Source organism: Dicentrarchus labrax, unplaced genomic scaffold (assembly GCF_905237075.1).
Source record: "Dicentrarchus labrax unplaced genomic scaffold, dlabrax2021, whole genome shotgun sequence".
Taxonomy (NCBI): domain Eukaryota; kingdom Metazoa; phylum Chordata; class Actinopteri; family Moronidae; genus Dicentrarchus; species Dicentrarchus labrax.
In genome coordinates this window covers 11765807-11909374 of record NW_026136715.1, presented here as the reverse complement: position 1 = coordinate 11909374, position 143568 = coordinate 11765807, and the positions used below count along the sequence as shown (strand labels likewise).

General features: G+C 41.0%; 6 protein-coding genes across 14 annotated transcripts in view; 4 read left to right on the top strand and 2 right to left on the bottom strand.

The window, feature by feature from the left end:
- The window catches only part of LOC127377018 (glucose-induced degradation protein 8-B homolog), a 2826-nt gene extending 1708 nt beyond the window's left edge, over positions 1-1118 (bottom strand). The window contains exons 1-4 of the mRNA XM_051424553.1: positions 985-1118; positions 497-626; positions 183-379; positions 1-105 (exon numbers count right to left, since the gene is read on the bottom strand). The exon at positions 1-105 is cut by the window's left edge and continues 93 nt beyond it. Of these exons, the coding sequence (XP_051280513.1) occupies positions 1-105; positions 183-379; positions 497-614 (420 nt within the window). The 5' untranslated portion in view covers positions 615-626; positions 985-1118. The remainder of the gene's footprint in view (positions 106-182; positions 380-496; positions 627-984) is intronic.
- Positions 1119-3160: 2042 nt separating this feature from the next.
- On the top strand, positions 3161-27037 carry dnah12 (dynein, axonemal, heavy chain 12). Of its 2 annotated transcripts, XM_051424545.1 has the most exons (74): positions 3161-3289; positions 3475-3699; positions 3848-3935; positions 4033-4059; positions 4159-4351; positions 4439-4502; positions 4625-4783; positions 4875-5070; positions 5459-5647; positions 5762-5915; positions 6000-6091; positions 6193-6371; positions 6459-6594; positions 6701-6826; positions 6914-7048; positions 7466-7659; positions 7743-7986; positions 8084-8269; positions 8376-8576; positions 8719-8913; positions 9008-9129; positions 9218-9353; positions 9462-9608; positions 9748-9867; positions 10341-10497; positions 10610-10782; positions 10883-11035; positions 11121-11360; positions 11698-11943; positions 12079-12198; positions 12316-12425; positions 12567-12750; positions 12888-13028; positions 13109-13192; positions 13446-13634; positions 13746-13865; positions 14052-14240; positions 14318-14469; positions 14672-14810; positions 14962-15128; positions 15268-15523; positions 15667-15963; positions 17052-17230; positions 17448-17640; positions 17784-17945; positions 18047-18241; positions 18506-18639; positions 18726-18888; positions 18988-19068; positions 19174-19350; positions 19460-19591; positions 19725-19814; positions 19906-20046; positions 20141-20382; positions 20481-20628; positions 20728-20873; positions 20973-21187; positions 21274-21466; positions 21557-21749; positions 21876-22048; positions 22594-22734; positions 22866-23024; positions 23150-23445; positions 23536-23789; positions 23914-24054; positions 24153-24290; positions 24369-24602; positions 24706-24894; positions 25453-25556; positions 25650-25854; positions 25973-26110; positions 26208-26299; positions 26385-26452; positions 26637-27037. In XM_051424545.1, the coding sequence occupies exons 2-74, from the start codon at positions 3494-3496 to the stop codon at positions 26828-26830; spliced, it is 11916 nt and encodes a 3971-aa protein (XP_051280505.1). In that variant the 5' UTR covers positions 3161-3289; positions 3475-3493; the 3' UTR covers positions 26831-27037. The 2 variants fall into 2 exon arrangements, with proteins under 2 accessions (XP_051280505.1, XP_051280506.1); XM_051424546.1 differs by lacking the exon at positions 3161-3289 and having other exon boundaries at positions 3463-3699.
- A 415-nt stretch (positions 27038-27452) lies between these two features.
- Positions 27453-32959, top strand: asb14b (ankyrin repeat and SOCS box containing 14b). 5 transcript variants are annotated; one of them, XM_051424548.1, is made up of 10 exons: positions 27453-27542; positions 28498-28673; positions 28759-28811; positions 28901-29032; positions 29124-29282; positions 29381-29626; positions 29804-29972; positions 30060-30594; positions 32134-32287; positions 32388-32959. In XM_051424548.1, the coding sequence occupies exons 2-10, from the start codon at positions 28549-28551 to the stop codon at positions 32564-32566; spliced, it is 1752 nt and encodes a 583-aa protein (XP_051280508.1). In that variant the 5' UTR covers positions 27453-27542; positions 28498-28548; the 3' UTR covers positions 32567-32959. The 5 variants fall into 5 exon arrangements, with proteins under 5 accessions (XP_051280508.1, XP_051280510.1, XP_051280509.1 ...); XM_051424550.1 differs by having other exon boundaries at positions 27482-27542; positions 28549-28673; XM_051424549.1 differs by lacking the exon at positions 27453-27542 and adding an exon at positions 27648-27981 and having other exon boundaries at positions 28549-28673.
- A 649-nt stretch (positions 32960-33608) lies between these two features.
- On the top strand, positions 33609-47197 carry tasorb (transcription activation suppressor b). 2 transcript variants are annotated; one of them, XM_051424784.1, is made up of 23 exons: positions 33609-34028; positions 35638-35783; positions 36062-36154; positions 36240-36312; positions 36590-36681; positions 36773-36907; positions 37027-37151; positions 37261-37292; positions 37595-37700; positions 37956-38059; positions 38327-38436; positions 38854-38926; positions 39043-39117; positions 39400-40239; positions 40617-40927; positions 41043-41145; positions 41256-42121; positions 43525-43647; positions 43979-44138; positions 44231-44339; positions 44455-44633; positions 45059-45193; positions 45422-47197. In XM_051424784.1, exons 1-23 carry the CDS (start codon positions 33725-33727, stop codon positions 46672-46674), a joined length of 5547 nt encoding a protein of 1848 aa, XP_051280744.1. In that variant the 5' UTR covers positions 33609-33724; the 3' UTR covers positions 46675-47197. The 2 variants fall into 2 exon arrangements, with proteins under 2 accessions (XP_051280744.1, XP_051280743.1); XM_051424783.1 differs by having other exon boundaries at positions 45419-47197.
- A 6036-nt stretch (positions 47198-53233) lies between these two features.
- LOC127377136 (amphoterin-induced protein 3) lies at positions 53234-56648 on the bottom strand. Its single transcript, XM_051424788.1, has 2 exons — positions 56221-56648; positions 53234-55379 (listed from the first exon to the last, which is right to left on the bottom strand). The coding sequence occupies exon 2, from the start codon at positions 55327-55329 to the stop codon at positions 53950-53952; it is 1380 nt and encodes a 459-aa protein (XP_051280748.1). The 5' UTR covers positions 55330-55379; positions 56221-56648; the 3' UTR covers positions 53234-53949.
- Positions 56649-81742: 25094 nt separating this feature from the next.
- LOC127377135 (metabotropic glutamate receptor 7-like) lies at positions 81743-143318 on the top strand. 3 transcript variants are annotated; one of them, XM_051424786.1, is made up of 11 exons: positions 81743-83281; positions 108599-108815; positions 115146-115281; positions 115872-116026; positions 118592-118729; positions 120602-120802; positions 126796-126935; positions 131048-131983; positions 138887-139139; positions 139727-139772; positions 142222-143318. In XM_051424786.1, the coding sequence occupies exons 1-10, from the start codon at positions 82778-82780 to the stop codon at positions 139747-139749; spliced, it is 2703 nt and encodes a 900-aa protein (XP_051280746.1). In that variant the 5' UTR covers positions 81743-82777; the 3' UTR covers positions 139750-139772; positions 142222-143318. The 3 variants fall into 3 exon arrangements, with proteins under 3 accessions (XP_051280746.1, XP_051280745.1, XP_051280747.1); XM_051424785.1 differs by lacking the exon at positions 139727-139772; XM_051424787.1 differs by lacking the exon at positions 139727-139772 and having other exon boundaries at positions 81744-82279.
- The last annotated feature ends 250 nt before the right edge of the window (positions 143319-143568 follow it).

Here is a 143568-nt window from a genome sequence, read left to right as displayed (position 1 = left end):
CAGACATTCCCGGCTCTCCTCCCCCTGCTCGGCCAACTGAGACTGGGCAAATTCAAGGGCAGCTTCGGTCTCCCTCAAACGAATCAGCTCAATCAGATGCTGCTGCTGCAAACACAAAAACCAAGAGGGTGCATTAGTGTGTGAAAATAACAGAAGTAGTAGTAGTTCAGTAGTACAGTTACCTGTAGGTGAAAGTAGAGGTAACGGTTGGTATCCAGCAGTTCTGGGTGCAGACTGTTGATCAGTGCGATGGCATCCTGGATCTGTCCCTTCAAGATCATCTCTCTGATTTTAATTCTTTCATCGAGGGAGTCCAAGTCCACACTAGGCTCTATTCCAGACTCCATCCTGAATTTCTCCGCTGCCTCCTTAAAGCCCTCTGTTGAACAGAAGACGGTGTGAAATCCTGAACATTACACATTCAAGCACAGCATACGTCTACAGAATTGATCTTAACAGGCAACTGATTGAGTAAAAATAAAGACCGGTACTTCACCTGTCACCAGGTAGTTCATAATGAGCCTGTTCATATCAGCTCTCTGAATGTGGACATTGTTGAGTTTATCCATCCACTCTTCTCTCGTTATGTCCTCCGGCTTCTCTGCATAACTCATTATGATAATATCCTAAACAGGTGCAGAGGGAGAGCTTGAGAGTTCGTGTGACATAATGACTTTTCGGGCCACTTAGAACATTGAATTCGCGGTAAAGACAATTATATAACGTTATGGAGGTTTTGGTAATTAGCTCTTTAGTTTGACAACACCGGAAATCTTAAGTCACAACAGTTTGGGCCTTCGATGAAAAACACAACATTGAAGCCTGACTTTGTCAACACGGATCAAAACAAAGACAACGTCAGCCTTTCTGTAGCATTTATATCGACTACACACATCCGGAACGAGTGCTGTTCTTGTTTAATGTCTCCTATCGACGTGCATCTACAGTCCTATACACATATTATGGTTACTTAATTCACAATACCTGAAAATGTTGTCGCTACTTCCCAGCAGTAGCTAGCTAGCGACCGGAGGAGAGCCTCTTCTTCTTCCTTCTTCTTCTTCTTCTGCTGCTGCTGCCTCTGGCCTATTTCCGGTAAACTCCACGCCACCTGCGTACTGCTGCCCCCTACAGGAAATGAAGCGCATTGTATGACTTTATTTGAGAACTGTGATTTTACCTCAAGGCAATAACATGTGTTTACATATCATCCATATAGATTTATGCTAATCTTATAAGCCGTTTCAAATAGAAAGGAAGAAATAGAATAGCCAGATTTTCATTGTATCATCATTCATTGTATTGTTTATTAAGATCCCCATTAGCTTCTGTATAACAGTCGTTTTCCTGTGTTTTAGACATTTACTATTACATATATCTAAATGCTGGTAAAATATGGAAGGTTTGCTTCATTCATCAGCCAAAAAAAAAAAAACAATAGTAATCTATTGAGTGGCTGTTAAAGGTATTGCAACAAATAAAAGTACTTCTGCAGAAAAATGGCCCCAGCCATTGTTATATTTTTATTACATTATTAGATTGTTAATACTGGTGCATCAGTGTATCAGCAGCATTTTACTGCTGTAACTGTCAAAGGGGTTAAACTATCTTATATACCATTATGTAGTTAGTCTAGTGGTCCAGCCCATTGCTCCACCATCTCTTCACATTTGCGTGTCTATAAGCCCTTTGTGTGTGGGGGGGATTATATTTCGGGCCTATACGTGTAAAACATTAAATAAATAAAAAAATTCCCCATGGGGATTAATTTTTTTTAAGCTTCTTCTTTTTCTTCTTCTTCTTCCTTCTTTTAGTGTATTTTCTATCGTGCATCATACAGTGGTCTCAATCCTACTATTCATAGGAGGATTAATAGGAGTGTGTCTATAGGGCACTGCATCACGTCACAAATAGCAGCACAACTTAGCAACTGCAGTCAGTACATGAGACTGAGAAGGCACTTGAAATAACATGGACTAAAGGGCCCTCTACTGACCAAACTTTAGACTGCCTGAGGTATAGCAGAGGGATAGTAGAACCCCTGTTTCTTAAAGGAAGACAATAAATATCAGTAGTGTGTTTCACATCATTATAACCATTTTCTTTGTAATCAAATTTATGTTCAGTATCTTTATTTGTCCCAGAGGGGCAATTGATTTTGTCGCAGTAGCAATAAAAAATAACTCCACCACCACAACAACAACAGCAACACAGGGTGAGACAAACAGGTAAAAAGAAAAGGACACCCATGCATGACTATACATATTAAAACACATAAAAACATGAGTACAAAGTCGAGCACGCATTAGAGTCAGAACAGGCATGGTGGAGGTGTGCTGATGTTAACTATACTTAACAGAGTTGTGATGAGAAATAGCAGAGTGTATGAAAGAGAATTTATATGCACGTCTTTAGTCTTTAGCCACAATCAGTTCTAAAAAATAGTGTAAAACGGGACAATGAGACATTTCAGTATTGTCCAATGGGCTCATTATGACTGTGCCACCTGCAAAACGTTACAGTGTGATTGTTGTTAAACTCACTACGAGAGGAAAGAGGACACAATTAGAGTTAGAATTGCAGGAAGATAAATCTCCACTATACAAACACCATTATGCTCTCACCCACAAAAAACAATAAAACATTTATACAATTAAATGTAATAGTTCTATTTTTAATTTCATAAAACCATAAAGATGAAATTTGGGTTTTATGTTGTAAGGCATATCACACATAATAAATATTTGTATTAATAAATATGTTTATCCAGCCATATTTTACATTACTATAATATATTATTGCTGTATTTGTATGTATAATATGTATTTCTTGTCTATTTAATGTCGTTTTGTGTTTCAGACAATAGACCTTTTTCACAGCAGCCATTCTGACATTAAATTATAGGGTAAACAGCGGTGTACAGGTCAGACAGAGTCAGGGTGTCGCTATTACGCATGTTTTCTCACTGGAAAGGCACAGTTACACTAACTCGAACAGAACCTTAATTAGTCTCGTTGGTAGCACCTGTGATTACCCTACTATTTCATGTCAAAGGGCTGCTGTGAAAAAGTTCTGTGACCCTCAGCTCGTAGATATTAGCAACGGGAATCAACATGACAAGCCCCGCCTCCATCCTATGGCTACCCTGTTTATTGTTTCCATGGTAACGACGCTGTTAACTTGAGTCTCAGAAGTGCCTTCAGATGTAAAAACAAAAAAATTGCGGCAATGTAGTCAAGTAGTTACTGACCAAATAACCAAAGCGAGAAGATATTGAATGAAAGAGCAGGTAAAGGGATAGCTAATAACTATTGCAACTAACTATTAGCCTTTAAGATAACGACTGCCACATAACGTCAGTTTGTTAAATGTAACAAGATAACTAAGCGAACAGCTGCAACGTTAACTAAACTAGCTTAGCCTTAACAAGCAACAGCTGTAAACGTAGTTGTTTTACCTTCTGGTTCTTTTCAGTGGGTTGCTGTTTACAGGAATGGCTACCGCTCCCGAAGTTTTCGAAGCCTCGGCGGCGAAGGGCATGTCGAAGTTTCCAGTCCTGCCCCCGATTGAAGACATGCGGGATGAGGTTGGACAGGCAGCTGCGGTAAAGGAGGATATGGCGAAGAAGATAACGGTTGACAAGAAACTGCTGAGGCACAAGAGGAGTAAAGTGCAACAAGAGCAATTCCATATGATATTGTATGTTTTCACTTCAGCTGCTCACTTCTGTCAGTGCCTCAATGCCACAACTAAAGGAGGATGATCTAATGTAACGTTGGCAGTAAATCATTACATAGGCTATTATATTGGTCTGCAATGTGACAGTTTGTTGACTGAATTGTTACAGGGTGTCTAGAGCGATGAAGGCTCACAGACAGAGCAATGAGAGGGAAGCAGAGCCCAGCCAGCCACTAGAGCCACAGTTTCCATCTACTGTATGACAGTTACCTACCTCTGCAGACATTTTAAATATACATTTCTATTAAAATAGTCCACAATATAATGGGGTGTATTTTAATCATTGCTTTACAGATGCTGAGTGATAAGCGGAAGCGATTGGTAAGTTGTCTTTTCACTATTTAATCTGACCTGTAAAGAGACCTACCCTATGTATATTTTTGTCATGACTCTGCTATTTTATTTGGGTACCGTTTGAAGATGGACTACATGTTCCTGAAGAAGCGGTGTATGGAGAGCTGCCCATTTGTTCCAGTCCAGCAACATTTGTTGGACTCCATTGTTGCCCGAGTCCCGCCTAAACTTAAAGAGAGCCCTGAGACAAAAAAACTACTACAGGAGCTCTGCAAAGAAGTCAGCGATGACTACCACAGTGTCATTGTCAAGCACACAGGTATTGCCAGTTATTTGTTTATGTATGTATGTATTATGTTTGCAGACTACATGTAGTATGTCATTATGTCATATTCCCTCCCTCTAGTGGACACAGACTTAAAGAATCCAGACAAAGAAGGGGTTATCGCAGGAAAAGCCACCCAGCCAAAGTGAGTGTCTAATGTACACAAATGATGCACAATAACCTAATAGTAGTTGTCTATTTTTAATTCTTTAAAAATCTTTAATTCTCCTTCTGTAAAACACATTTCCAATTTTTTTTTTTTTGCAGAATTCTTGATTTCTCTCAACCTTGGCATGATAGCTTTATCAGAAGCCGCAAGATGATAAAAACAAACTTGCACATTCTTCATCCGGTAATGCAAACTGTCTTGGATATTGGCTACCAAATGTTTTCTCCACTGGTCCTGGTTGATCTTTCAGGGTGCAGGTATGGAAAGACTAAATGCAAAATGGCACAGCTAAAATAAGCCCATAACTAATTTTTTATTTTATTTTATTTTTGTCTTCTGCTGGTTCAGGGCTTCAGGACCCGTGGACTGTAAAAGCCTACAGAACAAAATGGCTGTGGAGTGTAAGAGGACCGAAGATCGGATCATGAATACCTGGTTCCCCAAAGTCATCCACTTATTAACAAGTAACGATACGCTGAATGGTGTTAAAGAGGAAAAACTGGACTCCTTCTACGACTGTGCGTCCACCCTCATCTCCAATCAGGTGAGATAATGCTGATTTAATTTTGGGCTTGGATTTGACTAGAGAAAAGTCAACATGAAGAAATAAAAGTTAAGGTTATTTCACTAAATATTGAAATACGGCACTTGAATATAATATTCATTATGTTATACTGTCCTACATTGTATTTTTAGCAACCCAGTTGTTGGAGACATGAATTAAAAGTCCACTTATAGACACCTTGACAACTGAAACTTGTCAAGGTTTGAGTTTTTTAATGCTGCATGTATAGTAAATAAATGAACTGGTCAAGGAATATTGTAAGCAGTAATGAAAATACATGTTACTAATCAGCTAATGTGTTTCTGTGACATGCAAGTCCCTCGATTACAAATGTACTCACTAACATTTTTCTTTTGTAAAATCCCAGTTGAAATCCCTGCTTCAGACAAGTGTAGAGGAGTTTGTCAATCTGTTTGATCCGAGCAATCGCCATCTCCTGCCAGTCTTTCGTATGGCCTTGACATTTGATGATGAAAAGATGGAAATTTATCCCACCTTACAAGATCTGGAAGCTGCTGTTTTTGAGATTCTTAATGCCATCACAAATACACTGCAGGTGAGGTTATGTACGTGTGATAGCCATTTTAAGGAAAATTACCACTTTCTGGGGTATTTTTCATGTAAAATTGTATTTTGAGCAAGTTTTGATATCTCTGACATTGATCCACAGAGAGTACAGACGGTCCAGTCATGGCTGACACAAGACACATCTTCGTTTGTGGATGCCAAGGTGGCTGATCACGTACTTTTTTGGGCTCATGCCACTTTGCAGACCGCTGTGTGCGAAAGTTTAGAGGAACCTGACGAGCATTTTCAGAACTATGGTGAGCCTCCATATTCCAATAATTCTTACCATCACCCCACTGATTTTTATTATTTTATAATTACTTTTTTTTTGTATTTTGCAGTTGACAACTATGACTGGCTAGTCAATGGAACTGCACAGGCTCAAGTGGAGAAGTTCATGGCAGAGAATCACTCTTTTGATGAGTACACTAAGGTAATAAAATAAAGAGTTTGATTCATGCTGTATATGTTATAGACCCACTGCCTTGTTACCAGTTTTTCTGATAACTGTCAATGTGTAATCTTGCTGCAAAGCAAGTGGAGGAGTTTCATGTTCTGTCAAAGGAGATTGTCAACCTCCCAGCAAAAGCCCACTTCACAATGGTCCATCTGGACTGTGAAGAGCTAAAACAGGGGCTAGCCAACAAAGCCAACAACTATGCTGAAATACTTTTGAGGAAACTGGTCACCAGCCATCGTGAGCAAACTCTACAGTGAGTCACTTCTTCTTTAACAAAACTGTCTCTCTGTGTCTAACATGCTTAGATTTCTTTAAAAATACTTTTTGTGTCTGTTCAAAGGATCTGCTCTGAATTTGAAGCCATCAGACAGAACGCTCTGAAAATACCAGAGAACACAGATGACATGTCTCAGATTATTGATTACATTAATCTGACTAAGACAAAGGGTATTCCAGAGCTTAATGAAAAAATAAAGGTGAATATAATTGGTTCTCCCTGTTGTATCTTACACTAAAACATATTGATTTCAGTAATCTCAAAATCAATTCTAACATAATTAACTACCACATTGTGTTCTACAGGAAGTCTACTGTAGACTGATTTACCTCCTGGAGGTCCACATCATTGAGCCAGGGGATATGGAGCTTAATTCGACCGTCTTCCTCTGGCCACATAAAATCCTCAGTGTCTTTGAGCTCAGTGATGAGGTAATGCTTTTGTGTCTGCTGACAGCAGTATATTATGGTTGTTTTTCTAAGGATGACCTGACTCCGGATAGCTATGTCATTTTCCAGGTGATGCAGAAGGCCAAGCAGAAAGGGGAGCAGGAGCTGATTGCTAAAAGAGAAAGATTAATGATACAGCTGGAAAAGTTGGGACGCAGGATAGAAGAGTTCCCGCATTGCTCTGAGCTGGATATGATGCAGCAGGTACAGTGTCATTAGCACTTTCAGATAACCTTGAATAAATAGTTCCGAAATGTATATTTGCTTTCTTACTGAGAGTAATATGAGAAGATCAATACCACTCTCGTATTTGTCTGTACAATATGAAGCTACATCCAGCAGACAGTTAACTTAGCTTAGCATAAAGAGTGGAACAGCTAGCCTTGCAAAATCCGCCTTCCAGCATCTCTAAAACTCCTGGATGTCACTGCCCCTGGCCAATAAATAGTACATTTTATAGTCATGTTAAAATATGTCTACAATTTCCTTGTCAGTGTTGGTACAATTTAAGTAGTGATCAGAATTTTACAAAATCCTCCCAAAGCCTAATTTTAGTGTGGATTTCTGGCAATACTATTACATCAAATGGAAAATGATTGTCTTGTCATCACTTTTCGGCAGTATGTAACAGATGTCAGAACAGTTCAGAAACTTCTCCAGGAGGCTGAGGAGATGATCGTCTCCATTAACAAAGAAGAGGCTTTTTACAAATGGGATACAACATGTTACCCAGAAGTTGAGGTTATCAAAGACCGCATTGAACCGTATCAGAAGCTGTTTGGAAATGTGCTGAAGTGGCAGCTCACAGAGAACAGGTGGGATTTCAGTTTGGTGAGTGTTTTAAAATGTTTGCATTAAAACACTTCCCCTGATAACAATTTATCTTCTTCATGAATAGATGGATGGACGGTTCCTTCCAGGAGCTAGATGGCGAGAGCATGGAAGTAAAAGTGGATGAATTCTTTAGGGAGATGTTCAAGACGCTGAAGTTTTTCCAACAGAAACGGAATAAGGCTGATCAAGAGATGGAGAAGGTTGCTGGGAATACTCGGCAACGGCCTGGTGAGGATGACCCAAAGAAGCAGGAAAGCCCCACAGTACTTTTGTGCTCTACTGTAATGGAGCAGATCAAAGAGTTCAAGGTACAGTATGTAAACGTAATTTCAAAGGGGTCGTTTAGTACATAAAGTCTTGTTTGCTGATGCTTAACCATTATGTGCAATGTGTTTGTGTCAACAGAACCATATCCCTATAGTGTCCATCTTGTGTAATCCAGGCATCAGAGCTCGCCACTGGGGCCAAATGTCAGAGATAGTGGGGTATGACCTCACTCCTGATTCTGGTACTACACTACGCAAAGTCCTCAAACAAGACCTTGCTCCTTATCTGGAAGAGTTTGAGTCTATCAGCGCTGCTGCTAGTAAAGTGAGAACTGCTGAAATTTTGTGCTTGTTCGTAAAGCTATCAATAAAAACCTTAATATTAAATTGATGCTGAATGCTGTATACGCCCTTACTATGTGACTCCACAGGAGTTTTCCCTGGAGAAGGCTATGCAGACCATGGTGCATATTTGGGATGCTATTTCTTTCCACCATCAACCTTACAGAGAGACCGGAGTGTCTATCCTGACCGCCTTGGATGAGATTCAGACAATGCTAGATGACCAGATTGTGAAGACTCAGACTATGAGGGGCTCGCCATTCATCAAACCCTTTGAAAATGAGATCAAGGTTAGCTTTAAATGTTCCAAGTTTATTCAGCTTTTATAGTGATAATAGTGAGAATATATTTTTTTTTGCAAGGCAGTTGTACCAGGTGAGAGTTATTTTAACTCTGCCTTCAGAGATTTAACTGTTTTCTCTGTGACCTCAGGTGTGGGAGGAGCGACTGCTTCGTATCCAGGAAACAATTGATGAATGGCTGAAGGTGCAGGCCCAGTGGCTTTATCTGGAGCCCATCTTCTCTTCTCAAGACATCATGCAGCAGATTCCGGAAGAGGGACGGCTTTTCCAAACTGTTGACAAGAACTGGAAAGAAATCATGAGGCACTGCGTTAAGGACCCTAAGGTAGTCATCAAAAAAGCTTCTGCTGAATTCATTATTCTGACAAAAAGAAAATCTGAAAGCTGAACTGTGTGTGTGTGATGATTTGTAATCGTAGATCCTTCCAGCAACGTCGCTGCCTGGTTTGCTAGAGAAACTGCAAGATTCTAACAACCTCCTGGATAGCATCATGAAAGGACTGAATGCCTATCTGGAGAAGAAGCGTCTCTTTTTTCCACGGTAAACAAAACAATTTTGCAGTATTTCTTCTGTGCAGTTCTTTGTTATTATTGCAGATTTTGATACTTGCCACCAATGCCGCTGCCAGGTTCTTCTTCCTGTCCAATGACGAAATGCTGGAGATTCTGTCAGAGACAAAGGACCCACTGCGAGTGCAGCCCCATCTAAAGAAGTGCTTTGAGGGTATTTCCAAACTGGACTTCCTACCCAATCTGGATATCCAGGTAAGGAAGTCGACACAAATTGTTGTTGTTTGCATGACATCCTGGTTGATGAACTTTTTAAATTAATTAATTAATTAATTTTATAAATTGCATACTGCTCTTGACTAGGCCATGTATAGTAGTGAAGGGGAGCGTGTCCAGCTAATCCAGCACATCTCTACATCTGAAGCCAAAGGAGCTGTGGAGAAGTGGCTGGTGCAGGTGGAGGATTTGATGCTTCGCAGTGTCAGAGATGTAGTAGCTCGGTCCAGGGTGGTGAGATTACTGTTTCACATACCTTATATAATAGACACTACTGTGATTTGTTAACACTAATACCATTATTTTTGTGTATGGATCACATTCTGTGGTTCCTCTCATGTGTGTGAACATAAATATGAGGTTGTACTGACAGGCCTACGCTGAGACAGCACGGAGCCAGTGGGTCAAGGAGTGGCCTGGGCAAGTGGTGCTCTGCACCTCACAGATTTTCTGGACCTTGGAAGTTCATGAAGCCATCAAAGCAGGGGCTGATGTAAGTTTTTATATAATTTTTTTGTAGAAGATTTCATTTTTTTCTTCTTTTTTACTTTTAAAATACTATAAATTACAGTTTAATGAATGGAACTGATGTTTAGTGTTTTTCTGAATACAAGAAGATTAAGTTATGAAGATTTAAATTTGTAAGATTTAGTTAAAATTAATTAAGATAATGCTGTACATGTACAAACCAATAGTGATAGACTTAGATTAGATTAGTGATTAATTGGTCTGCCGATTAATTTGGCTTTAGACACATCTACAGGGGGACTTGCCATTGTGGCTGCTGTGGAACAATGTTAGTGCCCCCCCTAGTGAGTTTTGGGAAGGTGATAAAAAAAAGTTGATTTTGAGCTTTATACTATAACTCATTCATCTTGCTGTATTTGTCTTCTGATCAGCATGACATAATAACAGTATAACCTTGTGAAAAGGCTAGAATAGTAATTGGGCTTTTGTTCTCTGTAGGGTTTAACTAACTACTATCAGCAGCTCCAGAATCAGCTGAAAGACATTGTGGAGCTGGTTAGAGGGAAACTGCCCAAACAAACACGAACCACTCTGGGAGCCCTGGTCACAATTGATGTCCATGCCAGAGATGTGGTCATGGATCTTATTGACAAAGGTACCTAATGGCACAGAATGCAGAGTGGACTGTAACAGCACTACATATACTGTTTGACAACAGTACCAAGAAAAAATGCTTTAAGAATAAAATGTGTGTCCATTTTTACCAGGTGTTTCAAATGAAACTGACTTCCAATGGCTAGCCCAGCTTCGTTACTACTGGAACAATGACAATGTTCGTGTTCGCATAATCAACTGTGATGTGAAGTATGCCTATGAGTACCTGGGGAACTCACCACGCCTGGTTATCACTCCACTGACTGACAGATGCTACAGAACCCTGGTAAAATATCTGACTAATAGCCATCTTCCTAAATACATTTTTTATTGGAATAATGCAGATTGATCAGATATTTTAAACCTGACCTGTCCTTCTGTTTTAGATTGGGGCTTTTTACCTGAATTTGGGTGGTGCACCTGAGGGTCCAGCTGGAACAGGAAAGACAGAAACCACCAAAGATCTAGCCAAAGCTCTAGCTGTGCAGTGCGTGGTCTTTAACTGTTCGGATGGACTCGATTACCTCGCTATGGGCAAAGTAACATCCACAGGATATTTCTATTCTAATGACATAGTATTATGCAAAAACATTTTTTAACGTGTTGGGGTGCAATCTCTCATAGTTTTTTAAAGGTCTGGCTTCATCTGGTGCGTGGGCATGCTTTGATGAGTTCAACCGTATTGAGCTGGAGGTGCTGTCTGTAGTGGCCCAGCAGGTTCTCTGCATCCAGAGGGCTGTCGAGCTGAAGTTGGAGTACTTTGACTTTGAAGGGACCATGCTCAAACTCAACCCCAACTGCTTTGTGTCAATCACAATGAACCCTGGCTACGCAGGACGCTCGGAACTCCCAGACAACCTAAAGGTCTTTAATTAGCAAACAATTATTTTATCAGGGATTGTGGGTTGGGATTGTCAGATATGACTAAATTGGCTGTTACTACTTCTACGCTTCAGAGCCATCAAATCATTCTATTTCGCTTGCTGACAATGCACTGATAGAGCTTTTACACCCCTTCAGTATAATGTAACATCTTTGGATGAATTCAATAGATTCCATTTATTATTTTATATAACAATCTCAGGACACTTTTCATATAGAGCAAGTCTAGACCATACTTTCTATAAGTGTGTGTGTGTAACTGTCCAACATGGCAGGAACACGTTAACAACCTAACTTTTTTTTTCATTTTTCTGTGCAGGTGTTGTTCAGAACAGTGGCCATGATGGTTCCCAACTATGCCCTGATAGCAGAGATCTCTCTATATTCATACGGCTTCCTCAATGCCAAACCACTGTCAGTAAAGATTGTGATGACATACAGGCTCTGCTCAGAGCAGCTCTCCTCCCAATTCCATTATGATTATGGCATGAGGGCTGTCAAAGCTGTACTTGTGGCTGCAGGGAACCTCAAGCTCAAGTTTCCTGATGAGAATGAGGACATACTGGTATTTGTGCTGAAACGAATGCATTTCCTAAATATTAGTCCATATTGTTTGTTTTCATTGAGAAATTCTTTTGTTTGTCAATTAGTTTGCAGTTTTTGACCCGTTCACATTTTTTCCATGTGTTGTAACATCCAGCTCTTGAGGTCAATAAAGGATGTCAATGAGCCCAAGTTTCTCTCCCACGATATTCCGCTGTTCAATGGAATCACCAGCGATTTGTTCCCAGGCATCTCCCTCCCTGAAGCTGACTATCAGGTCAGATATTTTGCTGCCATTACGTATTCTTTTGTCCTAGATCCCATGATACCTGTGTATTTATTAATAAACAGTTACAATTAATAATTGTAACTGTTTTTTTCATATCTATGGCAGCTGTTTCTGGAGGTTGCTGAAGAGTGCTGTAAAAAGCACAATGTACAGCCAACACAGGTCTTCATTCAGAAGATGATACAGACATATGAGATGATGATAGTCAGGCATGGGTATGTTGTATTTCAATTTCACATTTGCCATATTATGATGTCGTGTTTAGCATGTTTACAGTTATACAGTATTTCATGCAACTTGTAATATTTTGAAAGATGATATTGCATGAAGATTTTCTTCTTCTTTCTTTTTTTCAGGTTCATGCTGGTGGGAGAACCTTTTGCTGGGAAGACCAAGGTGCTACACGTTCTAGCTGACACACTGACTCTCATGAATGAGAAAGGGTATGGTGAGGAGGAAAAGATCATCTTCAGGACATTGAACCCAAAGTCCATCACCATGGGACAGCTCTTTGGACAGTTTGATTTAGTTTCTCATGAGGTAGACCTGTGCTTTGGATCCTCTCGTATTTATTCTGTTTCACATCTACATATTTACAGTATTAATGTAAAGCAGGGACAACAGGTGGCCCTTTCTTCCTGTTAGTCTTTTAACTTTTTGTTTTTCCCCATTGTTAGTGGACTGATGGGATTGTGGCCAACACATTTCGTGAGTTTGCATCAGCTGAAACACCAGACCGTAAATGGGTGGTGTTTGATGGTCCCATAGATACACTATGGATTGAGAGCATGAACACTGTGCTGGATGACAACAAAAAGGTACACAATACACAGTAAAAATGTTTAATATTTATATTATCCTTGAGTAAGACCGTCTTTGCATTACTCTTCCTCCACAGTTGTGCCTGATGAGTGGTGAAATCATCCAGATGTCCAATCAGATGAGTCTGATTTTTGAAGCAATGGATCTATCACAGGCCTCTGTGAGTTAGATGTTTGGAGTTAAATAGATGACTTTTTTGACTATCCTATCTTATAATGTAACCATTGCTAGTTTTTTTTAATGGTTGCCTTTTTGCTTTAATGAAACTTTAATAAATGTGCTTGATAGGATGTGGAACAATTTTTCATTAGCCAATGAGAGTTAACAATGTACCTAACTAGATTTGCAGGATGTAATTGGATGTTATAAAAAGGTCTTCTTTTGGTTTTGTTTGGTTATTTTTCCCACTGCAGCCTGCCACAGTCAGTCGATGTGGTATGATATACATGGAACCATCTCAGTTGGGCTGGGATCCCTTAGTGATCTCCTGGATGAACACTCTTCCTGAGGCTCTGCAGAGCCCAGATAACCAGTCCCTGCTGCTGGAGCTCTTTCACTGGCTCCTGCCGCCTACCTTCAGGATGCTGCGTAAACAGTGCAGAGTAAATAACCCCCAGCCCCAGACACAAATAGCTGTAGAACATTTATGAGTTTACGCTGTATATACTATATAAAAGATTCCTTGTCATAATGGATTGTGGTCGTGTTTACAGGAAGTGGTTTCTACGAACAACAGTAACATCGTGGTGTCTTTGTGTCGACTGTTTGAGATGCTACTCACTGAACCTGTGAAGACGTCTTCTGGGGATAAAAATATTCGTACCTGGATCATGGTAAAAAGACTGAAACATTTTGAATAATATTATACCCTCATTTATTCAAAACTCTTGCTTTGGAACTGCACTTGACAAACATTTGCACCTCCATGCAACATTTCAGTGTTTTTTATTTGCACTTTCCACTTCAGTTAAATTATAATTGTGTACACTACCTCCCCTTGTCTTTCTTTTTGATTGCAGGCAGCATTTGCCTTTTCCCTGGTGTGGTCTATGGGTGGCAGCTGTGATGCAGACAGCAGAGAGAGGTTTAGTAAGTTCTTCAGGGTGACTGTGTCGGGAGAGACAGAAGAACATCCTATCCCTGCCGCTGTGGGGAAATGGGAGTGTCCAATGGATGAGAAAGGCCTGGTGTATGACTATTTCTATGAGGTAATATGTTGTTACATCCCTCAGAGGTGTTTCACTTGTGTTTAAATGAATAAATCTTACTGTAATCTCTTGCGCAGTTTAAAGGAAAAGGCCGCTGGATTCACTGGAATGATGGCATCAAGAACGTCAACCTAGGGGACAAAAACACCAAAGTTCAAGAGATCATTGTTCCCACCATAGACACAGTTCGCTACACCTACCTCATGGACCTCTGCATCAGCTACGGAATGTCAGTATTCAAGAGGATCACAGTGGCACCGATGCATACAAATATTTAGAGCATTATTGACATAAATTATTGTTTGACTGCCATATATATTGGTTTCCATTGAGTATTTTTTCATTTTAATTTAACCTGGATTTATTTACATTTCAGCTGACAAAATGTTATTTGGTTTTTTTTGCAAAACCTTTCCTATTTCTCTGCTTAGGCCTCTCCTGTTTGTTGGTCCTACTGGCACTGGGAAGTCAGTGTATGTGAAGGAGAAGTTGATGAATAATCTGGACAAAGACCGTTATCTACCCTTCTTTATCAATTTTTCAGCTCGCACTAGTGCAAACCAAACTCAGGTCAGCATGTAACAAGTATAAATGAAAAGATGTCCTTGAAAACCTTTTGGATCGATAGGAAAATGTTATTAGATGTAATAATCAAAACAAACAAGAAATGATTGTTCTTTTATTTGTAACTCATTTGTTTTGTAATCATTGCATCGTCCAGAATATCATCATGTCCAGGTTGGATAAGAGGAGGAAGGGAGTGTTTGGGCCTCCCATGGGAAAGAAGTGTGTCATCTTTGTAGATGACATGAACATGCCTGCACTGGAACAGTTCGGAGCACAGCCTCCTGTGGAGCTTCTTCGACAGTATATGGACCATGGAAACTGGTATGAACTATCCACTATTACATGCCAATAAAACGTCAACACAAGAAAACGATAAGGAAGATGACTAAATGTACTGTATTAGAGAACCTTAAGCACTGTTCAGTAAACAGACAGACCTTATCTTTTTATGCTCTGGCAGGTATGACCTGAAAGATACCTCTAGGATCACTCTTGTTGACCTCCAGCTCATCTCAGCTATGGGGCCCCCTGGTGGTGGGAGGAATGCTGTGACGTCCCGTTTTCTGCGGCACTTCAACATTTTTAGCATTAATGCCTTCAGTGATGACACCATGGTTCGCATCTTCTCCAGCGTGGTGTCCTTCTATCTCAAAAACAATGAATTCCCACCTGAATATTTCACAGTTGGTAACCAAATAGTGTCAGCTACAATGGAAGTGAGTCACCCAAAAACAGTGATACCAAATTAACTGTTAATGAGATAGATGAATAGTTTTTCATGTGTAAAAGGCTCTTATCAATCATATCTTGTCTCCTCCAATACATTTATTCTTTGCTTGTATGCTTTTAATTCCCATAGGTGTATAAGGAAGCCATGGACAACTTGCTTCCCACTCCTGCCAAGTCTCACTACACCTTCAACCTGCGGGACTTCTCGCGAGTTATCCAAGGCTGCCTGCTTCTGAAGAAGCAGTCTCTGGAGAACAAACGCACAATGATACGCTTGTTTGTCCACGAAGTCTTCCGTGTCTACTATGACCGCCTGGTGGATGACAAAGATCGAGCATGGCTCTACCAGCTGATGAACAGCATCCTCAAAGATCACTTCAAAGAGTCCTTTGACCAGGTGTTTGATCACCTCAAAGAAGGCAATAAAGTAAGTTGAGATTTTTTTATTTTTTTATTTTGCAGATTAGAATTACATGAAAGCAACAAAGATAACAAATAGTGTAAAGTGCAGGGAGAGGCAGAAAACCCAGATGGGCTTATTTAAAGCCTCCACCTAAAATTTCATAGTTATAAGGAACAGGAAATTGACATACAGAGAATATTATAACTACATAAAGTAATAACAAACTGATAATAGAGAAAAATAATATATAACATCAACAACAAGTTATAATGACAACAAAATAACAATATGAAAACAAAAGTATGAACATGATATAAAAGTGTTTTTGTGTGTGAATTAGAATTTTAAGACAGCAGTTAAATGGACTTTTAGACATCTTTTGAAACATTTTATAGTTTTTTTGCCAGATGGGAAAAGTTATTCCATAATTTGGTACCCCTAAATTTAAAAGTAAATTGACCTCTGCACGTAAAAAATCTTGGGGGATGAAGATCTAAAGATTGTCGCGTTGGCTAAGAGTGAACCTGAGAATTAAATTTAAAATAAGTCTTAAAGTGCTCTGGAAAGTTTTCATGATCTGAATATACCTTATAAATAAAAACACATATTTGAGAGATATTGATGTCATGAACAGTAAGTATCTGGAGTTTCTGAAAAATAGGTACAGATACATGTGACTCAGATCGGGTTGCCATCCTAACAAAACATTTCTGAAGAACCAAAATTCTATGGAGTGAAGTAGGAAAGGTGCTTGCCCAAACTATATTACAATATGAAAGATGTGGATAAATTAAACTGTAATAAAGTGTAAGAAGACAGTTTGTGGTAACAAGATTACTAATCCTCCTAATTATACCGATAGATTTATTTATTTTAAGAGATGCAGTTATACTTGCTTAAGTGTCATGTCGTTTTCTATTATTATGTTTCACAGTATCTTAGTAAATGCAGGAAAGCTGCTTTGGCCTTTTTGTCACTGTGATATATGTTTTCTGGATATATTTTTTATTCATTGCTGTATTTTAGCTCTACCAATATGAAATAGGTAAATACAAATTAAATAGGAAAATCTATATGTTTTAATATGCGTCATATATTTTCCTCTTTTTTAGCTGGTTGAGGAAGACATGCGAAATCTTCTCTTTGGTGACTACATGGACCCTGACCTGGAGGACGATGAACGCTTGTACGCTGAGGTGCCCTCAATGGAAAGCTTTGCTCAGGTTGTGGAGTCGTGTCTTGATGAATACAATCAGATGAACAAGAATCATATGAACCTCGTCATCTTCCGGTAAACAGCTCTCGTATTACAGAGTCAGTTTGACTACATGCACTGCAAAAATAGTAGTCTCAAGCTATATAGTATTAAATATTAAGATCTCATTATAAATTAAACAAAAGATAAGATTTGACTGAACATACAAGCAAATGGCTTGAGCTTTTTTGAAGTAAGTCAATCAATATATATTTGTATAACTCTATCCTTGCATGGAAACTTGATTATGAAGCTATGTCCTGGAGCACCTGTCCCGTATCAGCCGTGTGTTGAAGCAGCCAGGAGGCAATGCCCTGCTAGTGGGAGTGGGAGGCAGCGGACGCCAGTCCATCACCCGTCTGGCCACATCCATGGCCCACATGACCATGTTCCAGCCTGAGATCTCAAAGAGCTATGGCATGACTGAGTGGAGAGATGACCTCAAGGTCAGCTTTATGATTTAGACTTCGTTGTCCAGTCAACTTGATGCGTTACCTTTTGATCCCTGCCTGTGATTCTTTTGCATTTTCAAACAGATGAGGAAGATTTTAAAAACACCCTGTCTCCCTGCTTTTTTCTTATACTTTAGATGCTGCTGAAAAATGCTGGAGTGAAAGGTCAGAAGACAGTGTTCTTACTAACTGATGCTCAGATAAAAGATGAGGCTTTTCTAGAAGACGTGGACAGTGTCCTGAACACAGGGGAGGTGCCTAATCTGTTTGCCATAGACGAGAAGCAAGAGATCATGGAGGTAGGCTGTCACATAATGTATGTATACCCTTATAGAGCAAAGTATACCTTGTATAAAGGCCATCTTCAAATGTTGCTCATACTTTATCTGTCTTTCTCCAGACAGTACGTCCCATTGCCCAGGCTGGTAATAAGAATTTGGAACTGAGTCCTTTGACTCTTTTTGCTTTCTTTGTGACACGCTGTAAAGAGAACCTGCACATTGTTGTTGCCTTCAGTCCTATTGGAGACGCCTTCCGAAATCGCCTGCGCCAATTTCCATCTCTTATCAACTGCTGTACCATTGACTGGTTTCAGGTACTGTATTGGCATTAGGATTGGCGTGATTGCTTGTAGTTGTATTTTATATTTTATCTTTAGCAAAATACACTACATATGATAGACACAGAAAATGCTAAATACTATCTATGTATTAGTTATGTGTGCTCCCTGGGCCAGAGATACCAGGAAATTCGACATGGGTTAGCTCATACACAACATTTTTGGTGTCAGTAGTCTGCCTTTGTATGCTCTTGTCTTTCTTCCTATCCCCACTATCCTTTATGCTCTCTGCCCTAACAGCCATGGCCAGAGGAGGCTCTTGAGCGAGTAGCCAACTCCTTCCTGGAGTCACTGGATATGAGTGAAAATGAGAGGCAGGAGGTCATACCCATCTGCAAAACATTCCATACCTCTGCCAAACAGCTCTCACAGAGGTATGACATGGGATTATTTATAGCTTATATATTCAAAGGTAAAGTATGTTTATAAGCCCTTTATGGCACTGTTATTTTCATTGCAGATTCCTCTCTGAGCTAGGTCGCCATAATTATGTGACACCCACATCCTACCTGGAGCTGATTGCAGCTTTCCGTCTGCTACTCACTCAGAGAAGAGACACTGTTATGAAAGCAAAACAGAGGTATACTAATGGTCTGGATAAACTTGCCTTCGCTGAATCTCAGGTATATACAGCATTTTTTACCAGAATTGTTTTTTGTGTTTGTTTTTAAATTACAAAATGTTCAGCATACCTTTTAATAATTAACAATCTTTCTCTGCAGGTTGGTGAGATGAAGAAGGAACTTGTAGACCTGCAGCCCAAACTAGAACAGGCAAAAATAGACAACACCAAAATGATGAAGGTGAATTAATTTTACGTCTTCAGTCACCCTCAACATTGACCTAGATTGTGTATACCAGTGTGCTAAAATATATTGAGTGTAATTGTTTAATGTGATGACTTTCAGGTGATTGAAGTGGAGTCTGTAGAGGTGGAAGCCAAAAGTAAAATTGTGCGTGTTGATGAGGAGGCAGCAACTATAAAAGCCAATGAGGCTCAGGCTCTAAAGAATGAGTGTGAAAGTGACTTAGCTGAGGCCATCCCTGCCCTGGAGGCTGCTCTGTCAGCCTTGGACACTTTGAAGGTGAACACCCTTCAACTGCACTGCTTCTGCTTCCTTGTATCAAAGTTCAGCCACTCAGACAATCACAGTATAGGCAGTTGAGTAAGTTGAGCTGCCTGTTTCGTTTCAGCCCTCTGATGTCACAATTGTGAAGTCGATGAAAAATCCTCCTTCAGGGGTAAAGCTGGTGATGTCAGCTGTGTGTGTGATGAAGGATATAAAGCCGGATAAGATAGCTGACCCAGCTGGAACTGGAAAAAAGGTTAGACTGAGGATAAACATTTCTACTCATTTTTAGACCCTAAAAACACTGCCAAAGCTCATAATAACAAGAAACTTAACATTGCAACTTGTAGTAATGTCACGATGAGTAACATGTTTTCTTTATTGTTTAGGTTTTTGACTATTGGGGTCCAAGCAAGAAACTACTGGGTGATATGAATTTTTTACGAGATCTTAGAGAATATGACAAGGACAATATTCCTGTGAGTGTCACCGTCTACATTCTACGTTCATTATTTGACACTTACAATTTTGTATTTTGCTGTGACTAACTCCTCTACTCCTTCTTTGCAGGTCCCAGTGATGCAAAAAATCCGTAGTGAGTACATGACTAATCCTGACTTTGACCCCAGTATAGTGGCAAAGGCCTCCTCTGCAGCAGAAGGCCTGTGCAAGTGGATTAAAGCGATGGAGGTGTATGACAGGGTGGCCAAGGTGCAGTGTTTCTGGCTTTGCATAGACTTTTGTTCTATTGGCTTGTCCTGATAATGCACTTACACTTATTCTTTGATTTCAACCACTCTTTTAGGTTGTGGCCCCTAAGAAGGCCAATCTCGCAGAGGCGCAGGAGTCCCTGGCTACTACAATGGCTCTGCTGGACCGGAAGAGAGGTGAGCTAAAGGAGGTTGAGGACCGTTTGGCTGCCCTTCAGAAAACCTTTGAGGAGAAGACAGAGGAGAAGGCTCAGCTGGAAATCCAGGTGGATTTGTGTGCCAGGAAGTTGGAGAGGGCTGAGAAACTCATTGGTGGTCTGGGCGGTGAAAAGACCAGGTCCGGATGATCCATACTGTATATATTCTATTGGTTATTATTTTCTGCAAAAAACATAACTACAGTACACCACTGACTGAATTAATGTCTGTCTTAAGATGGTCTAAGGCAGCAGATGACCTGCAGAGCACGTATGACAACCTGACTGGGGATGTTCTCATCTCTGCTGGTGTCATCGCCTACCTGGGGGCCTTCACTGCTGGCTTCAGACAGGACTGCACCAAGTCATGGACCAAACTCTGTCAAGTAACAGTCCTCCAATGCTTTATTTATACACTATTTTTTTTAATTCACACATATTTAATTGCTTATTGTCTTTCTTCTCACCTACCTTAATATCTGTAGTCTAAGAAAATTCCATCATCAGATGACTTCTCTCTCAGTAAGACCCTGGGAGATCCCATTAAGATCAGGGCTTGGAACATTGCAGGCCTTCCCAGTGACTCTTTCTCTATCGACAATGGTGTCATTGTCAGTAATTCACGTAGATGGTGAGTCTGTATTGCTGAAATGTTTTGAAGTTTACGACCAGAAAAGGTGTGTACTTCAACCTAAGATTCATTCCATCCTTAATGTTTGCATTCTTGTAGGCCCTTGATGATTGACCCTCAGGGTCAGGCCAACAAGTGGGTGAAGAATTCAGAGAAAGACAGCAACCTGAGTGTAATCAAGCTAACAGACGGGGACTACATGAGGACTCTAGAAAACTGTATTCAATTTGGAACACCCTTGCTGCTGGAAAATGTAGGAGAGGAGCTGGACCCCTCACTGGAACCACTGCTGCTTAAACAAACCTTCAAACAAGGTGCTGTGAATGTGAGATGGCTGCCAAGGGGGACAACTGGGATTTTGAATTTAAAACAAAAACAATTTATTTTTTGTTTCATCTAGGCGGTGTGGATTGCATCAGGCTCGGGGAGAGTGTGATTGAGTATTCCTGCGATTTCCGTTTCTACATCACCACGAAGCTGAGGAACCCACATTACCTACCAGAACTAGCCACCAAGGTGTCCCTGCTCAATTTCATGATCACCCCGGAAGGCTTGGAGGACCAGCTGTTGGGGATTGTTGTAGCCAAGGAGAGGTAGTGCTCATAAAATGGTCATGCTGGTATACCACTGTTTACTTCTCATCACTTCTTTAGAACATTGTTTCTGATTTATCTGCTCTACAGGCCAGAACTGGAAGAGGAGAGAAATGCACTAATCCTGCAGTCAGCTGCTAATAAGAGGCAACTAAAGGAAATTGAGGACAAGATCCTGGAGACACTGCAGTCCTCTGAGGGAAATATCTTGGAGGATGAGAGTGCCATACAGATTCTAGACTCTGCAAAGATCATGTCCAATGAGATTACCAAGAAACAGCAGGTGTGGACAATGCACAAATAAATGCTTTATAGAGAAAATGAGACATGGATTGTGTTTATGACGAGTCTGATATTTGGTAATCTGATATAATATAAATATAATTCCTACTGTTTAAACATTTCCCAGATCGCAGAGAAGACAGAGATCAAGATAGCAGAGTCTAGAGAGGGTTACAGAGCCATTGCCAAGCACTCCTCCATCCTGTTCTTCAGCATTGCTGATTTGACAAACATAGACCCTATGTACCAGTACTCTCTCAGCTGGTTTGTCAACCTCTACATAAACTCTATTCAAGACAGGTGAGCTATGCACATTTGTGTTCTGCAGTGTCCCAAAAGAGGTAATGCATTGAGACCAATATGCTGAGAATTTGTGACGGTACCAGCTATTCATGTTCCCTTATTTTCTCAGAATCTAATGAAATAAACCAGAAATGCTGTTAGATTTAGAAAATATATGTGTCATCACTTGTGGTAGACATGGTGTAATTGTCTCCAAATCATCCCTAATGTGTTTTAACCATTTTCAGAAATGTCCGACCAGTAAACCACACAGAGAAGACATGCAACACCATTTTATGATCAAAAACAGAGGAGGAGTTACTTGTAGATTAGCAGATGTGCCCGCAGACACAGGAATTGTGCATTTTTGTACAATAACATCACAAGTTGCAACTGTAGACATTCTGAATATGTTTCCTTGTACTCTAAGCATATTTGAGTGGGACACACTAGTGGCAGGAGACTGTGTCCTTTACTCACAACTTTTAGCATAGCATTTTTAGCTTTTAGGAGTTGGTCTGTGTTAATTGGAAGCTTCCTATGTCTTCTCTGTTATTAATCAGCAACAAGTCCAAGATCCTTGAGAGGAGGCTTCGATACCTGATTGATCACTTCACCTATAACCTGTACTGTAACGTCTGCCGCTCTCTGTTTGAGAGGGACAAACTTCTCTTTTCCTTCCTCCTCTGCTGCAATCTACTCCTGTAAGTGTTATTGCTACTGGGGCATATTGGTTAAATTGATTAGATGATTATAATTTGATTACAGCTTTTAACCATATGAAGTTTTACTATAGGAGTTTTATGTTGTTCCATGTTTTTCTGTTTTCACTCAGAGCAAAAGAGGAGATTGAATACACTGACCTCATGTTCTTGCTGACCGGAGGAGTGGGCCTGCAGAACACCATTGCTAACCCCGACCCCACCTGGCTACAGGACAAGAGCTGGGATGAAATCTGTAGAGCCAGCGAACTGCCGGGCTTACAAGGAATAAAGTAAAAAGCAACACTCAACAAAACATGCTTTTTTATTACTTGTTATTATTACTACAATTTCTTTGTTTGCCATTATAAATGTGTTTTGTCTGATGGAGTGAATTGAAGTGTTATTTATTCCACAGAGAGGCTTTCATCAAAAGCCCAGGAGACTTCAAGCCGATTTATGACAGCAAAGAGCCGTGCAACATTCCTCTGCCCACTCCATGGTGTGAACGACTCAATGAGCTGCAGCAGATGATCATTGTTCGCTGTCTCAGGTCAGATAAGATAGTACCAGCTGTGACTAAATATGTCACTGGCAAACTGGGGAAGAAATTTGTCCAGCCCCCTCCCTTTGACCTAAGTAAGAGCTACCTGGACTCCAACTCCACCATCCCACTCGTGTTTGTGTTGTCTCCAGGAGCTGATCCAATGGCTAGTAAGTCCCTGCAGTACCAATGACTGGCTGTCAAGGTTTTACATAATGCTACTCTTCAAAATCATTAAAAATAACAACATCCCTCCGCAGGCTTACTCAAGTTTGCCAGTGACAAGGAAATGGATGGTGCCAAGTTCCAGTCCATCTCTCTGGGGCAGGGCCAGGGACCCATCGCTGCCAAAATGATATCCACAGCCATGCAGGATGGGACATGGGTGTGTTTGCAGAACTGTCACCTGGCCGTTTCCTGGATGTCCACCCTAGAGAAAACCTGTGAGGACTTCAGTCCAGCAACATGCCACCCAGACTTCCGCCTCTGGCTCACAAGCTACCCTTCAGCCAAGGTAGAGCTCATTGCATTTCATTCGGCACATGTGTAAAAGTTAACGAAGCAGGAAAGATAGATAGATAGAGCTTTTTTTCTGATCATAGTCCTAAAGAAAAAAAACTGAAAAACTTTGATATTAGTTTCCAGTGACCATCTTGCAGAACGGGGTGAAAATGACAAACGAGCCTCCAACAGGACTCCGACTCAACCTGTTACAGTCTTACTTGTCAGATCCTGTTTCTGACTCAGACTTCTTCAATAACTGTCCCGAGAAAGAGCTGGTGAGTTGGGGAAGCTAACTTACATTTAGTGTGTGGCAGGAATTTGTGTTTATTTGTGTAATAGGTCAGTCACATGAAGGACATTCTTTTTCTACTAGATTTGGGAGAAGCTCCTGTACGGACTGTGCTTCTTTCACGCTCTTGTTCAGGAGAGGAAGAAGTTTGGTCCACTTGGTTGGAATATTCCCTATGGCTTCAATGAGTCTGACCTTCGTATCAGCATCAGACAGCTACAGGTATTCATTCAGAGTTTCAGTGGCTAGGTTTGTACATCACAAGACTCTAAAATGGATTACATTTTTTTTCCTTTTTAGCTCTTTGTGAATGAATATGATGAAGTGCCCTTCGAGGCCATAACTTACCTGACCGGGGAGTGCAACTATGGTGGCCGTGTGACAGACGACTGGGATAGGCGGCTCCTGATGACCATCTTGGCTGACTTCTACAACAAGGACATCATTGAGAAACCCCGCTACCCTTTCTCACCTAGCGGCGAATACTATGCCCCACCTAAATCTAACTATGAGGACTACATTGTATTTATCAAGGTAAAGCCACTTGAGATAACACATATAAAGAGCATAAATATTTATTTTTATGTATATATGTAATGACTTTGAACTGAATAACAATACATTTGTTATGTTCTAGGAGCTTCCATTTAGCCAGCATCCAGAGGTGTTTGGGATGCATGAAAATGTTGACATTTCCAAAGATCTCCAGCAGACAAAGCTACTGTTCGATTCACTGCTACTCACCCAGGGTGGCGGAGCTAAGGGAGGGGCAAGCTCTGGAAGTGACAACGCACTGTATGACATAGCGAATGACATCCTCACTAAGGTATAAAGTTAATAAACTTCCTCTTCATTTAGCTATTTTTAGCCATGCTAGTGTCGAGGCTCTAGGGGTGGCGGTAGGTTGACTACTTTGGTTACACTGAAATATCTCACAAACGATTGGATGGATTGCCATGAAACTTTTTACAGACATTCATGGTCCTGATCCTTTGAATTTCCTCACCAGCAGGTTTAAGTTTTCACCTATCATGTGGAATATCTCAACATCTCTTTGATAGATTGGCACAACATTTTCTCCAGACATTTGTACTTTGCTGAACCATGTTCCCCTCAGTATGACTTGTAATAACTTTGGTGATCCCTTAACATTTGCAGAGTCTTAGATTAGAGATATCTAGAGAGTGTTATTGTGTCTCTTAAGTGAGGCACTAAACACATTGGATTGGGTTTAATATTTTGGAAGGAAATACACATGGCACCAGTGCAGGTGTAGCTTTCCACTAAAGTGCCAGTTTTCATTTGTGTTTACCTAACCATGATTATAATTTGAATGCGCTGCCTTGTATATTTTTTAATTAGCTGACTTGCTTATTTCTCCCAGCTTCCAGCTAATTTTGACACGGAAACAGCTCTCTTGAAGTTTCCAGTGCTCTACGAAGAGAGCATGAACACTGTTCTCGTTCAAGAGATGGAGCGCTACAACACGTACGGACTAACGGCTGAGTCCAGATTTTTAAGACATACAGCACATCATTACCTATTTCATATGACTGAACTGCTGTTTTTGCTCTCCCTCAGGCTGTGTAGTACAATCCGTGTCAGTCTACAGAACCTGTTGAAGGCCATAAAGGGTTTGGTAGTGATGGATGCAGAGCTGGAGGCAGTTGCAGGCAGTTTAATTGTGGGCAAGGTCCCAGAGAAATGGGCCAAGCGTTCCTACCCTAGTCTCAAGACTTTGGGCAGCTACATTACTGACTTTCTTTCAAGGCTCAAGTTTTTACAGGTGAGACTGCTTAATAAAGATCATTTAAATGAACAGCAGAAAGGACTGTAATCATATGGGAGATTTGTTGAGTTTGTTATTCCACTCAAAGTTTCACTTTTACTTTGTGTGTCTGTAGGATTGGTATGACACCAGTAAACCCAATGTGTTCTGGCTGTCTGGATTCTTCTTCACCCAGGCCTTCCTAACTGGGGCTATGCAGAACTACGCCAGGAAATACCATGTCCCCATTGACATGCTTGGCTTTGATTTTGAGGTCAAAAGGCTTTCACTTTCCTTCTCCACCTCAGATCTTCTCGTAGCACTAAGGGTAAACTGACCTGTGGTTTAGTTTTCATGGTTTTATGTTACAGGTTCTTCCTATATATGAGTCAGACGCATCGCCTGAGGATGGTGTTTACGTTAATGGATTGTTTCTGGATGGAGCTCGATGGGACAAAGGAAGGTAAATGTTCAGTAATTATATACCATTATAATATTGACATGCAAAGAGCATTGATAAACCTTAACTATTGTCTGTTCCTCATAAGTGGAGTTCTGGCAGAGCAGCACCCCAAAGTCCTATTTGACTTTATGCCCATTATCTGGATAAAACCCAGTAAGTATTACCATACTTTGTACACTGCCAAATGTATGACAAATAAAATGTATGCTGTGTCTATTTCAACCCCATTATTGTTAACATGTTGCTGTATTTTTCTATAATTATAATTTCCTTTTCATATTCCTGACTCTTTGCTTCTGATTTTCTTCATTTCTTTGCTTCCTTCTTTCCCATTCAGGTCAAAGGAAGAATACTGATCAGCCTCAGCAGCTGTTTGTCTGCCCTCTCTACAAGACCACTGAGAGGAAAGGCACCCTCTCTACCACAGGCCACTCCACCAATTTTGTAATTTCCATGATGTTGCCCACAAGCAGGCGCCCCCAATACTGGATCAAGCGCGGTGTGGCCATGCTCTGCCAGCTTGATGACTGAAGTCAGAAAACCGTTCAAGACTCAAGGACCTTACTGAGACACATTAAACACTTAAGCACCTTTTCTGATTCTCTGTTCCTGCACAATGCATGTCTGACATAATTTATTCCAAAAATATTAACTATAAGATGCTTAAATTCACAAAGTAACAAAGTGTGCAACAGATCCACTGATTTCTCAATAAATAAAGGACGCAAGTAAAGTAGAGTGCGCTACATTGGTTTTATTATATCTAAGAAACTTTAGAAACATAATGCATGCAGCCTCTTATTTCGTTCCTGCACACAAGTACTGTACATACTATACATAGATTCTGCCAAGTGTACAGCAACTCTTACTCAGTTAGCAACTTAATACTCCACTTTTGCCTTTGGAGTTTTTACACCAGTTCATCATAAAAATCCCTATGTGGCATCAAGCAGGGTAACTTTAGAAAAACATTTACAGTCATATACTGCACCAGTAATGTGGCCACAAGCCAAATGTGAGGGAAAAAAAACTTTCTAAAATTGGCAGGTAATAAGAACCAGGAACACTAATAACTAAGAACCTTAATGTTAAACTAGTGCTGGTGTAAAAGCTTGATCATCTTGCTTGTAGACTGAATCTTATCATTGTAAATAATCTGTACATTCCTTCCAATGTGTTTTAGTTCCTCATTGTGAGGAACACCTCACTGTGACTGTCTACATATCTCACAAGCTATAAATGTGTAGGTAACCATCTGCTGCTTTGTCTTTATTATACAGACTTTGCTGTTCCCTATAAAACAAATCAGTAAAGCAACAATGTAGGTAAAACTTATTTATATGTACACAGCAGTCTCAGTATTTAATTTAGTTGTTTGTTGCATGTGCAATCAAATGAAATCCAAACACCTAATATTTGTCTACTGTTGTAGTAGGTGTTACTGCAAAAGTCATCCTGCTGTGTTTAATAATTACTGTGTTATGAGTGAATGTGCATATGAGCTGAATGGTGTCAGTAATGGCAGTGCTCAGTGGGTCACAGCCAGGTGCTGGCTGTAAAGACCCCGTGATCTGATATTTATAGTTGGAGAGATATAAATAACTGCAGCATGTAGGGGTACTGAGGAGCCTACTGGCTCTACTGTTGTTAACGCCACCGAAGGCACAGCCATTTGACTGAAGGTAAACACCATACAATACATAAATAATGCATCTATTGAGAAAAAACTAGACTGATTAGTGCAGAGTGTACAGTATAGACAATGTGTTGGACTTCATGGTTTGTTGAATTTCAAGGTTATGTTGTTGAATTTACAGATCATTTAATAGCACTCGTACTGTTAAAATTCATATTTAAGAAATGCTCCCATCAGTCATTTGTGCAGTAGGAACCTCCATGCATTTTTTGTTTTGGACACGCTGAGAAATACTGTAATATAAAACTATAAAAAATAAAATACTGTACTGTAGCTCTCACATGGCCTGTAAAATTAAGAGCTATAGGGCAAAATCAAAATCATTAGATCCAGTATCTTGAATACATTTAAGTGACATTTGACATCTAATTTAACAATAGGAATAAAGCTGTCTGCAACTACTCTGTGTTTAACTGTAGTGTGCTCAAGTTTACGTTTCCATGTTGGTATTCAGGGCTACAAGTTCTCAGGTACCAGAATTAATGATCTTGTTTACCTTAAGACTGTCTTCCCAGAGCAACCCCTTGTGCACTAAAACTTTCTGGACTAACAGATGAGCACAAAGACAGAAGATGATTTTTATCAATCGGAGGACGACTTGGATGAAGACGAGGCAACGCAATATATGATTGAACAAAGTCTGATTCAATATAGAAAGCTCAAAGGATTGAATCCAAGGTTAATCTCTCACCACCCAGAATTTAATATCTCTGTACAGCGTGCGTCTCTTGATCATTTGAATCCTTTTTATTTCTTTCCATAGTGATCTGAAACCCAGTGAAGACCCTGATGAGATTTTCAAAGCCATCAGGGAGGGTAAGCTGATGTAATTCTTTTACCTGTCGAACCATTATTAATCTTGCCAGAGGTTCTGATATATTCTGATAATATGTTTTTGTATTTAGGTGATGAAGATGCACTGAACAGAATTGCAGTGCAACCAGAGACTCTGTCCAGGGTTGATGACCGAGGGTGGATCCCACTGCACGAGGCTGCAGTCCAAGAGAATAAAAGGATACTTGAGATTATCTTCTCAGGTTGTAGTCAAGTTATTAACAATACGACTCTAACAAGTGATTCTTTTTTTCCGATTCTGGCATGTTGATTAGTTTTGTGTTTGGGTTCCAGCATCACCCCCAGGTGCAGTCCAGTGTCGTACCCTGAAGGGTGAGACTGCACTGTTTCTGGCTGTGGTTCATGGACTCAGAAAGAATGCCACATTCCTGTTACAGAACGGTTGTAGCCCAGATCTCCAGAACGATGAGCAGGATTCTCCATTAGTGGCAGGTATCTGACATCTGAATACAAAATAAACCTTTAGATCATTTTACAGACACCTAAAGATAGTTGCTAATTTTTTTAATTCTTCTCTCTCCTTTTCTTAGCTATTCTCAATGACCAGTACGACTTGGCCACGCTATTGCTTCGCTACAATGCCAAAGTAGACCAAACAGGACCACTAAACAGGACAGCTCTACATGAGTCCGCCTTCTTAGGCCTGGAGAACTTTGTCTATCTGCTCCTAGAGTCGGGTGCCGACCCGAATGCGTGTGACATCAAAAAGAAAACTCCACTGTCTCTGGCTGCACTGAATGGACATCTGAATGTGGTCGAGGTCCTGTTACAGAAAGGTATTTGAGATAAGGTGTTTTAACCTCCAATCACTCAGTGAGTTGATCTGAAATGTATGGTGCAACCGTAGAAGATAAAAAAAATCATCTATTTGTATGCAAAACTGTGGATAACTCTTTCCATACGGTTTTTCAGGAAATGGTCTATTGAATATATACTGAATATATATTTTGTAGGAGCTGATGTGTGGTGTGAATCGGAGTCTGGCACCGTTTTGTTTGATGCAGCAGCATCAGGAAACCCTGACATAATCTCCTTACTCCTGGACCATGGAGCAGATCCCAACCTACCTCTTTACAGTGGGCACCTGCCAATTCACCGTGTGGCCTACCATGGACACATACTGTGAGGAATATCTATATTACAGCATCTAGGTTTCTCTTACAGTTTGATCTGCTGTCATGTTCTTAAATGAGGACTCCTCTTTGACAGGGCCCTGGAGCACCTCATTCCAGTGACTAAGCTGGACGCTGTAAAGGAAAGTGGGATGAGTCCTCTCCATTCTGCAGCTGCCGGGGGACATGCCCATTGTGTGGAGATGCTGCTTAAAGCTGGCTATGATCCAAACTTCATGCTGCACCCAAGGGTGCGCCGCAACTATGATGATGAGCGCAAGTCTGCCCTCTTTTTTGCTGTGTCCAACAATGATCTTCAGTGCACCCGTTTGCTGTTAGAGGCTGGGGCAATGGTGAACCAGGATCCTCTCAACTGTTTGCAGGTGGCTCTTAGGCAGGGCAACTATGAGATGATCAACACATTACTGAAGTCTGGAGCAAATGTCAACTACTACTCCCGTGTCAACAGCACTCACTTCCCCTCGGCACTGCAGTATGCCTTGAAAGATGAGGTCATGCTGAGAATGATTCTGAACCATGGATATGATGTTAAGCGTTGCTTTGACTGTCCCTACGGCAACAGTTCCCATGACTACGCTCCTTGGACGACCTCAATCATTAAAGACATGGTGGTAAGGCAAAGCTTGTGTGAGAGAAAAATAGCGTAAAGCAAAAATGGGTTTTAAAGTCTGAGAATGTGCCCCCCACTACGGAAGCCCTAAAGGGCCACGCATTCATACATTTTATTTTCTCTGTTTTCCCGTGATAATGAGTTAATTTTCTTGAGATCTCGAGATAACGAAACTTTGGTTTCCCGAGATAATGATATAATTAATTCGAGATCTCGAGATAATGACTGTGATATGATAACTGCGGTCAAGCCAGCCGTTACTCCGATCTCCGTGGTCAAATCAGCCGCACTTAAATTTACAGCGTATTAACTTCCGGTTTTCAAAATAAAGGTATTAAGAACAGTAATAGAATAGAATAGAATGCCTTTATTGTCCCTGTACACATGTACGATGAGATTAAAAAGAGATAAAAAACGAGATTTAAGTAAGCTATAATTCAAACCTACATTTAAAATAAAATATGTTACATTAAAGTGTTTCATGCGCCCATGATGAATAAAAAACATACTTAATATCAAGCATTTCTACTGCACCAATGTGGAGAAATGCCAAAACAAAAGTTCCATATTTGTACCTTCAAGTGGCATATTTTCATACATTTGAGGTACAGTAAAAGGTACAAATATGGAATTTTATTGTTGAATTTCTCCAAATTGGTGCAGTAAAAATGCTTGATATTAAGTGTGTGTGTAGTCTTAGATGTGTAGAAGTCAAATATACCATCCATAGCCAGGAATTATTGAGCAATATGTTTACAGTACCTCAAATATGAGAAAAGATGCCACTTGGAGATACAAATATCATGGGCGCATGAAACACTTCAGTGTAACATATTTTATTTTAAATGTAGGTTTGAATTATAGCTTACTTTTCTTAATACATTTATTTTGAAAACCGGAAGTGAATACGCTGTAAATTTAAGTGCGGCTGATTTGACCACGGAGATCGGAGTAACAGCTGGCTTGACCGCAGTTATCATATCACAGTCATTATCTCGAGATCTCAAATTAATTATATCGTTATCTCGGGAAACCAAAGTTTCGTTATCTCGAGATCTCGAGAAAATGAAGTCGTTATCACAGGAAAACGGAGGAAATAAAATGTATGAATGCATGGCCCTTTAGGGCTTCCGTACCCCACCCCCATTTGTTTGCATGCTTAGTTTCACTTAATCCATTGATGGGATCATGACTATCTTATTTGATCCCATAGACTCTTAACAATTGATAAAGATTGCCTAATATTTATGTTTGACAAAACTTCAGACTACACCAAACACATAAAAAAAGGCAATTATAAGTTTCTGTCTCTAAGTGGGAAAAACTTTCCCAAAAATTACAGTATCTCTGAGCATTGATAACGAATGTAATAAGTAATATAATTGTTTTTTCACCTCTGTTCACTGAGCGTCCCATGAAACCCCCAAATAGGCCTCCGGCGTAAAGAATCTATAAGATAATATGAATGAATTCCACAGGGGTGCCAACACTTTCTTTCAGGGTTTTGCTTTGACTGCCGTGTGTCTTTGTCTCTTTCTAGTTCTGTGAGGTCATAACAGTGTCCTGGCTTAAGCACTTATCTGCTCAGGTGGTGCGCATCATGCTCGACTACACCGACCATGTCTCCTTCTGCACCAAACTTAAAGACACCTTGGAGGAGCAGAAACAGTGGCTGGAGATCTGTCACATTCAAAGTAAAAACTGCCACGATGCAGTTATTTTTTACCTGTCAGCAAAAGTGTATTGATGACTTTATGTGCATTCATTGAATTAACTGACTTTATTTACACACAGGAAATGCAAGGAGCCTGAAGCACCTGTGTCGGTTGCGGATAAGGGAGCATCTCAGTCGCCTGCGCTTGAGAGCCCCAGTTTTCATCAACTTCCTTCCTCTTCCTACCAGGCTGAAAGATTACCTACGCTACAAGGAGTTTGATGTTTACAGCAGGGGCACCATGTTTAACCCAGAGTGAAAACACATTTACAGTTGTCACAGATACCGCTGTGACAGAGGGACAAAGACAGTCACTATCCATTATCTGTTTGCCTTGATATTGTGTGTTTTGGAAAGTGCTTTCCAAGTACATGTACTTTATGCCTTACAATATTATTTGTACAAAACTGTATGTACTGTTTAGTTCTGTCTTTTAATAGTTACAGTGACACATTAATGCCTTGTTTAAAGATTTACTGTTATAGCAAATGGGTCCTAAAGGAAAAACATGCATGGGATTACATTAATATTCTAATTATTATTTCAAGCTCAGTCACATTTTATAATGTGAATACAGAATGTAATGCAATAAAGCATACAGCCAGTATCTAATTAAAATGTTTACAATGTTATTAAAAAAAACCTAAAATTACACATTTCTTTAGCCTTTCTTGTGAGATGAAGAATCTATGCCTCTTTATCATCACCTGGTGGTACAATGACGTATTACAAGAGTAGTATTGTTCCATAGGTTGGCATCAACCCACCTCAATAATCAGTAGTCATCTACTAGCCATGTCAGGATGTGGGGTAAAGCAGTGATACAAGGTGTTATAAAGTGGTGCATAATGATACAAAAACAAAATGTTAAAATGTAGAGTAATTATGTCCAGTCAGATTCATAATACTCACACATATTTCACTTCATCCCACAGCTTATTCCTGTTGTGTTCTGTTAAATGAGAGCATTATTTGTTGTAGCTTTATTCAATAAAAAAAGTGTACATAAGTTAGTATGCCAAATACAAACAAATAGTACCCAGCACAATACATGATTGCTGCTAACAAAAAAATTATATATATATTATTTTTTTTATTTATTTTTTATTTTTTTTAAAGAACACATAAAAAACAAAATAATTAAGCGTAATGAAAAACAAATTAATATTCCTAATAAGCACCACGTTCACTCACATCCCATCACTATATTAAGTGCCGCAGTATATCCCTCCGCCGCTGGGTGGCGCGGATTTCCTCGTATGTAAACATAGTGACGGCAGCGTTTTGCAGTGGTGGAGAAGAACGTGTACGTCATTTTCACAATGGCGGAGGCTGGGTGAGGAGGACAGTGTGTGTGTGAAGCGGCGCCGTAATCGTTAGAGCGACATTGCCCGTATTACGTGCACGGTGCCCGAAAATGGCCCTGAACCCCAACGCGGTGGGGAAAAGGGACTCAGAATGTACCGAGACGGACGATCACCAGCCGGAGGGTGGCGAACCCCTGAAGAATTCAGCCGCCACCTCGGCCACAGCCAACCAAAATGGCGATCAGGCTGGATGTGGAGACAGTGTAATGCCCGAACAAGAAGCCCCTGAGCGGCGGAGGAGCGTGCAGACGGACGCCCGGAGCTTTAGCAGTTCTCCCTCACCGGGCCAGAGACCGAGCGAAGAGCTGCCACGGAGAAATTTTCAAATCCCGAGGAAGATAAAAGAACGGAAAGGTGGTGCCATATAGCTGCAATTTTGAACAGACCCTGTCCTGTCTTTCATAATTTTGCTGCTGCATGTTGCTAGCCTGCTAACTAACGAGCTAGCTGGCTGGTTTGGTCGCTAGTTTAACTAGTTTAACTAAATGTTAACCCACAACGCAGGTTTTAAGTTGAATCATGCGTTATGCGATTACAGCACACGGATAGTCTAGTGTTGATGCACCGCGAGTTGTTACAGTAGCCATAGCTTCGGGTAGACCCTACTCAGGTATCCCAAGTTATCCAGTGAGAAGCAGGCAGTTAACGGGAACAGTTCCCGTGAAGGCGCCTGGAAGCTGCACTTTGAGGACTGCCCATTTGAAAGCCCACCTTGTTTGGTTTCCTCACCTGTTAATGGGACCATAGTCTCATTCAGTGCTGCTGCTGATGGTGTCATGAGTGTGTTGCAGCCATCACCTGACAACATGTGGGTGTCCCATTGACCTCAGTGAAGGGCATGGATTTATCCACCCCACCCGTCTATTTGAAATGTTTTCACAGTACTATGACACTTATTATGAACTCTTTTAAGTAGGGCTGCCCACACCCCTTTTGTCCCAGCTTGATGTGACTGGCATTTAAGAGCATCCCATCTGCACCTCACCTCCTCAGTGTACAGTACTCCACATACTCCCCATCATATTTCCAAAAAAAAGGCCGTAGTATCCTTAGCAAAGTGGCATATGGATAGTGGTTGTTACAAACCCTGCTGTGATACATCAGTTATTTGTATATATGCAAAGTTGAGCTGGAGTTCCTGAACATTTATGAGTCCCACAATGTGTGTTGTGCTTGCAGTAGCTTGTACCTCAGCAGGTTGTATTGTATGTAATGTACAAAATGTCTTATTGCCCAAGTTAGAAACTTAACTCTGGGACAGACTGTGTACTCTATCGGTATGTCTCCAGACTTCATTCTTTTGCCTCACACAGGGGATGTTTCGTACTTGTTACCCCACGGCTCGAGGCTGATGATTCTTCCACTCAGGTTGCCTGGAGTCAGAAAGTGATTGTTTCACCTCTTTGCATGTGTTTGGATTGACAGAATACACCTCATGTAAATGTAGACAGATACAGTCACCCGTATAGCGACTTGTTGATGTAAGGAATTCCTCTGTACTGTTGTTGACTAGTGTTCTTCCCATCCTAGTAATTCCCAAAGCACATTTCAGTAGCCTGTTGTGTTGAGCTGGCTTTAGCACATGATGAATGAGTTCACCACAAGACTAGATTCACTGCAACCCCACTGACCTGTTCTAATCATGCACAAAGAACAGGCACCAAGTTAACATCGCTTCATGTTCCTAGTGGCTTTTACATGAGAGCATCAGACTTAGATATCGAGCTGAAGTCTAAACACAGGACACATGTATCTTCTCCTTGTGCAAGAAAGAATCATGTTTTGGAGTTGATATCTTAATGTCATGTTACCCTGTAAATGAGAGAAGAGGAGGACAGGTCAGTTTGATTATGCTGCTTTCTGCTCTAGTTTGACTTAAAGTGTTTGTGTGGCATGCTACTTTTAGGTCTACGCTTACAGATGTTACAAATGCTAATCTACTGAGTCCCTTCTGTGTGTGCAGGCTTGTACCAGTTTCTGCCCCCCGACAGCCGGGAGTTTGAGAACCTCGTGAAGATCGTCTCCTCGTTTTACCTAGACTCAAAATCACGAGGAACCTTCTCCTACTGCAAGGCCAGACTAATACACAATGAGCTGCTGGAGAAGGAGGTTGGTCATTGTCTTCCTGTACCCCACACTGTCAACATGAGCATTTCAAACATAATAACACACTTGAAACATAATAATGCAATTTGAATAAGAAGTTCTTGATCAAATTCGTGTAGCTCATGTGACAGGAAAGAGCACATGCTGAGGGCAGGTTGTAATGAAATGTTTTCAGTATGTAATCTTCCCAGGGCACACATTGTGCCAGAGCCATGCATGTGAGAGTTTGTGGGTTTCAGACGGCTCTATTTCATTTGCTGTCTCCTCCCTTTGTGTGCCAGTTCATCGAGAAGCGGAGAGAAATGAAGCAGGAGGGGCGGACAGAACAAGAACTGACTGAGTCGTACTGTTTCCTTTATCCGGACAAATCCAAGGTATGGCTGATGGACAAGTTATAAAGCGTGTTGTGTTTGTTCTCTGTGTTTGTTCTGAACTTTTTATGTTGTCTTGTATGTTTAGCTCCAGTGGATCTGTGAGAAGGGTCTGTCTGTTGGACACTCAAGGATTACGACACTAGGAAATCCATCAATGGGTAAGTTTGTCTCTTGCATGTTGCTGTTGATTTTAAAAAGAGACAGTTTTGTTGTAGATAGGAGGTGTTATTGTTTAGCATTTGGACCAGAAAGTTACAACTGAAGACGGCTAATTCATGCCTTATCAGCTGGGAACAGCTCTGATATATGCAACAATATGTCGCTTAAATGTTGGTTCATAACTGACTACCCACTGAAGCAAAGAAATGATTGTGTGGGTAAACTTGAGTATGTTTATTATACCTTTCCTTTGATTCGGTTCTTTTGTCATTGTAGGTGTCTGTCTCTCCAAATATTCTGATTTGTTACAAATCAATCCCTTTGAAGTGGGCTCTTCTGGAGACATTATCATTTTTAAAGTTATGAGGGTAAGGCTACCGTTCTGTTTTCATTTTGTAGTGTTGACAGAGTTCTAACTCTTGCGGGACTTTAAGCTCACCAGTATGTTTTGTTTCTCAGGGCCGAATAAAGCACATCCATGAGAACATGCCTAAGAATGCTATAGAACCTACACCCAAGTTTGACTGTCACTTGTCTAAAAGTGCCAATAGGGTTACTTCTCTGCTGTCTTACAGGGCTTTTGAGCTCACACAGGTAAACATTGGTTTGTTTTCCATTCGCTTATTGTTCATATTGTGTTATTAAAGTGATGTTTTAAAGTTCTTTCTTGGACAGAAGTTGTAAGTTAATGCATCTTTCTTGCTATTTTTCAGCAATATTTTTTCGAGTTTGCATTTGACGAGATCAAGGCACGACCCAGGCACGTGTGCCCCTACGCTGTGGTTTCCTTTCAGTACAAAGGCAAGGAGGCTGCAGCAACTCCTATGATTGCACACAGGTACATATTCCTGCAGGAAATGGTGAAACTCAGGCGGTTTGCAAGAGATGTGTAACATCTCCACAGTGTGCTGTGTTTGTAAACAAGCTTTTGTTTCTCTCCTTAACAGGTTTAACACTATTTCCCCTGAAGGAAGTAAAGGTAAAACATATTTTTTTCTTAATATATTTTATAAATATGTAATGAAACATATAAGCCATTTCACACCAGGAGTGGAAAACTAGTTATTTTATTAATTACCTAAGATCTAACATCAGCACTTTAATTGACATGCTCACTTCTAGTCAGTTACAGAAGAGGACATTTTCAGGGCTAATTATCTAAATTATATCTGTCAAAACGTGGGCCGTTTCAGTGACAAACCAGCAGTTATGTGAACTCATGAGCCCTGCGTTCTTTGTATCATGTCTGACCTCTGACCTGTGCTGTTGATGCCTTTGCAGGGAAGAGCTGCTACACTCTGTGGAGTGGTCCACTAGTGAACAAGGGCCAGGAGTTATTCCCAATCTGTTTACGATCTTCCTCGCGCCCCTACCTCCCTTTCAAACTGTGAGTAAACCTTTAGTCTCTCATATAATTATGCATCTCTCGAGATAACACCTGCACTACCAGAATTGTTCTGTTAATCATTAAAGACACTTTTTGCCACAGAAGATTTTTATGTGCTGAGCTTAAACAATGCACGTACCTTTTGGGTGAGAAGAGAAAATTGGAATTCCATTGTGTTATATACAGACAGTAGTTATTGTTTCTGGAATTTGTTATGATTTGCTTTTTGATAAATCCCCATGCGCTCCCCTGCAGGCCTGAGAAACTGGAGGTAAATCGGGGCATGCAGTTGGAGCAGGTGAAGCGAAAGATTCCCTCTGTGCTTTTTTCTTGGGACACCTACAGCATATCACGGGAAGGTCAGTCCGGACTCCACATGTGTGTATCTCATAATTAAATGATAATAAAAAAAAGGCCTGTGGAATATAGGTAATAATGCATTACAATTTCTATAGCTATTCGAAATACATATACTGCATTGTGCATAACAAAAACACGTATCTTACTAAATCCATCCATTATAGACAAAGTGTTTGCATTTTTTCAGATTAAACTGAGCATACATTAACTACATAGATAAGTTATGGCTTGCCTCTGTATTCCAACTTTCTTTTCTTTGTCTGCAGTGATGAAGTGTGGGATGTCCTGCAGCCTGTTTGAGGTGGTGGATGGAAAAGGCAAACCAACCTGCGGCAGCTTGGCAGCGCTGGTCAACAAACTGGAGAGGGACAGGATGGTGAGTCACCCTCTAGCTGTTACCTACCAGCTTCTCGTGTTTGAAAATCCCCCAAGAGATACAGAATCAGTTCACTCGTCTTAGTGCTGAATTGAATTCAAATATTCTGCGTTTAGTTCATACAAAATTCCCTCTTGTTTCAAAATCGGAGAAAGGACAAGAATGAAAGTAAAGTTTGTCACATGATGTTGCATTTATGCATCATTTCATGTTCCACAAGAAAAGGGTGGAGAGAAAACATCTGTTTCATCTGCTATTCTTATTTAGTTTTTTCAGTAACTATAACCAAACACAATGTACACAAGGGATATGTACAAACCCTTCCAGCCAACAGACTGGTATTATGATCGCTCACGTTATCTGACAATGATAATACCCTAGTGAGTTCTGACTGTGGTGTCTCCTGTCCTTATTCAGGTGCTGGTGAAGTCCTTGTTTGACAGGGGCTTTCTCTTCCTGCTCTCCTCAGCTCAGATGGTTGAGTCCAAAGGTGCCAAAAAGCTTTTACTCTCCTCTCATAATTCTCTGTTGTGTCAGCTTGAACACCTACTTGTTCCCTTTCTGCAAGGGTTCAGCTTTAAAAACATGATTCTGTTTGTTTTCTAGAGCGGCGGGGGCGGGTGGAGAAGAACCTGCAAGCATTATTCATCTTTCAGGAGTCAAGGATGGTTGTCAAGTATTGTAAGTATTATTCACTGACTATCCATCCCTTTTTTTATTATTTGACTGTTTCAGCATCTGCATGAAGCTCACAACTGGACCGTTTTATTAGCAAAAAGAGAATGTTTGGATATGAGAAACAGATCTGTGAGCTAATGAACGCTCCTCCTTTTTAAAAAAAGTACATCGGAAATAGAGTTCAGTGGCTTCCATGTTGTAACCTGTTTTGGCTTTTCTTAAACTGCTGTCTCTAAAGACTGCAGTAGTCTTGTAAATGACACTGACACATGTCCTCCTTCATAGCATCAAGACTGTTCGAGCCAGAGCCGCTGACGGTGGAGCCCCAGCCTGCTATGCTGTCCTCCATGGAGCCCTTCATCCCTGCTCTTCACTACGCCTTGTTCAAGTTGCGCCTCAACCCAGGCAAGGACGTGAGCTCTGGGGCGGAGCGTCAGGCCACCGAATACCTAACTCGTATGGATTCGGGCACGGTGCGGCCGTTCATTCTGCCCGATTACAAACATAATGTGGACGATAAGACCAACCCGCTTCAAGTGCCCAGACCCAAATTTAACATGGAGTCTGTGCTGCGTTCTTACGTCCACAACCCTGCAAACTACATTTTACCTCTCAACAAGGCGAAGGACATCATTGAAAGGATACGGAACCCCGTACCCATACCCACACCGGCACCAGTGGAATACAGCCCCGTTTCTGACTGGGGTGGTTCGGACAGGGGCTCAGACAGGGCAGAGAGACCAGCAGAAAGGCTGCCCCAGGAGAGGCCACCTCCAGAAAGGCCAGCACCGGAGAAGCCAACCCCTGACAGCAGCAGACGGAGGTCAGGGTTGGCCCATTCTAACGGGGCCCAGTTGCAGCACAAGTCCCACATTGAGTCCCAACCTCAGCCCCCTCAGAGGTTGCGGCTGTCCCAGAACGAGTATGATAAAGACAAGATGAAGCAGTTGCTTAAGCTAATCCAGCTCCATAAGAAGGCACTAGTGAAGGATCCTGGGAAGGAACGGAGTGAGGATGGGGCTTGGGACGTCAACAGTCTGAAGAGAAAGTTCGAGGGAGATGAAAGGGGGGGCATGAATAAACACCAACGCACAGATCCGCTGAGTAATGGGGAACCCAGTAGAGGTGAGGATGGCTGCAGCTGTCAATGTAGCTTGATTTAGCTTGGTTTTGTCAGCCTCCAAAGTGAATTCTTCTGGAAGAATATTATATTATTCATTGCACTGCGACTAAGAAAACATTCCTGCCCATTGGCGCTATATAACAGCTACTGTATTTGCTTACATCAAAATCAAGTTACTTTATCATTGTTTACATTTTTATTTTTAAAACCCATTCATGTCAGGGTGCATGCGTTTTTGTTGCTATTTCAGATTGCAGTTCATTTTCCTGTGTGCAAGTGCAACAATTGCTATTACAATTGTTGAGGGTTCTGGATATTCTGGTACACTAATATACCAGATTTAGCAAATGCCTCTAATTAATTGCATGTGTCCTGCTAGGAGCCCAAGCAGACGAGATTGGAGATGAGGGTGGACAGAGCGACAATCTGACAGCAGTGATGGAAAGCATGGGCATCTATGACACTGACCTGAGGGCTCATGGTAACACCAACGCCTCAGCAGTCAACGAGACTCAACGCCTTCTCAAGATTCTCCTGGCTACTCTTAACAAAGCCGTGGCTCAGGGTTCAATGTCTGTGCAGTCAAACCACGGTGAACCGTCAACCGGTTCAGGAAGGGCGGAACCTGCCTTCGTTGACCCAGATCTTAGGAAACAAAATGAGCCAGCGTCACAAACAAACTACACAGAGGTGAGATGTAAACAGTTGATTCTAGGGTTGTTTTTTTTTTTTTATATATTACCATTACCATGCATTGAATGTGTTTGTAGACCTAAAAATAACTACTGGTGTTTTCTGTGTTAAGGAGGACATGGACTGTAGCCCTGGTAGTCCACTCAGCGCCGGCTCCCCGCCAGAGCAAGCTCACACCTCAGACAACACAAGTTGGGTTAACCCCGTCAATGAAGGTACCTCAATGCACTCAGTACACACAGACCTCTCCCTTGTAGGCTTATCTTGTATATTGTAGGCAGATCTGAGCATCACTGTGACAAGTGTCCTGTCTGTTTTCCTCCAGACAAAGCCCAGCCTTTTCCCGAGCCAGAGCCCGAGCCAGAGCTGGAGTCTGAGCCGGAGGCTGTGACGGTTGTAGAAAGCTACCCAGAGCCGAAGACACCTGCAGCCACGGAAGCAAAAAAGGCAGCTGCACCATCCGCGTTACCAGTCGTTGAGGAAGTTTCCTGCAGGCCCTCGATCAGCCTGGACACCATACTCAACCAGGAAGTTCACAGTCTTACCTCTGACATAAAAAATATCATGCAGACTCACCAAATCTGCTATACGTCGCAGCTACCCCCGCGGTTGCCTCTACGCCACTGCTGGCTGCCCAACAGCTGCTTCTCAGACTTTGTTGTACCCTTTGTCTCCCCTGTCCCAGTTCAGGGGCATGTCAAAGCACTGTGTGAGAAGATGGACACGTTGATCCCATCCCCACCTGCTCCCTCCAAGGTCACTTCACCACCTCCCCCAGTGACAACATCTAATCTTACAACACCACCCCCCACCCCTGTCCAGACTTCCAAAACTAAAGCAGAGCCCGCCCTGTCGAAGAGCACCACCTCTTCTAAGAGTGGTAAAGTGGTCGCTGTCAAGGAGACGGCATCCACTAAGGCTAAAACAGACGGCCCGTCAGCAGAGCTGGGGGGAGAGATTTATTCTCCCTCTCAAGTCACACCAGACTCTCCAGAGCCCAACTCAAAAAACCCAGGTCATGCTTCTGGGAGTGGGTCTGGCCTGCTGGCTGGCAGCCTCATTGGTCAGCTGAAGCCTGAGGTTTTCAGCAGCCTGGTGGAGATCTTTAAGGACGTCACAAAGAATACAGTCAAATTCTACATCTACTCTGGGGATGAGGGGGAGGAGAGCACTGTCTGCAAGGAGATCAAGGTACAACACAAGGTTACAATGTGGTCTTGAAAGTAGAGCAGCAACAGTTATTCATATTATCAATTAAAGGCGGGGTAAGCAATTCTAGAGAAATCCAATACCTTGACAAATACCATGATATAACACACATAACGACACCACAAGTAATGTAACTAATGTTAGCTATGGTATGTTGTGGGTTTGCCAGCTGTTGCTACGTTGCTGCTGGGAAGCTAACATGCAGAGTGGACGGTTTTCCAGAGCAAGCACACCAGCTTCAGACAGCAGTACTCACAACTGTCCTGCTACTATAGCTAACATCACAACAGCAGCATATCTTGGCAAAGTAGAAAGTAAGCTGACCATGGGCGAGTAATTTAACATTACCCGACGCACAAATCCTGGCTGAATGAACAAGTTAGTGTTGTGTGTCTCGGCCCATTTTTTTCCCTCCATTTACAGAGCCAGGGCTGTGTACAAACACCATTTTTTTTGTCAAGGCACACACAGAGCTGAAAGCTAGTGCACTATGAGAAAATATTTGCTGAATTAGACAAAAAGTGCATTGGACTAGAATCACTTTACCTAAAATTGCTTACCTCACCTTTTTTTGTTTGTTGGTTTCTCTCGCCTTTTTTGTTTTAAACAATTAATCATTTAGTCAGTAAAATGGCAGAAAAAATAAGTTTCCAGCACCCTTGGTGATAACTTCAACTTGCTTGTTTTATCCACCCAAAAGCCCCAAACCCTGTCTACTGTCTAATAATGTTCTGTGAATCAAAGTTATTATTACTAGGGCTGCACAATTAATTGAAATGTTATCAAAATCGCAATATGGTGCTGCATCCAAATCACAGAAGCTGCTGTTGAGGGACAATATGTGACTTAACTCTAAAGAAGTACTGTAGTGCTGCAGAGATGCCCTGGCCTACAAATCTTGTTCTCTACTTGTAAGAAAACATTTGGTAGAGACCCCAACAACTGTCACATTATCATGATTTTAAGAGCTTTTTCTTTCAGTGAAAGAGATCAAGAATCATATCTTTCAAAATATATAATAAATAAATATGATTTTCTTTTTTTACCATATCATACAGGCCTAATTATTACTTCTTATTCTCCACAGTTTCACATCCATTTCCCCACATTTTCATCTATAGATGTATTTTAGATTTTTTTTATTGGAGCCAAAGAGCCTCCACAGCTTTCTGCAGTAGTACATTGCACAGACATACACAAGGTAGAACACGGATCTACTGTTGGAATGTGAAAGGCCACACTAGCTCCTCTTTGTCACTATGTGTTTCACGTCTCAGTGCTCAGCTCTTTCCGTATCTTGTCAGTCAATACTTGTGCATGCAAGAGAGGAGGACACATTCATCTGTTTGTCTCTAACAATTACGTCTCTCCTGTCTGTCACAAAGGAGTACTTGAAGAGTCTAGGCAACAGCGAGTGCAGCCCACAGACGTTCCTAGAAAACAGCGGCAGTTTAGATAAGCTCCTCATCATCATTCAGAATGAGGACATCGCTGCCCACGTGCACAAGGTACGATCTGATCACCTCCTGACACCCTCTTCATTTGTCACCCTCTTCACTGTCACAGTCTCACCTCCAATATGTAGTTCAAATGACTCTTCACCAGTGGGCCGAGCAGTGATCAAACACCAATAATGGCATCATAATTATATTAATACATCTGCAGTGTTGTTTAGTTAAGTTACTTTAATTAATGGATTATTTGCACATTGTGTATATATACTGTATATATTACATGAAAACATTAAATTTAGTTGTTGTTTTTTTTATATGAAAAGTTTTAATACAAAAAGAAATCAAAGAACTCCATTTGTAAAAGTCTCATCTTTTCACCCTGCAGATTCCGGCTCTGGTGTCTTTGAAGAAGTTGCCTTCGGTGAGCTTTGCTGGAGTGGACACTCTCGACGACGTCAAGAACCACACTTATAATGAGCTTTTTGTGTCTGGAGGCTTCATGGTGTCTGATGAGTTTGTCCTCAACCCTGACCTTATCACACAGGGTAAGTTTTACTTTTCTTTGTGGGAACTGTGCAAGTTCATGGAAATATCAGTTGGACGATACTTCAGAGCTCATGTTGCTTGTGTTGTCCAGATCGTTTGCAGGGGCTGCTGAAGTTCTTGGAGGAGCAGAGCACCCCGGAACACCCCTGGCAGTGGAAGGTGCACTGCAAGTCCCAGAAGAAGCTTAAAGAACTGGGGAGGTCAGTATCTCAGTAGGAGCTCAACCAAAATGGTAGTAATCTAGTAGTGATCTTTAGCATCTTTAATCAGACTTGAGCTGTAAATAAATGTTTGGATCTACTTTTGCTGTTAAAGGTTAAACACCAACGCCATGGGGTTGCTGAACCTTCTTACAGCCTATCAGAAGAAGCACCTAGTGGAGTTCCTTCCTTATCACGAGTGTGACACCCAGTCGCGTCAGGCTCCAGATCTGGAATGCCTAATCAAGCTCCAAGCTCAGCACACGCAACAGCGGCACCTTATCTTCCTCACAGGTATCTTCATCCATCCCTTCATCAGTCTTCTGACACAAGCAAAAAACTACGACTTTATGTGTCAGTGTTGAGCTATTGGTGTGTTTCCTTTTTGCCTTTTAGTTGAATAAATTATATACATTATTAGAATAATATGAATAATTGACTATTATATTGACTGCAAACTCATTTAAAATTGTGGTGGAAATTCCGTAACAACTGATTCTATTCTTTTGTTTAAGCAGACGAAACTGAAATGATTTCTGTTATTATGGCCTTTACAATTTTGTCATTGCTATCTATAAAGTGTGTAACTTAATTTTTCCGTATGCATACGAAAAGCTGTAATTCTGAAAAAGGAACTACTTTTCTAAATTCACTTTATTACAGAAATGTGTACAACAAATTGCTCACCAAATTTTGTATCTTGTGATGTGTTTTTACAGAGAGGCCATTTGAGATGTTCCTACAGTACTCCAGAAATGGGATTGTGATAGGAAGCATTGATGACGTTATGAGCGGTTTTCACAGTCTGATTGGCTCCATCAATCAGAACGAGCTTCCAACACCGCCCTCTACTGGTGGGTAGCGTCAACAACAGGACACCAAAACCCTTTCGTGTCATCTTGGTGTACTGCAATTGCTTTGCTAAATTGCTTTATACCCTTTACAGTTATCTCGCCAGTTAAAGATGTCTGTACTACCCAGCAGTTTGATGCTGTTAATGCATCTTAACACACTTATTTGATAATATCTTCCTCTCCACTTTTCCATTTCTCTTTCTCTGCCCTCTCCTGCTCTCCCAGTAGTGAATGATGAGTGTGTGGAAGAGGAGGACATGTCATTAGACTCTGATGACGGTGAACCACCCACCATATCGGATCCCTCAGAGCAGAACCAGGAGGTTGAGGAGAGGAAGCCTCCACTGCCGCCTCCACCAGAAATGGAGGAGTTTCGTCCTCCGCTCCCAGAGCAGCAGTCCACCCCCGAGAGAACTCCAACGCTGTCTGACTACAGCGCTCTCAAAACAGCCATCTCTCAGTTCAAAGCCACCAACCAGATCGGTATAGGCTCTTCAGACATTGGCAGCTTATCGCCTGGAGGCTTTCCTGTGAATCCCCACCAGAGCTTCCTGTGTCCCTCAGCCTCCTGGTCATCCTACACTGGCTCTTCTAGCTATGCGGCCTCCCCGGCCTATCCTGCCTCACCTTGCAGCGGCACCCAGGAACAGGATTACCGCCCCCCAGCCTCAGCCTCTGCCACAGTCCCAACACCCCCTGTCATGGCCACACCAGGACCTCTAGCCAAACTGGCCTCCCTCCCCTTGGAAGTCAAACCTCCTCCTCCACCTCACCTCATGATGCTGGGCCACACGTATGGCTCGGACACTGGAGGAGTAGGGGCTGCTGGGAACTCTCCGCTCACCACCTCCATCCCCTACACAGACCATAATGACTTAGCCCAGCCAGGTTACATGGCTGGAATTCCTAAAAATACTAGTGTGACCCCCATGCAACACGATAGGACACGCAGTGGACCTGGGGAAGGTGTATGGGGGGCAGCAGGGACCAGTACTTGTGAGACTGTTATCAGCCAGGGTTTGGTCACATGTGGCCCAGTGGACCCAAGTGGGCTCCCTAACACTGGGGAAACCCTAGGAGGTAGCACCCCTGGTAGTCAGGGGGGCAGGACTCAGGTGAATTGCGCTGACAAGCTTGGACCTACTGTGGGCCTTCCCGCAGTGGCCACCAGGGGGGGCTCAGTAGTCAGACCTAAGCTACCTCCACATCAAGTGTGTGGTGTGGGCTATGGTAGTATAGGTGGCATCCCTGGACAGATGGACCATGGGCCTGTGCGCGGTGGTATGGGTCCTGGTTCTTTAGGGAGCTATCGAGGGAGAGGAGTCCCCCCAGTAGGACTTTGGCCTCGGCCAGGACGAGGACATGATCGGGGGGGCGGGACTGGAGGTGGACTTTGCTCTTGGGGTTACCCAGCAGGCAGGGGTGGGACACAGAATTACTACTCGGACTACTCGTACTCTCACAATTATGCCCCCGAATAGACAATCAACGTGATCAAAGGGGGCAACACAAACGCCATACTCTAGAGACTGGTAGAGCTGGCTGAATGTATATATTTCCTTGTCAAACACAATGATTTAAATCAGTAAATAAGGATCCTGGTTTTCTACATTAATAAAAATTGATACAGGCAGTGCCGAGTGTCCTACTGTCATATAAACTGTATGTACACTCTTTCCATGTGAGCTATTTGAGACCTTGTTCAAACCACTATATTTATATTTGCCAACAAATGTTAATGGCCTTCCAGCTTCTCGGAACTTATCATGTTATTTCTGTTTGTCCGGTTTTGAAACGGTTTGTGAACAAGGGGAAAGGCTGATATTTTTTTAAGGAAAAAAAAAAAAAACTAGTGAAGGAAATTTCACTTTTGCTGTTGGTTTTCTTTTTTTTTATTTTACATATTGTTGTTGTTAAATTCTATTAAAATAAAACCTTTCAAATCTTGTTTGTGTGACCAGTTTGATGACGGTGTCAAGCAAACTATTAAAAATATCAACCACAGGTGTTTTACTGTCCTTTCACTCAAAATATATAAATGGAGGTGGGAATTTAACCTTCAAATACAGGTAGACAAAGTGTGTAATATGGAAACCATTTAAACATGTAAAATGATTTTAAAAAACATTTTGATACACTGCAGTAGAAATCAATTTAATCTATTTTCTCCAGCTGGTTAAGCTGTGTGTGGGGAACAGTCTGGAGGAAATACAGCACTTACAATCCTTCTGAGACTCCAATCTGACTGCCATTGGCACCTCAACTCTGACACCACTGAAAGGATCATTAGGAGGGTTGATGTCTTCTCTGTGGGTTTATTGTATTGTTTCATTAAGTCAGTGGAGTATGTGGTGGAGAGAAACACCAGAGGGCGCCCTTCCCTCTTAATGTGGTAAATAGGTTAACACTTTATCTCCAGAACCCCATACCAGTTGTGCAATAGATAAGACATGGTATCTTTAAAAACTGTGTGAAGGAAAAAAAAAAAACATTAAATCAATTGCAGCTAAGATCCATCACACAAACAATAAGCAGAATGTTTTTTTACAGGACCCTACAACACACTGTTACATTTACAGCAGCAAACCCCACCATAAATACAGTTTTGAGGGTTGTGTTAGGGTCCTCTGAGGTGTTAATGATGTAGGGGGAAGAACACTGATATATATATTAAATTACTGTACATAACTGAATGGACTCTACAGACTTTTAAAGGGAAATAAAAACAGTGAGAGTAACATACTCTCAGCCTATAATGAAAATAAGGAAGTCATTTTTATAAATATTAGTGCATGTTTTGTACATTCTTTGTATATTTTGTAAAAGGTGTATATATATATATATATATATATATAAGTGTGTTGTTTGTATTACCTTTCTCTTTTCCTTTTTTAACTTGATGTGAAGTGTCTTTGAGTTCCTAGAAGAGCACTCTTTATATAAAATGTATTATTATTATTAAAAACAAAAATTAAGAAGTGCATACCTGTCTGTCTAATAAAAAGCAGGAATTGACCTGTATGAACTGCTTTTTTTGGGCACTTGGGGGCAGCAGAAACAAGCTGTAAACACAACATTGACATATCAGGCTAACCTGTCAGCATGCAGGTGTCTGTTCACACATTCAGCAGATGTGAAGCAACTTTCATATTGGTGTGCGGTGAATGCAAGTCCAATATTCACTCTCTGTTTGGCTCTGTTTTGTTCTCCACCCGCTCCTGGGGGATATATCAGCTCTTTAGCAGCTAATGCTAAACAGTCCACCATGTTAATCAGCTAACTGTCCTAAAGCTAGTTGCTGACCTTGTTTGCCACGCTGAGCAGGTAGCATGAAGCGGGTTTATCAGAGCTTTTTTATGCTGCAGACAGCTGCCTGGGCTAAAGGCTGCTGAGAAATGTGAGTGGAGCAAAACATTTGTGCTAAGCTGAGGCCATTAAACCAAAACACTGAGCTGAAAGCGATATAATGCTCTTAAAGCTGCAGGGAACCACAGAGTTGGGTGATAATTCTCGGGCTCCTCATTATAAGAAGGGTTGGAAAGTAACTAAGTACACTCGAGTACCTAATCCAATTTTGAGGCACTTAACTTGAGTGTTTCCACAATGCTTGCTTTTGGCTTGTGGGGTCCAAAAAAGGTGATAGGTGGTTTTAAAAAAAAAAAAAGTAACAGCTTATAGGAAAGTACAAAACGTGTAGCAGAACTTTATGTTTTGTTTTTTGACTGACTCATCTCACAACACACCAGATTAGTTTGATGAGGTCCGGTCACTAGGTTAGGAACCACTGGACTAAAAGTAAAGTAGTCAAAACTAGACACACCTCCACCAACGGCAACAGTAAAGCCCTGCTTATGCACTGCTAATGCTTACATATGCCATTTTTCTGCAGCACCAGTACCAGTACGGATACTAAGTGCATTTTGCTGATAATACTTATGTACTTTTACTTTCTGAATTATGGGAATGTCACTAGTTTAGAAGGTATTTGGTTAACTATAGTGTTGGACACATTGTCATTTTGACCTGATGGTGGTGCCTGAGGAAAAGTTCATCAATTTCCAAAGTTATTACAATTCATCCTGATGGAAACATTGATGTTTGCACCAAATTTCTTCCAACAGTTTATGAGACATTTCACCCAAAACCACAAATGTGAACCTCATGGTGGCGCTAGAGAAAATGCCACGGGGATAAACAAAGTCAAAAGGATTCATCACCTAAGAACAATAAATGCTTTTACCAAATTGTGTGCCATTGCATTCAGTCAGGGTGTTTTTTTTTAAAGTCATGGCAACCTGCTGGCGGTGTTAGAGGATTACATTTTATCCACTGGGAACTGTGAATGTCTGTACAAAAAGTCACAGCAATCCATCCAGTAGTTGTTGAGATATTACATTCTGGACAGTCTCGACTAACATATGTTGTCTCCTTAGATCCATGCTGCTGCTATGGAAAAAAATAAAATAAATAAAATACCATAAAGTACATTAATGAGTATCACTGACACTATAATACATTATAGATAGGATACGGTACCTGTACTCTCTCTGGCAGTAAAGGTCTATTTTCCGTGGCAATAATAAATATTTCATCCGAGTTCAAGTTCATTGTTGTCGTTGTTGTGTGACAGATAATAACAAGGGTAGCGCCATTACAACACGATACAATAAAGCTGGTATGAGAAATGACACGAGCTGAACACAGAGGAAGAATAAAAAGACAAGAGGATGTTGTAGAAAAGTAGTCATGAGCAACAATATAAAACTTAAAATACTTTTGGTGACTGTGCTTGTCAAATCTTATAATATCCAGCTAAATTCTACTCACTGAAGCACATAACAGCCCCAGAGAGACAGCGAGCCAGGATAATGCTTCTAACACGGCGAATGGCTTTGGTCCTGGTGCGTCACTTCATATGCTCTTGTTTGTTTGCAATGAAATATGTTAATAGAGTTGCAGCGATGAGTCGATTTATCAATTAGTTATCGACTATTAAATTAATCATCCAATATTGGTCATTTTTTTAATTCTCTTGTTTAGTCCTCTGTGACAGTAAGCTGAAAATCTTTTTGGTTTGTGGGCAAAACAAGACATTTGCAGGACGTCACCCTGAGTTTTGGGAAACAGTAAATGAACATTTTTCACGGTTTTCTGATTCTTTTATGGAACAAACAATCAATAAATCGACAGCTTCATCAGTAACGAAAATAATTGTTCACTGCAGCCTCGAATGAAATGTGATAAATCTATACATTTGATTAATGAGGCATTCATGTTCAATTTGCCCCGCAGTGATCTGATCCTGCTTGACATGTTGGTCGTCCAGCTGCTTCATACTGCTTTGAAAAGACAGAACATGGCCGGTGCATATTCAGTGCAGAGGTATGATAAACAGCTTGTTGTCTGGTGTGCAGCAGGCAACATTTATTTTAGTCTTTTTTGGGAAGCAACCAGCCTACCTCCTAAAAAAAGATCTACTGCAGAGGGTAGCCGGTTGGTGGACTGCTCTGAAACGAACGCTGTGTGTATGTTTCTCGAGCATATATTCCAAGTAAAGTGTCCAATTAGAATGAAATAAGGGTTTTTTGTGGGATTGGGGACACCGGGGCTCCACCGAGCTTGTGTCCGTGGGTGCTGCAGCGCCTGAAAAATGTGTATGTATCTGCCACAGCTGGATGCCTCCACTCAAGCCTGATGACTGTTTTGACAGTTCAGTAATAGCCCCTGTTGACAGTCAAGGCAGCCCTCCACTAGTGAAAGCAATTCAGTGTGTGCTATTCAGAGTGAAACTCCCCTTTCACAGTAATTAGATTCTTGAATAAGATGATTTTGAATCCCTCGGAGCCCAGCCAAACTAGGGAAAACAATTAATCTGGAAAAGGGAAGTGCATGTTTTAATTGAAGCCTGGTGGAGTGTTTTGCTTTGGATGAAGGACATATTTTAAAGCATCAAGGGGTCCTCCCTTTACATCTAGGTAATTTGTTAGAGCGGTTCAGAATAATTTGCATACACACTCGCATCTTTCTGCGTAGCCTGGAATTTGTGATGTTATTTGAAATCTATTAATGTGTAAATGTTAGAACAAATGAAAGAGGGATGGCTGTGATGCTCCCAATTCCAGCAAACTAAATCTGCATTTTTATTATTATCCCCTCATGTTCGAAATGAGCAGGAATATGTATGACAATTTGATAGAGAGAAAATTATTATTTTTGGTGTGCTTTTTATACCTCCGTTTTTTTTTTTTTTTTAATGCACTGCTGAGGCCTCCCATTATCGGTAAAGTACTTGCTGTCATAAGGTTAAAATAAAAAGCTGGATAACAAATGGCATCAGGATACTAACTTCACTCATTTTAACTCTGACACGCTGCCTACACTGAGGTTGATTCCCTAAATCAGCAGTATGCTTACATAACCAGGGTCACCTGTGGACCCTCTGTGAAATAGAAAGCCCTTAATGAAATGCTCACATTATGTCCTCTATGTTTTAACCTGTCGGCTAATCATATCAGAAACAATAAATCCCAACTCAGCTGTGTGCGCTGTGTCAGAGAGCAGAACCAGATTAGAGGGATTAAAAAACACGGAAATTGACAAAGCACCTGTTTTTTATCCTCGTGGTAATCTCCTAAAACCTAACCTCAACTCATGACACCATGTAATGTCTCCGGTTTGAAAAAACAACGGGTCACGACACGCTCTCATACAAGATGTTACATCACACGGGCGCGTAGCGGTATGTTGCGTAATCCTCTGTGAGGAATTTGAACGTTGCTTACCATTGTGAAAACATTTTAAACTGTAAAACTTTTAAAAGCCAAATGTAACAAGTCAGTAGCAGTGTGATTAAACAGAGTGGTGCATCACAATACAGTGCTCTCCCAGTCTCACGGATTTTTGCTTAATCCCTAAGAGTTTAATGGTGATGAAACTCGGCGCTGTCAAAGAGCTAGTCTGTCCCAGTTTCATGCACGGCTGCCCATTTGATTTCAGATTCCCACCTTTTTTGTCTGTGAATTTACATTCAAGTTGCACAACAATATTAGTCCCCTCAGGCTTGAAAGGAGTCAAGTTTTAATTAAGGATTTAGGAATAATCAAAGACCCCTCCTCTAACGATATGCTCTCCTTTTGTGAGATGGAGTGGTTACTGACAACTTCTCTTTGACATTATATGAAGGATTACATCTAATCCTATTCAATCTCGATGCAATCCCTAGTTTGACCCAGTGTTTGCATTAAGATTAAACTACAATCTCAAAACATTATGGATGCATGGACTTAAAGGAATTGATTTGTTTCTTTTGAGGCTACTGTTGGTCTCATTGGGTTTAAAATATCCCTTCATCCTCGACTGCCCGTACGCTCTCTTTGGTCTTTCATGTCATCGACTTAATGTTCCCATCCCACACACTTATGCCCTGTCATGGCAGTGCATGTGCAAGTCCTTGTGCAACATCTTTTTTCATCCCTGGTGTTACAGTGTGTAATTCTGTCATTTGAAGCATGTTACACTGAATTAAAAAAATCACAACAACAAACAAAGCTATACAAAGTAATGCCCTCCTCGGGGTTTACGTCAGTGCTGCTTGAAGTATTTGTCACTTCAGTTCGAATTTTGTGGTTGTGTTTGTTCCGCAGTGTTCAAAGTGCTCTGCTGTGTTTGATCAAAGAGATGCTGTCTTTGAAGAGCAGTCCAATTGCTGTTTGTTTTTGGTTTGTTGACACTCCTGATTTCTGTACTTCACTATTTGCCAGATAAGCAGAGCACAGATAGGGAGTCATTGTTTTTCGCTGCCAGATTAATGCAACAGGTTTATATGAGATATGTATATGTATGATGGATCACTGCAGAATGCACCTCTGTTTTCTGCTAGATAAGAGTTTTAAATGTTTGCTGAAAGCTATGGTGTCTGCACAAAAACATTCATTGCTTTCCTTGCTGTATCTTAATTCTCTCTTTCTGTATATGATGGTAATGTATTTGCTAAAAGTGCCTTCTAAACCAAAGCTATATCAGCAGAGCAGGCAACTGATGTAAAGGGACCAAATCCTTTATTAGGAACACAGGGAACAGAAGTTTTCAGAAGTTGGATAGAGTTTCAGGTTGCTCCATGTTTAAGCTACATATTATAAGAGATATGGGCTGTATATTTAAAGTTATCTTCAGCAGGTGCAGTGCAGGTGCTAGGCCTGTCTCTACAACGCTAAATATGGAGCTCCTCCACTCAACTACGATACACAGACTGAGCTTACTTCCTGCAGTCCATTACAGTCATAAACTTGCAGCGTTTTTCCAGGGCTTTTAATCCTTGTTAAACACTTTCTTTGAAAAGTGAGCCAGATTCCTTCTCTGATCCCGCGAGAAATATTCCCCCTTGGTACCGTACGTAGAGAAGTTATAAGGTGATTTTTAGGGCTGATAACGGCTCTACTGTGATTTACCAATGTCAGTACACAGAGGGTAATAAACCAAAGTTGAAACTTTCATTTCGACTACTGAGCCAGATGACAGAGAAGAGCAGAATAGAAAAGGAGATATTGCTTCTTTTTTTTTTGTTCAGGAGGCCTTTTAACTGCAGCTGGCAGTCGGGGGAGACATGATGTTCTTTTTTCCTTTTACAGCGACAACACTCACATCTGATTGTATCTCACAGCTAATTCCTGAGTAAGGAGTTTTGCTTTGTCCAGAGGTCTTTTGTTTACAGGGAAGAGAGAGAGAGAGAGAGAAAAAAAAAAAAAACATGTTCAGCATCAACTTTGTGGTGTCCATTCTGTTCCTTCTTCACTTAACATTGGCTCCATGAATGCTACATGCTTGTTAGTTTGGATTTTACTTTCTCTGGTAGAAGGGGAGAAAACGGACGTTAGGGTGCTGGGGTCGTAGGTCGCAATGGGGATAACTGGAGGTTTGGGCTGTTTGCAGCAGCTGCAGCGACATGGAGTCAGGTAGAGGTAAATGAGGATGAAGACCAAAGTCACCACACAGCCCAGCAACGTTGTGTAGCCGGTGTTGAATGACTCTGCTGCTGGCAGGAGCACCGTCACATTCACCTCACGGGTGGCATTCAGTGCCTGTTTAATATCCAGAGCAGTGCACACGTACAGACCTGAGTCATTGACCTTGGCTGCTTGGATCTCCAAGGTACCATTAGCAAACAGGCTAATTAGCGTGTCATTTATGCTGGTCTGGGTGATATACCCCTTGCTGGGGGAGAGCCATGTAAATGAGAGTTCTATGCTACTCAGGGACGTTTGGCAGTCTAGACGTACTCTTTCTCCCTCTGAAACCAACACGTTGGAGAGGAGCACGGTCACTGGCTCTGAGACTGCTTTTTCCACAGTGCAATTGTGAAAGAAGCGGTTGTGTCGTAGGAACCGGATGGACGCTCGTGGGTCCCCATAGATGCTGCAAGTGTGCTCATCCGTGAAGTCCTTCAGTGAGTCATAACCCCTCAGATCCCAGTGCCAGAACACACTGTACATGGAGCAGTCACAGATTAGAGAGTTGTTATGGAGGTACAGCCCCCGCTGCACCAACCCGGGCAAAGCTTTCACATCCTCCCATGGCAGACGACTCATACGGTTGGACGAGAGGTCCAGCATGATGAGGAAAGGATGGCTGTGGTCTTGGATGGAGAAGAACGGGAAGTGTGTGATCTGGTTGAGGCTGAAGTAGGCCTTTTTTAAACTGCTCAGACCGCTCAGTGTGCCGGCCTCCACCTGTGCAATCTTATTATTGAAGAGAAGGAGCTCCTCCAGCCTCCAAAGCCCCTGAAAGTAGTGCTGCTCCACCACTTGCAGCTTGTTGGAGGACAAGTCAAGAAGCCTGAGGCCAGAGGCGTTGTGAAACACCCCATGGCCGAGCGAGCTGAGCTGGTTTTGGGCCATTCGGAGGTTTTCCAGTCTGGGCATCCTGTTGAAGCTGCCCGGGTTCAACCAGGATAGTTGGTTGTGGCTGAGGTCGAGGGTGACCGAGAAGGCGGGCAGGGACAGAGGTAGCTTGGTCAGACCACTGGAGCTACAGCTCACTGTGTCAGATACACAGAGGCACATGGACGGACAGGTCTCCTCCGAGCCGTGGAGGAGACAGAGCAGCACCAGGAGAGGGCCAGGATACCGTCCACAGGTCATGTTTTCTGAAAGTCAGATCCTTCAAGGTTTTTTAATCCCTCTGGCTCTTCCTAGTCAGATAAGAATCAAATGAGAAACAGCATGATATATTAAACAGCTATTCTTTTTTGACCCACCTGCTGCTTTGAGCTATTCAACAGACACATAATGACTACAAGGTTAATGCCATACACAGACTCTCACTATCTTTGGCAGATGAAAAATGTAGCAGCCACAAATCCTTTTTGCCCCAGTAAAATCTCACACTAACCTCAGACTATTTAGAGATGTTTCTGTGCTTATAAAAATAATTCACATTTTCAATCAATGTAGACATGCAACCAGAGCTGCTACGATTAGTAGATTCATTGATTAGTTGTCAACTATCATATTACTTGCAAACTACTACTTTTATCAATTCATCGTTTTGAGTCATTTTTTTCCCAAATTCTCTCATTTCAGCTTCTCAAATGTGAATATTTTCTGGTTTGCTCTAAGTCCTCTTTGACGGTAATATGATATCTTTCTGTTGTGGACAAAACAAGACATTTTAGGACGTCACCTTGGGCTTTGGGAAACAGTGATCTCTATTTTTCACAAAGCCCAAGGTGGCATCTCATAATGTCTTGTTTTGTCTGATAAACAGTCCTGAACCTAAAGATACTCACTTCACTGTTATAGAAGAGGAAACAAACAGACAATATACATTTGTGAGAAGCTGGAAGCAGAACATTTTGGTATTTTTTTCTTTAAAACATGATTCATTTGTTGATTTCAGTAGTTGCAGATTAATTTCCTGTCTATCAACTAATGGACTAAATCCAAATCATTGTCCACTACGTAGGAAAACTCTTTAACATATTACGAGAGCTTAGTGTTTAAATGTCATGCGCACAAAGAGAGATACTTCACCTTAAGAAGATGTTTCTTTGCAGTTAGTATCAGGTGACATGAAGTTGAACATTATAAGAGATCAGTTCAAACTGATTTACCGCTGCTGACTTGTATTTCGCGATGAATTTGAAGGCAGAAAAGGGGAAAAGTTCAGACCACTTTCAGACTAGTGAGCAATTTTGCTCACTTAGTTAATCCCATTCTCCCTTCTAAAAAAGAAAAAAACCTCAAATCCAGACTAAACTGCTTAGTGAAGTCCAACTTCCCTGCGCTTCGAAGTTGTATCCCATCAATGAATCCCCACAACATTGCTGTCTAATCCTTATCTTCTTCTCAGATCCTCCTCCCGAGGCGTTCGAGGACCAATGCGTTCCGCCTTTCCTCTCTGCCAAGTTTAAGGTCCCCCTACTGTCTTTCTCCTCGTCCCAAATGAGAGTGCCGCTCAACAAACATCCTGCAGTGCTTTGCAGTGTACAGCAAACAGCATAGAGCTCACTTAATCTCCCACAATCCCCTCCTCCTCCTTTGTGTCATTTAGAGACCAGCCTTGTGTCTCCTTCTCTCATCATTAAGTAATGATGCTGGTGGCTGCCCTTCCCGCTCTTTCTCCCTCTCTCAACAATATCAGTTTTCCCACAATATTCTATTAATATTATATTCTAATCACATTTAGTGTTTTGCTTACTATCAGATTACTAGAACCTTTCCTCTTGAATATTAAATGTGTTATCCGATAATCTTTCACCAATAATTTACTGTACGTTTTTCTTTTTTGTGTTTATAACTGTATGTATGTATGTATTTATACTGTGTATGTCGCCTTACTTATGCACTGTAAATGTGCCTGTTTTTGTGAGTTGAAGATGGCAAATCCTATCCGTCCCTCTTCATCTCCCCGTGTATTTTGCCAGCATCTGTGTTGAAGGTCTTCCTTACTGTGAAGGTCCCTTCTTACCTGTGTCGCCTCCTTACCTTGTCGTTTCTATTCTAGTGGTTTTGACTGAATAGAAGTTGCCTGCCCCTCTGCCCCGCACAACCACACACATTGACACACACTCTTTCTCTCTTAAGTGCCTTAATCAGTGCATCCCCTCCTTTCTCTCTGAGCCCTCGACATCCCTCCTTCCCCTTGGCTGTGGTTTTGACTGGATATATGCTGTCCATGCTGCTTGGTCATGGTGGTCCTGACAGCTCTGATTTCTGTCACAGTGAATTAGCTTTGCCTCCCAGCAGCCACCTCCACACTGCTACCCCAAACCCTCCACCCCCTCCCTATAAGTGCTTGGGGCTTTGACTGACTCCCACTCACTCACTCTCTCTCTCACTCACTCACTCACTCACTCTCTCTGCAGAGACACATAGGATTCCCCGTGGATTCAGGCTCGCTGGATGGGGTTCACTTCTTAAAAGGTGGCCTGACGGGAGCAGAGTCCATGGGAAGATGGTTGTAATAAATTGAAGGGGAATGTAAGGTGTGAGGCTTCAGTTTACTGTATTCATCCTCAGTGTTTAGGAATAGGATTAAGGATAAGAAAACACATTTGGATGCATTGGTGTTGAAATGAGCAAGCTATCACCATCTTTGGCATTGTGGCATTGCACACAATCTTGTCCCAAGGCTAGTCATCAGCTTGGCTGGAACATGTAAGAAATATATACACCCACACATGTACATTTGAGATATGTTAGAAAAGGATTTCTAAACAGGCCGTCCTTGTAGGTGTAGGTGGCTTATATCATGGCTCAAATGGCCTCCAAGTAATTTGTCTGTTTTCCTGCAAATTGAACTTTGGCCTACTGTAATGGAAACCTTTCATATGAATAGCTTTTTTAATTATTCATGTTCCATTGATTGTTTTAAGATATTATGTAACACTGTTTGGTCAATGGGCTGCTCCAATCATGTATGCAGAATTCTTCTAAGTCCCTAATTGTAAAAGGATCACATAAGACCTATAAACCAGCATGTTCATCTGCATAAGCTGGTAATGATTCATGGTTTGGTGCGCTCAGAAGAATATGAGCATATGAGGCATTTAAATAAGGCGCATCATCGTGCCAGCATGATGTCAGTGGCTGCATTTGTTTTTAGCTACAGTATAATTGTGCGGGGAACATGTTCTTTTTCTCAGGAGGCCCTTCTTTTGCTGCTGTTGACATAACTCGAACATTTCAGTGCCTCGTTATTTACAGTATTGACTTTCGTTCTGTAAGGGTTAGTCATTTCATTTTCGAGCACAATCATTTGTCATTGTCCTTGAAGATCAGTTCAATCAAAGATACAAGCATGAACAGGTAAACAAGATGAGGAGATCATCAAGTTTCTGCGCAGACTTATCACTTAAATTGTAAGTCAATTATTTTTGTCTTTTTCTGCTGATTGCCTCTCATCACACAGTAATAATCTGTGTAGTTTCAGCAGAATCAGGTCCTCTGGAATGTCAATATTAACACCTTCAATCCCCCCCCTCCTTTTTCCCCCTCAGTGGATTAAAATTATTTCTGTGAATCTTTATTTGTTTCTGCAGGTTGCTGTATGTCTCTGCTATCAGACCGGACTATGTGGCTCCTGCCTGCTGTTCTGTAAAATCCCTTATCTAATCAGTATCTTTGTATCAAGCTGCTTTGCAAATCCCGCCTTCTTCTTCTGCATATATTTGATTAGACTCAGCGTATGCAAAATAGTCCTGTCAAATCAGCCAGGTTCAGAGTGGACCTCAAAGCTTAAACCCTGACCCTGATGCATCCTGCCCCCAGCAGAAAGTGATTTTCTCTTTACCATCTGCTGTAGAGGAGAAGGAGGAAAAAAATAAAAGGAACACAACAGCACAGGGAAAAGTCTGCTCTTATTTTGCCCTTGAGAAGCAGTGAAGCTCACTAAGAGTCGATAATATAAAGCTTTACATTCTCAGATGCAAGAAGAATATTTTTGTTGAACATGAAAGGCACTGGGGTGTAGGAACGCTAGCAGTATGTAAGACCTTTTCGGTTATTATTTTCCTTCGATGCTTAAAAATAAGTCCAGGCTCATAAAGAACCAGTCTTGAAATAATGTTAACATCAAGCACAATAGCTTAATACCGACTGCTTTATATGATCCTTGATGATTTGATTTGAAAGATAAATCACAGCGGAAGACAGAGAGATAAACAATACCAGGCTCTATGTTAATTGCTGAATAAATATTTAACAAAGTGACATGGCAGGAAGAGGCACAAGAGCATGCCTGACTGCCACATTAATGCACTGAAATATCCAACATTACTAAAAGCAACTCTGTGAACTTTGCAGTTGAAGGGTTTCTATAGCCTCTGTCTGGCATTTATGAACCCTTGAACCAGAACATACACAACTTTGTTCAGTATTTATACTGCCTTTCAACAGCTTTTTGTTAGCATGGCTGACATCCAGACTCTCAAATATGAATGAGCCAGTGCCTGGATAAAGATTCGGAGGATTGAGTTTTATTTCTTTTCTCCCCGTGGGTGCATTTGCAGTCTGGATGAGCTCTCTGTTGAAAAGGAGTTTCAGACAGTGCAAGAGTATTTGCTTGTCACGAGGAGCTGCTCAGCTGCTCCATATGCTCTGTATTCATAGTTTTATTGCAGTGCATTATTTGAGTCTGTCTTACGCAAAAACCATCCAAAACCTGGTGAGATAATGGTTTGATATGCTGATATGTAGACAATACGTGTGTGTTTTCTCTGGCTTGTCTCCACTCAATCCATCTGGTGCATGTTGTGTACTGTAAGTGTGAAGAGACAAGCACACCATCTAGTGGTTTAAGACTCAACTGGAATGATGAAGCATCCAGTGCACTCTCCCCTTTCCCCTTATTACTATTACCAGTGCTACATAAAGGAATACTGATAATAAATAGAAAACAAATACATTTAAACAAATACTTAAGCATATAGATAAATACAACTACAGATAATGGGAAAAAACTATACGATTTACAAGATCTGCTAACGGCTCATAGTATATTTTTAAAAAACACTTCTTTTTAACACACACAAGAAACAATCTTGATACAGCATATACATATATACAGATAGCGATATACCTGCAATAAGCTAATATCAGCCAACTTATCGGTCTAGCTTTGTCCAGAGTTAACAATGTCCTCCGACCAGCACCTCTTAAGCTCACTGCTATAACGTTTTATCCGACTGCTTAAGTATTTTTTTTTTTGTCTGAGAACATTTGTGATTTTTACACTTTTTATTTTCTAGTAGGCAGATTTCTTTAACTTTATACAAACGTTCCACGCTTCCAGTATTTATGCTAAGCTAACCCAACTGGCTTCTGGTTGTAGCTTCATGTTATCAGTGTGGTATTGATCTTCTCATCTAACTCTCGGCAAGACAGTAAATTTAAAGTATTTAATTAATTCCTTCATTGTTTCATTGATGGCATTCAATTTAAAATTCAACATTGAATCACCATCAGAAATCAGAAATATTTGATTCCCTGGGGAAAATTTCTTCGTTACAGCTGCTCAAGGTGCTCCTAAGACACTAAAGAATTGAAATAATAATTATATTAGAATATCTAACAATATATATAAAAAAGAAAATGTATATATCCGTATAGACATATAAAATAAAAATAAAATACAAAAAGTAAAATATGACAATGATAGTAAAGACCTAATTCACACTGAATAATGTGGGCAGAAACCAGATATTAATCTGAAAGAAATCTCTGACTGAGTTAAAAATCTGACATGCCCAAATGTACAGATTGCTGTGTTTCCGCTTCCCATGAGCACAGGAATCAAGCTTAACTCTTGATTATACCGCGAACACGCCTTCACGCATGTCATAACACAGAGAGCAGCGTGCAGGACAGAGGGCTCGGGGTATGAACAGCCACACGTATCCTCAAAACCTCTATCATCTGCGCTGATTGTTAACGGATTTCAATTAGGACTCACAGAAGTTAATGTGATTGCTTGCTGTTTACCCTTTCTTGCTTCCTCCCATGGAAGCCAATTATGCATGAGTAGCAGTGGATGAGTACTGGACGCTGCTAATGGCTCTGCTTCTCCCTTTGTGTTCACATTACTGAAGGATATGGGTTGTGAAATTAGATCACTACTGACTACTGTGCTATCAGTGATTGTGCTATAAAACATTATGGGCCAGAACATAGTAAATTGTGTGACGTGACTGTGGGGTGGCAGGCTGTCTGCTCTTTTATCTGTTGTCCTCTCATCTCCTTCCTCTTCTTTCCCACATTTTTGTCATCTCTTATTTCTCTCATCTGCTCTCATATCTTCTCTCTCTCTCCTCTGCTCACGCACTAAACCTTCCACTTGCTCCCTCCCTTTGCCTCCTGCTGCCTCTCCTCTCCTCTCATCCTCTACTCCACTACTTTGGTTTATCCTCTCAATTCTTATCTCTCCACATCACTTTTTTACACTTCTCCTCTCCGCCTTTCATCTCCTGCCCTGTGGTTATCAACACAGACAGACATGAGCCAATCCTCTAGCCTCCTCCTTCCAGGATCACTTAGGGTGGATTGACATATCTTAGAAAATCCATTATGTCCTAATCAATAAGGATTAATGAACATAATATAGGGCTTTCTTATAAATCACAACTATAAAATTAATCATTATCCCTCTACTCATGGAATCTATTACTCGTATATCATCTGAAATGCCTGATTGCATATGTGCGTGTCCTTGGGTATGGCCATGAATGCAGACATTTGCTCTCCTGTGCTGTTCTGTAAAGAATAAGTGAAGTTGAGAGAATCTGCAAATTTGACTGGAAGTAGCTGGTGTTAGTTTAGATATATATGTTTGGTAGATCTATACATGTACACAGAAGGCAAGTAGAGAAACAGAATGTTGTCATCAAAGATGAGAGATGAAAACGGCAATGTCTCACGCGCAGCAGGTTTATCTGACTGCACTCTACAGTTGAGATGTAGTGTGATGGATCCTGCAGCCAGCTGTCTTTGCCACCTGAGCCACGTCGCTGTGTCGCTGCTCTCTGCTCAGACAGACACTCTGGGACACGAAGGGTGATGAGCAGTTAGCAGTTCCATCAGGGATCTCCGGGGCCATCCGTGGAAAATGGAACCATCTCTGAACAGGTAACTCAATTTAACTCGTGGCCGCTTTCTCTGGAGCTACAAGCACAAATACTTTCCCAGCTGATGAGATGAGGTAACAGAGCATGGCCAGAGTCACTGAGTGCAACAGGGGAGGCCCGCTCCACCCTAATTGCCTGGACATGGCCAAGGGAGGCTTTTCCACCACTTTTACAGATGGAGAAGCGGAGACTGAAGAGTAGAAAGGTTCTGGGTTTTCTCCCCTTCCTTTTCAATCAATAAAATAGACTGGCTTTAATCATGGAGCTATTGAGTGCTGAAGCTAGCAAAATGGAGAGTTGGTCTTCTGGAACCATTCCCAACTTTGCCCCCCGCTTCAAAGGCATATGCCTGCACAGGAGGGAAAATACTGTATTTGGACTGAATTTGTAGCAAAGCCTTCAAAGTATATTTTTCAGTTCCACTTTGTGCTCCACACATGGAAATTAATGGCTTCTTTTCTAAAAGGATGTCTAAAAAAAGAGCACATTATGTGAGTCTTTCAGTTTTTACTTTTAGCCCCAGGGGTGAAAGAAGAACTTGCATCCTTTACTTAAGACAAAGAAGCAATATACCTATGAAAAAATACTCCATCATGAGATAAAGTCCTGCATTCAAAATTCTACTTTGGTAAAATTATTACCAGCATAAAATAAAGTAGCAAAAGTAAATGTACTCATAATACAGAACAATGGCCTCTGTAACGTGTTTAACGTGATGTTTAATTATATACATTTCTAGATTGTTTATACCAATGCATCAGTGTAAGTATACTTTCAGTGTTACAGCCAGTAAGGTAGTATAATGCAGTGGTCCCCAACCCAGGGGTCAGGCCCTTCTAAAGGATGACAAGATAAATCTCTGGAGGGCGTGAGATGATTAAGGGGTAGAGAGGAGAACACAGATTTATATTTATTGTTTAGACTATTTTCTAATCTCTGCTGTTTGTCAAATATTAGCTCATTTTACCTTGTTGGGGTCCAAACTGTTATTTAAATGAAACCATCTGAGAAGTTTTAGAGGGGTAATCTAACTTTGGTGGAACTGCTGACGTATAGACATCTGAAACGTGAAAAGAGGCCCCAGATATTCACTGTTTGGTTGTGACGATGTTGTGAATCACTTGTGTAATGTTTAATGGTGCTTTGTATTTTATAAGTGCTTATGTTTTATAAAGTAAAGGAACTTGTAAATTATTAACTATAGCTGTCAGCTATAATGGAGTAGAAAGTACAATATTTCCCTCTTAAATGCAGCAGACTAGTATAAAATGGCAAAAAAAAGAAAAAAGAAATACTCAAGCACAAATACAAGGCCCTCAAAACTGTACCTCAGCAATATTGAATTTAGAAAACAAAACCGGCTGATGTTACATATTTTGATTGCAATAAAACTCCGTAATGGATATTCACATTTTGACAATTAGATAGATTAACTCCAAAGAGAAGGAGGTGTCACTCTCACACCGCTCATTAGAAATCACTCTTATATAGACCATTTCATAATTGTTCTCCTGCTAAATTATATAACGATCACATTGACCTTCCACCGTCCTGCTTAGTAGTCAGAGTTGGTGCGTTCAAAAAAGTCAGTTTAATGAGTGCAATTTAATGTGTGGCTCAATAATGGTATCTTCTACTCCATTATTAATCACAATAAAAAAGTTAGCTCTGTTAATTATTGCAAATGTGTTACAATGAAAATGCCAATGTGGCTTGAAAGCCTCTAGGTATTTCAGGAGAAGTGATGTATTGTTCGCGTTTCTGGAAGAACTCCCAATAAAATGTCTCCCCTTAAAGTCGCCACAACAGCAGATAGATATGGCTTTAGATGTAGTACGCTGTCTTTCAGTAAAGTCTGTATGACTCCATTAGAACACATTAGATGAAACTTTAATGTTCCCTGTGGGCAAATTGGGTCATTACACCTTCGTGTTTGAGGGAAGCTCTGAACATGTAGCATGTATTGGCATCCTACATTTACGATAAAGGAGCAGGGGGTTTAATGAGGACTTCCCTTTAATGATGAAGTACAGGTTCCAGTCTCTGTCACATTAGCATCTTTCCTGCTGAAGTGTCCTTGAGCAGGACACTGAATCCGTATGTACCAGCGCCAGACCTGCTGATCGGCAGCAGAATCTGAGGATGAGAGCCGTAGAATAAACACAACAAGCAGACAGGCTCACGTTGATCACCTGCAGTGATTCTCATTGATTATTCACTAACGCAGAGACTAATTTAACTTGAAAACAAAATGCAAAGGAAAAATGATGTGGTGCCGCCGGTTCTAAAACTAAGCGAAGCAACCGTATATCATGCCTCTTCTGTCAGCCGCATGCTGTGAAGATGAAAAAGAGAAGCGGGGAGAAAGAAGGGGGGGGTTGTAAGAAAACAGGATTGAGTGAGACTGATTGTAGCCTGCAGAGGGCAACCATTAAGCTCACCAAATATCATTATCAGATTTTCAATAAGGTTGCAGCCATCAGATACCGAATGCAGACATTGTTGCTGCTTCACCTACACACTCTAGCTGCACCAGGTGCAACATGTTTTTGCAATTCAATCTGGCTACAAGGCCACGAGGAGGCTTTACTTATTGCTTCGATCCCAGAACAAATCATAAGCCCTGCAAATATCAGGGGTTGGGCTGCCTGGGGAGTGGCTGCAGGCTCACAGGTTTGGATGTGTACTGTTGTTTGAGTGATTACACAATGATTACCACCCGCTGCGTACTGTTGTGCTATGTGTACACCGCGGTACAAGGGCACTTGGGGGATTTACAGTGTTCTTCATTATCAAAATTTAAATTGCTTTGCTGATAAAGTCTATCCAAAATGAAACCATATTTCAATAGATTATTACCCCCCTACAAAGCACCAACGCTCATCACAGGCCACAGCTAATGAGAGATAACAAGCTGTAGATAAGGGAATTTGGGCTTGCGGGCTGTTCTTTTGCTTTATTGTATACTAAGCACAGAAAGGTTATGAGAGACTAAATAGTCTCCGTGAGCAAGCACATATCAACAGAGAAAGCATTGGTTAGTTTGGATAAAATAAGAGAGGAGGGGTACCAAAGAATAAAAGTGGGAGCCCATCTGTCAGTGCAGTCTGGCTGAAGTTAGCCCTCGCCTCTCTGTTTTGATTATTTCCTTATCTCTCTCTTACTGGCTGGCTCTGAGTAACAGTGACCTGCTGGATTGCTTCCTAGACCATATTTCCTGGTCTGACTCCGGCATCGCAATCCATTCCTAATGTCAGTGGATTTATTCTGAGCCTTAAAATCCCACAAAGCAGCACAAAAATGACTTACCAATAAAGAAACCTCGATAAAAAGAACTGCAGTGTTGAACATGTAGCTAACATGCAGCCATGAGATGGCTAAATATAAATGGTGTGAATGTGTTTTGTAATGATCAAATACAAGATCTGGTATTTAATTTCTTTTATTTCATTACCAAAACTGAATAAGAAAATAAAAACAAGTCACAACACCTAGGTCTGGACTATCTTAGATCAGTCTTCACTTCTAAATCCATCTGTTGCACAAAGCTGTTTAGTGCATTGCTGTCTTATTTTGCCATGTATCCTGAGTAAGTTAAGACTATTTGTCTGACATTTCAAAAATGAAATGTTTGCCTTCTGGGAAAATTCAGCATAGAGTGTAACAATAAAAAAAACAACAACATCCAGCAGCGTAAAATCTCAACACGGTTCAGACATTTAGCAGAGCTGAGCTGCTGTGACACTCAGTCAGGCTGAGGATAGTTTATTTGGACAAACGAAAGCAACTGATGATGTCCTCACTGCTGTATATCTCCAACAGGTTACTGCTGCCTCTAAAAAACTCTTTCCCCTCCCATTAGTCGCTCCACAACATTATTTCCAAAGAACAAATTAGTAGCCATGTTTCCTCTTCTTTCTTTTTTTCATTTTTTTTTGTCATTTGGTGCCACTGGTCAGAAGGTGTCACTTGGTGTTGCCATGGAAACACTGGTCAGCAGGTGTCACTGATTGTTACCATGGAAACATGGCTCTTAATTCTGAATTAGCCTGGGTGTAGGGTGGCAAAGTTTATTAGGCTTAAAATCAGCCCATCTTTATTTTTGTAAAACTGTCTAGTTTAGGAGTAGACTAATCTAAGAACAAAATTAAGTCCGACCGGTCTAAAATATCTTTGTGAAACTGGCCACAGAACTTTAAAGCTTCTCTGTTTAGAATTTTAAATTTTCATACTTTAGGGCCACACAAACATTCAATGACAGACTCACATTTAAGAGGATGGAGCCAGTCCAATTTGGGTATTTTTGCTTGAAAAATCATTTGTAATAAACGATTATCAAAATATTTGCCAATTAATTTTTTGTCAGGTGTACCATTAATTTTAAATATAATGTAATAATAAATGTATTACTTTTTCTTTTTAAAAAGCAGCTTGTCTGGAAACTTGTGCCGTATATTACATATGCGCAGCAGCATGACCATCAAAGATTATACAGACATCTTTGAGACACATTGCAACACATGACGCTCTCACCATTTGCCAAACAATCACTCCTTGCCTTGTTACTCTGCTGTGATTTTTTTTTGCCCTGGATTGTGTCCTGTCCAAGTAAACAGTGTCTTTGAAGTATTCCCCCAATGTTAATAGCCATGGCACCTTTAATGATGAGGCAACAGACAAGGCCTGGGAGAAATATTAGCTCAGCAAGGTCATTGCAGACAAGGTCCCATCTGTCTCTGTGCAGCCTCGGTGGATCCCAGGCCCTTACATTACTGTGGCCCCGGGGCAGGGAAAATGGATCATCAATCTGATTTAGAGAGACTCTGGCCAATGCTGTCATTTCCAAGCAGAATAAGACTAGTTTCTTCTCCCGTCACCTTTGCAGGTAAATTCATAATGGCTAGTGATGTTAAACTGTCTGTATGTATGGCGTCGCTGAGCCCAGACCTTCAGAGAGCTTCACGTAGCATTATATCACACCAACATGCCACACCGCAGCACTCTGCAGCTGCCATGGTTATCTGGGTTTAGTGCATCACTGAAGTCAGGGCAGTAAAAAGAAAAATAGAGCAGAAAAAGTAGCATTAGCTTTTTTTTATTTTTTTTATACCCTGGTGAATATAGTGCTGCTGTGTATTTGAGAGTAATTCCCCGCCATGGTCGTGAAGTTTAAGTCTGTCGGTAAACTCAATGGCCAATCACTTTGCTCCAACTTCAGAAATGAGACGCCGTGTTAAACTGGATCAGCCATGCCTTTAGTGAAGCTACATTTCTTTCTACACTGTTTTGCACACACACACACACACACACACACACACACACACAATACACCCAAAAGCACATGCCTCGACACTCGCCTGCCATGGAATTTGGTGTTGCGGCTGACACAGTAGAAATGTGGTGTAAACCCTCTACGGCCACACAGCACTGTTGATAATGAGTCTGTAATCCATTTGATAGCCTATAAACTGGGTGAGACTCTTATGAGCTTCAGCCAGGAAAGACAGCCAAACAGCCCCCTGAGGTAGACATTACCATAAAGAAATAAGCATGAAGAGGAGCACCAGTCTAGTGCGGCTAGTGGGTCACCACTGCTCAAACCTCACCCTGTTGGTGGATCTTTATTCTTTACATAAGAGATGTTTGAAAATGAAAGGGTGGGAGAAATCCCACTCTTGCTGATTTCTGTCATCTTCTTTTCATGCTGGTTTTCCGGTCCTTCTAAACCCGGCTGTCGTCTTATCAGCCTTGCCCACCTATGAAGCCTCCTCTTAAGCAGCTCCTGCACGAGGAAAATGTCACGTTTGTCTGCCAGTGTAAATTTGCTTATCTTATACAGAAAGGAGCCCGCGAGGGGGAAGAGGTTGTCTCCACAGAGCGCGGCCTGAAGGGATCTTTTGAAAGCCAGTTCTTTTCTTCTCAGCATCCATCTAATGTGACACAAATCCCTCCAACAGAGGAATGGCTCCTCCATCCTCAGGTTGCTTCAGGTACGTTAGTTGTATTTTCCTGCCCTCTATGTTATGTGTTGCGTTCAAGCGCAGCAGAGAAACAGCAGGGGAACCCCGACTGTTACCCCTGACTGGGTGTTTAAAAACCTTGGCAGCAGCCCAAGAAGCAAGCGGGTGGCCAGGCCAAGCTCACTGTGCTCCGGAAGACTTTGAACCTGATTCCTGCAAATCCACACATTGTTATTCACCTGGAACTTGCTTGTTTGGTTGACTTCCAGACCCAAAACAGCGCTATAGCAGGTCTGCTCTGTGCACTTCCCGGCATTCTGCTCGGCCTAGCCCAAGTCTTTTTACTCTGCATCATATCACACTTTCATACTGAGACCAAACATCCCTGTAGAGTTCCCTCCCTCTGCACACAGTGTGATAGCGTGCTTTGTTCTCTCTGGCAAGGTGAGTATTGTCAAGGGATCATTTAATAAGAGAGGGATTGCTTGGAAAGGACAAGAAAGGGCCTCAGGTGGAGAACCTCCCCCTGATGAGGATTAGTTTTATCCTGCATATGCAAATGACATTGATTAAGCCAGAGACAGCACTGCTCCTGCTTCAGTGTGGCATTCCTCTCCTGCAGGTAATCTCTTGAGAAAGTACTGCAATACGGCCTTGGGAGACAATGCTAATAGCCAAAGATGAACTGCCGTCATCATGATCATCATTTGTGGCCCACAGACAGAGGGGTAGTGGCAAATTACACAGACATGTCATTGAACAACTGGTGTTTGTTTTTCCTGATCTGCATGCTGATTAGCATGATAAGTAACATAGTTTTCTATTCCTAAAATGCACCGGATGATTCTTGCAGTGCATGACTATACGGCTTTATCGTCTTCCCTTGCTGGGACTTTTAACGTCTTAATCCCTCAGCATATTGCAGGAGATTATCTTTCTAAAATTAACTAGCCCCTTGAGACTGCAGAGATAGCAGCTGCTTTTTTGCCACTTGGCGAGTTTTCAACAAACAAAGTGGCTTATTGCATACGGGAAAGCATGCTAACATTAGCTTTTTAAAAGCTGTAAGATTACAGGACTATTGTGCGTTTCCACTGCTGCCTGATTCATTCAAATGGAAGGAATGTTTGTGTGCAGGTTGGAAGATTCTTAAGGTGTTTTTTCATTGTAAAGGCTGTTTGGCAGCATATGTGCTCTGCATGTTGTCGCTGTACTGAGAAATAAAAATGGAGGGATTGTAAAGGGCTGCCAATCCCACTTCAATCCCAGTGTGTCTGGTATTTGTGAGAGGTAGTCAGTCTTCATTACTCAGAGGAAAACTTTAGCTGACATATCCTGCGAAAAAAACCCAACCCACTGCATCGTATTTGAAACAAAATATAGATTAATCATGCTTATGGCTGCGAGTAAACAAGATTTAATTAAAGCACATTGATTATAATTCTCTTTCTTACAGTGCCAAAAAGCACCAGCTAATCCTTGATATAGCTGGGTTTCCAAGAAAAAGACACATGGACGCTCAGCAGGTTTTTTTGTTTTAATCTCTGCTCACCTTTTGTCAGATACGTAGATGCATACCTGTGCAGACAAATGGACTAATACTGTACATGGAGTTCCTCATTTGATGTCACGTCTACAGTTTAAATGATCACTATTTTAAGATATAAAGTCTGTAGTTGTAGATGTTAATAAATTGTTCGTAAATTGATTTTGTATTACACTGCTCTTTTTCCAGAGGGTAAGTGAAGGGTTCTTTCCAATTAATTTGAAAGTGAACTAAAATGACAAAGCAAGTAGGTTGTGCGGCAGTCAAATGGATTTTTACTGCCTGGTAACTTAGAAAGAGATCTTACTTATTGCTGTTAGTATTATACTTGGCTTATTACCCTCATAAAATATGCCTGATTACCATGTATCATTATGTGTTAGTAGTTTAGTTCACTCCAAGTCTTTTAAAGGACCAGTGTGTTGGATTTAGTGGCATCTAGCAGTGTAGTTGCAGATTGCACCTCCCTCGCTATATCCCCCCCTTCCAAGTGTGAAGGAGAAACTTGCAAACTTGCAAAAAAAAACAAACTGCTCTATGTAGAGCCAGTGTTTAGTTTGTCCATTCTGGGCTACTGTAGAAACATGGCAGTTCAACATGGTGGACTCTGTGGAAGGCAACCTAAAAGTCTCAATCTAAGATAACAAAAATACAACAATTCTTAATTTCATGTCTGCTAGCCTGAGGAGTCTTTCACAGCATACACTGGATAGAAAGGCAGGAAAACAACCTGGACAGACTGCTAGTTTATCACAGAGCAATCACAGATTCACATAATAAGTCACGCTTGCACCTATGGGTAATTTAGAGTCATTAATCCCCCTGATTTGCATGTGTTTAGACTGTGGGAGGAAAGCCTCATGAACATGCACAGAAGAAATGTATAATTCAAACTGATGTATGAGTTGTGAATGGCAACATGTGACGAGCTCACATATGCATCAAGTCATGGATAGACATTGGTAAAAGCACTTTTTTGAGAATATACATTAATTACATGGATAAAATAATCATTTTAGTCCTTACTACCCTGCAAAATGTCCCTTTGCCTTATCTTAAGTGGTTTTGAAAAGCAGTGATGGAATGTCATTAAGTACATTTATTCAAGTGCTGTAATTCATTCACAAATTGTAGAAGAATTATACTTCTGCTACTACAGATCATGATAGAAATATATATATATATACAGTATTTATATATTACATTTTACTCCACTGCTGCTTTACAGATTTTACCATTGAATTTATAAAATATGATGCATTGCTTAAATTAGCTCCAAGTCTGCAAACTTCAACAGTTAAATGCTACTTACACATGAATGCAGCAGTAATAATGAAATAATATAATATAATATAATAATATAAATATATAAGAGAAGTATACCATTTACAGGGGCTGTTTTTCTGCATTATGACAAGTTTTTACTTTTGATACTTTTGGTTGAAATATATATGTACTTTGACTTACTGTAAGTTGAATTTTTAATGCAGGACTTTTGCAGTGGAGTATTTCTTTTGCAGAATTGTTTCTCTGGATCTGAATACGCCACTCCATTGTTGAAATGCTGTGGTAGTGTAACATAGCCTGTGGCCTCACAGAAACTATGTCTGTGTGAATATGGGTTTCTGCAGAATAATTTCAGGCTCCATATTCATTTTCCTACAACGTTAGTCTGCAGGACTGACACCCTCCACCTCTGTCACTGCAAACCAAAATAAATAAATAATCAAACCTCACCTCGTCTGACTCACAGGCAGGTCTGTGGTGACTGGTGGTGATCTGGAGTGGCCACTTTGAATGTGAGGATTGGAGTAAGCTCCTGAGGCCTACATAAAACAACATGAATGGGCCATCCATTCGAAGAGTAATGAAGGCTTGTATGGCTTTTTACCTGTATCAATGCCTGTGCGTGCTTTTATAGAATTATGCTCATTATTCACTATTTGTTGCTGAACTGTGTTCCGCTTCAACTCACTCTCTGGTAATATAAGCTATTTTATAGAGTGCATCTATTATCTGTAATCTGATAAAGATTTAGAAGCAGTGTATGGTTGCTCTGCTCCAGCCTCCTTTGTGTGCAGTAAAGCTAAGACTCAGACAAGTGAGTCATGTTGGTAGTGACAGCAGATATTTATCACTGCCACTGTTTATGGCGCAGGCTGCATGAACCGTTTTTCTTTTTTTTTGCTGTCAATCTGAAGGCCTAAGCAGGAGAGTTAAGCACTAATAAGACAGCTTCAGTGTTCATCTTGCACGCTCCCCTCCTCTCCTCTGTCAGATGAAGGAAGAGATCTGAGTGCATCCTGGAGAGCCTCCCCAGTGATCACTGGGTGGAAATAAAGCCGATTGCTTAAATAAGTAAGAACAACCACAATCAACTGACTGGTTAGATGTGTTGCAGCGGCATATCTTGCCCCATCAGTGTTTTAATATGTGAAAATCAAAAAAACATGCAGGTTTTGCATCATGTAAACAGAATAGAGGCAATTGGGTTGCCGCTGTAGGCTGGCATGCACCGGCTTTTCAAAATTAGGACTTGCTCCCATATCAGCATGCCTTCCCTTTCCACAGAAAATATGATGAATAATTAAATAATAAATAGTGGAAGCAACGCAAATGTCATCAGTGCCTCAACTCGATTTATAAATTTTTCCTGAAGTGGAAGAGGAGAAAAATATCTTCATGTATTCAGTTTGCTCAATTTTGAAACTTACACATCCTTTTTATCTACAGTTCCTCCAACTGTGATTGGATTTTATATAAATTAATAAAATGGGATGGTGTTTACCTCACAGTAGCCTTCATGCCAACTGTCCTTAAGATGTTGCGCATTCAGTGATCTGCTGCAGACCATGTGAGAGTCTTCAACACGTTAATGAAACACTGAAAAACATTTACTGCAGAATGAACTGCGGAGAAAATTACTGACCCTGAAGGGAATGAATTTCTATTTGCTTTTGGTCTCAGCTTGTGATCATGATATACCCACACCCCTGCAGCTACGTTGTGATTGCTGAGGTCGTCTCCTAATGGTTTGCAGTTTATACTTCCACTGCACTTTCAAAACACTTGGATCACCTTGTGAACTTCGACACACATTTTCTAAAAGCATCCTGAGAGCAGGCCGGGAATGTTGTTGCTTTGCTAAACCCGGTCTCTCCTTTGTGCACTGCCATGTCTCTGAGGCTTTTTATCAATTATGTCCTCAAGGCTCAATCTGCCAGCATATTTCCACTCTTAAATGAATGGAATTCTCTATTATTTAGCTGCTAATATGGCTCCTGATTGCCCCTAAAGTCTAACAGGATGGGCTTGTGTTTGATGCTTTCAGGCACTCTAGACCAGCTCTGGCGTAAAAAGGGTCCGACTCTGGCCACACTGGTCATTTTATCTGTTCTCCTCGTTTCCTGCTAGTTGCATTAGCTTGCCCACTGGGGTTTCTTTTGGCACATTAAAACAGATTTGGGTTAATAATTGATGCTGCAATTTATGGACTCTAGTGCCTGAGGTTGAATTGTAAGCCTCCACTTAAAAAGAAAGCATGCCTTTCATTCCCGCCTTTACTTCTGAGTGCAGTGATTTATAGCTTCAGTTTGATGGTGTGCAATTTATTGTATAGGAGTCTTTTGAAGAAAAGAACCAGACGTATCATTTTTCATACAACAGTCATTTTGATGTGATTATGTTTGAGTTTCGGATTTCTAGTTCACACATCAACTCAAGACAATGAAGAAAAATATTGATCTATGCACCACAAGCAGTAAATCTATTAGGATTTGTGCAGCACTGAGCTCCTGGCTCTTCTTTGATTAAGAAATGTTGCCTGAAATGAATGTTCAATATCAGCACCAGTTTTGACATTATGTGAAAAGGTTTATAGGATGTAAATCAATAGTATTACTTGGGTGATCAAGACGGTGTGATTATGTGTAGGCATTAGGGTTAGTTTTTCATTACAATTTGGCAAAGTGGCTGTTCAAAATTGCACGTCTCATAATATTCACCTCTCCTCTACACAGATGTAGGAGTGAGAGTCATGTATTTCATCTGAATTCGTCATTCAGCTAAATGTCTCAGCTCTGAAAGGGAAAATATTACTCACAGCACGCTGGACTGATAGAATCCAGATTTATGGATAGGCAGCTCGACTTCCAGTTGTGGCACTTTTTAGCAATGTTAGGGGCGTGGCGCTGAGGATGGCTAGATCAGTCAGTCTGGTTCCCAGACAACGTATCCTGTTTCATTTTAGTGATCTCTTGACTTTTCTTCTAGTGCCACAATCAGTTTGACATTTATGGTTTTAAGTGAAGTGTCTCAAAAACTTTTGGATGGATTGTCATGAGATTTGTCACATCCATTCATATCCTCATCAGAGTCTATTTTAATCCCCTAGCTTTTTGTCTGGCATTATCATCAAGTCAACATTTCAAGTTGTCCTATGCTTTGGTTTATGATAAATACCCACATAAGAAATGAAAATCCATTCATCCTCATCGGTAATAATAATAATAATAAAAATACATTTATTTTATATAAGGCTTTGAAACATACTGGCACTGTACATGGTAAAAAGAAAACAGCAAAGGCAATATCAGTTTAAAAACAACTATAGCCTACAGACAACAACAGGAGAATCAAAACATTATAAAAAACAAGTGGAGCAAAGAAGAAGAAGGAAAAAAATGGGGGAATCCATCACCTGGTAGAACACAGATTAAAAGCATATAAATAGTTTAGGTTTTGAGTGCGGTTTTGAAAGATGGGAGTGAGGGAGAATGGCTGAGGTGTTGGGAGAGAGAGTTCTAGAGGGGAGGGGGCAGCAATGGAGAAGCACCCATGTCCGGTGCTTGGACAGGCTGAGAGGGGTGAAGAGGTTGGCAGATCTGAGGTTGCAGGTGGGAGTAATTTGCTGCAGGAGGTCGGTGAGGTAGGAGGGAGCGAGGTTGGGCAGGGCCTTGCAGGTGATGAGGAGAACTGTACTTTCTGTGAAGTGCTAGGTAAATGCTAAGCATGCTAACACGCTAAACTAAGATGGTAAAGCCGTAAACATTATCCCCTAAATATCAGCATGTTGCTATTGTTATTGTGAGTATGTTTGCACTTAGCTAAAAGCACCACTGTGCCTAAGTACAGCCTTGTAGAGCCGCCAGCATGGCTGCAAACCACAGGTCTGGTCTGAGCTCTTGGTGGTAAATTGTGGTCACTCATTCATGATGTGGTCAGCGCTTGTCAAGTGTGAACAAATTAGTTTTCTCAGTGGAGCCTGCACCTTGTCTAATCATATGCTTTTATGCAAATTAAGTTCAATCTGAAGGTCAGCCAACTATTTTGTTCAGCAGCAATATTTCAGTAAAACATGCAGCCAGGTGAGCAGACACTGTTGTAGGATGTTCAACCTAATGGCTGAGCCCATATGGGATACAATTTAGGAGCACCTTGTCGCTGACAGGTTTAAGCATGTCTCAGAATACGAAAACATTTTTAAAACAATTTAGCAAAAAGAATCAGTTATGAATTTTTGGCATTTCTCAAAGACTATAATTCCCTTTCTTCTTCAAGGAAGTTAATATGGGAGAAGAGGATCCATTCCCAACAGAACAGAATATAAAGCAGGAAGACGCGTTAAGAAATGCACCTGGTTTCGATCCCCTGAAAAGAGGGATTGCCACCATTTCTAGCTCCATTTTAATTTCCTGTTTATTTCGCTCTCTGAAGCTTTGGGAACTCTGAAAAGGATTTAAATGCCCTTCAGTCCCCGTGTCTTTCTCCCATTGGCTTTGATTTATAGATTTGATTTTCAGCTTGAAAGCAAAAAGAGAGAAATTCCGAATGGGGAAAAAAACACCATCATGACATGGAGGAGCTTAAAGCGAGCTGAAAGGTGGGGGAAATAGGAAGGATATAAAACGCCCATTGCCAGCTCCAAGGATGAAATATGAGGAATTGTCGGAAACCATGTAACAAAACGTGATATGTAGCAAATGAACTGGGCTTTATTCAATCCCCGAGCAGCCATAAGAAGTCCCATTCTGCTCTGTCTGTATTGTGCTGTGCCCTGTGTCGACAGGACTCACTTTCACTCGACACTGTCGGGCACCCATTAAATGCTACAATACACAATCATTTCTCCCTCCAAACTCTGTTAACACAGTATGCTCCCTGTTTCTCTCTTTCACTTTGAGCAGCAATCCTTCAGCAGGAGATGTCACTTAGGGACAGGCACCCTGACTTGACCGTGACTTCCCACGTCTCCATAGTGCATCCAAAACAAGCCATGACTATTGTAACCCAATAGGTATGAATATATGCATTTCCTCACCTTGACTCATACGAGAGAGATCAGCTGGGATGGCTCAAAAACAGTGCAGAGGCCCAGGGGAAAAGGCCGCTTTTGTGACCCACAGTTCTAGCCACAGTGCTCCTATGGGACCACTGGGCCATAGGGAGTCCAAAGGGAGACAGACCGTGGCTAAGAGACAGGAGGGATACTGGGGGACCGTGGAAGCACAGAGCTCACGGAACAGATAAACCCAAGGGATTACTGTCAGACTGCATGCTCCTCAGGCTTGCACATGGCCAAAGTGGGGAGCGGTTTAACTTGAACCTCTTTTAATTGCGTACGGCCTCCAGCTAAAGGATGTGACATGCAGTGTAGGAGACTGCAGCCATAAGTGTCGATTCAAGTCAATGGCTTTTATACATAAAGGTAGTGATTTATTGTTCCATCTTATGTGATAGCTACGTATGTGCAGTAATTTGTAACAGAGTTCATTTCTGCCTAATGAGTGAAAGAGATTAATTGATGTGCATGATGAATTGCGCAGCGGCAAGCAGTCAGGCTGAGCAAATTCATGTTTAAAATGCGTATGTGCGCGTATGAGTATGTGTGTACCTTTTGTGAATGCCTTTCAAACTCTGGTAAAGACTGCAGGGGCACTTATCTGAAATAAGTAGGCCTGCCCTCCACCGCACTCCTCGCCAGCAGCTCCATATGGTAATGAGCTGTGTAAGATGAAGAAAATATGTTATTCGCAACACAAACAGCATTGCAGTTAATTCAAGCAGCATAGGCATAATGCACTCGCACAGTTTCAACAGCAACAGCGTTTTACAAGTGTCAAGTTCACGTGAAAAATTGAGAAATTAGCTAATTTGTGCTGTGCAATAATACAATGAGTACGTTTGAAGCCTTTGTGCAATGCAAATACGTCAGATGCTAAGTCACTGTGTTGGTATGTGACCAGCTGCCAGAACATAAATTGAAATGAATAACAAACTAGGAGGCTTGCCTGCCAAAGTGGAAAGGATGATGAGATTATGATGTCCATCTGCAGTATGTGCAACGTCTCACTGTTAGCGTCCTCATTAACATGAAGATTGTTTTAATTTGCCCAAATTTGGTCCGTTTAAACACGCTAACATTTGGCAATTGTGGCCCTTTTTGAGTTCAGTGTGGCTCTCCTTTGTGTCACATCACAAGCACAGAGCTGCAATCTATTTTGAACTGCAGTCTGTACTTTACAGAACTGCTGTATTGCATGACGATGTTTACCATGGCGACAGAAATTAATTCAAAAACAAGAACAGGCCATTGTTGAATAAAAAGTTGCACACATTTTACTGAGAATATGTCCCGTTGTTTAACGCGGTGCAGGTCTGACTGGTTTGCTGTGAAGAAACTAACTTTGGATCGCCAACAACAACTGAATCGTAAGTAGTTAGAATTAATGAGCAATTATTAGTTTTGTGTCACTCAGCAGCTAATTCAGAGTTAATCAGGAACTATTTATGAAGACAGCTGTCGGTATATTGATTCACACATATCAAAGAACATAGAGCTTCATTTAAAGGAATAATTCCACATAATGGGGAAATTATCTCATTCCCTTTCTTGCTGAAAGTCAGATGGGCAGATCAATATTAAACATGAATGCTTATTAATACTTCTCAGACCAATCATCTTGTGCCTCTTTCAACAATGATACTGCAGACACCACAGGTATTAATCATTTTAAGCCTGAGATTAGAGATTTTTCCACTTTTAAAAGATAAGTTTGACATTTAGAGAGATATGCTTATTTGGTTTCTTGCCAAGAGTTGTATGAGAAGATCAATACTGCTCTCAATAAGCGTAATGGAGTCTCTGGCAACTTCACAGTGACGACAACACTCCAGGAAGTTACTCCACCCTGCCAAGAAATAATCATAACCCTCTGAACCACAACTTGTTGTCTTTACACTTCAGTTTTTGTACAGATTAAACAAATGTTAATTAGTGGTATGGTAGAAGTGCTGGTAGGCTGATTTTGTTACCTTTGGACTAGGCTAGCTGTTTCCCCCTGTTTTTTAAAGTATTTATACTAAACTAATATAACCTGCTGCTGGCTCCAGCTTTAATTATACCATACAGTATTTAACATTTAGGAAGATCTGTTGGCAGAAATGGAATATAATATACACAGGTATGTTTTCATTCATTAGGTCCAGGCATGTCACATCACAGCCCACCCATCCCTGCACACAGAGAGGGATGGTTATGAGTCACTCACAAAGACTGTGAATAGGATCTCCTCCATCACAATGAGGATGTGGAGACAGTTGTGATGAAATAATTCACAGAGGTACAGGGCTGCTCAGAAGGTCAGCTAATTAACAGGCACAAGGCGAGAGGCATTTGCTATCACAATCAAATTTGTGGCGAAAGTCCTCCTGGCTAACTAACACAGCTGCGCCCACTTGTCACGGAAGTCCAGTGGACCATGAGGTTAGCCATCAAAACAAAGGCCCAGTCACCCACTAATAGGGCCTCTGGAAGTTTCCACGACTGCGTAGGTGGGAGGTCAGCACCTTTGGGCCTGTTACTGCCACATATAATACCTCTGATCATTATCGCTAGAAAGTGGGCCCCCAATCAGGAGCAGGTACCTGTCACATCTGTAAGAAAGAAAAACAGCAGTCGTGGGTTAATGCTCTTTTGGCTTTGCTTTTTCTCACTTTGACTTTTTGCTTGTCTCAAAGGCCACATCTCTCTATAACCATCTAAGCAGAATCATTGTCATATAACTCCTGAGTTTCATAGATAGCCTCGGGGAGAAAAACCTCTTGTTACACAGCTCCCGTTCCCGTTATGTATTCCAGTGGTCACTTGTGCATTATCTGTCTATCTTTCACATTTCAGACTGTGAATGGGCACTGAGCTCACAGCAGCATCTTTACAGAGACATAATTAGAAGGGAGCAGGTATGACAGATGGATTACAATCATAATTGAGAGCATGGAGAGTCCATCGTCCTAGCTGCAGTGCACCTGCTTTGTCTTTGGCATAAACAGCAGAAGAGGTAAGAATTTGTCTTCTCATACAGCGTGCCTGTAGAATTAGAATATGGGGGAGTTTTTTTTTTCTCCTTACAGGCACCGATTCTGCTCACAATGATGAAGAAAAGCACAGATAGCCTGATTTTATTATTCCAAAGCAGATGGTAGAAAATGAGACACGGGGCCCAGCAGCTGAGTGACCTTCATGTTGCTAATCTAACATTGCCCCTACATTGATCTAACATTAACACCTCACCCCTCACAGACTATGCATGACTCCAAACAGACTGGTGGCCTGCATGCTTTCGAACAAATCACCTCGACATGCAATTACCTCCTGCTCCAGAGTTATTTCTTTCCTGTGGATACGATGGCCCTTTCATTCGAGTCTGGGAATTAAACAGGTTTCCAGGTTAATTAATTTGACAGACAGACCCCATTGTGTAGTGTCAGCCCAAAAGGAAACCTCATTGCCTCTTGTCCTGAAGGTTGACTTTTTATTGTTCTTTGATTCGTCGTTCTTGAAAGGAGCACATAGTGCCAGCCCTGTAATTGACTTGAAGAAGACTGCATCGAACAGACGTGTTATTGAATGCTTGAAACAAAAGCTCTGGTCTCTCATCGGAGGCCATGATTTATCTAGTGGGATTCATTGAAATGTAGTGCACCTCTGGCATATGGCAACCATGGCTGTATTTGTTTGTTTGGGCAGCTATATACTGAAGGTGCACCTCTTCCAGGATATGTTCTCTCTCCTACTTGCTTGTTGCTTTCTACTTCATCCAATGATAAAATTGAAATGGAATTTATCCGAGTGTGTGTGTGTGTGTGTGTGTGTGTGTGTGTGTGTGTGTGTGTGTGTGTGTGTGTGTGTGTGTGTTGTGTGTGTGTGCGTGTGTGTGCGTGTGTGTGCGCACGCGCACGTGACTGAGAGTCTGTGTGGAAGTGAGGAAGGAGAAAGAGAGAAGATCCAAACCGAAGTGTAATCTCAGTCTAAATCACACAGCCTCCCTAGGGGAAAAGCCCCTCTTCCTGGGGTTAGTCAGTGAATTAAATCACGGTGAGGGCCCCATTTTTCAAAAGTAACCTTTCCGTTGACAGTGTAAGTGGGAGTCAGGCTCTCACTGTAGAGTCCGAGCAGTGGAATTAGTGTCTTGCGTGGCGACACCAGTCTCTCAGGGTGTCATTTGTAGGGGCTGTTGCTGCATTTGTCCAGGCCTGCCTGCCTGTCTCAGTGTGCTCACAGTGGAGGAGGCCATCTGCCTCCCTCTCCTCTCACATCCCTCATTTCTCTCTTCAGCAGTCTCTTCCCAGCAGTTCCCACACAGTTTCCTTAAATGTATTTTTGGTGCATCTCATGAATTTTGGCCCCAGTGTACAGTTTGTGCACCCAAAACCATACACACTTGGACATGAACAATTTGCCTGTTGAAAGATATTCATGCAATCAGTGCGGCTAATGGAGATAAATACACTACATGGCAGGATTAGGCTTGAATTAATCTCTATTCAACTTAATTAATTAGAAATGTGTCCATCCAAGCCTGTAATGTCAATAGGACATGTTTCAATTAGAGCTACATCGCCTTTTCTAATCATTTAATTGAACAGAAACGAATGGAACTAACATGTTCATAAAATGGGATTCTATGGCTCATAATCATTTCTACGATAAAGCAACTCTCAGAGGCTGTTTATTACTCAAAGATCAAGCAACTTAACCGATTTATTCTATAATCCATTTACTGTTTCTTGTTTGACCATTTCCCAGAGTGCTGCTGTGATTTTCCAACAACAACAGCAGCCCCATGGATGCCATTGTTGCATGTGTGGTGGCTGATTTAGAAGTGGTCAGTTTCTAAGGTTACTTGAAAATGAAGGCTTATGCATGAATTATGTATCTAACGGAGTGCTCAGTTGGCACCTTTTCTCACACTGTAACCAGCTGAAAGAATACAGCAGTCCTCGGTATAACATAACAATGAATATTTGGAATTACATACAAACTACCTTTTTTTTTTTTTTCAATTAATGCCACAAATTGCCAAGTGAATCCCTGGCTAATGCATGCCCACAAAAGCAAATTATTATAATCAGCTTGTTTGTAAAAGCACTATCTGTGCAATTAAATAGTTTGGTGATGATAGTGTTTTATTAGGAAGATGTGAGGGATCCTTACTCCTAAAGGTTTGGTTAATTCTCACCAACCTGTGTGCCAGTGTGCGTGCCAGCATGGTGCGTGTGTGTGCGTGTGTGGGGTGAGGGGGGGTGCACAGGATGAATCAGGAGTGTCTTCTGAAGAAGGGTTGCCTGGGAGACCAGCCTGGACCCCTCCAAACGTGTCTGTTCTCCTCTCTCCTCCTCCTCCTCCGTTTTAAAGGTGCATCAGTAATGAATCCAAAACTATTTCTGGAAAAGCACTTTTTTATTTTTATTTTTTTTTGTCGGCGGATGAAGCCCTTCATACCTGCAGCTCGGCTGTGTTTTCATAATGCTACAGATCTGTGTTTCATGCCTGCCACCGTCAACATCAAAAAGAAAAAGAGACACTTTTGTGTGTGTGTGTGTGTGTGTGTGTTTGAAGGGGATAAAGGAGGGAGGGGAAGAAGAGAGAGAAAGAGATTATGAATGCTGAGATGCGGCGCACTGAGAAGCACTCAGAGGAACAATTGTCTTGCTATTAAAGTCTGCAAGTGCATTTGTTCGCCTTGTTTACCTTCTCGATCTTTTCATGTCTGAAGACACTGAACGCCAACTTCCTGAAAACCTTTGCCATGAAGTGATGCTACTGGGTTTTTTTTTTCTCAACCAGCTGAATGACGTCTCGCAAGGAAAAAAGGGGGCTGAAAACTCGGCGCACACAGTGAATCCCTCGCTGTGACTCATTCATTTTGTATAAATGCGACCGGTTGCGGAGACAGAGAAAGAGCCGGGCTTTAATTAGGTGGAATCTTCTTAGTCCTCTACCCTAGTGGACGCGCATTTCAGCTCGTACTGGTCGCTTTTTCTCTCTTTCTTTTTTTTTTTGAGGGGGGAGACTGTGGAGATGATACGCACCACGGGGACACAGACACCACAGCCGACCGAGCCATCTCTGCGCTCCCATGGAGTTGGTTTGAGGAGAAGAAGAATGTCACCCACTTCTGCAGGTCCTAACATTTAAGTATTGATTGTGAGAGGTAATTCCTATATATATAAAAAAAGAATTACATATATCCATATATGTTATTTGGTAGAATCACCGCTCCAGTGTTGTGAAGATATGTCAGTTCTCAGCAGCGGCTTCATTGTGCTCCCACTCGCGCTTTGGATTTAGCATAAATGGACAAAATTAGGCCAGTTCATCTGCGGCGGGTGTTCATCTTCTTTTACTGATATTTTCTGACTTAGTGGATGTAGCCTCCCCCGTTACGAGGGCACAGAATTACCGTCTGGGGCTTCACTATTCAACAAGCTGCACCGCTCACTCCTGGCAGCAAAGCGATGGGCGCAGTTTGCCTGAGCCATCTACTGCGTCTTGGTTCTTCAGCCCAGCTTGTTGAATCTCCTCCCTGGTGACAAGAATGGGTTTATTTTAACAAACTTATCTGCCTTTTCTGGTTCTATCTTCGGCGGATTTCAGACTCCATCTTTCCTAAAAGTTGATCATGGCTCGTCCCGGTCTGTGCGCGAAGCTGTGCTCTATATGGAGAGTGTTTTGGCTCATGAGGACTGTGGTAGATTTCGCGCTGCCTCAGGAGACTTATGCACCACATTCAATACGGACTGAGGGACACCTGACCCTCGGTGGACTCTTCCCAGTGCACGCCAGAGGGGCCGACGGCACTCCGTGCGGGGACCTAAAAAAGGAGAACGGCATCCAGCGGCTTGAGGCCATGATGTACGCTTTGGACCAAATAAACCAGGACGAGCAACTCTTACCCAACATCACCTTAGGCGCCCGGGTGCTGGACACTTGTTCGAGGGATACCTACGCGTTGGAGCAATCTTTAACTTTCGTCCAAGCCCTGATCACGAAGGACACCTCCGACGTGAGGTGCACTAATGGGGAGCCACCGGTGTTTGTCAAGCCTGAAAAAGTGGTGGGAGTCATCGGAGCCTCAGCGAGTTCAGTATCGATTATGGTTGCCAACATCCTACGCCTCTTTCAGGCAAGTCTTTGAGCGTGTGCAATAGTTTTGTGGCTTTAAAACAGTGTTTAGTGCAGTAGATTCCGCTCTGTAGGGAGGAGTGAAAGTGGTGCGCCTCATTGCTACCCACCCAGTGATGGGGAACAGATGAGAACAGGGGATGCCATAAGTAGCAAACAACAAATAAACCTAATTTCATAGAGTAAAACATGTATTCATTAACAAAAACCTGCCATTTTTCACGTGATATTACATTTGTGCCTTTCCTCCCTTTTTAATTTTTCTAATTTTCATCTAGATCTCTCTCCATCTTAAAATATTGTAACAAGAGGAAGGTGGAGTGAGTTTAGGTGCTTTTCCCCTCCACTACACTGGGTGGATGAGACAGCTGAGTGTGCTGTTGCTTGTCCCCGGTGGTTCTGAAAGAACAGCTCCCGTCTGTTCCAGTCTCACTCCAGAGTCTGGATGAGTGGGCACTGACAGCCTGACACAATCACACCCAAACTCAACAACCCCCTCCTGAGAATAACAGGCCTGCTTCATGTGATTGCACATGATTATATGAGCCTCTTGAAGGGAAATACTGCAGGGGTTTTTTATGAATTGTTTTGAACCTGAAAGCCTTGATTTATGGTTGAGTTGACTTGTTTTTATCTGCAGGGGTCCCTCTCTTTGAAATTAGCCTGTTTCAAACTCTATGCACCCTAATTGAGCTCGATGGCTGCAAGTAAATGAAATGAATTCGCACCACTAATTTCAAAATGAGTTTGCTTGGGTTTATGAGGAACACATCTCTATTCCTGTTGGCTGATAGTCAACTGAGAGTGTTGACCCACTGCTGGTGCTGCAGTGGAATGAGAAACACAGCAGGGCATCAGTACAGCAGATTAATTATTTAAAACACATCTCCATAGCAAAATATCTAATTACTCGGAATACCATGTGGATGCTTTTTTGCAAATGTGCAGACATCTATACAGTTTTTCTTCGGGTGGGGACGGCGGTGTTAAAGCCAGGATCATCAGAGCTGCAGTGTTGCTGATGCTAATAGTCTGCGGTTGCACGTTGTAACTCCCAGTCTTGTCATTTTGTGTTTTGTTTCGGTTCAATTAGAGAAACCATGGGCCAAACTGTAAGTAGCTATTTAACTGCATCAAAGTGCTTAACATGCTTTTAGCCCCCCCCCTTTTCTTTTGTTTTCACATACACACTTACACATGCAACACTCTTGTTTTCTATACAGCAGTCATCCTCTGGGCTTTTATGGCTCTCTCGGCTGGACAATTAGACTGATGGTCCCCACCGCAACCTTCAGCCTGGCTTTGGTTGCTTTTCACTCTTTGTAGGCCAAGTTAACAAATTCATTTTTTATCATTCCAAGTTGGTAAAACCCTGCAGTCATACTTTGAAGCCTCCTCAATACACTTGTTATTTGTTACAGAAAGCAAGGGTTGTGAGGCTTCCTTTTCTCTTTCATGCAAGCTGTGTAACATTAACATGTATGCATTTGTGAAATTGAGAGGGTTTAAGGGGAGTGAGATGATTTCTTGATTCCCTCTCCTCTTTCTTCCTCACACCAGGTGTACCTAGTGTGTCTGTAAGTGTAAAGCTGTGGGAGTGTAGGTGTGTCGTCCATGTGTGATGTTGTAATCGAGCTTGAGACAGCAGTTGTCATGCAGCTCCGTCCGTCACTCCGCTTCCCATTTCCCTAAAGTGTTGCCAGAAAGGTGGATTTAATCAGCACAGTCAAATCTACACACAAGATAAATTCAGTCCTCCTGTGACCCTGTTTGCACTTCAGAACACTTCTTTCTTTAAAGGTGTGAGCGGTGATGATAGTACTTATAATAAATGATGATGAATTAAAAGTCAGGCCTCATGATGCTGTATAATCAATACATGCCAGAAGTGAAAGCTCCCATCCCATTTACCCTCATTAGTTTTCCAACATTTGATTAGTGTGTGGCAGCAATTCCTAGTTTCTGAGATCATTTTCAACTGCAATCCATCAAGTATCAAATGATTCAGCGTCAAAAGCCTCAGAGAACACCTGTTCAGATATAATTAAAGAGGCAATGCAGCATTTTTTTTCTCAAATCAAAGCGTAAAAAGATGCGTTCAGTTTCTTGTCTTAGTCGATTAAAATTGCATTTGATTACTGGTTAGTGATTATGCTCAATAGCAAAGCAATCGAATGGACTTTGAAGTTCATTCTTTACACTTTTTCACAGCCTGCGGACAGTGACCTCTCCCTGAGTTGTCCTCCTAGCCTACTTCCCACTTTGTTCTCAGTGAATATCATCAGGTCATTTTGTGTCTCACCGCCTGTGATAAATGAGTCATCAGGAAAGCTAAATAGTGATTGTAGATTTTATTGCCTGACGCTAAATATCACAGCTGTCTATTCAGGACATGAGTAGCTGCTGAACTGTTAATGCAGGGGAATTGACATGAGGGATGGATTTTTCTGAGGACCCAGGAGAGTTGATCAATACTGTTGCCATGGTGAGGCCGATTTGCTGCTAAGATGTTTTTATTTCTCTGCCTTCATGCTGTGTTGGAAATGAGAAGCAACACTGCCACAGGAGGAAAAGAAAATCAATTAGCCAAACTTTTGAATTGTTACCAGGAGCTATTATGTTGTGCACCTTTTGAAACATCATCCAATGCTCACTCTCTGCTCATGAGCACCCAGTCACTCTTAGGGAGGACGATACTGTAGTTGAAACGACGGGGCAACTTTGTCCATTTGTAAGTCCTGGCCTCTTGAATGAATCATGAAATTGATTTTTCTCCAGATGACATTTACATCAGGGAGTGCAGCTCGCCATTCTGTCACATCTCTTTTCCCAAAGACCTGGGTAAAACTTTGTATTGAATGCAGGTGAACTCCGTCTTGTCCTCCTGTCTGGGGAAGCAGCCCCTTCAGACTAGCTGTCTAAGTGAGGCATTGACGTCCTCTGCTCTCATAGCCCTGACAGGCTCCGGTCGGCTTTTTATCTCTCCTTTTTCACAGAATCATCACTGTGATTGATTTGAGGGAGATTGAAGCCTTGCAGTGTGATCTATTCAGCTGACAGTGGTGAAGACGGACACCGGAGGAATATGAGGGCTGTGTGTGTCCTACGTAACAAGCTCTCAAAGTGACACAAAATGGCAAAGGTTAATTATGTCTGTTTTTCTAAACACTGTTGTCATTTGTACATTGATGCATGCAGTGGCGCAGGTCAATTAGTCACATCGCAGTCTAAAACTGCATTCAGCCCATAGGAGACACAGTTGGTATGTCAAGTAGTGCAGCATATGAATAGATGCAGACACATATATGCACACAAAGAGGTCTATTACCATTCTTGAAGGAAGGAAGACGTCTTCTCTCCATCATTCGCTAATTGGCTTTTATTCAGAGTGCAACACTGGGTGCATTATAACTTTATAACGAGTATCTGAAACGTGGATAACAAAGAAAGTAATTCCACTTTCTCAACTAACATCTCTCTAAACTAAGGTTCAGCATCTTAGTTATAAAAAAGAACTAAACTGAGAATTATCGTGTCTTCTATTAATGGGAATATTTATTTTTGGATATATGGTTAATTAAGACTTTGTTACTGCACATGTGCAGATAGTAAATTACTGTTTCTAGCAGAGCAAAAAATGACTGTATGTAGTGAACTTGGCTAAAAGATGAACGAAAAAAGGGTTTTGATCATATCAAATACAGCATACGAGAACAGAGGAAGACAAGTTGGATAGTTTAAAATTCTTGATTTTGTGAAAATGGAAAACAAAAACTTGACTGAATGTTAATAAACCTGAATGATCAGATCTCCACCCTTCTTCAGATAGAACAAGAACATTACTGAATATAAGAATATGAGTCAAATTTTTATAATTGTCTGGCTTTCCAAGGGGATTGATTTTGCCCCTGTACTCAAATGGAAGACAGTATGTCTAATTTAATCATTTTTTTGCAGTAACTGGGTACCAATAATCTAACAAACGACAAAATAAATACCCGCTCAGTGCTCCCTCGTTCCAGATTTTCCTTGTATTATATATGGACGTGGCATCATTTTCACCTACACTGGTCTTCCTCAGATTAAAGTGAAGCTGTGAGCACACCTGTATTTATAGATGAGTTGTGATCACACATCAACTGTGAATTTGGCCATTGATAAACTACATGTGAGGACAATATGCCCAATTATTCACTCAGCAGGAATGATTACTTGCTACGTGAATATCACATCAACATTACATTAGAAATACAGCAGCTGAGTCCTCGAGGGAGACAATGTGATTGAAACTTTGCCATGTCCTTCGGAACAAAACACTGTGTAGGTAGTTTTTGTTTGACTGTTTTCATGCAGAAAACATAAATGTTTTCCAAACACACAACAATACTCAAAAGAAGGTCCACTCTCACACATTTATCTTCAATTTTCTTTTCTTTTTTTATGGCCTAGTAACTCTCTTTCCACAAATAACAAAAATTGCCTGACGGACTTTAAAGTTGATGAGTCATCAGTTACACATATTTGTGCTTGTTTTGAAGAACAATTGATAGTAAAAATTGATCTTTCTCATAACATTTTCACACATACACAAACATAAAAAGTTAGAAATATCGACCCAAACTGAGAAAACTGTTGTATTGCAAATGAAATGGAAGTATGAATATACTTATAGTATGAAGTAAAGCTTTTCATAAAAAAATTAAAACATACATAAAATAAATGTAAGTAGAGAGGATTAAGGAGCTTTAAGAATTAATATGTGCTTGTATTATTCCTGTGTAGACCTACTGAATATATTATTCTACATATACACTTCAGGTCCTTGAGAGTGAGAGCCCTGCTGGTTCTCATTTCAGCCATTTAATCTAATGCTGACTTATGGCGCTGTAAGACCAGACCTGGCAAGGTGAAGTTTACTCACACGCTGTGGCAAAAAGCAGGTGGAACAGGAACTAATGTGGGCAGGGTTACAAGCATAATCTGCAGGTGTTAGCATGGCTAACTGGCTAAGAATAGCATTCCACAAGATGAGAAATATATAGTGATGCACGGAAACCACTTGTTACCTACCAAACAGAGGTACTTGCCGATACCAAGTACAGAGTACTTCATAATACCGTTACAGTGCAGTATGACTTTGACAACATGGTTTATTTTCACCAGATGTTCCTCTCTTCCTCACAAATTGTATCTTGCTAATGCAAATGTTTTTGTAAAAGCTGATTAAACTGCTGATATTTTTTCTCCTCCACTTGCTCAACTAACGAGAGGTTACGTAACATCATGCTGCTGTTAAGTGGTGTCAAGTGCAGTTATGGAGTTGTTTTATGATTACAATTACAGTACATGTAGGGAGTAATACATATACTTTTTTTTAATCAACTACTTCATACTGCCATCTTTCTTTCCCTTATCCCTGTCCTTGCACTAATGGCCAGCCACACAGCGTGAACCTTCAGCTGATTGTGTTCCTTGAACATGCAGTTATTCAAACAAGGATGCAAACAATCAATACTTACTTAAGGAGAGGTCAATCCCACATGTTTTTTCCAATTTGGTGGACACCGGTCAGTCTCGCTATTTCGCAGGTCAGAGTTCAGTCAGACTGAACAAGGCGAGATCAATTCGTGACAAGAATCAAATGTGTTTCACATGACTTACTGAAATTATGGGAACACGGGCAGTGTAGACCTGGGATGCAGATTAATGCATTTGGCCAGAATGGCAGCGGTGGACTGAGACTAACCTGCGGAGATTTGATGTTGAAATAAATGTTTTAAAAAGTCACTATTTTTGCATTTAAATTGGGATGTTTGGAAATGTTTTCAGAGCATGAACTGTACTCCGGAAAAAATCAGACTTGCAAAGGCAATAATTAAATTGATAAGCTCACAGAGAAATGTTGCCTTAGAGCCAGATTTTTAAAGAATCCATCCTTTTGGTCTTTTTTGTAAGAAGCAGTGTTGTGAAGCGAGTGCTGGTGAGCTCATGTTCAGTGGAGCAGGTATATATTCACACACACAAACACAATGCAGTGTGAGCAACTAATGCAATATTAATAAAATGAATAAAATATCCCTGTGTTAGACACGTTGTCATTGCTGCTGACATGAGGTCATTAGGTCAGCAGCCTGCCACGGGGAGAATATGAGAAACCATGCACGCCTGATATTAATGCCTTGGCTATTTCCCACAGGCCTGGGGGGATGGTGCACTTTATTATTCAGCTACATAATAGCGTGCTATGTGACAAAATGTTTCTCAACGAGAACACAGCTATTACATTCTTATTCCATCCTTCATTTGTATTTGGACATTTAGTTTTCCGTGTCATAATTTCACTTATAGCTGATAAATATTGATTTGGTATCTTAAATGAGGTGTCAAGCTGCTGCAATCGTCAAGCATGTCAAGCTGACGATTGCAGCAGCTTGACACTCCCAGTCAAGCTATCACCCCCATTTTCTCCCAGTGCGTCGGAGGAGGAAGAGGGCACCTGCTTAAAAGCTTAGCTCTGCTCACATTGAGGTCACACCAGTGTTCCTTCAAAACGTATTGTCGCTATGACTGTAAAATGTGACGAGAATAGCACTCTTAGACTTTGTGGGAAGTTTTCTGCAGTTTATATGGCGAGCAGAAGGAGCCAGAGAACAGGAAACCCCATTACGTCCGATCCTCTTACGGAGATGAGTGGAGAAGCATGAGGAGGTCTCTGCTGGCTGCTGGTCGGCCTCTCACTCATCGTTTCCAAAAGGAAAAATGTCCCCATTGCTTCAGCAGAAAGCGCTCCAATGTGGGCTGAAAGGCATTATCACAGGGCTCATTGTAGTTTGTTTCAACGCAGTGATCTGTGATCCATGCAACGTTTTGGACAGAGCCTGAATTACAAAGTCACTCAGCCATAGCAGACTTCCGCGCTTTATGACTAAATAACATCTAAGTCTGTTTTTGCTGTAGAGAACCTCATACGAGCACAAAATATCTGTATAGATGAATCGTAAATTTGCCTTTTAAATATGATCTGTTTTTACCAGGCAAACTCCTCTCTTCTTACGGTTCCTCAAATCCTGGTAAATTACTTAAGTGAATTTGTTAAAAGGCTGTTTTTAGCTTACTGCTTCAAAAGGAGGCCTGTGTTGTGGTTCCTCTTAGACCTGGGCTCTCTGCTTTGTTCTCTTTTTTTATCGCTTTCTCAACACTTTCCCCACCCGCCACTGAAATCACATGGCACCCTAGAAATTTTATTGCACTTAAGACTAATCCTGTGGAATCTACTTGCCAGGGAGAATTCCCTCTCAACACATCAAAGGTGTTGCATTTTAAGGAAAAAGGGAGCAAACAGATGGACACAAGGAGTCTACAGCCACGCTAGCGGCTCTGTGAAGCTACACTGTGAAGCACAGCAGTGCTTTGGCTAAATGCTAACAACAGCATGCTTACACACTCACAGTGGCATTTTTAGCATGTTGATGTTCAGAAGGTATAATGTTAATGCTCACCTTCGTTTAGAGCATGCTAATATTTGCTAATTAGGAGTAAAGACAAAGTACAGCTGCGGCTGATGGCAGTGTCATTAGTTTTGCAAGTATTGGAAAAAAAACATTTTTTGATCTTATGATGCCCCTATAGGGATCACCAAAATGATTACATATCCTCATGTGGGGGACACAAATCACAAAATGTGTAACAACTTTCATTAGGGATGTAATGATAATATACTCAACTCACAATTCAATACAATTCACAATACTGGTTTCATGATACTATTTTCTCCCTTTTTTTTAACAAAATGTAAATTCGAAGACAAATTAACTTAAAACTATTCCTTTATTCCTAAGACAAAAATGTAAAAAACACATTTTCTCTTTATTTTAGGGGTACGATATAAACTAATACTAAACTAATAACTAACAAAATAATGCATGTTTCCTTTTCCTTTGTAAAAGTGAAAGTGAAGTCTTGATACCACAATTGATAACGCAATTCATTTTTCATCTCACCGATTTGAATGTTCACGTTTGTATCTCTAAATTTGTACCTGTAACTTCATGGTTTCATGGTAATACATCCAATAGCTGTGGAGAAATTTGACTCAAACCCACAAATGTCAACCTCATGGCGGCACTAGGAGATCACAAATGTCATGAGGATTCATCCACTGGGGACCATAAATGTCTGTACAAAATTTCTTGGAAATCTAACTGCTGCCGAAATATTTTGCTCTGGCCCAAAGCGATAGACTAGCAAAAAATAATAGTAAACAATAACAAATAATAAGCAACAGCTTTATAGTAAAGCTCTGCACATGGATACACACATTTTCAGTGTCTTGATCTCACAGCTCACACAGTTAAGGGTAACACTAATGCGACAATACACTTAAAACACAACCAACTTTGCTCAAACTGTGCAGTGTGTTGCCAACTTAAAAGAGACAGGAGGAGCACTGCTCACATGGCTTTCTTGCTGTCCCTGGAGGCTGGTGGCACGAGGCTCTGTTTAGACTGCATGCCCATGTGAGGGCTCTAATGTAGATAGGCATCCACTGAAGAGCGGCAAGGAGTAGACAGGGAGTCACCGCACGCCAGCTTGAGCTGCAAGAGAGGGAAGAGAAACCACAATGGTCCTTCTTCTACAGTGTTTATATTTTCTCAGTTATCTCTAGTGGTATCGAGCCATGCAGATACAGTCGTTTGACTTTTATTTGCTCCGGTTTCGAAATTGTTTCTGGAAATAGATATTTGTGGTTGATTTTTCAGTAATTATTTAATGCAGTCAGCACAACAATCATAATCCCATTTACCTTGGTTGTTTTGGGGTGGAGGTAGTAGTGCTCACATCCTGTTGCCCAAGTAAAAGCAACAATACCATAATGCAAAAATAATCTATTACAAGTAAAAGAAATCTTGCATTACATAAGAACAAGTGCAAGAAAATTGAATATACATATTCATACACATATTACTCATTATGAAGAAGAATTGGTCCTGTCAATAGTACTAGAGGTAACAGAACTGATCCATGCAAAATATGTTAAATTCAACATCTGCTTCTGTGTGTTTCATTACATTTGTGTGTGTGTGTGTGTGTGTGTGTGTGTGTGTGTGTGTGTGTGTGTATATATATATATGTTAGTATCTCACAGATGTCAGGGCCCAGTGGGCTCTCTCTCACAGTATACATAATAAACTGTCATCGGGATTCATTCCTTGTCCTTCAGTTGTGTTATTACAGCGGGGCCCGAGGGTGCATCAGTTGCTAACAACAGATATATAAGCATTATATCAGCCAACACAGTGTGGACCTTTACAGGGAGACTAAATTATTAGAGTGCAGCATGGGCCTCGGGTAATTATGCTAAAATACCTGTTGATTTTACATGTGAAAATGAAAGAGTGGAACTTTGGAGTTTCATTAGCTTCAATTTCATTTTGTCTGTATTTCCCTTGAGATGATGTTTGGCGAGCCTTTTTTTCCCGGCTGGCTATGCAGTAGTGTGTGAGTGGTGTTTGAACAAGTTTGTGTGTCTCTGCTCTTTTTGAGCTTGAAATGTATATTGTGCTGCAGCAGGCAGAGCATGTATAAAAAATCAGTTGACAGGATAACTGTTTTCAGATGCAAATCCCAAAGGATTTCAAGTGCTCTCTGAAATGCCTGCATCTGACAGTTACATTGATTTGGGGGAAGACCTCAATCACCATTGACATTTTGCAAATTAGGGAAGCTCTTTCCTTTCAAATAGGGTTGCTTAAACTACAATTGACTGCCGGACAGGGGCTATCGGTGACAGAATATAGTGGGTTTTAACCGCCTTATCAGTGTTTGAGCACTCACATGTGGCCATCGTTGAGGCTAGGAGGATCAATAACATGTCATTTATCAATGGATTATGCATAGAGCTGTCACGAGTTCTTTACCTCGGGGTCGAAGGCCATTCAAATGTGATATTTTCCATTTTACGTAGGCATGTGGGAAACAAAACCATCTGTATGTTGCATCAGCCAGTCAGACATTATTCTCCCTATTTCTGCCAGTGAATACAACTCTGAGATGTACTATATATAATATTTAAGTGTGCTGAATAAATTTTGTTTAACCATTACTATTGTACTACCCTGATCGAATTCTCAGTTTTCATGCTGATGGTTGAAGGCTGAAGATTTTCCTGTTGAAGCCTGTTTGTGTGTATTTGAATTAATTATGTTTTTGGGACAAACAACTGTTCAAATATTCACGTTTTGAGTTAGACCTCAAAAGGTTAGCCAGTAAATTTGAGGGCTATGATTTGGATTCTGGTTAAGGAGACAGGCATGTAGTAGTTATGATTACGGTTAAGACAACGGCCTGCTTTAAATACCTACAGTCTAGGTTTTATTTATATTTCAGATTTTCACTGATAGCACCGCTACAACGAATGTATTGTGTTGAAGCCACATTCCATCTTGCTTTATTTGTATTCCCCACAGTAACTGTTGTTTGCATTTTTTCATTCTGTTTGTGATATAGAGCAATGATGGGCTATGCAAATACTTATACAGTAGAACTGGAGTTACATCAGGGTTAAATGCCTATTTTGCCTTGTCTCATTACTGAACAGGAGACTACTCCCTGTGCAGTCGCTGAGTTTATATTCATTCATTCGCTGTGATAGAGAGTGGGGGTTGCAGTGAGCAGAAGGTTTTTCAGTGGCGACGTCTTTGCTAGATGGTTGTTGCTGGAGAGGACTGTTGAGTTTTTCTTTAGCTTCCTTAACACTGTTTTCGCTATCAACAATCTCCACCACAACAATCTCTATCAAAAACATGTAGGACAAAATACAAGCAGCCCAAACAGACCTATCTCCATAACCCACATTCTTGAAGCTTCTGTGGCTGCTGAAAATCCCTTGATGTACAACTATTAATGATGCTTAAGTCAAGGCAAGTGACAAAAAAAAGGTGTGTGTTATTGCAGAAGCAGCAATTTTTTTTTGTTAAAGGTAAAATGTGGGACAAAACAGCATTATAATGAAGTACTGTAGTGCTGCAGAGATTCCCTGGCCTACAAATCTTGTTCTCCAGATGAAATGAAATATGTTTTTTTTGGTACAGACCCCAAAAATGTCCCATCATCATGATTTTAATATTTTTTGCAGTGAATATTACATTTGTGATGCAAAAATAATCATTCACACTATAATCGTGAACCATATTGCAATCCCAGTATCTGTCAAAATAATCGCAATATGCCTTTTTTTACCATATCTTGCAGCCCTAGTGTGTGTGTATGTGTGCATACATTTGCATTGATCATTACAGGGACTTGTTTCTTTGGTCCCTTTGAGGTTAACCACTACATTCGGTTTTTGGTTAAGGCTACTCGTAGGATTAGGTTATGGTTGGGTTACAAGAGTTGAGGTTAGCCTAAAGCCTCCAGGGTATGAATGTACATCCATGCAGTGTCATCCTAGGTAATAAAATGTGTGTGAGTGTGTGTGTGTGTGTGTGTGTGTGTGTGTGTGTGTGTGTGTGTGTGTGTGTGTGTGTGTCTGTGTCTGTGTCTGTGTCACTGTTTTTAAGGGTGGCAATAATCCTACACTCTGTGCTCTGTGCACAGTTGGAAACACAACTCATTTTTTCATTTTGAGATACCATCCGCTTAGAGGTTATGCTTTTGAATGTGCTCTAATGAATATAAAATAAAGAAATAAATAAACACAAGGTACTTGAATGCACTCACTCTGTTGGTCATAGCAGTGGCAAGTGGCTTGGAACAACCAAGGTTACCACAAGATTTTTTCTGTTCTAGTTCACACTATGATGATAATGTTTTATCTGTTTAGGACATATAAAGTTCACACTGTCTTACTTACCTTTTTGCTGCTGTATTCATAGGTCTACAATACCACTATAGAGGATTTTTTTTTCTTCTCTGTACTCTGTCATCTATTTTTTATATCGGTACTTCAGTCACATTTCTGATGTTGAAGTCTAGAAGTACTTGAACACACACAATGTGCATAGAAAAAACTATAACTCACATATGAAATACTTAGTAAAATAGATCAGCACATCTTACATTTTTTATCATGGATGATCAATGAACCAACACGTTTCAAAATCTGTGTTTCAAATCTTCTAAATATTTAAGGCAGGCTATTGCATTTGTTTCATTTGATCTCATTTGACAGATGTTATTGGCAGACTTGAGTTCCACATGAGCCATTTTGAGAAAGATGCATGTTAGTGCTCCTGTTGAAAATAAAGATAACCTTTCAGTAGCAGTGTGTGACAGTTCCATTGTATTCAACTGGGCCCATTCCTGTTTCGGCTGGTTAACTTGTCTGAGGGTAATTGTCTGATCGGGCGTCTGTTGCACATCTCTGATTCTGGGTCTGAAATACATGTCAGTGTGCAGCCTTCTGACACTTTGTCTCACTGCGAGAGGGAAGTTTTGTGAAATGTGCGTGTCACAAAAACACATTCCACATAAATCTTCTCGGTCCATTAGTCGAGACACTTGCTCTGATGAATCATGATCTCAGTGAGAATGAGAGTCTGTTTACACAGAATAGCTCTATCTGAAAGACTGTGTCCAGTTCTTTCAGAGTTGGCAGGTTATTCACTACGGTACTGCAAAAAGCTTCTAGAGCTCACTGAGTGGACAATTGTCCATTGTTCTGACTGTGCGGTGGAGTCAGTGTGTTGCTGAGAGGACTACCAGGTCAGATGCCCTCGGTGATGCACTGCACCAGCAGCACCAAGCAGAACAAGTCCATGGGTGGCCAGGTCATGACCGGACACAGGATCATTTTCATCAGAGTGAGCCGCAGGGTGTAAAGATAGCAGACATAAAGTACAGAGACTTTAAAAAACTTTACTTTTTCAGTTATACAACAGCTTCCTTTCTTTCTCGCTGCTCAAGAGCACATAACAGTGTGATGTTGACTAGTAGTAGTGTAACAAGATCTTTGAAAGGTCAAAGGACTGTACGCGTGTCTTTTTGCAGTGTTACATTATGATGTGTGGCAATGCAGTTGAAGTGCAGAGGAGAGTCTGCACTGCGTTACCACATAAATATAAAGTGACTTTGACAAGAATTAGTGCAGACCGGATGTTCACTGTGATTAATTACTCAGTTTGAAAAAAGATTTAATAAAATTAAATAATAATAATAATTAATAAAATCCAATGTCTGTAATGTTAAAGGATGCTTTATAATTTCTAAAACGCAGCAGCATGGTTTGCTAGATTATTAGAGTAAATCAGAATAAATGGGATCAAATACGCAAAACCACTGGTAGGCTCCTTTAAAGTCCAAAGAATAACAGAAAGTAATGAGCAGCCTAAATCTCGTTAGAAAAATTAAGCTTAAAATAAACCAGATAAGTATTTACCAAGATTAAGCATCTACAGTCACTCTAGCAGCCCTGTGAGGCTGTACATGCTAACATGCTCACAATTATGATGGTAACATGGTGATGAATACCAGGTATAATGTATGTCTGATTATTTCTGCAAAAAAGTATAATTTCTACATTTAAATTCTTAAAAAGGCTTCTACCCCCTCTAGCTCATGAAAAATTTAAGAATCTATGAACATGCAAATGTTTCTCAATTTTTTTCTGCTGGACACAAGATGTCTCCTACGTCACTTTTAAGTCCATTCACAGTGTTTGTGCACTGGTGGCTTGCATACTGGACCAGGATTGACTTTCAAACTATTTGAAATGTCAAAAATCATGCTTATAGGCCCCGTCCCTTAAAGGTTCAGTGTGTAGGATTTAGCAGCATCTAGCAGTTGCAGATTGCACCTCACTCGCTTCACCCTCTCCTTCCAAGCACGAGGGAGAAACTATGGTGGCTGCAAAACACACAAAAAACAGGAACAGCCTTAACTGGAGACAGTTTTTGGTTTGTTAGATTCTGTATGGAGCAATTATTGTCGCAAAACTATTTACAAATGAGAGTTGAGAGTTGTGTAACTGTATCTCAATCCGTTTGTGTGTAATAAACAGATTCACAAAATTGAGTATGTAAATATGTAGACTAATCTGTAAATGTGTATATAGATCTGATAATAGCTGAGACAACTCATCAGTTACATCTCACACACGTGCGTTTTGCTGCACTTCTGCTGTGGCAGATCTGCAAATGCGTGTGGCGATTTGTGTGTTTGTAGAGAGATTTGTCTGTATGCCTCAGTAACTACAGCCTACATACCACCAGTTGGCAATAGCGTGACATTGGTGTTCTGTCTCGTTTTTTAACCTAATTTAGCTGAAACCTGGAAAATAGCGACATGGGGGGCACTGAATGTAATGAATTTACTGTTCATCAGACCACAAATACCTCAAGAATTAGGTTGGAAAAACGATAGATGAAAAATGACAGTTCTGGTGGCTGGACCTCACAGATTGTACAAAAACATAGCTTTAAACTTTATTCACTGTTCTTTGTGAAAGTGGATAGTATTTTATCGAGAAAATATTAAATGGTTTTTCTTCTGATGTCCTCTGGCTACTCTCTGCCTCATCTCTTGGTGATTTGTTTTCTGGTGGACACATAACATTAGCTTTATTGTTACTAGTATGCAGCAGATCTCTGCAGATCCTGTAGAGATAGATAGAAAAGGGCTCATTTGAAGGTAAAGAAGACACAGTTCCTTTATTAATGTGATTATACATTAATAAAAACATACTTATCAATATTATATTCCGTTTCTGCAAGGAGATCCTCCTAAATGTTACACGCTGGAACTTTAAAATCTGATTTTCAGTGAGCACAGAGAAACTTTCCACTTTCAGCAGATGAATGTTCTAGTGTCAAACTCTGCACATACATCATTTAATACAGCGAACCTCAAACATCCAACTGTAGGAACAAGAAGAAAAACACATTTCTGAGTGGAGGTGGACACCAATTCAGTAGGATTTATTATCTGGGCATCTTGAATCTCCGTACAGAATTTCATGGCAAGCTATCCAATTATTGAGTTATTTTAGTCTGGACCAAAGTGGTGGACTGATAGACCATTGACCAAATTGCCACCCCCAGAATCCATGTCGCCAGCACAGCTAAAAAGTGTCTAAAAGAAAAACTATAATTTGCTAAACTAACCGGGGCCATATCTTATTGGAGGTTTTGCTTCTACATTTAGAGAACCCTTCACTTTCTATGTTCTTGCCTCAAGCATCCAAGTCATTAAAATGCAGCAATCAGAATTTTAACCATTAAGAGACCACACATTCTTCATTTTTAAATCAAACTCATCGGCTACTAGGTTTAATCTTATGTTGACATTCTGACATTGAAAACACAGTTGTGATCTGACTCCTAGCAGAGCTTTTATTTCCTCATGAGTCAGCCTGAGATCCCCAGGCTTAGTGTGACTGTCCCCTGTCTTGACAGAAGAGGAAAGGTGACTGTGCTTTTGCCATTAGGACCCAGAGACTGCAGAGACTTTATTGCACTGAATTGAGCCTCCCGGGCTGTGGCTATGTACACAAACAAGTTCTACCAATCAAATGCTTCAGGTTATAGATAGTAAATGCGAGGGCCAGTTAGAGTTTGCCGAATCCCAGCAAAGGAGGCAAAATTTGTAAAAAGCCTTTGAGGAATGTCTGCCTGTGCAGCTAAACTCAGGGAATTTAAGTCCTATAGTTGACTGTGCCCAACCTTTTTTCCACCACAGTCAAAGTTGTCTGTTAAATCACTTTTATTACCAGCTTTATACTTGGATGTTTTGGATTTTGCCTCCTCCTAGTTTGCCGCTATATGAATGTTTTATCTGTTTCTTTATTTGTTAGCTCATTTATTCCTTCATTTGTGTTTCCATCTCATTTTAACTACTTTTCTTGCGAACACGTTTTCTTCTTTTATTGCCTTTCATAGATTTTAATGTTCTTTGTTGTTATGCAAGTTTTGCAAAGCCCTGATTGATGAGTGTGGATATCTTACTGTATGGCAGTAAAAACAGCTAATTCTGCCTGTTCCCTGTAACATAAGAATATTAGCTAAATTACACTATGGCTGCATATGTTCATCTCCAAACATCTCCAGCGAAAAGAATTGCCACAATTGCATAGTATAATCTGTTGAAATAAAACAGCAGGCAGTTGTAGCTATTTAAATATGTGTGTGAGACTATTGTAGGGAATTGTATTCATCTGCACATTCTTGTTCACATTTGCAGCCTGTCTGATACATCGATCCATACATGTTGACAGTGGATTTGGTGTGTGGTGTGAATGCAGGTGATGCTGATAAAATACTATGATCTCAACACGGAGAGAGGTTTGAGGCAGCACCGACAGCAATGCCAAGCGAGCAGATAACTGCCTATTAAAATGTTCTGTTTTAAACCAGTACATATGTCTCAAGTGCACGGCATCAAGTAGAGGCTCAGACACACTAACAGAAGGAATAGGATATCTGTGATATTTTCCAATGCTGTGATCAGTATGTAATTACATGGCCCCGCTAAAGAATTCTTTGTGAGGAGCAGACAGAGAGGAAAGATAAGATCGAGGAGGCTCACCCGCATTGTCTGCGCTATTAGGGAAGAAATGGGCCTGGTGATGATGCTCTGTTGAGTCTGAAGAGAGAGCTATACAGGGAGAGACGGCGGATAGTACAGAGGGAATCATTGGGATGCAGGTCGGAGTGTTGCAGGTGCACGACTGACAATGAATGTGTCAGACATTGCATGCTCCAGGTGTAGATGGGGAAAAAGTGGCTCCGATGTTTGCTCTTTGGTGAATAATATGCCAGACTCACATTAGGACTGGACAGAGCAATGAGGCAGAGCACTGATGTAAAGATGTTGCACACCCCAGCAATTCCCAAAACACAGACATTTGTATTTGTATGTCTCTCATGAAATCCTCTTGTTTTTCTCTTACCTAAGGCACAGTGGCATGCATTTTTTTTAAATATTGCTTTATTGGTATTTCATATTTCTCTGAGAAAAAAATTAAGTTATCATGCAGGCTGTAAAGAACACAGGAGAAAACAAGCTGCGTCCAGTGCACTTTGCTGTCAGGAAAAATCAATACAGCCATCTGTAATGTGAGACTGTGTGGATATAAAGGAATACATTTGATAACACTTAGTCATAAACCTTCAGGCTGTGTTTTATTCTTACCGTGACTCTGTGAGTTTCTGTCGCACCTGGAGAGAGCACACCGCACAGCCATGATGATCAAGGCTGTTCTGCTGAACTGCATTGTTCTCTGCAGGGCCTCGATTTGTGTGAAGCCTAAGTCAAAAGAAGCTTTACAAAATGACTTGAAGAGATACTGTAGTATCTGTACAAAATAACTCTCATGAGTGACAAGATAAAAAGCTCATGTCATGTTATGCCAGCTTGAAAGGCAAGATCCTTAAGTCAGAAGGCTCCATTTACGACATGTATTCGTAACAGCAACACAGCACCTTTATGTTGCACGATATACAGAAGATGTCAAACCTCTCCATGGTGCAGACTCTTCTTCGATGAGGCTTGGAGAACTATTTGGTGTTTAGAAACAATTATTTCTTTGAAATACCAATAGAGTTGAAATAGCAGTCTGTTTACCAGATGGAAAGATGGAGGTCGGTCAGGTTCCCTTTGTGAGCTATCCACACTTTCCTCCCACGCTTCGGCTCTACTCTACTGTGTGGCTCTCCTGGTCAAATATCTGATTTGTGAGTCATACCTAGCCTCTATACTCATGGAGGAACATGCTGGTTGTCTTAAAATACACTCTGGCAGGGCAGCCATGCAAGAGCTCAGGCCCAGCATAGAGCACTGGAACGGCCCAGGGGACTGGCATGGAGCGAGCAGGAGAGACAGAGGGTAAGGGAATCGACTGGGAAAAGGAGAAGTGGGCGGAAAGAAGGAGACGGTGGAAGGTCGTGTTAGATAAAGGATTATGAAAGCCTAACTTTCTGTCATGTAACACCAGTTCTAGTTCAGTGGTGTGGGAAACTCTGAAAGGGTGGTGTTTGTGATTCCAGCAAAAAGCTGTTGCAGAATACAGGAAACAGCCAGACTGGTTAAACACTATGCAGGTAAGGTCCTTGCGGTATAACTGGCATTAAAATGGTGGAGAGATGTAGTAGGAGTGTGATGTGAGAGGCTGGTGATGGAGAGGAGATCACTACAGAACATCTACTTCTCTTTGCCAAATACCATATGGAGGAAAAAAATCATTTCTGCCTTTCTCAGTGTTTAACCGTGACCATTATCTTTCCCGAACATTATTGCTGACAAAAACTTGCTGCACGTTACAAGCTCAGCACCATATGTTAGCTATAGCTGGTGAACATAGTGGAGCATTTAGCAGCTAAAGAGCCAGCTATTTTCAGAGGTTGGAGGAGGTTGGAGGTGAACAAAACAGGGCTAAAAGAGAGCAAATATTGGGCTTACATTCCCCAGGTGGCCAGAAAACACGGCTCCAAATAAATGTGAACGTTGCCCTGTGTTTGCTCGATGTTTAAACAAGCAACTGTTTACAAACAAATTCACCATATCAGCTTTAGCAAGGTGATATCAACCAAGGTGATAATGTGTCAATGTAAGGTTTACAGGTTGTTGTGCTCCTAATGATGATGCTTTAGCCTCCATTGTAGGAGAAATCTGTGAAATGCACTGATACTGAAACCTCCACTGATTTTACCTTGGTAATGAACTGTTTGCAGATACATTGTTGATTTAAAAAAAACATAATCCCACTGGCAATACATTTCCAACTAAATGTATTTACTGATGCAAATTAGTCGTACCTGAGTGTACTTTTTAGGAGCGAGCATTTACGTGAAAAACAGGGGAGAAAATGGGGGAGAATAGAGAAAGACCAAGGGCAGCGAGAAGGGGAAAGTTGGGTAGCATGTGAGCAAATGACTGAGGGCAGATTGTCTCGGCTTGGGGGGAAACTGGCAGCCGGAGGACCTCTCTGGGCAGGAAGTGTCTGCTGATCATCTGTGTGGGCGTGTCTGCACGCAGACAGATGACAGGGGGGAGGGAGAGACACACAGGAAGATGAGGCTCACTTGTCTCTTTCCGATGGGGATGAAACACACAGAGGGGTGGAGAACAATGGAGCGAGGCTGAAAGTCCCAGGTTGTGTGAGGGCACAATGAGGAAACACAGCCATCACAAAAGGAGAGTTTGAGTGAGAGTGAGAGACACAGATGGGCAGGAAGAGAGGGGGAGAGAGTGACAGAGTGAGGGAGGGAAAGCTGTCGGTTTCCCCCGCCCTTCCTCCCTGCCTCCTCGGCTGTGTTGGCAGTGCCGTGCTCTGGTGAAAAGAGATTACCAAAGCCCAGCCTGAGGTTGCATGTATGGACACAGTCATTACCTCTGCCCTGCTAACAAATGGCACTGCTGTCTGAATACAAACCGATGGCCGTCTGATCCCCCTCCCTTGTCACTGAGCTGCTGAGCCTTGATTTAGCAGGAAAGATGTAAAACTTGATAACTGCTCAAGATCTTTATAGGCCTGTTTATCGTACTGTATTATTTTGTTTATAGGATATCGACCGTTGCTGGTTTACAACGTCGGGCAGTGGAGCTACAAATAAATCTTCTGACTAGGGATATTTTTTGCGAGCAAATATTTATTCCATTATGGGTGGGGTGTGTAGTTGTTGAATAGCTTTCAAAATGGCTCCTTGGCCCGTTCAAGGGATCATACTTAGTGTTTGTGTGTGCATGTCATTGTGCTGGTGTCACGAGGACAATCTGTGCATTGGCGTCCGGCCACAGGCAGCATGGGGTTAGAGTCGGGTCTGTCAGAACCCGCTGTCATTTCCGCCGTCACTGTGGTGATTGTTGCAAACAGCCGAGTGGAGCTGACTGATGTCAAGATATACTTAGAAGCTAATCATGCAGCAAATAGAGGCACAGGGATTCCTGCAATAGAAACTGCCTGGTCGCCCTCGCTCCAGTTAAAGCCATTCATGGGAAACATTTCAGCTCTGCCACTCACAGTTCATTTGGAGCTCTGTTTTTGAGCATGGCTCTTGGATTAATGGATGCCAAACCCAGTCCGGACATCACTCTAGTTTTCCATGCCAATTTTTGACACTGATGCTGTCTACTCAGTGCTGTATTTTGTAGGGAAGAGCTCTGTGTTTGAAAGATGGCCTTTGTTTTTTGTCTGAGTTTTTGTTTAAGAACCTATGGACTGTCATAACCCTCTGTTTTCAGTGGAGACAGCCTGTCATATCTGCAGATTTTCCTCTTCTCAGATGGCTAGGATAGATGGTTGCCATTACCCCAACTGAGAGTCGCGTTGTGCCATATGCTGCCTATTTTTCTTCAAATAACATTTCTTTTTGCATCAAGCATATTAGAGAAAAGACGGAGCAGAGCAGCACAGCTAGCCACAGATGCGATTGTTGCTCTCAGCTAGTAAGAATCATCACCTTCACATTAGCAGAGCAGGACAGTTAAAGCACAAACATCACAGTCTCTCACCTTTCGTTAGAGCTGCCCTAGGTGCTTGTGGGCTGCTGTATGTGAAAATGCAACCGAAAGGCCAAGGCACTCTAATTAACTTCACCTGGCATTCCCACTTACTGTGAACGTGTCTAACCTTTACACAACCTCGCTTAGTCACCTCTCCTTTTAAACGCCCAGGTTGAAATTCTCATTTAATGTCAATAAGCAGATTACCACCCTCCCCCCCCCCACCTACCACCTCCCACCCCTGCCTAGCTTTTTTCTTAACCTTCTTTAGACTTCAGAAACAGATTTTTATTCAGGGCGGTCGCAGCACTTTGTGGTGGTAAATCAATAAAACAGTGTCCCCTATAACAGACCTCTGTGTTTTCCCTCCATCGATCCTGTCAGCCCAGATACATTCAAGAACAAGCCAGGCGATTACCCTCAGCAATCCTAACTTTGATCTATACTGCAGATGACAGGTGCCAGACTTCAGCTTTGGGTAATTGTGATACTGAAAGGGGGCATCGTTAATCATTCTTTCTTGGCTTGAATTCAGTTGCTTATGATCGTTTCATGGTCGTTGTAGCCATTGTCGATGCAGACTGCTTGCAGGCATTGCCATCACCCTTTCACCTTGTTGCTACTGGAGCATAGACCACATTGTCGTGTGTGATGCCATATTTCACATTATAGATTTAGTGTCCTAATCGAATGAGGAGTATTGCAAGCAGTATCAATTGCAACTGTAAACAGGCAAATTCATTATATAGATGAAAGATTATTCCAAACTAATTATTTACAGAAAACGATTCGAAAATGTTGATACAATATCCATTCTCCTCACCATATTATCTCTGCATTATCTCTTCACTAAAGTCTGCTGCAATTTGTTGCAACAAGAGCTTATTTAGTTGAAACCATTCTGGGAATCAATCATGCAACTGTGACTCAAGTGGAAAAGCTAAAATTGTGTTGCTTGTAATTTGCTGAGAAAGACATAATGAAGTTCAGAAGATTTTAATTTACTTATTTTATAGAGAAGGTTAAATTACTAGTATGCATTCCACTTAATTTGTAGTCCATTAGCTGCCAGATAGAAAAATACAAAGGTGTTAGATTCTAATCGGTATTAGTTTGTCAGCATCTCCTTGTATCATAATTCCAGCTTTAATCCTCACACCTCGGCATTTTCTCAATCAAGATTTAGCACTTTTGGTTCTTGGAGGTCAAAATGGTAATTAAAAAAGCACAGGCTGAAAACGTTATGTTTGTACTGCAAGGTGTGTAGATTTCCTGGGAATAAGGAGTGTAGAAATTATATCAACAGGGTACAAACCTGGGACAAAGTGAAAAGACTTTGCCATCTTAAATGGTTCCCTGCAGCAAAAAGCTCCAGAGAGACAAATGTTCAAGCAGCTTTCTGTCCCAACTGGGGCGAAGATAGAAGGTGATTCAACAAACCTATAACACCTTTTGACTCCATAGTATTACTACAGCAGCTCTGTTAAGATACATCCCCTATGAAATGTTCCAAATAAATGCTTCCCTTTTTCGAAAGAAAGGTCTTTTTAAATGCAAATCACTGTCGCTTTTTCATTACTTTCCTGTTCTCTCTCTTTGACCCAGTACACTCAATTTTGGCACTCATCAAGTGGTTTTACTTGTGGCATCGCAGCAGCATTCCCACATGTGAATTTGCTTAATTGCGTCACAGATTTTGTGTTTTCTGATTTTGTAGTTGGTATTTTATTTTTGGGTAACTTCAAACATATTGGGTCTTCTTGAGTCTGACCTCTTCCTCTGCTCCTCAATTTGTCAGCTTTGTGCGGTTGACTCTCTTTGAGTTGTGGGTCAAAGCTATAACTCACACTCTGTGAGTTGAAGCAATCCCATCAGCGAGCTGCTGTGTCCTCGTTCCTATGTTTCCCCAGTGTCCGACTGCTTTTGATCATTCTGAAACAGAAATGGATGGCATTCAGGCAGTGCTTAGATTAGACTGTGTGATGAGGTACTGCTCTGGGTTCAAGAGAAAATGATGTCAGCCCCTGTTTGTGCATCCACCTGTCTAATAGGAGGTAGCCATTTTGATCCCAGATATGCCACCGGGGTTGACTGCAGTTTCAAACCCTCAAACACAGTGGCTGATGAGATGTTTAGGACTTGATCAGGCAGCACTATGAACCACCTTATACTAGATCTCTTTACGTCTCTCCATGTGTGTACCAGATGGTAATACATAAATTCATGGTAATCCATGCAGTAGTTGTTGAGATATTTCATTCAAACCACAAATGTCAAAGTCTTGGTGGTGCTAGAGGAAAAGTGGACAGACAGACCAACTCACCAATCGACATTTCCATGCTTAGAGCAATTCTGCTAGCTTGGCTGAGCAATTTAAGGATTTGTTAGGGGGGAAGAAGAACACCTGCAGGCCATTAAGGGGTTTCATCGACATTAGGAAAAGTGGCCTGTTGCATATCCTTATCTACATGTCCGCCGTTCAGTTGATAGATAGTATGTGTCAGTTGTTAGTTGATAGTGGTAATTATGCTGCTTAATTTTTGAGGAAACAAAGTAGATACGTATTAGTTAACACATGCAACCTCCAATGCAAAAATACCAATCAAATGAAAATTCATTCTTGTTCTTGGAAACAGTAGTTTGACAAAAAGATGTTGACTTACTATTTCCTTGATGGCTTTGATTTTTTTTTTTTTTTTTTTTACGAGCCTTACAAGCTATTTCTGGAGCATTCAACCACATCTCACAGACTTCTTCAACAATTGGAGTTCACCCAGTCGTTGTGCCGATATGTCATTATGTGACCTAAGAATGGAACTCGGGTCACCTTATGACCCCTGTCTTTGTTCAAAGAGCCAAGAAAGATTGTAAAATGGAATTGAAAGCTCCATAAAGGCTGGTAAGTGGACCTTGAGTTACGTTTTTTGTCAAATATATCAAGTGCAGATACAGGGGTTACCCTTGTGGCCAATGATAACTGAGCTATCTCCATGACGACTGAGGAAACCCCATCCTCTTAGAAAGACCTTGAGTTCAGTCAGACAACTCACGTGTGAAATGTTTATTGCAGCAGTACATCATAGTTAGAGTTTGGCGTCCAGGCTCGGACCTCATCACTCCCAACAGATAGGTTTACATAGAGGTATTGGCGAGTGATGAGGAAATATATTAAACCCCTTCTGGCTAGGAAGCCTGCGTGTGGATGCTGGGGTTGTGGTGGGGTTTAAAGAACAGGCAGCAGTACCGATGCAGGACAGCAGTGGCATTGACAGAGCAGAGGGAGAGATGGAAAGTTTTGAGCATAAATAGACCCGCCCAATTGGGATGGTGTGTTTGGTTTATGATCAAGATTCAGTGTAGCTCAAGTTGACTGAATTAGCTCGCATGCGTCGCTCCATATGTGGTTCAAAGTTCCAGAATAGGCTAGTAAGGGGACCTTGAATTCAGATTTTTCTTATGGTAAAGAATGTTGTTGTTTAAATTGTTATATTTTTCAATATTGCCATAGTTCAGGTTGCAAACCAGTGTTACATGTTAGATCTTCGTGGACAAAGTATTACAGTCTGTTTTATGTACTGTATCATCTTAGCTTAACTCTGTGGTCGGTGAAATATAGGGTAAAATAGAAGAGACAAAAGTAGCACAGATACTGAATTCTTCAAATTTTATATTTGGATATGCTGTAGGGTGATGAGGATCTAAACGTCTCAACGGGAGGGAAGTGTAAGAGAGCGCTTAAGAGGCTGTGCTGCTAGTTCATAAAAAAGTGGAGCAAAGACCTTTCTGCAATAAGACTTCATTGATATGTTAAGAAAAGAAAGTGACAGCACAGCATGTTGCCCAGGTAACAGACCCAATATAGACCATGTAAAATATTACATACTTACATAATGTGAATATAGTCTTAGACGATCAATTGATTGCAAAGATAATATGAAATATATGAAAAAAGTCTAGCTTATTTGTTTTGCAAGTCGTTTTCTCAACCTCAGCCATCATCTGCTCTTGTGAGCCGCGGGTGATGTGCTGTTGTTGTGCGATTTTAATGGGACAAATATCATTGTCTGTATGGGTGGGAGACCCATGTGTAAGTTGTAAAATATTATATATGATGCAAATGTTTCACTGTGGAAGTTAAACATGTTAACATTAAAGGAATAGTTTGATAGTTTGAGAAACGCTGTTATTTGTTTTCCTGCTTAGAGTTAGATGGGAAGATTGCTACCACTCTCACGTCTGTACATTCAATATACAGCCAGCAGCAGGTTAGCTTAACACAAGGGCTTGAAACAGGGGAAATGGCTAGCCTTGCTAATTAACACATGGTATCTTGTTTGTTTAATCTGTAAAAAAAAAAATCTAAGTGTAAAAGCGAAAAGTAGTAGTTTTACAGGGTGTTATTTGCTGGACCATTTCTTCGCCAAGAGCAGGAGTTTGTTTTCAATCTTCTCTTCTAACTTTCCTCAAGGAAGCATATAAGAATATTTCCCAAAAGAAATACATTTCCCATAAGCTCAAAATATAGCCCTGGTAAGTGCAGTAATTTTCACATCTATCACATGTGACACAACCCATTGTGGGATTGCTAGCAAAATTCTAGCATACATGCCAGGGACACTAGTTTTTGTTCCATTGTGAGCATTAAACTGGGGGCATATTGTGCTTACATGTCACACTCAGAATTTAGACACTCAAATAAAATGGCACACAGTTAATGTAGTACATGTTGTAGTAAAAAGGGATTGATTTTGGACACAGCCATTCAAAAACTGGATTTTTTTTAGACTAGTCACCATAGCAACGACCTGTGATGTTGCACCAGAATAACACAAACACATGACTAAATGTTCCCTTCTCCTTCCCGACCCCACTTCTTCTCTTTAAGATCCCACAGATCAGTTATGCGTCAACGGCCCCGGAGTTGAGTGACGACAGGCGCTATGACTTCTTCTCACGGGTGGTTCCTCCAGACTCGTTCCAGGCCCAGGCCATGGTGGACATTATCCGAGCCCTGGGCTGGAGTTACGTCTCCACCATCGCCTCAGAGGGAAGCTATGGAGAGAAGGGAGTGGAGGCCTTCACACAACTCTCCAAAGAAGCAGGTAAAGAAAGGTGATCAGTGATGGTCAGTGAACAGGATAATAACTTTCTTTTGTTGGTTTGTTTCTATGATTTAAACATGCACTAGAATTTCACAAGAGAAAGATCAGTTTTGCATTTGCAATTTATTGTAAAAATCTGTTTTGGGTGGATGAATTATTGATCTGTTTGGCAACTTCTGCTTCAGTCCCCCAGTGAGTTGTAGAGTGTTACTGGAAATGTAGAGAAACAGCTTGTAGAGAGGATGCCACGTCACAATTATGAGCACAGCCTGTACCCGCGTCACAATTTTTAAAATATAACATTGCATCTTTTTGCTGGGTACACAAGAATCGTTTGAAAAATGTCTAATGTATTCCCTTTAGCCAACAGAGACCAGAGAGAACGGTCTGGCAGCTGGTCATTCAGGAGACATGGGTTTTGCTTTACACTCTGCCTTTTCTGTTTCTCTCAACCTCATTTTTTTCATCCCTGCTAGTGATAAAAAGGGCAGGGCTGGCAGGGCTGGTAATGATGGGCAGTCAGCTTTGTGGTCACTCAGTTCAAACCACGCTGGTTTAGTTGTGGGTGTGAAGCAGCAAGGTTTTAAATATTTAGTCGTTTCAGAGAAGAAGCTGGTCTACTTTGGTGAATGTCTCTAGACATTTCTCTTGGAAACCATATGATTAAACAGAGTCAAACCATTGAATGGTCTAGAAAACAAGCTATTAGAATCAGTCTTGTTTGTTGAGTCCTGTAATGTAACATTAATGGTGATTGTTTAAAGTGGCAATGATCCTTTTTCAGGCTTAACAGCTAAGTTGTTTGGGTTTTGAGAGTTTAGAATAAGGATCTTGAAGAATACTTACAACATAAATTTGCATTCAGAGAAGGTGTTGGGGTTTTGCCTTTAACTGGGCTGAAAATCATGCACATGCTTGACTCACCTGCTTTTTCCACATTGATGCTGTTGTTGGCATGTGGTGGTAAATGTGAATCAGCAGTCACTGCTGTCGCCAGGAGACGCTCAGTTGCTGTACAGTACAACGGCTATCTTTGTCAAATCATGTGGTTTACTGTGCTGTGCTTTAGAGCTGTGCTGTAGAGACTTTCCAGTTAGAGCTGCGGCATTTCGAAAAGATCAGGACATGTATGCATTTTTACAGCACGGTCTGTTTGAACTGACTGACCGTGAATGCAAGAATGTTTTTAATGCACAAAAAGTGGCAATAGCTGTGTGTCCAGAACTCCAATCCCTTTTCCATCTCTGTGAAATAATCACTTTAGGATGGATGTTATCTGGGCTGGAAAAAATACCATTCCATGAACCATGACGGCACATCCATGCAACTCATGACAACAGGAGCAAGTATTTTGCTGCTTCTAACCACGACTTCGATGGATCCCAATCCATTTCCTGTAAATCTGCAGGGAGTGATCTCTGTCTCTTCTAACAGACTAATGTGCGGAAACCTCTAAAACGGGGAAAGCTAATGATATCCCACAGGCACCAATCACAAGTCCAGCATGCATGAATATTTTATCTGTGTGCATTCGTGTCCAGTGTGATCACTCATTAAAACTTTAGGAAGCTGTTTGTGGCCGTGTAATTTGCATCGACAGAGAGAAAGAGAAAGTAGCCCGTGTAGGAACGAATAAGGAAAAGTCTTTATTTAAGGCTTATTTTGGAAGTTTCATTCATCTTATATCCTGTAATAAACGCACTTGCTTCCAGCTGGTTTTCTGAGATGCATTTTCCACTGATGTTTATTTTTTTTCTTATGCAAAGCGCAGTAAACACACTGATATTATTATGACTCTTGAACAGCTACACAAGGAGTATGAAATTATAAGCCATTGTTGTTGTTGACTCATCTTGTTGCTACTGAGCTGCAGTCACTTTGCAGTATTTTGTATTCATATACAAATGGGAATTATTTCCTCTAAAGGAAAGCCTCCAGTACCCAAGGCATCTTATCTTTAATAAACACATTAATTATGTAATAGCATAACTGTACATTCACAGGATTCATTCAAAGGCACCGGTTCTGCACCAGGGCTGCCGGGAATGAATTGAATGGCGTAAAAAGTAAACATCTTACTGAATATGGAAAGAGAAAATATCTAGAAAGTAATGTTAGTGTGTTGTGAATAGATATATTAAACCCACATTAGTTTCTAGAAATTGCTAGACTGCAGAACAACAACAACATTGTTGGGTGGATGTTGCAGCATCGATGCAAGCTGATCCTTGAGGCCTTGAGACGTTTTTTTTGTGGCTGCCCTGTTTGGTTGCTGTGAAATGTCAGATGCATTAGTAGGATTCTCGCTTCACCACTTCAAGGAGAACCATCTAGCGGACTAATGCAATATGGCTGCCCATTACCCCAAGCTGAGACTGGAGTGATGGTCAGCCTGTATTGATCTCTTCTGTTTTTTTCTATTGTTTTTTTGCTCTGCTTTCTCTCCCCTGTTTAGGCACTGTTCCATTCTGCACCTTCATTCTGGCTCCAGGTGAAGCTGGCAGAGATTAATCTTGTTTGTATTTTTCTGTGTCTGTCTGGACTCAGGCCAGAGCGATGGAGTTCAGTTTTCCCATTTGATAAAAAGACTCACATTTGAGGAAAACCACCCACAAAGTATCACTGTGGAATTGATTGCAGCGAGTTGCCAACACGATGCGTTTTTAGATCTAGTCTGAGCTGTGAGGGGGGAAAAAAAATAAAATAAAAATAAAATATAGCACTCATGTTTAGCAGTAGGAGAGGACTGGGGAGGAAGCCTGATGCATCTGCAAACACACCATAAAATAAACCACGATACTAGTGCATGACCCTTCGACATTGCCAAGTCTCAGACCGACAGTGAAAAAGCACACAGGATATGGAAGGGCACACAGATGTAGAATATGAATGTCAGCTGCATGTTAGCCCATTTTGATGTGCTCCTACGTGTTCCGGCGGGGAGACTCTGGAGGGAGCAGGTCTGCCTTGTGACTGTCGAGGTGATAAATATAATTGCAGCATTACGGATCCCCTGGAGGTTTGGGTTTGGAGGGTGTTGAGTCGGCGGGCGGGGGGTCGAATCCATCAAGAGCCTCTAATTTAAAGGGATTTGTATTTCACTAAGCAAAATGGCGAAGCTGGATTCCTCGCCCTGGAGTGCATTTTCAGAACCGAGGGCATTGAGGATGAATAATTGAAGCAGTTAATGCAGTGCATGACCTGTGGCACTCAGGCAGATAAGCGGAGAACTTCCAAGAGCCTGATGGATTTGGCCATCGTGATCATTAAGCTGTCTTTGATATATTAATACAATGTGGAGCAGAGGGTAGAGGTTCACAGTGCCTATAGTTTTGATATTATGTGCGGGATCATAAGTAAATTAATAAAGTGCAGCTAAAACTTTCAGTCTCAAAAACCAACACATCTTCTATTTGAGTATGTAGACAAGACAAACTTACATTTCCTCACTGACTATAAGGGCTGGGTTTCCAATACATACAACTAGTTGTGCAACCACATTGGAATCTGTTCAGAATTGTCCCGTCTTAAGTCCTCAGGTCAACCTTCTCCTTTCCTGTACTCAGTTATACCGCTATGTGCCAGGCTTGTCTATGTTGAAAAGACAATGACATTTTGAATATAGTTAAAAGATAAAAGAGTCTATATATAGCCAAATCTTACTTTTATTAACATCAGCTTTCAAATGTAACGAGCTAGCTAACGATTGATGTAGATTAACTAGCAGTGTGACTGCTCTAATCTGTTAGAAACACGTGGGCGTTGTGAACCACGGCTAATGTGACAACATATTTGTCACTTAACCATCTTCAAAATGCGCTTGTCTTTTCAACACAAGTACAGGAAAGGAGTTGATTGAGGTTCTGACCGAGGCTCGCTCAACTGTTATTAGAGCACAGAGCAAAAAGGAGTAGGGCTTAGGAAGGTTCAGTTGTGTAAATATGGGGATAACTGCGCACACAACAGTCTCTCCTGGAAGACCAGGCCAGAAATAGTTGTATAATGAATAATATACATATACACATCAGAAAGGTGTGAAGGGAGGGGGTTTCAAAAGCTGTTCGGCCATCTAACAAGCGGTTCTGATGAAGTATACTGGCGCTGTAACATAGCCAGTAGGTAAAGTGTTACTATACAATCCTATTTCTCGGATAAGACTTCAACGAGTTGGAGTAAAACACTCTCTTCTCCCAGAGCCTGACATTCATCCGTCTCACATCACACATCTCCAGCCAAGACAGACATGCGGCTGTTCTTTAAACCCACTGTTTGAGTCGAGGACTCTTTCAAGTCCACACAATGCCTTCCAGTGACAGGTGAAGGCGGTCCGACTCACAGCACAGTACTCTGGAAGTACAGATACAATACTTGCATTTCCATCGTGCCTGCCTCCCTGACTAACTGACTGACTGACCACCTGACTGACTGACAGATGAGGTATTCTGCAGGCATTCAATAATTTAGCCACCGGTCCGCAGCCTGTAGGGCACCTTTAAGCCGGCAGCACATTCTGCTCTGGTGCTCTCGCTCTCTGAAGATGGGATCTGCTCCAAGTGCTTCTTATCTTCATCAGTGGCTCCTGTGGTCTCTGTCTGTATTATTGACTGTTGTGACCTATAATATATCTCTGTTCAAGACTGTTACACCATTATAACTCTTCACACAAGCCCGTAGGGTTTTTCTTTTTTTTTTCATAATGGAGTTAATACATTTTCATGAGATTTAAATTCTCTGCAAAAAATTTTCATCTCTGGAATTAATGTGCGTGTGATACCTAGAACGGAAGGGTGCTGCTAATACGCCACAATCAGATATTATGCAGTGCTAGAGTCTCTTTCTAGAGTTTCCCTGAAAGAAACCTGGAAGTGTGTCATACTGTAGGCTTTCTGGCTGAAATCAACTGAAATCTCTGTGCTGAGACAGAGCTTTAGTGGCGTCCCTTGGAGACTGACAATGCTGGCTGCTCTGCACAAATGACACCAAGCACGTTTCACTTTAACAGGATACCACAAACCCTTAAGCAACAGCTAGGCCATTTGCGGGATCTCCATTTTTATGTTTAGTCCACTTAGGGAGGATAACAGCTGCCATCCCAGAGGTCTTTTGGCACATACAGGATGTTTTCTCAAATCAAGAAATATTCCCAATTCTGCCAACTGATACTTGAAAAATGGTTAGTTAAGAGGAGGTTCAGCAGTTGTCATTTTGCTATTTTCTGCCTTTAGAAACGCCACACTAAACCCCAACTGAAGATGTGTGATCTGCCAGCTAAAAGCTGTTTATATCAAAGTAATGAGCCTGAGGAGACTGGCAATTAGGAGATTCCTTCCATTTCTCTGTCTACTCAGGGAAACTCAAACTGAAAGGTTATTGGGTAGGCTATTAAAATGCTTGAGTGGGAGAAAATTTAATTGGTTTGGGTAGAGCTTTGCTGTTGACTCAGGACACAGGCTGCTTCTTCAAGTCTAGGCCTACAGTAGTTAAGATGTTCTATCACTCAGGTGATCATATTATCTGTTTATCCAAAGTGCCTCAGAGGTTAGCTTGTCCTCCATACCCATAATTACCACACCAGACGGAAGCAAAACTCTATTATTTTTTTTATGAAAGAAATCATTTTGCCTCTATGCCCGATAATGAGCTGTTGAGGGTAACCCTGAAGACAACAATATCTAGCAAACTTCTGAAAGCCAATTGTAATAATATACTGTGCTAAATATCTAGCACCTATTTAGCAACACACGGAAGCAATCAGTAACCTTCATCCTGTACAAACTCATTAGTGGTGACCTGTCTGAGAATGATTTATTGTCAGTATTAATATCGTCTTTGTTTGTTATTGCCGGCTGTGCTATCTTATTGGTTCAGGTTCCAACAAGAGATGTTTGATAATGACTTTGAATGAAAAGTCAATGGCAAGATGTTGGACTCTCTCAAATCCATAATATAAAATCTGTAGCTTTATGTCCCCTGTTGAAGTAGACCATTGAATTTGTTATAGCAGATATGTTTTTAACTCTCTCACTCTGTGAAATGATTCTGGTGCTCAGTCGGAGGGCACAATTTGAGTGTTATATTGCACGCTGCTGTGGTTTTCAGATCATTGCCAAAATGTAAATGTATACACTGTACAGCTATCATTTAGACTCCATAGCAAGCATGACAGCATCCTCTCAGTATTGTGTTCAGATGTTTTCCATTTCCATAGGAAAAAAAGCAGCTATTATGACCCCAGGCTTTTGTGTGTGCGTTTATCTGTGTGCGAGAGTGAGTGAATGGGTGTGATTACCCAGAGGCCTTATCATTTCTTACTCCTTTCCCATTAAAAAGGTGGAATCTGCATCGCCCAGTCTTTGAAAATTCCCCACAACCCCAAACTGGAGGATTATGACAAAGCCATCCAACAGCTGCTGGAAACACAGCACTCGCGGGCAGTCATCATCTTTGCCAGTGAAGAAGACATACGGTGAGGAGCGCAGCTCATTCTGGCTTCATCCATGTTGTTCGGGCGCGTTGTTGACTTGCCATGTTGAGGTCTTTAATCTCTGAGTAGCAGCTCCTGAAGAGAGGCTAGAGGCGCAGATTTACCATGCGTGCTACACAAATATACCTCCAACAACACAAAGACAAGCATGCCTCAGAGGAGAAGTGAGAACACAGATCACAACAAAACAAAACAGAGATATTGTTTCATTTACAATGCCCCATGGGACATGTTGTAAAGAACACACAGAATCAAACATTTAGTACCTGAAAATTCTGAATGAATAATCCAGAAGTGTATGTATTAATGAAAGAAAAGAGAAGATGAGTGAGAGACATGGACATAAATGATTCTAACACTCACTGTTATATTTGAATAAAGGATTAAAAATACCAGTTAATGCAAAATAATAATAGTTTCTCCTCTTCTCCATCGGAAACTGAAGAACTATCCATGCCAGAGCTGTAATGTCCAAACAACTCCTTAAAGCTAGCTGTGCCTTTGTGTAATAGATATTAGATTGCACACACCTCTTGTGCTCTCTCCTAATTCACACACAAATGTCCTTGCAGGGGAGTTCTCAATGCCACCAAGAGGGCCAATCAGGTCGGCCATTTCCTGTGGATTGGATCTGACAGCTGGGGGGCCAAGAGCAGCCCGATCCACCAGCTCGAGGATGTAGCGGTGGGAGCAGTCACTATACTGCCCAAACGCTCTTCCATTGAAGGTACACACACACACACACACACACACACAGAAACACTCACTGCACACTTCACATGTTGTATTGTTTTCTACTGTACTGTTTTGTTGACAGTAACCCTTTTGGTTTTTTAACCCAATGGTGTGTGTAATTACTTATAGACAGAAAACTCACAAAAAACAAATGATAAACCTGCAATAATTGTGTTTTGGATAACTTGCAGGCCGTGAAACAAACTGTGAACACAACACACATTTTATCTATCACATTTTAAGCTGATATGACTTTGCAAATAGTTGTCTATTTGCAGATTCAGCAGTTACGGAGCAACATTAGCATTCATTTGGAGTCGTGTTTTGACTACAAGGCAAATGTTAGTCCAATATTAACTCTCGTATCAGCTCTTGTTTAGCACAAGTAGTTTTCCATTGTTAATATAAAAATATTGATAACAGCTGCTTTAAATATTTTTTTTTGCCTTTTTATTCTGGCTACATGGAAGGAGCAACAAACTTTAAGCACAACATTGACGTATTATTTATTCATAAAGTTGTCTTTGTGAACGTGTTAGTAAACAGTAAACAGCCATTATATTAGCATTCATTTAGAGTCACAATTCTGACCATCTGGCAAATGTTTGTTGAATATTCACTCTCCTTCTAGGTTTGTTTTTGCTGTCTACCCACAAAAATAATGTATGTATGTATGTATGTAAATAAATATCTCTATGTACTATTTAAACTAGCTGGTTGCTAACTTTGTCTGCTGTTTGCTGTCGGATAGTAGTGTAGTAGTAGTGTACAGTGGGATTGTCAGAGCTTGTTCATCAGAAAAAGCTGCTTGCTGCGTCTGGAAATAGTGCTGATGAGAACAGTGAGACTGAACCAAAACGGTAAGCTTGCAGGTCATAAAACCAAAACAATTAGCTAAAACATAGAGCTTACAGGAACTGCAGAGTCGGTTGACAATAAGAACATTTGCACCCTTTAAAACCACTTAACACATTTAGATAATAATAATGGATATATTTGACATTTAGTGCATTTAAAGAGATATTTTGTGATGACATATTCTCCGTTTTTATGCACCCACAGTTTCACCTGCCTTCTCTATTTCTACTCCAGTCCTCAATTTTCTAAATGTTGCAGAATGACTTTCGACTCAACAAGAGAGAACAAGTATGACCTTGTTGTTGCATTTGGCTGCCAGTTGTACATGACCAGACTAAAGTCAGTTTGGTCAAATTGGCTACTCTGAAGATTTTATTAGACACTGAAACCAAGCAGTGTAAACTGTGTCACCTTTTGCAGTAACCACAGATTTTCTCATCAGTGTATTTTTACTTATTATATAGACTGCTGTCTATGGAGAAATTGGTATCTTGTATCATTGTTGAAAGGGACACAAAAATTTTGGGTCTGAGAAAAAGGGTTTAATTTAGTTTTAACATTTTCTTTAAACTCCAAAATAAATACTATTATCAGTCCGTTTTTTAACGTGCCTGGGGTTGGATTTCTCTTTTAAAAATGTAGCTTAAATAAGTCCGCCCACAGGAAAAAGGAGGCAAACGAGGAAATTATACTGCTGCATTGTCAGAGAGGACATGTACAAATTCGCCACAGAAATAGAATATTCTCAGCATGCACCATCTATTTTAAGTTCTGTCCAGTGTCACAGTCCTAATAACCACTCATCATCACAATCGAGGAAATTTGAAAGTCTGAGTTTTATGAAGCTTTCCTTAATTAGGGGAGGTCTAGCCAGGACAAATGTACACTCTGGAGGCAACGAGAATATTATTAATTCACCATGCATCATTGATGGTCTTTTGAAAAGAAAATCAGCTGAGTCATTCTGCTCTGATTAGCCATTATCACCTCTACCCACGACTCAGCTGATATGACTGGATAACCAAGAGTGGAGACGCAGACAGAGAGACCTTAAAATGTGAAAATACGGATTATTCTCCAGACAGAAAATTGTGTTTCTGTAACAAAAAGTAAAAAGAATACTGCACCATGAATCTCACGGTATCCCAGCTCAGTTTCCTGACCCACATTGGGTGGTAAAGTTGCACAAACGAGAACAAATTTCAGCATACAGGCTTTCTTTTTTCTCCTTTGTTACAGCAAGTCATCTCTCCTCAAGCTAATGCTTCATGCAAGCACCTAAGTCCTGCTGAAATGAGTGTTAAGCTAATACATCATGCTTTCAATCCATCTCTATTGTAATGGATTTCATGAAGTCAAGAAAACCTGTTCGGCACCTACAGGACCTTGCAGCTTGAGTCACCAGGCTGCAGCACCACTTACAATCCCGTCGTTATTTATTATGCATCCTGTTTTTTAATTAATGTAATTTCCTAGATGAAAGAAGTGATTAAAGTTCCATGGGGCTGGAGAGGAAGAGGAACCACCTTGGTCAAATTTTGATGAAGTAGGGCTTGCTGCTGTGCTTCCAACACCTAGCGGCCACCACCACACCACCACCACTGTACTGCTGCACAAGTTTCGCTTCATTTCCTCCAGGTTTCAATTGGTTGATAATTGGTCCGGAACTGAGCTATCCTCCTCTTTCCTCTATTCACAGGGTTTGATGAATACTTTACTGCTCTCACCCTGGAGAACAATCGCAGGAATGTGTGGTTTGCAGAGTTTTGGGAGGAAAACTTTGACTGCAGGCTCCTCAGTGCCTCAAAGAGAGAGGATTCCAGCCGTAAATGCACAGGTACATCAGTTTTGACATGAACAAAGTAGGAACATTTCTGTATAACACTAATATATGATGCATATTTTTGCCCTCCTATGTCAGGTTGATGTGAACTTGACCTTTTGTTCGCATTAGAAGCTGCAGATAGACTGTTGGGGTTTTAATTCAACCCCTCTTGTCTGCAGCACAGCCAGAAAGTCTAACACCAGGTGTTTCTACCCAGCGGGTGCAGGACAAGCAGAGTTTATTATTAGAATAATAATGCACCACGTGTCTTAGTCATACTACAGTTAGAGACCGTCTGCTCCTGTGGCTAATGTCCTGTAACTCCTAAATCCCCTATTCCCTCTATTCCCCCTTAACCCAGTCACCTTGACAGCTCAGCACAGTCGTGCCGTGTGTACTAACTGCACAGAGCCAGAGTACACTTTATTTAGTTTGGAAATTACAGAGAAAATGACAGAAAGCTAAGTAAATACTGTTCATGTGCATTTTTGTGGTAGCATTAATGATAGTGTTGTTGCTAACAGTGATGCATACTCGTATTACCTAAACTCTGCCTGCCAACGGTGTGACAGACATGGCACTGCATTTATTATCTATGAGGATGATGCCTGTGATGTGGGTTGCTGTATTATTTCTTACTTGCATACGTGATGACGGTGATGGCAGGGTGACACAAATTACTGTTCGCTGAAGGATTCCGTTCCCTTTATAATCACTTGTTTGCCGTCTTTTATCATGCGTAAAAGACAGAAGATGCTGACCACTAAGTGAGCCTTACAAACCCTCTGTTAAACGACTATAAATGCCTTTTTTTCCCCCTTTTTTCATTGTAAGTGGCCGTACAACTCTCTATATATTATTTTTCATACCTCAAACTGAGCTGATATTTATGAATGTTAAATGCAAACGGGAGGCTTTTGCATTCAAGGGCTGTCGTTTTAGCACCCTATGCAGTACTTTGAAAAGCAAAAAGGTTATGTGTGGGTTGAAACGTATGTGAAGTTCTGAGAAATGGGATGAAATGTCAGCACAGATTGCATTTGACCTCCTTCAGTTTATGCAAGTCCCCCACATTCTTATATGTTTCCTACTAACATCATCTGCTCCTCCAGTGAGTGAACTATGAACAGCTATCACTGAGGAGAAAATGGTCTTTTAGTATTCTGTGTTATTTCCTTGATGATGCTTCTTTGTTTACTGAGAGCTTGAATATTAAAATTATGATGATAATGATGATGATCATGAAGATGATGATTATTATTATTAAAAGTAATAGTAGTATTTGTGTTGTTATAATTTTCATTCACTCTTCTAAGTGCAGCTTTGATCTACCAGGAGTATAAAAGAGCTAATTCAATTTGTAACAAACATAAAAACCCAGCAGCGGTTGTACATTACGTATTCAAGCAGTGTATCAGCAGCATGAGGCAAAACCTTTATGGCAGCCCATAGTGAAAGGGCAGTACACTGGGAGGAGTCTATAAAAGAGCAGGAAGCCACTGTAGAAGAGTATGTTACTAAAGTTCATGGTGATCTTCATCACCTTGCTGATGGGACAAGTGAGCTCTGTTCTTAGCAGCCTATTACTTTGAAATACACCTCAGTAATTCAATCTGAGTCTGCTGTGTTTGTCACAAACACTTTGTCTCACAGCTCAGCTTGATATTTTCCACTTGGGAATTAAATGTGTCTTCTTATTTTCTGTGCCACAATGTACCTTTAGGTGTAATTCCCACAAAATCAAAACTAAACTAACTGGCAGCAAATGGTAAATGTATGAATAAAAATGAAGCTGGAGAAGATATGCAGTGCTGCAAGGATGTAATGTCTAATAGTTTATGGTGCATTTGGCTGTAAGTCCTCCTCTTCCTTTCCTCGCCTCAGGCCAGGAGCGCATCGGGATAGACTCCAAGTACGAGCAGGAGGGGAAGGTGCAGTTTGTGATTGACGCGGTGTATGCCATGGCCCACGCTCTCCACAACATGCATAGGGACTTATGTCCTGATCATCCTGGCGTCTGTCCACAAATGGAGTCTGCTGAAGGAAAGACTCTGCTGAAGTACATACGCAACACCAGCTTCAACGGTGAGTGACAAATTATAAAAGTCTGCAGTCAGATACTTACAGAATGTGTGGAGAAGAAAAGTAAAATGAGTTATATTATTACTTAGGCAGAGTTTTGGAGGACATTTTATACTGACTCTAGCAAGGAAGTTAAAATTAGATTATAGCTACTCATCATCACTGCAGCTACACTCTATTCTACTGCTTCGTTAGAAGAATACAATAAACTGTAGATTAAAGCAAAATATGAAATAAGAGAATGTATAAGCTTTCAGGAATTTATGGATGAACCATATGATTGAAGTAAAACAATTATGTCACACTTCAATAAGCTTACTGACCCTAGTACTGTATATTAGTTAAAGTTACCATCTGGAAAATATGCTTTTTCAATTTCTTGAGTGTTAGACGTGTAGATTGATACCCTTCTCATTTCTGTGCACTAAATATAAAGCGGCCTAGCTCAGCTTAGTACAAACAGGGGGGAAACACTTAGCATGGCTCAACCCTAAAGCCAGGTAATTGTGCTTTTTATGAGTCGGCTTTTGTACAGATTAAACAAATAAGATACAATGTGTTAAGTCTGGTAGGTGGATTTTTTATCATTAGACAGAGACTAGCCGTTTGCCTCTGTTTCCATTATTTATGCTAAGCTAAGCTAACTGTCTCCTGTTGGCAGTGAAACATTTACACTACAGGTATCGATATTCTTATCTAATTCTCAGCAAATTGCTTTAAACTTGCAGGCACACATCAAATTGCCCCCAAATATACACATTTTAGCTACCTGTAGCACATTAATGTTAGCATTAAGCACAAAATATAGCTGATCCTGACAGGCTTGAGTCTGAGGAGGTATGAGCTCATCAAACATCAGAAGAACAAGTGAAGCTGTCTCTGTTGCATCAAGCTTCTCATCTAACTTTCAGCAAGAAAGCAAAGTCTATTTCTTAAAATGATACTAATGATATTACTACTCAAGTATTTTACTCAAAGCTGCTGTGTCCACACCCATCTGCAATTGTAATTCAGAGAGCAACAAAATTCTGGACACAAGAGAATCATCTCAGTTTCAGACTATAAAAAATAGGCAAATAGGTACTAAATACATACCTCCTCTGTTTCATGCAACATGTGCTTGTGGGCTACACTACACTTTAAAATTTACATTCAGTTTCATTCATATTTCAATGCACCACAACATTTTCTGGATCTGTGGAATATTTTAAGCCAATGTGATATATTATGGGTCTGCCAGTACTTGAACCTCTACATTATTCAGCCCTGTACAGAAAGTGATGTGAAAGATACTTAACAATTAATGGCAAATAGCTATTAATGACAACTGCTCTAAAATGCAGAAGTGAGTGGAGGAAGAGAGCCAAATGGAATATGAGTTTAAAACAAGAAAAACCTTTGTCATTACAAATGTGCTGGCATGTATGTCAGCCAGTGATCATTAGAGACTCTTTTGAAGTACATTGTGTCTTCACAAAAATGTTCTAGATAAGATTCAGCTGTTTAAAGTAAAGAATCAGCGTAATCTTCTCACAAAACTGGCCTACTTTTAGAGGTGGACCCAGCTCATTGTCATATTGTACTAAAAAAGTACTAAAATAACACTCTACTGTGTGTGTGTGTGTGTGTGTGTGTGTGTGTGTGTGTGTGTGTGTGTGTGTGTGTGTGTGTGTGTGTGTGTGTGTGTTGTGGGAAAAATGTACTTGAATGTACTTTACCTGGAGAGACATCTTGTACAAACACTTCACTGAAGGTCCCAGTGCTTCATTTAATTTAATTCTTTATTTTTTGCATCATTTAAGTGTATATTTCCAAAACAAAATATAAACTACAGTCTGATAAACCTAAACATATTAAATGACTGAAAAGGAGCAGGGAGAAGAAAAATCTTGCTTAAATGCCTGGTTAAATGAATGAATGAAAAGGTAACATAGTGCTACTATAGATCGCCTGCTAATGAAACACATTTTGCTGTGAAATAGGAACACTTTAAAAAAGCATTTTTGTCATTAAATGCATTTTCTTGTACATGCAGCACATCTCTAGTATTTACTTAACTTGATTTAAGCCCACATCTCTAGTGCCATTAGTCATCAATAGCGGTAGTACTTGAACTTGACATTTCTATCCTTAGAATAACACTGAATTGCCATTTCATTTAACAACGTTATTCGGTCATGTTAGCCGATTTCGTCTTGGAAGGTGGGGTTTTCTTTTGTGAGTGACATCCGTTCTGTGGAAAACATTTTCAGTCAAAACAGAAGTTTTGCCCAACAGTCTAAAACATCTGCTCATTTAAGAGTTATATCTCTAAGGCGACTTGCAACAACCTGTACAGCTGTGTCAGTGTCATTCATGCTTGTCAATTTTCTTCATGGATGTAGCTGGTTGTCTGGCTCCTGTACAGGAAGATGTCTTCTCCATTAGTAATAGTGAGACCTAAAAAGCTCTGATTGGCTCAGTTATTTTCCTACCAACAACACAGACCTATCTAAAAAAACGAAGTTGTGCGCAGTGATTGAGCCTAGTGCTTTTTATTGGAATTAATCTGGTGAAACGATACGTATCATGATACAGGCCCTTCAATTCAATACTGTGAGCAAGTTATATAGTGCAATTTGAAATTCAATTTTATGAAAACACATCACCATATGCATAACATCTGAGTTAGTAAAAGTTAACTTAACAGTGGAATCTATATTTGTATGATTCAGCCTATCAAATTTCTACAAAGGCTGACAACGTATCAAATGTTTTGTTACTGTCAATACTTTGTGTCTTCCCTACCACTGTCTGTGTCTGCCCTAAGCTCATTCCTTCCCACTGAAGATTTAAATCTTTAGAAATGGTTCATAACTGTATCAATCATTTTCTATAACAGCAGGGTACTGAAATTTTTTTTACGTTAATTATTAATAAAACAGGACAAATTGTGCTTTTTTTGGGGATTATTTTCTGCTGCGGATTAATACACATTTGCTGTGCTAGCGTGTATTTCAGCAGCAAGACGGTGTATCACTTGAAAATAACAATGCCTATGTTTATCATAATAAAGGAACATATCACCCAATGCGCCGATGGGATTTTTGATGTGTTTTTAATAGTTTTTGGAAAAGAGTTATATCATCATGCTCTAAAATTATATTGATCCATTAAAAGTTTGTTCCTATGCACATTTTATAAATTGTTCATCACTTTGAACAACACATTTATCATATTTAACAGGGCAAATAACTATTTACATTTACTTTTATACAGAAACATACAAAAACAAACTTCTGTCAGCGATCTTAAGGCTAAAGAGCTGCCTGCCTTTCTCTAACACTGTCGCTATGGCAGCAGTGCAGAGTTCCAGCAGGCAAGAAGCCTTCAGATTTTAAGGTGGAACTAAAGAAACCGAATATATGCAATTGCCTGAGCAGTGCTGAGATTTCAAGGAGACCTTAACTAAGTGCGGATTCATGCATGGGATTGAGAATCTGCTGTCCAATCTCAATAACCATCTGGGCCTGTGCTGACTTCCATTTACCTCAGTGTGGCACTGACAAAGAAAGAGGTTCATTTCACCTGAGCCAAAAATAAGATCTCTACTTTCTCTATCACCTCTACCTCTTCCTGTCTTGCTATTATATACTCAAACCTTTTTACTGGCAAGCAAAGGTTGTTGTTTTGTGGCTCAGGCATATCTCACTGGCCCTTATTGCATTTAGACTGGAGCCATGCACATTATCCTGTGTATGTGCTGCTGCTAATGTATGTTTGAGAGCGAAGGAGTGTAAGCCTCCTTTGTTGATCTCCCCACTGCGCCCGAGTCACAGAGCTGAGGAGTGAGAGGCAGAAAAAAAGGAGAGAATAATGATGCGAGAGAAACACAGCAGTGGATCCCCAGTCCACCCACACTGCTCGGCGCAGCACAGCAGCAGTGCACTTTTGTCATGTCTTAGTTCAGAGCCACATGCAAATGCATAAATCTTTCATCTTAGACAGCGCTCTCACTAAGGAGTCTACACAGACCATTTTGTTCCCTTGAAAATATCAGGCAATAGAAAATACAAAGGAATTTCTAATGCCTTTTTATCTGCACACACAGAAACGGCACTTAATTATTTGCTCTAAAGCTGAAGAGCGCCAAGTGCCCAATCACTCATGTCACTTTACTGAATGACTCTGTGTGTTTGTTTATTTGTGTATGTTTTTGCTGGGGCGTGGAGTAAGAATGCTAACCCTGTCACTGCTTTTGCTCACAGGAGTCAATACCTTGTCAACATCTTTATACACTGTGTCAACAAGTCTACTGTCGGTTTGGTGAAAGTAGAAGTGACAGGACGGTGACTGCCACCCACTGAGTTTTAGTTTGGTTTTCATATTGAGACCGTTTTCACTGTGAGCTTTACAAGTACACTGGTATTCATTCTGAACATGCATTATTGCCAACACACATGGATACCGATGAATTAGTGTTCTACGACCAATGGATCAAATGACTCCAGTGGTGCCATTTCTGTATTGTTAATGTGGAATATATGTGCCATCACTTTGCATAACAGCAGATAGTGAGGGATTTGTGGCTCTGCATCAACATCGAAATGGCCACTTAAGGTTTTACAAGCTGACATTTGTAATGCACAATGGTGTCACAAAGTCAAAAAGGAAAATTTGAGTGCTGGTCCACAGTATTTTATTCAAATGACCCCTATCCTGTCGCCTGAATTGGGCTTTTTCTCTTTCTCCCTGTGCCTTTCTTGTTTTACATGAGTCTTTTGGCCTGAAACTTTTGTAGAATGTTCAATGACAAATGTCCTTGGAAGAAAAAACTGGAGGGAGATGAAATTCCCTTCTGGCTGAAAACTAAGGAAAAGGTACAGTGGCCTTCCAACCAAAAGCCACAAGCTCTGTTCTAGATACAAAAGACAACATGTTCCCAAAAGTGTTTTGGACACATGCTCATGGTCCTTTCTCTACACTTTTTATAGCCAGAGCTATTAAAGTACTTAATTCCCATGCCAAGTGTCATCAGACTCCCCCCGTCCCATTTCAAAAATGGTATCTCCACTCGTGCTCATGAGCTACTGTATGCAGTGCCAAGGTGAATAGACCTGTAAAATGCAGCAGTTTTTCATTCTCTCTCAGCATTGTGGGATGGTAAAAATGACCTCATCAACAATGCAGACCTCATGTATAAAATAAAGCACAACCGTTTTTCCCATTAATGCCACTCAACATTCAATACTACTGCCAGGAAGATCTGATGTTGACTGACATCTGCATTAACACACTGCCTTGCATATAATTGAGTGATGTAAATACATCCACAACATATACTGACAGGGTCAAGAGCTCGCACAAATGCACATTTAAAGAACTCTTTTTCCTCATGCATAGTGTTTGAGGTGTCCGCAGTCCTCTCTGAGCTAATTAGTGAAATCTTCAGGGCTCTGCTTGAGACAGGCTGCTACACACTGAGAGCAGATGGGGACCGTATGATGCTTTGGCTGACCTGTGAATCCTCCCTATATCTCCTGTTGTTGTCCGCTGTGTGACAGACATGCATTACTGAAGGAGGTGTGCATACATTTGAAATAGCAGCGAATATATGATATTAGAGCACAGCTGGAACTTCACATATCCAACCATGTTTTGAATGTGAAAATATATTCCTCTAGTGGCCGTTGTGCAGCTGCGATGATTCATATGAAGCAGGTGAGGAAGTGCTATATTGGTCAGTAGGGAGTTTGCTTCCCTGCCCGTGATTTCCATAAAGGTTCAAGATATAGGTCATTGTGTTTGCAGGTTTAACTGGGAGGAATTGACTCAAACACACTGTGGTCCTTTGTGTTGTCCATGTAGGCCACCGCACAGTAAGAGGCAAGGGGTTAAGAGTTCATGTTATTCTTTTGTTGGAAGAGATGCTTTACTTTGTCACATCAGCGTGTGTCTAACACTTTACCATTCTGATGTCCTTTTGCTGCATTTTCTCTCTCTTTCGCTCTGTACAGGCAGTGCTGGCACCACTGTTGTGTTTAATAAGAACGGCGATGCTCCAGGACGCTATGACCTGTTCCAGTTCCAGATGACCAACTCCTCCACCCCAGAGTATAAGGTGGTAGGACAGTGGGTGGAGACCCTCCAGCTCAGGGTATGATGATTTACTGGTACTAGGGAACACACAGACAACAGACACACACAATGCCAAATGTTGTCTAAATGCTAAAGATTTATAAGCGTGAAGACTTCCCATGTTTTCCAAAATTGAAATCTCTTATGTGACAAGGGGGTGCACATTATTTGCATCTCAAATACGAAGAGAGCTCAGGTGCAGGCATGTTTTGCTTTCAGTCTAATTGATGTGTTCTAGGTGCAAAAATGAATCTGTTTGTGTAATTTAGCAAGAAAAAGGCAGTGTTAATCTTTACTCAGAAGATAAATGTTCAAAATTCCTCAGGTGTAATATTTTCCTCTGGCAATGAATAGGGAAACACACGCACATCTCAGTTGATGTGTTGCCTACTAATGTTAGTCCCACAGGAAGTTACTTTCAGACTTTAAGAAGACAAATGTGTATATTCATAATTGAAACGTAGTTTTATCAAAGGTTATCAAATATCCCAAGGGTTTTAAGAAAAGAAAAAAAAAGTCAGGATTTTAAGATGTGAAGGTGGATAAAGTGTGATAATTTTAGGTGGTCACAATTTGTATGCTATTAAAAAGACGTTTGATATGTTTCTAGACTATAACATCAGTGAGGGTTTTGATTTGAGAGTTCAACATTAAAAAGAAGAAAGTAGAAAGAAAACAGACAATGATGTTGCTCCGTTGTTGGAGATCACTGCATAGGTTGGAGGGCTGACGGTGAAGGCGAGTGGGAGGAAGTGTTTTTAACCCAAGTGTCAGACTGTATATGTTCAGTATTTGGCAGCAGAGAGCTGCGGAAGATGTTGATGTTGTTGGAAACTGACACCTCGATACACACCTCCCATGTTACTCTTGGTGCTCGGGAGCTTTCCTGCAGGTTTTACTGTACATGATGAAACTCTAAATCTATGATCACATTTTGTCAGACGTAATTTAAGGTACACCCAAGAGAGCAAGATAAATCATATGAAAGCTCTGGGTACTTTATAAGAAAAGTGAAGGATTTTAATAGGAAAATGTGTGAAAATGTAATTTATTTTTTCGCATATCCAAAAGATAGTAGAACCCATGGGATAAGAACATGGATAAGGCATTATTCATTCCATGCTAACTTTAAATAACTTTAATTCACCTACAAAAAATACTGTCTAATATTAGTGTTAGGTGTAGAGCTGGAGACAGCTGCTGTGCTGCTTTTCTAGGTGCAAGGTGTTGGTTTGTAGCCACTGTAATAGATCTCGCTGTCACAACACTAGAATGGGCTTGGGTGATTCATGTGGACAATAAAGAAACTGATTTTACAAACATGGTTTGAAATTGCCCACACTGCATGATAGGATGAAACCTGGGCTAAAATTTCTAGGTATTTCTATGTAACTGAGATTACAAAAACATGATATTTACATATGGATGAGTTAACATTTGCATAATGGCTCTCTGGATCACAAGAATTAAACTCAACCCAATGGATGTGATGGCACAGGTGGAACAACGTTTGTTGCTGGAGACTTCTGTTTTAGTGTGATTACAAACCGAATGCCGTTATAGTGCAATTATATTCCAATGCAATAGCTATTTGTTCACTAACACATAAAGAGCAGTTTAATTTAAAGGTTACCCTGGAATGATGATTTGTGATCATTGATAAAGAAGTACAATGTAATAATGTTCCAGCTGTCAAGCTCAAATTAATTGTAAAAATTAACAACTAAAGCAAAAGCCCAAATGAAAAAATTATGGCAGCTGTATGAGTCCAAGGTGTCAAAAATCTTGCTTCTGGTCTCCATAGCAACAGAGCTGTTGGTCTCATTACCGTTGCCACACTGTGTGTAATCGGGAGGTTTTCCAGAGAGCACCATTCATTGTCCAAATAACAAATGGCACCTTCATGCCCCCAGATAAATGGCAGATGATAATCTACCCAGACACCACAGAAACAACACATTTGTCATACAGGTACACACAACAGAAACACACTGTAGGTGTGTGTGTGTGTGTGTGTGTGTGTGTGTGTGTGTGTGTGTGTGTGTGTGTGTGTGTGTGTGTGTGTGTGTGTGTGTGTGTGTGTGTGTGTGTGTGTGTGTGTGTGTGTGTGTGTGTGTGTGTGTTTGCTACAAAGGTACAGCTCTGTGTCTGCAATTATTGGCAGTTGCCCGACTGGAGGAAGCAATGCTGTTAGTATCCTCAGCTGGTCTCATGTTATATGTGAGGATATTTGTAACTAGTGGAATTTTCTATCTGCCGGTATTTAGTAACATGAGGTATGTGTGCGCAACATTTGTTTGAATTCCATTTCACACCACAGAAATAAAGAGGTGATGCGTGATGAAAAATTGTATTTTTTTTTTTTTAAGGAATATTTTAGTATTTTAAGGAATATTACTTATTCATGCTGGGAGTCACGGCCGGGGTCACACTGCCTGCCTGAGCAGTGCCCATGTGTTGTCGATACCACTCTAATGTCTCTAAGTAAAGAAAAGAAAAGGTTAGCTTAGCCTAACAAGTAACCCACCTACCAGCCTCTCCCAAGCTCACAAATACCACACTGCATCTCCTTTGTTCAATCTGTACAAAACTGAAGAGTAAAAATTTGAAGTTGCGGTTTTACAAGGGCTTATGTGCCAGATTATTTCTCTGAGTCTAGCAATAATCATGACATTGCTAGGTAACCAGCGGCTGTTTTTTGTACAGATTAAACAAATGAGATATAACATGCTAATAGGGAAATTTGTATCAATCTTCTCATCTAACTTTTGGTAAGAAAACAAGTAAATGTATAGTGTTTAAATTCAGTATGTTGAATGCATTGCCTTCCTCATAAAACATTTGCACTATTTATGTGTTAGTGTTATGTATTTTAAATCTTGCAGTCTTGGCTTTGTTGTGTTGCTTGGCGCATTACCGCCACCTGTAGATCAATGATGTGAATCTATTGACAGGACTGCATAGCGCATCAAGAGCATGTTTCCTTGTGAACATAGACGAGACAAACAAAGCAGGGACACACATTAAAAAACTGCTCCGTAGCGTTACTAGATGACAGAAACTCCACAGGGTACCTTTAGCTCACAAATTCACTTTACAAGGCATAATACACACTAAAATATCACTAAAATTAATTCTTCTTCATTTCTAATATAGTTTTACGCTATGCCGTTCTGATTTTAATGTAGGCTGTTATACACTCATTGTCCCAAAGCCCCTTTTAAATATGTCATATTCGAGCAGTTTTAGATGACAATAAAATCAGTTTAATATAGTACCACTTGAATCTTTTTTCTTTTTGTTTGTTGGAGTCCAAGTAATTTACTTTGGTTACTTGGCCGATATATTTCTGTGAAGTTGCCTAAACCATGTAGGGGTATCTTTAATCTTCTGTTGCTTTAAAAGCCATGGATCAGTGCACTTTCATAATAAATCAAAAGATCAGCTCTGAATATTACCTAGCTTTTTTTAATGCCCTAACAAAATTTGTAAGAGCCCTAAAAATTCCATTTCTTCACAGCTTTTTACAGGCTGACTTGTATGTTGAGACTATACTGTAGTTTGAGCTTAAATCATGAAGCACCTCAGGGCCTTTTTGGATAAGGGTTTTGATAGTTCTTCAGTGCGTCTGTACACTGCACTTTTCATTTTGATGACATGATCATAAATAGAAATAGCTCTGCAAAGTCTAAAAGAGGCATTTTGCAATCCCAAATCCCATTCTCCTTCCTTATCATCACATATTTCATACCTCACTGGCTCCTGTATTAAAACATAATGTCTTTTGCATTTCACATTTATTTATTTTTATTTCACTGAACAAAGGTAAGCTCTGTTGCCATGGTGATTTCAATTACTTTCAAGTATTAGAAAAGGCAATCCCTGGAAGAAATTGGCAAGAAAGTTGTTGTACTGTATTAGGTTAATCGTTTTTTCAACTGCATTTCAATTTTTTTTAGCTGTTTGCAAGGATTGCCTTGTACTTTGTTTATGCAAAATCATAATATAGTAATTAGTCACCAGTTAATAAGCTTTGTCGGAACATATTCATAATTTCTCATATTCAGTGGTACCTCTGGCTTATCAGCCTGTTGCTAACCCTCTCTTCCTGTGCTGTCATCTCTCTCCCAGCTGGAGGAGCTTCAGTGGCCAGATGGGGAGCAAGAGGTGCCTATCTCTGTGTGCAGTCTGCCCTGCAAAACTGGAGAGAGGAAGAAGAGGGTAAAGGGCATGCCGTGCTGCTGGCACTGTGAGTTATGTGATGGCTACCAGTACCAGTACGACGAGACGTCATGCAGACTGTGTGCCTACAACATGAGGCCCAACCCCAACAGAACCGCCTGTCAGCCCATCCCCATTGTCAAGCTGGAGTGGCACTCACCTTGGGCAATTATCCCCGTCTTCCTGGCCATGCTTGGCATCATTGCCACCATCTTTGTCATGGCCACCTTCGTACGCTACAATGACACTCCCATCGTGCGGGCGTCGGGCCGAGAGCTGAGCTATGTGCTGCTAACTGGCATCTTTCTGTGTTACATCATCACCTTCCTCATGATTGCCAAGCCTGATGTAGCTGTGTGTGCCTTCAGGAGGATCTTCCTGGGCCTTGGCATGTGCATCAGCTACGCCGCACTGCTCACCAAGACCAACCGCATCTATCGAATCTTTGAGCAGGGCAAGCAAACGGTCGCAGCCCCACGCTTCATCAGTCCCACTTCCCAGATTGCCATCACTTCTAGTCTGATCTGCGTACAGCTGCTGGGTGTGCTGGTGTGGTTTGCCGTGGACCCTCCAAACACCATCATCGACTACGATGAGCAGAAAACCATCAACCCCATGCTGGCTCGTGGTGTGCTGAAGTGTGACATCACAGACCTACAGATAATCTGCTCATTGGGCTACAGCATCCTTTTGATGGTGACCTGCACCATCTACGCCATCAAGACTAGGGATGTACCAGAAGACTTCAATGAGGCCAAACCCATTGGCTTCACTATGTACACCACTTGCATAGTCTGGCTGGCCTTCATCCCGATTTTCTTTGGCACAGCCCAGTCGGCAGAGAAGGTGAGTCATTTCTTTCCCTTTTGCCTTCTCTCTCTCTGTCACCGCCCTTCTCTTTGTCTGTCTCTCTCCCTCCTCTAAAAAAAATTCCCTTTCATTCCTTTGGCCCTGTTTTTATCTTGTCCAAACACTTGCGCACATGCATATTTGTACAAACACAAAATGAAAACACAAACAGTGTGTTAAGGTAGCGCACACACACACACACACACACACACACACACACACACACACACACACACTTTAGTGACTGTATAAGTTATGGGCTCATTTTCTTTTGATTTCATATTTACATAGCTCTGATGTGCGTGGAAACCTACACTAGGACCACCACAGACAGAAATAGGCATATAAAAGCGGAGGAAGGGTTGATGTTAAGCACCAGAATCCTGAAAAGCCTGAAGAGTGATACAGATGGGGGTGCCGGCAGCTCCAGATGCCATTATCTTAGCTCTCACGCCTGGGGCTCAACATATACTATTGTGCCTTATTCAGGAGAGGGAGACAAGCGAGTTTGAGGAGGTGGAGGAAGATGAGGGTGAGGAGCTGGAGGAGGAGGAAGGCAGAGAGAAATGAGGGGTAAATAGAAGTTTGATTCAACACATTCCATCTCTTGACAGCTGCGCTCTACTCAACAAAGCATTTGACATTGGGTGCTACCGGAGTTGATTGAGAATCTGACATTTTGACCTGATGTGCTAGTCATTGCTTATCTGGCCAGCACTGGGCAGAATACAGATGCATTCATCTGCTGGACTCACGAGTTGCGCGTGCTGCTTGGCAAGCCATGTGTACAAGACGGCACGGAGGGGAAGTTTTCCACTGACAGAATATCGATGCTGACAGGGAAGTGTTACTCCTAACCTTTTGAGAGGCACAGCGTTCAATATCCTTCCTGCTAAGCTACGGCATGAGATGGATCAGAAAGTGATTTTCCTCATCTCAATTTGCTGCTGATTTCATAGATGAATTACACCCTCAGCAGCGATTAGGAGTTCATTATGCTACTCGCGGCGACTAGCGAGGCAGTAATGTGTTTATCTTTCCCCTTTATGCAGTTAACTCTTTCTTTACACCAGCTCCTGCCTTACACTCACCTCCAGTTCACACCACAGCATTCTGGTGTAATGGCCTATATGGGTACATTGATGCCTACTCCCTAGCCACAGCTAGTGAGAAGTGCCTTTGCATGTCTTGATAACATGCTTTGCAAACGCTTCAGTGCAGTTAAGGTGAAGCTATTTTATCCGTTGTTTCAGCTCACTTATACTTATACCCTCACATTCGTTGCTGATAGGACTGTATTCCTCTCATGAATTCTTCACTAAAGATTTTGGTACAAAGTACAAAAACAATGCGTGTATATCTGCATGTGAATCAACTGTTGGAGGCTAAATGTGATCCAACGTGATGCATTCGACTGTGTCCTCACTTTATAAGCACCTTGCCCTGTTGTGTTTTTAAGTGCAGATGTGGCCAAACACCCACGCAGATTTGAATAATCTCTCTCACCCCAGGTTGTCCAATATCAAAAGATTTATGAAAACACTGAGATGATATGATGACAGCTTCCAATGATAATCCAAAACAATTCAGATGGCTGTTTGGCCTTGTGTTGTTTTGTTGTACTGTATTGTAGCAGAAGTTGTGACTGCAGTGAGTGGTATTTCTTTAACTGAACATCATTTACATGCCCCTTATTTTCCACACCTGTGACTCCCTCGCCCCCTCCCCCTTTTTTGCCCATTCAAACTCATGTTGAGGGAAGCCATGCGAAAATGGTAACAAAAGATCACAGAGCATCCCCCTGCCTCCTGTGCACCTGCATGTGCTCAGTCAACTACTCAACACTCTCAAGTTAATTACTGAAAGAGTCACCAGCATCCAAATTCAGCTGTCCTCAGGCCTGGAGATCAACTGACTTTTGAAACAAACACCAGGCCTGCAAGGCACTGTTCAAACAGACAAAAGAAAAAACTGTGAAAAATACTATTAACATACATGACTGGGAATGTTACGTTATTAGATTTAAGGTTTAAGATTAAGGCATCTTGTCACCGAACATGAGAACTCTCTTATTCGGTAACATCTTTGACCACAAAATTGGAAGTTTTTTACAGTTCTCAGATGAGTTGGATGATGATATAATGTCACATTTTCCAGAGGCTCAGAAACTTTCTAGCAAAACACCCACAAGATCAGTCACACATAAAGGAGAACTCCATGTCATGAAAATATACATACCTCAGTACATGTCTAGAAACCACTTAGGCTCTTGTAAGATGTCTTCCGTACCCACAAGCTCTCTTGAAAAGAGGCTGTGCTGCCAAGTATGATTAGCAATGACTAACTATACTTTGTAAAAACTTTCCCATCCAAGCTTTCAGCAGGTGAAATGAAAATTGCAACTTCTAATCCTCCTGTCTCTCTGCAAACAACTGCACTTGACTGGAGTTGGACTTGACACTTACTGGGAAGATGTGGAGTCTTTTGAAAATAATATGTGAAATTCTCCTGCCTATCAGATGTTTTATGCTTGAAACCTTGAGTAGATTGCACCAGAGGCAGACTGCAGGCAAAACGCTAAAACTGGTCACGAGTAGTGGAAAGAAGGAAAGAGAGTAGTTTTCATTTTGAAAATGGATGTTGAACATTTACCAAAATGAAGAGAAGAGATTTATTTATCAGGTAGGAGAGAGTGTGACTTCGCTGTTTTACAACACACAGAGCCAAAAAGCAGAAATGATGGTGACGTTTTGTACTTTTCCTGACAGTTGCGGTTTGGTTTGCCAAGATAATACATAGGATGCCAAAACTAATAAATTGCTTAAAACTTATCATTTTATTTACCAATACTCCATTTACAAAGAAGACTTTAAGTAAACACTGGCAAGGTACTCGTCTGGCTTAAAACGTATGCAAATTAGAATAGCAGTTAATTTGACTCAGCTGCGGGAAATTATCATATCGGCCTTATCCAAGCACATTGTTTTACAAAACATGCCACATTTTGCATGTATTGTATCAGTGTTGCACACACAGCAAGGATGCTGGAAATCCTCTTGTGCGCTGTGGCACGCCTCTCCACAGAGAACATGAAATTTTATACTTTATGTTCCAGGTTGGTGGGAGAAAATAATAATTTCTGTATTGTCACCCAGGAAATGCAACATAACAATACACATACTGTATGTATGAACACATCTCTCAGTTATTGTAGCTCTGCTATAATTAATGATAACAAATAAGATATAGATTGTACCTGTTGTAATTAAGCTGAGTTATCCCAATTAAGTTAATTTAGTTTTATTGCACTCTTACTAAGCAGCCTTGTCTTGCGGCTTATCTTAATGGTGTTGCCTAATGAAGATAAAAGCGATCAAAGTTTGATTTGAGCAATCAGAGTTTTGATTACTATTTAAATTGTTGTTTTTCACAGAATCATCACAGATGCAAAGCTGCTTTTCCCCATTGCAAAAAAGTGTAACATTGTGAGGACAGTGGTTTCTGCAGAAACAGCATGAGTTTTCTGCACCAGCACAAAATCAGTCATAAGAATGACTCTGTTCTTGTCAATAATGGTATCTTTTAACAAGCTTATTGTCATAAAGCGTTACCAAAGCATCTCCCCTCTCACAGATTGTTTCTGCCTGAACGTTCTGGGACAAATCTATATAAATTGTATTATTTACTAAGTTCAGAAAGATAATACCATTTTACTCTTACTGCTAAATGGACAAAAAAATCCATCACCCCTGGAATTTTTAGCCAGTCAGTGCTTATTTCATATTTTAAGATGCTGGATAAATACTGGCCCTGATTAGAGCAACAAACATATCACCAGAAAAAACAGTGTAAACAATGCATTCCAACAAATTGCAACTTCCTCAATTTGTTTTGACTATTAATTACCTGCTTTAACACATGCAGCACTGGTTATGTGCGTCACAATCTCTTCATCTGCCAATACTGAAGCCCAGTAATGGGGACTTCCTGTGCAGAGTAAAAATAAAGGGAAGACCATCCACACAGAGAGCGGTGTCTCCAGTATGGAATAGGGCTTTGCAGCACAAAGCCATACAGAGTTATTCATGACATGAGCCAGGCTAGAAAGTAGGCCACCCAAAACAACAAGAGACATCCAGGTAGTTGAGAGGAGACTGCAAATCCCATGGATCCATTATAGAAAGCATTCTCTAACGGGGCAGAGAGCATCCCAATTGTCACTTACTGAATCAAGTCCTTGTAGCTGTGTGCATTTATAGTACTCAACCGTACCCAACTAAATTGCCTTTGCTGTAACTATTTCCCTGGTGAGTATAATTATGAGAATTACCCTCGACGGCTTTTTGTCCAAATGGAAGACATGTCGTTTGTTGTGGCAGGATATCGGCATTTGGCTTGTCAATGAGATGTAAAATTCAAAAGCAGGCGTTTGATTCCTGATGAGGATGTTAATAAATCATTACCCTGGCTATAAATAGAGAGTTGCCAAGCAGTTATGAAAATGACTTCATGTATTTATTTATATTAAAGCAACAGGAATTAATTATGAATGTTCTGTGACAAGCTAAACATTCGGGTGGTGGGTGAGAGGGGCTACGAATTTAGGTCAAGCTCATAGAGAGGCAAAATGAAAAACCATGTCCCACTGATTAGAGACATTAGGAAAAAGGATTTGGTTTGCCGTGTTTATGTGGAAGCCTGTATATCTACACTTTTTTTTTTGGTGTGTGTGTGTGTGTGTGTGTGTGTGTGTGTGTTTTTGCTTGAATGTGATGAGTATGAGTAAGCACCTCATGCTTATTGTGAGCCTGCTCCCGAATCAACTCTCCTGCATGGTCAGTAAATCAGTTCTGATAGGGTCAGCGTTGCAGTGTCTATGGTATCAGAATCTCATTAAAAGCTTATTCCAGCCGTGTTTAGTTGCTCGCACCAAACTCTGTAGTGTTGCTATGGATACCAGACAGGTTAACAGCTACCAAACATGGAAACACAGCACAGGGGTGAGAATCTCTGGTGATTATATTTGTTGCCATGTGTACTCCTCACAAACTCTTGATCGGCTGCCCCAATATCTAATCATAAACACTGCTAATTTGCAGCTCAGACACAGAACGTGCAACATTTCCGCTGTCCCCCAGCTTCGAGTGACACGGAACAGTGAGTGCACGGAGAGCATTGTGATACTCATACAGTTATTAATGCATGGTGCGCCAGCCAGATCAGTGCCTCTGATGCTGCTCCGCAGAGAAACAAGAGGTGGTGGAGAGAGAAAGAAGCGGTTGAGTGTATTGGCATGTTGATGATATCAGGCATCGGAATTGTTGGTGGAGATTGGAAGACAAAGGCATGACTGGCATGTCAATGAGTCTTTCTTGTATGAAAGAAATTACCATTAGCCGTGCTATTTACCAAGAAAAACTGTATGCAAATGGTGACATTTCCTCCTCTCACTGAATCAGCAAACATTTCGCTGCTCTGCAGATACACTGTGGTGGCTAATGTGTTTACAATTGTATCCTCTTCCCAATCCACATCAGTAGTGGCTGACAGGAAGGCAGCATATAAGTGACATCTGATGCTTTCAAGTGTAGTAGATTAGTGAGGAGGCTCTGGTGATCTGCTCTTCAAGCCCCTCTTGCAGTGATTCTGTCTCCTCCAAGACCCTTAAGTGAAACAAGAGTCTCTTGCGTGTCTGCTGAATTACTGACTTCACTACCTCTTAGTGAAATCACTACCTTTTAATGAAGTCACTGTATAAAATTTGTGTTAACCTAAATCATAGTATTATGTAAGCTCGCAATTACAGCTTGACAATGTGAAAGGTGTTATGTAACCTCTGAGAATGTCGTGGAGGAAGCATGTAAGAGAATGTACCTGCGTTGGGCTCACATGGATGGCATTCTTATGAATGATCTTGCCACTTAATGCAGTGAGAGCCTTTCACAGGCTGCACTCCACAGCTACAGGAAAACTAATGTAGAACTGCTGTATACTGCGCTGTTCTCAGTCCATGGAAGAAGTCTTTTATTGTTGTCTGGGAGGAATTTACACTAAAATGTGCCTGGCTACATAAATTGTTTGTGGGGGAAGAAGTAGCTCAGAGGCTGTAGATTGGTCTGATGTATGCTTGAGTAGTGAGATAAAACATCTGTTATGAAAGGAAAGGAAAGGTGACTACAACATGTCACGGACAGCTCCTCGCCCCGACAGTGTGGTCTGTCAAGGTTCAGGTGGATAGACTTGTAGAAAGGATGCAATGTGAGGACATGTTGCTAAAGTCATGGTGATGCTTCTGCTTTTGTCATTAATACGCTTGAACCGACTTTGACTTGACTGAGTAGCTGCAGGTCAGGCTTTAATAAATGCTACTGGATTACGTTACCGTATGCATGGCTGCTCTTTTCCCCTGCTACACATAGTAAACATCCAGACCACCTACATATCTGATAGTAATGTTAGATTATCAAAAACTATCAGTTATCATCAGGAGGTTTTGTATTATATTAGTATATAAAACGAACATATCCTCTAACGGTGAAGGTCCTTTTGTCATTTCTCTACACTCCAGGATGGAAAAAAGGACAGTGACCAATGAACTTATTCCCCTGGATGCTCGTATTTTGTTATCGGGCAATGGTTATTATTAGGTTTTGCCTCATCACTGTGCTCAACAGTGTGACTGTTCTGTAATTGGCCAAAGATGTTTTGCCATCATAGCTGTCTTGTCTCTTATTTTTCTTGATAAGGGTTTAAATGCTGCTCCTGACTTATTTGTCTGCCTCATAGTGCTGTCAAATCAAAGTGCATACCTCATAGAAATGAAGTGTCCATATAAATTAGGTTTGATGTTATTCCAGTCTGTATTAAAACCGCTTTTTACCTGTCTGTGCTTCTCTCCAGCTGTACATTCAGACAACCACCCTGACCATCTCCATGAACCTCAGTGCCTCAGTAGCACTGGGCATGCTCTACATGCCCAAGGTATACATCATTATCTTTCACCCTGAGATGAACGTACAGAAGAGGAAGCGTAGCTTCAAGGCTGTGGTCACAGCTGCCACGATGTCATCGCGTCTGTCCCAGAAGCCCAACGAGAGGCCCAATGGAGAGGCTAAGACTGAGCTGTGTGAGAACCCCGCTGCTGACCCCATGAGTAAGTAACCCAGTGAGAGAATCGAAAAGCCTCAGAGCTACATACATATGCACCATGAACCAAGCTCATTTACATTAGACCACATTTCAAGTGTTATCTGAATATGTAATCTACTACTTAAAAGCTCATAATGCAGTAGTTAATAATTTCTAAAACACAACATGAATGCTTTCTGTTTGGTCACATACTAAATGTATTATTGTAAGTTGTGCAAAGATCAAGCCAACTTATGCACCAGAGTTTGTCTAATTAATTATTAAAGCCAACATCACAAACACACAAATTTAATATGAAGTATTTATGAGTTACAGTAGTCACAGTTACTGTCCATTTTGTCTACAATTAATTAATAAAGCTTATATAGAGATCAAGTCCTATATATATATATATATATATATATATATATATATATATATATATATATATATATATATATATATATATATATATATATATATATATATATATATGCGTGTGTGTGCTATGGAGGTTTCAGCTGGTTTTAAATAAGATTTTCCCCAAATGGAGAATGAGATGCTTTTCTATCCTTTTCTCATATCTTTCTCATATTTCCTTTCTTGTACTAGAAAGTCCCATTCCGGCAGTTTAATTGGATGGCTGCTTGGGTAAAAAGTATGTATAATGTCCTATAGAATGGACCCAGTTATCTCGTTTCTTGACAAATGGTTAGACCTTTTAGCCCAAGTGCACAGCGGAGAGCATGAAATAAGATGGGGGGACTTACTCTGTGAAGAGATTTGAAGAAGGAGGGCTTTGTTGCCGGGAATGGTAGAAGATAATCTGTCTCTGTAGCTGTGTGTTGCTCATACCACCCTTCATCTGAGACAGTAAGCATGATCCTGTTAGCAAAGATAATACTGGGCATTAGTACGTGAGTGGGGAAGCCTACATACATCCATAGTTAGGTGATACAGTGTTTGTTTAGGTGAGAAATAACACTAGAAATGGTTTTAGAGGCAAAAAGCTAGATTTTAGACCAATGTTGCCATGGAAGCTCTTTGCTCTACTCTTGTTGTCAGCATGAAGACAGAGATGATTGACAGTTCATGCAAATCACACATCACAGGCTCCAAAGGCCTCCTCTCCCGCAACGCTTCTAATCACATAGAGCGATCATGGCACCCACAGGTGCACCAGCCCCTCAACCCCTCTTTGAATTATGCCTATGAGATGACAGATTTTCCTGGGAATTTCTCCAAACACCCGAACAGTTGTCACACTCATCTGTCATGAGCCGAATAAGCTTGTGTATGTGTGTATGCGTACAACTGTGAATGTGCAACTGTGCATGCGGTTTTCAATGTGTGTATCTTTGTGTGACTGAATGTGTGAGTTACGCACGTATAAGTCAGAGAGCTGATGCAAGTTGTATTAGGGGCTGGGGAGCATATCCTTGCCAGTCACACATGTGCCTCAATGAGCAAATACTCTGCATTGAGGGTGAAACCTTAACATCTGTCGCAGCAGCACATCAAAAGTCCCCAAGCCAGGCACGCGTTCTCCGGGAGGCCCTCCCAAAAGTGCACCGTGTCATCTGCTCTGTGTGTCTCTCACCTTCTGTCTCTCCTACATGAATGTCTTCTTGCCTCGTCTCCCCTCCCTGCACACTCTCTCCTCCCTCCTCTTGCCCTTCTTTTTTAGCAGCAGGAGAAGTGACATTTATTAATGGCGAATTTATGTGCATGACCGCCCCGAAACCTGAACTGTGCCTCGACCATCCCTGGAGACTGTCCGTCAATTCCTGTAACCATCAGACCGCCAAATACCTCCCTTTCAGGGCCCATCAGCCCTGTGTGAGATGACTCGGAGTGATTTATAGGATTAAGAGCATTAGCAGTTCTGCAGATTTACATCGGTATTGATACGGTGTAATATCTTCATGATTACGCCTCTAAGAGACAGGAGGATTTAACCTGCAAATCAGAGATGTTGAAATGCTTCTCTGTCCTTAACTACACAATTTCATGTTATGAAGTACTGTGGGAAGAAAACAGAACCTAACAAAACATTAAAAAAGTTATAGGATGAGATGAATAATCAGCTATCAATATAAAAAATTAAGATGATAGCGTAGGTAGATGTCTCCGTCCCAGACAAGTAAACACACACACACACACACACACACACACACACACACACACACACACACAGCGTCTTCTTCAAACAAAGTCTGATCTTCCTGAATACTATTTATGGTTAACAGGAAGAATCTGTTGTACATTTACTAATGTTTTATTCATTGTAGTTGCCGGCCAAGGCAACAAAATGCAGCTGTAAAGAAATGGTGCGACTTTAATTGCGTAGCCCATGGGAGTTGGTCACCATAGCAACATTAAAGCAGTAGAGTGAGAATTTATAGCAATGTCTGTGATTAAGAAAATGTACATCGACCTTCTCTACTGTACAAAAAAGGACAACGCACCTGCAGAGACACATATCTTCGTTCTTGATGTTGGTCTACTGACTACATTCACGTTTCCTCATCCCTGTCTTGACTAACATCGACCCCTGCCCTAAAATAAACTGGAACCAAAGACTAACTTTAATTCTAGACTCAATTCTTCCCCTAAAACAGCCTTTTACAGAAGCCATAATAAGCCAAAATGACTTCAGTTCTCAAAAACATACCTTCAATCTGTGGGTTTGAAACTCAAATTGGTTCCCATAACGATGGATATTACAGGAGGACACATAAACACACACACACACACACACACAGCATCTAGGCACTCAGCCACATTCTGATATGTTTCCATGGCAATCCAGACTGGGATCACATTGCATGCCCTAGCATTTGTTCGGTGTTCACTTGTGTGGTGTTTGTGTTTTTTATCACTAGTTAACATCTGAAAATAGAAACTAAGGCTTTACACAGGGGCATTGCGAGTTGAAATGATATGCTAGGCCAGAAAATATTGCTACTGATTGCACACAGCTGGTGATAAGAATGCATGGCATAGTAGGATGAGTTTACAGAAGCGGAGGATGTTTATTTGCCTCTTTTGTTTTGTTGTAGCAATGCTCAAAGTAAATCTCAATCTTTTTTTTACTCTGTTCTCAGGTCAAGCAACCAAGAAAACATATGTGAGTTACAACAACCTCAGGATCTGATCTGCTTGAAAATGTATGGCGTTTGTCCTTTATCTGTGATTGAAAAGGGAGGGGAGCTCTAGAGGAACAGAGAAAGAAAGACAGAGACAGGAGAGCGAGCGAAGGCATCCCAGCACCACCTGCAGTACCTATGCACTCCAGGACTGTGGATAGCATCCAACCTTCAACCAGACATGATACATGACAGAGACTAGCACAGCTGTAGGCCCGTGTGGCTGGGTCAGCGTCACGAACCAAACTGTAGGTTTTAAACTTGTTGTTGTGGCCCCCTTCTCTCTGCCAGAGAACAACTTGCCTGCTAAAAGGGGTCACTGTGAACGAGGATGGTCGCAAAAAAAAAAAAAAAGGACAGTGGATCCACTTTCAAGATATTTTCTTTTGAAATGTCATTAAAGCCATATTCTCTTGGGGTTCCCATTATCTGATTTCTGTTTTGTATTGTTTATAAGTGATTTTCTTCTGTGCCTCCTTTTTTTGCAGTTGATTTAATTACCTTGAACAACAAGCTCTGCCACATACAGTATTTTGTTTTTACCAACTCAAATCAGTCCCAGATGATTATTATTGTTAGAGTGATGGGCATTGTAACTATATATTTTTTGTAAATATTTGAGAGTATTTTCATGTTTGGAGTACAAAAATAGATATCCAGTCTTTGTTCAATTGGATTTGGATGGTAATGAAAAGCACCACAAAGTGTTCACTTTGCATGTGCCAATGTATGTCTGTTCTATTTGATGTAAACAAAAAAAGAGAAATAAATTCTGAAAATGATAATGAGCTTCAGCATCCTTCTGCAGTTTGTTTTCTTTACCAGAACTGAACTTCATTAAATGACAGAATATGGCTTTAATCTGTTGTTGAACTGCCCCCTGCCCCGCTGTATCTGCAAGCATGTTTGTTTTATATAGTTTCGTATTGGGTATATTATGCCTAATTATGGTGTGGGAAGCATTAATATCAGAGCAATCATGCAAGTATGTTGTGATGTCTGTCAAATTATGAACATGTAATAAAAATCATTTTGTTATCTTTTATACAATTAAACCAGACAGCATATCATAGTTATTTCTGTACGTGTGTGTGAGCGTTTAAACTGATGTCTGAATAAGTTCCATTAATCATTTGTTTTGTTGATGGGTTTCTGGAAACTGAAGGAAATGTCATGAGCTCTTTCAAAGTCTCACCCCGATGACAGGGCGCATTAGAGAGCTCACTGAGCAGCGCTGTCATGCAGAGGAGATGAGACCCTGCGAGAGGAGAGGATGTCCACTAGCTGACTCCTTTACTCACCCTT

What these genes read in the sequence shown, in the direction of transcription:
- tasorb (XM_051424783.1), top strand. Translation starts at nt 33,725, where the DNA reads ATGGCCCTGAACCCCAACGCGGTGGGGAAAAGGGACTCAGAATGTACC. An exon ending in ACTAGGAAATCCATCAATGG is followed by an intron (nt 36,313 to 36,589) that starts GTAAGTTTGTCT and finishes TTGTCATTGTAG; the next exon opens with GTGTCTGTCTCTCCAAATAT. An exon ending in GCACCTTATCTTCCTCACAG is followed by an intron (nt 44,634 to 45,058) that starts GTATCTTCATCC and finishes GTGTTTTTACAG; the next exon opens with AGAGGCCATTTGAGATGTTC.
- asb14b (XM_051424548.1), top strand. Translation starts at nt 28,549, where the DNA reads ATGAGCACAAAGACAGAAGATGATTTTTATCAATCGGAGGACGACTTG. An exon ending in GGATTCTCCATTAGTGGCAG is followed by an intron (nt 29,283 to 29,380) that starts GTATCTGACATC and finishes TCCTTTTCTTAG; the next exon opens with CTATTCTCAATGACCAGTAC. An exon ending in CGAGGTCCTGTTACAGAAAG is followed by an intron (nt 29,627 to 29,803) that starts GTATTTGAGATA and finishes TATATTTTGTAG; the next exon opens with GAGCTGATGTGTGGTGTGAA.
- LOC127377135 (XM_051424785.1), top strand. Translation starts at nt 82,778, where the DNA reads ATGGCTCGTCCCGGTCTGTGCGCGAAGCTGTGCTCTATATGGAGAGTG. An exon ending in ACAACTCTCCAAAGAAGCAG is followed by an intron (nt 108,816 to 115,145) that starts GTAAAGAAAGGT and finishes CCCATTAAAAAG; the next exon opens with GTGGAATCTGCATCGCCCAG. An exon ending in CAAACGCTCTTCCATTGAAG is followed by an intron (nt 116,027 to 118,591) that starts GTACACACACAC and finishes CTCTATTCACAG; the next exon opens with GGTTTGATGAATACTTTACT.
- LOC127377136 (XM_051424788.1), bottom strand. Translation starts at nt 55,329, where the DNA reads ATGACCTGTGGACGGTATCCTGGCCCTCTCCTGGTGCTGCTCTGTCTC.
- dnah12 (XM_051424545.1), top strand. Translation starts at nt 3,494, where the DNA reads ATGGCTACCGCTCCCGAAGTTTTCGAAGCCTCGGCGGCGAAGGGCATG. An exon ending in TGGCAGCTCACAGAGAACAG is followed by an intron (nt 7,660 to 7,742) that starts GTGGGATTTCAG and finishes CTTCATGAATAG; the next exon opens with ATGGATGGACGGTTCCTTCC. An exon ending in TAGTAGCTCGGTCCAGGGTG is followed by an intron (nt 9,609 to 9,747) that starts GTGAGATTACTG and finishes TTGTACTGACAG; the next exon opens with GCCTACGCTGAGACAGCACG.